Raw genomic sequence first — 109,461 nt, 5'->3', positions numbered from 1 at the left:
TCAGGTTTGTGTTCTGGAGGTCCTGGGATCGAGTCTTGAACAGTGCGCAAAGCCTCCTTGGGATTCTTTCTCTCCCGCTCTCTCTGCTCCTTCCCTGCCCGCACGTGCTGTCTCTCAGAATAAATAAAAATTTAAAAAAATTATTGTAAGCACTGATTCCAGTTTTTAAACACTGTATTGTCTATGTGGAAAGGCAACTTTGAAGTGAATTTTAATTTGCAAAACAGAATGTTAAGTGCTGTGATGGGGTACGGTCTGCGGGGAATATTTTAGAAGAAAGAGGAGAAAAATCTATGGCACAGATGGATAGGAATTATGTCCAGGCAATTTCTCTGGTTGGGGGGATTAATTTATTAATTAATTAACTATCTAGAGTCTGACATATAATTCGAGTTCAATAATTGTTGTTAAATATCCTTTATTCCGAGCCTTATTTTCTTCAGTGTGTTTGATAAGGGCTGTAAATAGTGAAGATGTTTCAGAGATATGAAGAAATTACGAATGACAGTACCAAGCATTTCCACTGAACCAGATTTCCACAAGGAAAATGTCAGCTTTGCACACATTGATGGCAGGTGTATTATCTACCTAGCACTCCACTAACAAAGACAAATAATCGCCTCCAAAGTGGTCTCCTAGTGAGCTACCTGAGCCCAATGAGACAGTAATGAAGCGCAGGAGAGACGGCATTTTGCACGCATTCCCATTCCAGGAGATGACAGTTCATGACCAGTGCAGCCTCGCCGCTGAAGGAGGCTCAACGCCGTCCTCCACGCCCCTCAAGAAGACGGGGTGAGTTATTTATTGCATATTTGACTCATTTCCCTAGAAAGTGCGGACGCGGTATGTGGAGTATGTTAGGTTGTGAGAACACCGGCGGCTCACTGCTCTCCGCCACTTTCAGCCTCGCTGTAAACTCTGCAGCAGCTCCGCCAATGCCTGGAACGGCGTCCTCCGCGCAGACTCCCCGTTGCCAGGTAACCAGCCTCCCCCCACCCACCCTCTCCCGGGTCAGGCGCCGCTGCCGCCTCTCCGCCTGGCGTTCCAATCAGGGACCAGCGTGGCCGTCACGTGGTCTTCCTGGAGGGCCCAGGAGAGCGGGGCGCGCGGTCCGGCGCGACGAGCCCCTCCCTCCCCGCGCCCTCCCCCCGCAACCCGCGGCCCGGCCGCCCCGCCCCGCGAGCCCGCGGCGCGCAGGCGGGGAGGGCGGGGCGCACGCGGGCTGATCTTGCGCCGCCGCCGCGTCCGCTTCAGCACCTTCCGCTGTCCGCCGCTGCGGTCGCCGCCTCCTCCAGGTAAGGAGCCCGCGGGGCGCAGGGTGAGAGCGGGGCGGGCGCGGGCGTGAACGGTGGTCTTCGAACCGCGGTGGCGTCGCTGGAGCCGGCGTGCGAGCGCGCCCGTGGGGACCGCACACCGGGGCTGAGCGCGCCCTCCTGGGATTTGCACACGACGTTGCTGGCGGGGGAAGCTTCGGAGTTTTCGGGTCACGCACCTGATTATCACGAGGCACAACGCGCAGCCAGCGTGGGTTTATCTGAGCTGAGCCTGGGGTGTAAAGCGGCCACGACGAGGGACACAGTTCTAATTCTTAAGGTTATTAAGTATTTGTACCACCGGAGTCAGGTTGTTATTCACATCTCTGTGCCCGCCAGGCGCTTCTCTACTAACTACCAGCCCTTTCGAAGATGGTCTTAATATTCAGGTTTTACTGAGTGAAAAGGAAAAAAAAAAAAAAAGACGGTATTAAGTGTGAGAGGCATAGCCTGTGGTAAATCATAAAAATACAATGTTTTCCTGCTTTTCCACCCACAGGTCCCCAGAGTTTTGCATACAAATATTGAATACATATATTTGTATTTTGCATACACATATTAAAAGGAGCAAATTTAAGCTGACTTTTTAATTTTTACTACATTAAAAGCCATTGATTTAAATGAAATTTAGTGAAGTTTGATTATGTACCAAATCTAACCCACTTGTTTTTGTAACTTCTTTTGATGGATTGATGGAGGCTTTCACAAGGGTTTGAACAGAGAGATTACATTTCTGAATGTTTCACTGAGTGTTTCGGAAATATCCCCCAGAGAAACTTATTTTCCCTACCAATTTTTTTTTTTTTTAAAGTTTATTTATTTTGAGAGAGAGACAGAGAGCGAGCAGGGGAGGGGCAGAAAGAGGGAGAGAGAATCCCAAGCAGGCTCCGCGCTGTCAGCACAGAGCCAGACCCAGGGTGGAACCCAAGATCCATGAGATCATGATCGGAGCTGAAATTGACAGTCTCGTGCTTAACCGGCTGAGCCACCCAGGTTCCCCTCCCTACCAATTTTTAGAAACAAAGTTACAAGTCCTTCTTGAACATTTTGAGGAACCTCAGGTAAGAAAAAGGTTTTCCTCTACGTTTTCTTTATAGAGTAAATTCTTTGGGGGGAATTTCTAAAATTCTCTTTAGGTGTCTGTATCTCTTGCTCACAGATCTCCGGGAATAATCTCCTCCCCAGTGAGAGAATAATCTCCAGGTGATTATGCTAGAACACCGCAGGTGTTGGGTATTCGCACTGCTCTGCTTCAGAGGAGCCCGTGCGGGGCCTCTGGTGATGCAGCCCCTGGGGAAAAAGCACCCTGTTCCATCCTTTTGGGATTCTGCCTCACTGGCCTAGGTGTGCAAGGAGATGGGCATAGTTGTGTCTTACCTGTGTGAAGGAGGAAATCTGACAGTCTTTCACTGTTCTGTGATCTAACATTAAAACAGTAATTAAGTGACTATGAAAAATGGTCCATTAACTCAAAATTTGGGGAAACATTAGTGGATTAGAGATTAGTGTTACAAATGCTAGTTTTAGGTCATTACATTGAGTTTTTGGGAAGTCTTCTCAATTGGAATAAACCAGGGGCCTATTTCAAAGGGCATGCGTGGAAAGAAAAACCTTCTTTCCTCCCTTCCTTCCTTCCTTAACAGCCCAAACTATAATGGGCACTGTATTTATTTTTTATGTGCAATATAAAAAATCATATTTTCTTAAGTGCGGTCTTTAAACTTTATATTAAAATGGCTAGTTGAATATTATTATTTATATTGATCTGAATTTCTCCTGCGTTAATATTTATAGAAATACATAAAGAACTGTGGGTATCTCTGGGGGGGAAAAAGCAAATATATTTACTGGAAAGTTTAAAAATTCTTCACTCTTTTTATTTGTTATTCCTAATATTGGTGTCCTAAAATTTTTTGACTCTTATTCATTACATAGTAATGAATTTAGCTTAGTAGTTTAGCATAGTAATTTAGCATAGTAATGAATTTACCACAAATTTAGCTTTGGAAAAAAATGTTGAAAATTGTTTTAAACGTCTGTTTTTTTTTTTTTTGTGAGAGAGAGGCAGAACATGAGCGGGGAAGGGGTAGAGAGAGAGGGAGACAGAATCTGAGGCAGGCTCCAGGCTCTGAGCTGTCAGCACAGACATGGGGCTCAGCACAGCTCCGACCTGGGGCTCAAGCACATAAACTGTGAGATCATGACCTGAGCCAAAGTTGGACGCTTGACCGACTGAGCCACCCAGGCACCCTTGGAAAAAAAAATGTTTTTAAATCTTCTCCCAGTAGAGGGACTGTGAGGGCTAGAATGTTTTTGTTGTTCTCTCTTGCCTGTCGGTATACCCTCAGCCTGGGCTTGGAGAAGCCAGTGGCGGTTTTGAAATCACTCAGAGAAGATTAGGAACAGCTACAGTTTTGGTTTTTTCACCCTGATAGATACTAGAAGTCCAACATAAGTGATTAGATTATCATGATCAATAAAATTTGTTCAACTTCTCCAGATTACCTAATTTTGTTTGCCTGAACTCTGTAATGAAGACTAAAGTGAAATCCAAACAATGGCGAAGGATTTACATTTCCTTCCTATATTCTAGAATGTATTTGCAATCTAATACATGCCAGAAAGGTAAGTTTATCAGATGACTGAATAAGCAGTTTACTCAGCTCTTCATGGTATAACGAGGTATATACAACTTTGTGCAATTGATGAGTTCTGTCATTTTGTCTTTCGTATGTCTATTCCATTTAGCAGATTGAAATATTAGAGTGAAGGCATACAGCTTTTAGTGTGTTTTCAGGAACAGAGTATTTTACTGAGAGTATTTTAATCCATAAAAATCATGTTAGGAATTTGGGAGGAGTTTCTTATTAACTCTGACTTCTTTTGTATCAGAAAGATACATTAAACTAAGAATTTCTTGGCACTTTTCAACATCCAAGATCTGCTGTGTTCTGTGATAATTACATGGTAATTATCCTCTCACTGTCGATGACACTGTTCCTGGAGATTTGTGAGCAAGAAATGAGATGTGGATGCCTAAAGAGAATTTGAGAAATTCCCCAAAGAATTTATACAGAAACAAAACCCAAGGGAAAATCTTTTGTCTTACCTGAGGTTACTTAAAATGTTCAAGAAGGATTTGTGACTTTGGTTACAAATATTGGTAGGGAAATGTAAAATGACCAGCTTTGACCTATGCCTTTGTATAGCTAAAGAAAATAATCCTGTCATGATTGATTAGAAGGATTTCAAAAGTTCTGATGGTAAAACATTAGGATAGAGGGTTCAGATTGTTGTTACTTGATTTCAATGCCTAGAAAAAATATCTATATCTTATATAGATATCTGTATATAACTGGAGAGAAATTCAAACATTTGAAATAGGCTAGACTTTGTAAAAAAAAAAAAAAAAAAGGGGGGGGGGGAGCCTGCAATTGAAGCCGTTGGTGGCACTTGTGATCCAGATGTGACATTATTGGCTACTTGAGTGAGATAATTTAAAAAAACAATGACAGAAGTCTTACTTTTTATTACTTTACATGTACTTCCAAAGTGTGATTTTCTAGCCTGATTACCTCCTAAAACTCTGGAATTCTGCATTTTAATAATCTATAGTAACAACAGTAAGTCATATAAATCTACACTAAGATCATATGGGAGATAATTTGTCACTGTTATTTGCTATTATAGGGATGACTGATAGTTGTCATGTTCAGGAAAACTATCAAAAGATGTAGGAAATGATTTTTCATGCTTTGGTGGGGATGTCACAACATTCAATACTTGGTTCGTAGATCTGAATGCTCAGACATTGAGAACTCACAGGAGAGGAGTTCAGTAGTTGTCCTTATTCTTAGGTTCGTCATTATCTTCCACAGTGTTGACACGTTAGGTTGTGAGCATCAACCAGTATCCCCAGCATCCTCATTTGCAGTTATGTGTAATAAGTTCAGTTTCTTACCACACACACACACACACACACAATTTACTCTCAAATTGGAAAGTGGAAGATAATTCTCATCACACCGAGCACTCATGTTGATGTGCTGTAGGAAAACCTTCATTTTCCAATATATAACAGCCCCACGTGGAGCCTTGAGAATTGATGGTTAATATGAAATAATATTTAAGCTTGGTCCTTTGAAATAAAACATTGTGAATGAGTTTTAATGAAGAGTTAAGCAACATTTTATTTTTAAGGTAAACATGGTAATGGTTTTGAAGGGTTCATTTCAGAATTTTGGCCAGAAGGGTCCTTAGAGACCAGTTAATCTAACACTTATTTTGGATGAGATCACAACACACACAATGATGTGTTGCTCAGAGTGAATCTGTGGAAGAGGTGATCCACCAGCATCATTTTCTCTTTCATTGTATTTTTTCAAATGACTAATTCAAAAGTTTGAGTAGTCAAGGATTTAGATGGCTTACATTTATTCTATATTGTTAAAATAACTGTACAAAATGAACATCGTACATGGGTTTGGTCTCCTAGAAAGTTTACTTAAAATACTGGTTAAAAAGTGTTTTCCCACAATTTGTGCCATTTTTTAATTTTCTCGTTAATACAAGTTGAGTTTTGCTGTAAAGTCCTTTGTGATTTTTTGGGATCCAGTTACCTTAGAAATTCTTTATCCTAATGCGTCTCAGTGGTACATAAGTGTGCAGAGCCATCACACCTACAATTGGGTGTTAAGAAGACTAGAAATAAGAAGCTTTCAGAAGTCACATCTGCAGCCTGGATGGTGGTTACCATTGGGCAACAGTTTGAAGTCAGATGTTTATTTTCTAGACCTCGTGCCACTTTGATAGCAGAGCCGTCTAGAGCAGGGTTAGTCGAGGTGTGCCTTGCACCAGCAGCAACTGCATCTCCTTGGAGCTGGATGGAAATGCACATCCTCAGGCCACACCCCTAGCAAACCAGAATCTGTGTTTTAATAAGCCTCAAGTGATTCTTAACCAAGTAGAGTTTGGGAAGTACTGATTGATATAAGGTGCGTTATGCCTTTGGACCCGGTCCCCTCATGAGCTGCTAATGGCCATGCATGCTTCCCCTTTTGAAACTTTACTTGGGAGCACCAGGAACTGCTAAGTAAATGAATCCACCTGAAAATGTAATAGTGGCTACATTTCATAAACGTGTGATAATATCTTTTTGGACATAATGTATCACCTTCACTATCCATCTTTAAGGGGAATTTTATGTTGGCCAGGGGCATAATTTTTGACAGATGGGCTACTAAGTAGATTAACAACTTACCTGATCTGCATTGGCCCTGCCTTAGCCTATACAACCCTTCACTTCTCAAACTTTAGGATTCATCTCAGGCCTTCTATCAATGTATGCATGCATATGTTAAAGACATTTTTGGATTTAGTGACATCATATGGACTATTTCTTTTCATTTTAAAGCTTTTAAGCTTTAAAACCATTGGATTTCCTTTGCTAGTTTTTCTAAATTGACTTGCCAAAATATATTTATTTATTTATTTTGAGAGAGAGCATGCACATGTGAGCGCATGAGTCGGGGTGGGACAGAGAGAGAAGGAAAGATAGAGAATCCCAAGCAGATTCTGCCCTGTCAGCTTGGAGCCCAATGTGGGGCTCGATCTCAGGAGTTGTGAGATCACGATCTGAGCTGAAGTCAATAGTCGGAAGCTTAACTGACTGAGCCACCCAGGTGCTCCATCAAAATAATTTTCTAACACACCTTGTCTAGAACAAGAAAATGCCAGTCCGAGTAACAGCTTCTGCCAAATGGGAATCATGATTTTCACAGACAGATAAAGGCCACCCTACCTTAAAAACTCATATGAATAATCCAACCCAAGAACAGATTAATTAGAAGGGGGCGGGGATCCTCAGGTTTACAGAATGATTCATGGTATAGCTTCTCAAGTCTTTCTTCAGCAGGCATGATCCTGTTTATAGAACCTAAGGTTACACATTCTTGCCATACCCTATATGGAAATGATCCTATTTTTTTTATGATAAATACATGTTTATATCAAATGTCTCTCTCAGTGGAATATTGACTTCAAACTTACTAGTTTATGGATGAAAACGTATGACTTCACTCTTCTGCTTTTCTTCAGCTGACTCAGAATGGTCACACTGAAGGTATATAAATGATCATATTGTTTAAGAAAAGCGGATTACTTCTTCAGTCAAATTAAAAATTACCCCACATTGCCGCTCAGGAGATTCTGTAATCCTCCAAGCACCTAGAGAGATCTAATTCCATAATTCATGGAATTTTCCTTTTGCTGGATAAAATGTAGGAAAGTATAAAAATAAATATGCAGATGGGTGATAAAATACGTGTAGGTGGATGATAGAATAACTACATTCACTTGGGCTGTGTCTTTGAATCCCTGTCTTGATCTTACTTGTAATTCCTGTGTGTTACTGATCAGATTGGAATTCATACTGGCGTAGTGGTCATTTTGAGTGCAAACCAGAACTACCATAATGACCTTGGTCTTTTCTATTTGCTACCTAATCCAGGATTTTAATGCAGGTTAATACTGTGCTTGTTGTGACCTATTTTACCATGTAAGCTTTTAAGAACATCATGATTTGACATATGTCGGGCATGCTTGGATAAACTGCCCCGCCAAGCACATAAAAGGTAAACCTAGGAATGGTAGAAATTTGAGAGATGAATCTTGATCAGTACAAGACACCAGAGGCAGCTTTTCGGCTAAATTATCTTTGCGCCATTAAACTAAGTAAGTAGTTCTCCACCTTTACTGTGCATATAAGTCATCTGGTAGTAATGTTAAAAAGCAAGTTTCCAGGCTTTACCCGAAGGTTTTGATCCACTAGCTTTGGGGTGTGAATCTGCATCCAGGAATCTGCATGTTTTTGCAAGTTTCTCAGTTAATTCTGATGCAGGAGATCTGAGACACACACTTTGAGATGATTTAGAGGTCTTTTAAAATTTCATTCGTCCTTGATAATCCGTGGCTCTACCTATCAGTGAGAATAGTGGTCATTTAGAATTATGGATACCAGACAGAGGAGAAAGATCTCAAATGAGTGGGCCAGTGGCCGATTAAAAAAAAAAATCCTTCCCATTTTTGGACAGTTTCCAAATGTTTTCGAATAAGCACATACTGATATATGATTATGAAAATATTTTTGCATAACTCTGAATGTATAATGTATTAAAATTTTCTTTATTCTTAAAGTTTATTTATTTATGTTGAGAAAGACAGCGAGCACTCGAGCTGGGGAGAGGCAGAGAGAGAGAGAGAGAGAGAGAGAGAGAGAGAGAGAGAATCCCAAGCAGGTTTCTGCACTGTCGTTACAGAGCCCGGTGCAGGGCTCAAACCCGTGAACCATGAGTTTGTGACCTGGGCCAAAATCAAGAGTCCTATGCTCAACAGACTGAACCACCCAGATGCCCCTGTATTAAAATTTTAAACACTGATTTTCAGCAAGGTGTTTTTATGTTGTTGTTTTTTTATTGATATAATCAATGCAGTTAAGAAAATTTGCAAAATTCTAGGGAGTATAAAGGTGAGTTAAACAAAACTACCTTGAATATCTGCATCCTGATATATCTCTGACCTTTGAATACACTTTCAATCCCTTTTATTAATTTTTCTTACTGTTTCTCAAACCTGCTGGGTACCAGTGTTTGCATATTAAGATGTATATATATGTTTATACATTTTTGTCTGATTATTTTATTTTGACTTTATTTATAGTCTATTTTAACATAAAAATAACAAAATTTAATATTTCATGATGATTTTTAAGTTATAAATACTTTGAGTTAATTTCTCCCTAAATACCAAGACACAAATTGTGTCTATTGATTACCTTTGTGAAATGAGAAATTTAGTATACTTTGTTTTCTTCTTTTCCAAAACTTCAGTACTTGGGAAAACCAAGATGTTCAGATTTTTATAACTAACTCTTCTCTGGTCTTCTCTTTCAGTAATTACTCTTGATATATGAATTTTTGTAACCATTAAACTTAAATATTCAGATTTATTTGCTTAATATATTTTTAAAATTGCATGAACGTCCATATTTGAGTTGTTTTAATTTTTTAAAAGCCTGTAAATTTTTTTTTAAATATCGGACAAGCTAGACTTTATTTTTTTAGTTTGCTGTTTTTACTTAAATTTCAGTTAGTTAACATAATATGTAATACTAGTTTCAGGTGTAGAATGTAGTGATGCATCACTTAAATACAACAGTGCTCATCCCAACAAGTGCCCTCCTTACGGCCCGTCACCCATTCACACCATCCCCCACCCACTCACCTCCTCTCCAGCACCCCTCAGTTTGTTCTGTGTAGTTGGATCCATTTTATGGTTTGCCTCTCTCCAAAAGCCTCTAATTTTTATTCAAGTAATTTTCGAAGGAATTTTTCATGGTTAAATTGCCTTCTAAATCCTTGTGTGTATGACAGTGCGTTTCTGTTGGTTCATTTTCCCTTCACACACGAATTATATTTTGTCCATTTATAGAATAGTGAGATCACAGTGGCTGAATTTAAAATAGTTATTGTACTGCTGATTTTTGGAATTTGGTGCAGTGGTGAGATATGTTAATCTGCATTTTCCGCACTTGTACATAACATTTAAAAAAATTCTACTTACATGCTCATAGGGTCGTACAAAAAAATAAATGAAGTGCCCTGACTTTGCCGTAATTATATTTTGCTTGAAACAAGAGGACTACTTTCAGGGTCCTAATCGGGGTCTTTTTCAACCCAGATAATGTTATTTTGGCTACCTCTTGGGTTGTTGCTTTTATTTCTGTTACTTGTGCTTCTGTTTTCTCTAAACATGTTTATAATATGTAGGTTGGGGTTTCATCCCCTGTACACTGTATATTTCATTTCGTCTCTAATTAAAAAAAAAAAACTTTCTGTTTTCCCACAATGTTTTTGAATTTTTTTTTGCTTGTTTTCTGAAATCACTAATACATTTTGGGGTTTGTTTTTTTTTTTGTTTTTTTTTCCAGTTTGAATTTTTTCCAGTTTGAAGCCTTTTATTGCTCTTTGGTATGGATCTTCTGTTGCTTTTTATTTTCTTCAGGATTATTGTTTTGACTATCTCATCCCACAGCCTTTTGATCATAGCTGGTGGTATCTAATATCTTCATTCTCATTCTGGAATGGGAGGAGACTCATAAAGGACATCCAAAGACAATATGCAGATTGCTGCCTGCAGGGCCCAAACGCTGTGTTCTGGGACAATGGATCAGTTACATCACTATCTGATCAGTATAAAAATCCAATGTTTGCCAATATCCTCGCCTAATTGCCATCATCTGTCATGCTTTTCATTACCGAGTATGGTTCTGTTGTGCTGAGACAGAATTTTCTCCCCTCTACCTTGGCCGAGTGGTTGGAGAAAATACATAAAAAATACAAGTACCTTGTTGCTTTTTCCTTCCTTTGTATTATATCACTAAAGAGTTATACTTCGAGTACAGTATTATGTCTTATCTCTCATTTGTCCCATTTTTTTCTAGTTGCTGAGTTTTCATTTATTTTTACTTTAATTTTTGAGAGTGAGCATGAGTGGGGGAGGGGCAGAGGTGGGGAGGGAGAGAGAATCTTAAGCAGGCTGCACGCCCAGCATGGAGCCCAGTGCGGGGCTCAATCTCACAACCCTGGGATCATGACTGAACCGAAATCAATGGTGAGATGCTCAACCGATTGAGCCACCCAGGAGCCCCTCACTGAATTTTTCTGTAGTCACTGAGGACGTGTACGTAAAAATCATGAATTGAGTGGACAGGACAGAGAAGAGGTGCCTGAAGGGAATGACAACGGCAGCACTGTATCTCCCACGACATAGTGGAATTTTTCTGATTGACATAGATGTTGTTGTTTTAAACGGGGACAGCTAGTGAGGCAGTGATAATGTAAATTTATACATACTTCTTGGGAGAAAGCCTTTTAAAATTTCTAGCAATGTTGTGGATGATCCACTAGAACACTAAGACCCAAGACAGCAATGAAAGAACCTATGTATTTAGTGGGGATTCCTCACAAGAATGATTCTGAGACTGTGTTTTGAGTGCTACTAGGAAAGTTTATGTGTGCGCATGTGTGTGCCTGTGTGTTTTCCATGATCTTATGGGAGCCAGTTCTGGTTCCAGCAACAGAAAATACAATGTGTATTACTCTTCATATAACTAAAAAGTCTAAAGTTAGTTAGAGTGCAAGTATCGTAGCTAACTTCAATGCTCAGTTACTATCATTGTGACTCAGCCCCTCTCTATCGTGCTGGCGCTTTCTCAAACTAGGTAGGAGCCCCCCGGCAATTCCTGGTATCTTCTCAGGATAGCAAGATGATTGCACGAGCTCAGATTTCAGAGTGACTGTGGCTTAAGTGGATGTAAAATAGAGCCTCTTTTTCCAGCAGTTCTTATCAAAGCCCCGAGTTTCCCGCCGAGACACCTTGAACCTGTGTTCCCATCGTTGTGTTCCCATCACATCTCTATGGCTAGAGAAGTGATTAGCATCAATGTGAATCACCTGCTCTAGTTCAAACTGGTCTTCCACTTAAGCCTTGACCCAAACAGAGCAGGGACCCGCAAACCGACCTGTAGAACTGTTTCTGAAAGAACAGAAGGAACATGATGGGGAAGCAGTCAGCAAAAGTTCGCTGCTATGTTTCAGTGGGAAGTTGTGAGAGGCCCTGAGGGGCTGCTGTAGAAGCCAGAGCACCTGTTAACACCTGCCTCAAGCAGGAGACTGCCGGCAGGTTGAGCCTGTGAACAAAACAGGGCTTTGAACCAGGAAACGTGGGGGTGTGCAGAACTTCTCAGTTGGAATCTGAAAGTATAACAAATTTTCAGTTAAATTTAGCTATTTCTCTAGTTTGGCTCACATATTAATCATTGTTGGGGACTTAGTGCCATGTAAGTAACAGAATGCAAAGTAATTAAGAAATGCCTCCATATAGGAAAAATAGAACCCAGTAATGAATTATTAGTAATATAATTATGCCCTTTGCTTATCTGTGGCTGGTTTTTATTTTTGGGGTCCTGATCTTAATTTCTCAGTGACTTTCAGGCATGAGGACCCACATGTCCTATGCACACTGCACGATGTATCTCAGTAGAACTCTTCCCTGGACCTGTCCTGTTCCTGACTTCCCCTTTCAGTAAACGCTGCCGGATCAATGAGTAAGGCAGCTGAGAAACCCAGTCTTCCTGGGAGTCCTCCTGTACCTTCACTTGCCATCAGGTTATTAGTTCACCCTGATCGTTTCTCACCTTCTTCTTCATGTTTTGTTGCCCTGTCGCCCACCAGCCTTCTCCCGGGAGTGCCAGGATAGTATCTGTAAATCAGAAAATCTGATATCATAATTACCATGCTTAAACTGCTTCAATAACTCCCCGTCACATGTAAGATAAAATCCACAATCCTTATCGCGAGCTGCGTGACTTTCCATCATTTTCTCTCGTACCTCTTTGTCCGTCAGACAACTCACTCTTTCTCCTCATGTATCATCATATTTTGGGCATAGAGAAATAATTTCTGCCTAGAAGTTCACACCTCCCCCTTTCTTTTGTTACAGCCTCTTGAACACAACGCAGATTTGGGTTCATTTGTCTTTCTGCTCCTCTTACCCTTCTGCTCATTTGCTATTAAAGCTGCTATTGAAAATTGTTTCATAAATTTGTGTCGATCAGAAAAGAAATGAAATGTGAATAACACCAGACCAGTAACTTAAAGAGACATCAAAAAAAATACATAACAAGTAACTGAAGATAGCGCATCAAAATGTTAGAATTGCAACCCTTCTGGTGTTTTCTTGGCCTTGGTTTCATGGATTCCAGATAGCTCCTGCAGCAACACTTTCACATCAGCACCCAAGACAGAAGAAGCAGCGAGAGAAGGGCATCTGAGATATCTGCCGACATTCCATCAGCTGAAACTGAGTCACGCGCCCGCACTTAGCCTAATAATTGTCCAAGGAGAACGGTATTACTACAACTGGCTTATGGTTTAGGCCGAGCATCACCTCCTAGGTGATAGGAAAAGTCTGTCCTCCCTGAGATCACTGTAATTCTGTCTGTACCTGAATACTTTGGGTTTCTGTTGGCAGGGGCGGACACGGGTGAGAATGCTGTTGGTTAGACACCAGAGAGTGGTTGTGCCACGTCTAGCTCTGCTAATGCCGTAAGCTTCTTGAAGGAGGGCTTTTTTTTTTCCTGTTTGTTTCTTGTTCATCTGTGTATCTTTAGTAACTAGAATCAGTGCCTAGCTATGATACACACTTGGTAAATATTTACCGAAATGAATGAAATAAAATTATAACGGCAGAGATATGTACGTGGATAAAGGTGTTTTTCACCGAAGGGGAGGTAGTCGCAAGGTGAGTATATTTGGTAAGGCACAATAGGGTAACCCAGCCCTGCTTATTGTATTATTGTAGGAAATAATGATTGGATTTTAGCAATAGTGTTTATCTGTGGTGATGAAGGCATGATAGTTAAATATATTTAAAGACAAAGAATTAAGGGTTTAGCTAATTGACATTATTGACTAATTCTACTTTCTAATATATGACTTCTCAAATTATACAATACCTCAGATTTGATTAAATACAATAAAGAAATGCAAAATAATAGCGGCTTAAACGAAATCGAAGTTCATTTCTCTGTCATTAAAAAGAAAAAGGTCTGGAAGTTCGAAGTCCAAGAAGTTTTCAGAGATCTAGCTTCTTCCAGTTCTCTGTTGTACCAATTCTTGGGTGTAACTCTCATCTTATGACCTAGGATATCTACTGGGACCTGGGTCTTCCTCGTCCAGGTACAGGTGAGAGAGAAAGGGTGGGCTGAAAATGGCACGTCCCTGCTCTTAATGTAGCCCATACATCCTAATGCTTTTTATTGTCAACAATTTGGGCAGTACAGAGTCTAGCAATACACTTTCCTCTGTTTCTAAAATTATTTTGTCTAATGTTGATTCATCGACATTTTATAAAAATGCTTTTCAGAGGACATTTTGAATTAATTTATTCTTCTAGGTTTTATGAAATAGCAAAGACAGAGATGTTTATATGGAGAAATATATGCTTATCTAAAAATACAGATATTTTGAACAGTTGATTATATTCTTTTTGCTGTGTCCACTTTCATAAAAAGAATTGCTTTCTTAAACAGGAAGATATTTTTCTTTGAATTTTGATTGAAACTACATTTATGTACCTTAAAAATACAATATATTTAAGAAACTGCTCAAAAATGGACTTTCTTAGAAAATCAAATTATTAAGTAGTGGTTAACTTGGAACTCCATTTTATAGTCTAAAAACCCAAAATATTTGATTTATGATACAGCATTAAATGTGCTGGAAATTTTAGACTTACTAAATTACCTTAGTGCACATCATTTTTAATTTTTAGACTAGGTCAATGTGGAGATTCCAGTTAGGAACTTTGGTCAAACTTTCAGGAGGTGAGGATTCATTAAAAAGAACTTACTGGGTATGATAACTGTGATACAAAGGAGCATATCATCCAGAGACAGTTCTTCTCTTAGGTTTTTGTTTTTTTGTTTAAGGATACACAGAATGTTATCAGCATTCATCACCCCCACCAAGGATAACCACTATCCTGACCTCTTGCAGAATAGGTTAATATTGTCTGTTTTTGTGCTTTATGTAAATGAAATAATAGGATAATGTATTATCTTTGTGTCTAGCTTCTTTCAGTCAACATTGTTTGTGAGATTCATTTGTATAGGTTACATGGAATTGTTATCCATTCATTCTCATTACTGTAAACCATTCCATTGTATGAATATATCCCAGTTATTTACCCATTCTGCTGTTAGTATAGATCTGAGAAGTTTCCACTCTGGTGCTGCTATCGAAGTGCTCTGAACATTACAATACATGTCTTTGGTGAGCATAAATACCCATAATACCCATTGCTGTTGGCTAACGAGCGGGAGTGAAATGCTGGGTCATATGGTGTATTTGTGTTCAGCTTTAGAGGATCCTGCCAATGAGTTGTCCAAATTGTTTGTTTCAATTTACATTCCCATGAGTAGTATATGAGTTTCAATTACTCTGCATTCTTGCCAACCTGTGGTATTGTGCATTGTAGCCCTTGTGTTGGAAATGTAGCAGTATCTCATTGTGGTTTTAATTTGCAATAATAATGGACAGCTTTTCATATGTTCGTAGTTTTGTTTTTGTGATGATGGAGTTCTTTTGTCTTTTGTCCAAGTCTTATGTCCATTTTTCTGTTGGCTTACCAGTCTTTTTTCTTTTTTTGTAGATTGGTTTTTTGTTGAATATATGTATATTTTCTCCTACTCTGTGGCTTGATTTTCACTTTTATTGATGTCTGGTGAATACGTTTGTAATGTTATTTTATTTAAAAAAATTTTTAATGTTTATTTTTGAGAGAGACAGCGTGCAAGCAGAGGGAGGGCAGAGAGAGAAAGGGAGACTCAGAATCTGAAGCAGGCTCCAGGCTCTGAGCTGTCAGCACAGAGCCTGACGCGGGGCTCAAACTCACCATTAGTGAGATCATGACCTGAGCTGAAGTTGGACGCTTAACTGACTGAGCCACCCAGGTGCCCCCATAAGTTTGTGATTTTAATGTAATATGTCAATTGTTTTCCTTTGTGGTTTTGTGCTTTTTGGGTGTGTCTTGTTTAGTAAATCTTTTTCTACTCCAAAGACTATATATTCTTATTAGTTTTCTTGGAAAGCTTTATTGTTCCACTTTACATATTTAGATTTCCAGTCTCTCTGGTATTGGTGCTTTTTTCCTGGTATTCTATAAGATTGGGGTGAAGATTTCTTTGTATTTTTCTCTAAGGGTATTCAGTTGACCCACAAGTAGTTATTTAAAGGTCTGTTCTTTGCTCACCATACAGCATTATCACCTTCATCATAAATCAGTTAACAGCCCATGAAGGGGTTTATTCTAGATTCATTGTGTTCCATTAGTGGGTTTTTGTATCTTTATATCAGTACTACACTGTCTTAATTATCGTAGCTTTATAAGAAGTAATGATAGCTGATAGTGTAAACTTTCAGCTTTGTCACCTTCAAGACTGCCTTGACTATTCTTGGCCATTGACACATCCATCTAAATTTTAGGTTAACTTGTTAATTACACTGTATTAAATCTGTAGATTAATTTTGAGGCAGTTTACATCTTCACAATATTAAATCTTAATATCCATTAACATGTGTCTCTACTCTTTTGTTTAGGATTTTTACACTTAGTTTAGGAGAGAGATTGCCCTATAATTCCCTCTCAAAGTCTTCTCCAGGTTTTGGCAGGGCGTAAAGAATTGATGTGATTCCTTTCACTGTACCTCTCAAAATTTGTGTAAAAGTTTTTCTTTAAACATTTGCAAAAATGGACCAGTGAAACCATTTGGGCCTGGGAGATTGTCTGTGGGAGAGTTTTAATTGTAGCCTTATATTAATGCCACTTAGATTTCTCATTCTTTCTTCAACTTTGGTAACTTGTGGTTTTTTTTGAGGAATTAGTCCATTCATCCAAGTTATCTGTTATATTCCTGCAAATGTGTTAATACATTCTCTTATTCTTTTTTGATTGTCAGTAGTTCCAATAGTGATGTCTTTTTTTTATTCCTGTTATTTATATTTGTACTTTTTCTGTTTTTTTTTTTTTTTTTTAAGTCTTCTAAAAGTTCACCTAAAGGAACCAGCATTTGGTTTAGTTGATTGTTTTCTATTATATGTTTGTAAATATAAATGTGCTTTCTCTTTTCAGAATTATTTCCTTTTTCTGCATTTTTAAAGATTTATTTTGCTTTCTTCTGACTTTCTGAGATAGAAAATTAAATCCTTCTTTTTTATTTTCTGTTAGAAAAACGTAAATCGATAACCCTCTACCTCCAAGCATTGCTTGAGCTGTAACCCCCAATTTCTATTTGTTGTGGCTTTGCCATCTAGTACTAAGTTTTTTCTAACTTCCATTTTTACTTATTCTTTGAATCAAGGATTATTTAGAAGCACACTGTTTAATTACCAGACAGTTGTGGATTTTCTAGTTATCTTTCTTTTATTGATCTCAGACTTCATTCCAACTGGAAAATACTCTCAAAGAATTCCAATATTTTGGAAATTGGTCAGCTTTTCCTCATAGCTCAGCACACTGTTTCTTTTTGTTATTACCCCATGTTCGCTAGAAAAGAATGTGAACTCTATCACTGTTAGATACAGTATTTTATCTATATATGTCATTTGGCCAATTTTATTAAATATGGTCAGATCTTTTACACTTCTACAGAATTTTCTCTATTTCATCAGATATTGAGATTTATTACTCAAAGCTTGCCATTATGATGATGGATCTGTATCTGTATCCTTTAATTCCATTATTCTTGCTTTTTATGTTTGAGAGTCCTGTAGTTTGAGTGCAGACAGTTTTAGGACTGTTCTGTCATTTGGTCGAATCTACCCCTTTATTCTTAAGTAATGTCCCTCTGTCCCTCTACTACTGTATCTTGCCTTAAAATTTATTTTCTCTTTTATTTATGTAACTATAATAGCTGTCTTTTGGTTAATCTAGCATATAATTTTCTGTTTTTGACTTTGAACCATTCTATATTCCCTTCTAATAAAGTATGACTCTTGTGAAGAGTATATGGTTGAGTTTTTTTTTTTTACACAGTGTGCCAATTTTACTCGTAAATTTAATCCACTCTGATTTAATGTGTGAAGGGCGCCCAGGTGGCTCAGTCGATTAAGCTGATCTTCTTTCTCAAAAATAAACATTAAAAAAAAAAAAACTAATGTATAACTGTTACAATTTGATTTACATGTACAATCAAACGTTTTGTTCTCTGGTCCACAAATTTTTTATTATATTTTCCTTTGATTCACTTAATAGTATGTATATTATTCTTTTTGTGGTTAGACCAGAGATTCTAAGACGTAACTTTGACTCGTTACAGTTTAATAGAAAGGATTAATTTTACCTCTTCATTGATCCTAACTCCATTTAACTTGCTCTCACCTTTTGTGTTACTGTTTTCATAGAATTTAGTGCTATAAATGTTTTAAATTTCAGAAGACATTACAGTTATTGTCTTGTGTAGTTAGTATCTGTTTCTATTCAACCATATATTTCCTCTTTCTGATGATCTTTGTTCTCTCTAACATTTTCATCTTTCTGCCTGGGTTCATTTTCCTCCTGCCTGAAGAACTCTCTTTAATGTTTCCTAGGTAGGGCTGGCTGACAATAAATTTCGTAGTTTTTGCATTATGAAAATATCATAATTTTTGCCTTCATGTTTATTTTCACTGGGTGTAGCATTCTAGGTGTGTGGTTATTTTTTTCTGCTAACTTTAAAAATGTTATTCCATTGTCTTTTGACTCTATTATTTCAGTTGATCTTTGACAACATTCTGACCATATATTAAAGATTTTTTTCTTTGGCTGTGGTTTTCAGCGTCCTACTGGCATGCCTAGATAAAGTTGTACTTTCGCTTATCCTGCTTGGGATTTGGTGAGCTCTAGGAACTTGATATTTTTAAATCAGTTTTGGAAATTTCTCACTCTTTTTCTCTTTAAATAGCTTTTTTTTAAATGTTCATATTAGAGAGCTAGGAAGGGGCAGAGAAAGAGGGAGACACAGACTCTGAAGCAGGCTCCAGGCTCTGAGCTGTCAGCACAGAGCCCGACATGGGACTCGAACCCACAAACCTCAAGATCATGACCTGAGTGAAAGTCGGATGCTTAACTGACTGAGCCACCCAGGCGCCCCTAAATATTTGTTGTTATGTTTCCTCCCCCTTAAAGACTCCCATTACATCTGTATTTAGCTTTTCACCATACCCTTTCTACTTCTTAGATTCTATTTCTCTCTCTCTTTTCCCTCTGCATTAGTTTCGGTGTATGCGAGTCATTTTTACTCCGTGGCGCTAATCCGGACTTCTGTATCTAGTCTGCCAATGAACTCATCTGTTGAGATCTGAATTTCAGATATTGTTTTTTTCAGTTTGAGTAGCCATCTTACATTTACTTTGTATATATTCTATCCTCTGGTAAAAATACATAGCCTTTCGTCTCTTTTGTTTGTGACCACACATTAAACATGTCACGCGACTGAAACTAAGGAGAAGACGACTGCAGATGTTATCCCTGTTACTAACTAGAATCACCAAACACTGGAGTGTTGTCAGCAGTACCAATTTGTTGTGGTTCAAGGCTGAGCTTTGAAATTGTTTTGAAATTTGAGCTTTCGGATGGCTCTTTGGATGTGGCTGTTTAATACTTTGAAGGTCTGGTCAAAGCCTGAAATGCTCAGGTGGGAACTTCGGCAGACTCTTCGGGCACGTGGGGGTGTGCTCGTGGAGACCTGTGCACGGCCACATTCCCGGGATAGCAGGGATTAAGGAGGTAGGGGTCCCTCAGGGATGTGACTTTGATGGCAGTCGTCAGATAACCTGTTGGTGTTCCTCTTGACCACCAAGCACAGGTCCTGATCCAGCCCAGCCCAGTCCCTTTCAGCCTGTAAAGGGAGACTTCGGTGTTTCCTCACTTCTTGTGGGATCATTCTTTGTCTCCTTCCTCATCTGCTTGTCCCTGGCACTGCTTCTAAAAAGACTTGGGGATTAAAGAAGTCTTAGTGCTGGATCCCAGGGACAGAGACTGAAGTTAATGTGTTCCGAGATACCGTGGCTGGAAGTGGTAAGTGAGGCAGGAAGCTCTAGGAGATGAAGAGTCCAAGTGAAATTAGAAGATATAATCCAATTCTACAATATCTTTATGTGGACAAGTTCATTTCGGAGTTTTTCCCCCCTTTTAATTTTGTTAGTATTGGAAAGCACTGCTGTGAGTTCTTAGTGTATAATTTTTAAAATTTAGATTATATGTCTGACAGCAGAAATGTGCAGTTTAGTGTTTTGTACTGGCAAAATGTGCTTATTAGCATAATTAGCATAAAAGAAACATCGTAAACTTTCAGGAAATCCCCCTCCTGGCTCCTTCCTGTCACTACTACTGTCTCCCCGAAGAAAACTCTCTCATAACTCCTCGTAGCATCGATTGGCTTTGCTTGTGTTCCAGCTTTTTCTAAAGGGACTCAGGCAGTATGTTTGACCTTCAGTTGTCCTTACATTGTAGGGTGTATCCATTGTGTCATGTATAATGCATTTTACTTATTGTCTAGTACCCCAGTGTATCACTGTCTTACAGTTTTACCTCTCAGACTGGGGGAATCTGGTTCCTGGGGTCACTTCTGTGTCTCCCCCTCCCCGACCGCACCCTGGCGGCCAAACCGCTGTGCATCCATGGTGGGTGTTGAGCAGGAGCGAACTACTTCGCGCCCCCTCCAACAGTGGCAGATCTGTGCTTTGTTTTGGGGCACCCCAGCACACACAGCTTTTGCTGCCTCCCTTCCCCCTTCTGGGGGAAACACCTCCTTCCTGGGGCTGGGAAGGGGGATTCTCTGTGCCTTCCTGGAGGCAGATAAGATTTGCGTTTTCTCTCCCTGCAGTGTCCCCGGAGTGAGGGTGTTTGTTCCCTCGTTTCTAGTAGCTGAAGGATTTGTTTCATGCGAGAGCAGGATTCAGGGATACACCATGTTTCATGCCTGTCACCTGTCTACAGCCCCAAGCTTCCTGCAAGTCTGAGCCACCAGGGGGACGGTCCTGATTTGTCCCATCTTTCTCCTAAGCACCCAGCTGAGGCCAGTGGAAAAGTTCTTAGAAATGAGTACAAACTCAGCTTGCATCTGGGACCTCTGTTTGTTTGTTTGTTTAACGTTTGTTTATTTTGAGAGAGAGAGAGCAGGGGAGGCTCAGAAAGAGAGGATCCCAAGCAGGCCCCTAGCTCCCAGCACCAAGCCTGATGCAGGGCTCGAACTCATGAACTGTGAGATCATGACCTGAGCCGAAATCAAGAGTCAGATACTTAACTGACTGAGCCACCCAGACACCCCATGAAACCTCTATTTTTTTTTTTAAAAAACTGATGCACTGTCTCTCTCAAAAATAAACATTAAAAATTTTTTTTAAAAAAGGGTGCCTGGGTGACTCAGTCGGTTAAGCGTCCTACTTTGGCTCAGGTCATGATACTGCAGTCCGTGAGTTCAAGCCCCACATCGGGCTCTGTGCTGATGGCCCAGAGCCTGGAGCCTGCCTTGGATTCTGTATCTCCTTCTCTCCTTGCCCCTCCCCCTCTGGTGCTCTGTCTCTCTCTCAAAAATAAACATTAAAAAAATTTAAACTGATGCTGTAGTTCACATTGGCCTTTAGGAATTAATTACCATTTTATCAGATTTTTTTTTTCTTACCTGCTTTTGTGGCAGTCATCTCTTTTTCCCATGCCTTGTCAAAAGTGGAACCATTAGTATGTCCTTTCTCTTCGGAGAGGGGCTTGTTATTCTTTGCACTTTTCTTGCCTGCTTTCTAGCCTGACAATTTAATGTCCTCTTCCTCCAGAGAATACACACTTTTGCTTTTGGAGAGAAGTAGGGTAGGGATGATCAACTTTGTGTGATTATGGAATGAGTTTATTTGAAGCTGAGCCTCACTCTTTGTAGGGGATGGGCTAGTTCCACTTCGTTCTTAGTCTTCAGAGGTAGACCCAGGCAGTTGTTGCTGAAGGAACACCGTTATTAGATCACTTTTTCCCTTGGCAGCATCTGAACTCCAGGTTTGCTCTTCAGGCCGTGTGAGAGTACCAGAAGTTCCCCATAACTTCTTAGTAGTTTAGCCATTACTTTTATAGGCAAATCTTACTGGGGAAACAGTAGCGCTCCCTGCCCCTTCCCCACCAAAGAAAAAGTGCCTGGCAAGACCCCGTGGACTTCTCTTGGGGTTCCCCTTTTTAGTTTGGATTTTACATATTTTCATCCAGCTTTTCTAGTTGTCTTTGGTAGGAGCATTAGAGATAGGTGTATACACACACACACACACACACACACACACACACACACACACGCCTGTGTGTGTGTGTGTGTGTGTGTGTGTGTGTGTGTACGTACGTATGTATATACACACTTGTCTGCCATGGCTGGGATTCAAGGCCTTATAAGTAACCATCTTTTAATCATATAGAATCATTCTAAAAAAATAAATATATAGAATCATTCTGTTTGGAGCTTACTGAATAAACTGTGTATCTGATCTCTAACTCAGACTTCCTCTTCACATTTTAAAAAATGTGTATTTACTTTTGAGGGAGAGAGTGAGAATAGGGGAAGGGCAGAGAGAGACGGAGAGAAAGAGAATCCCAAGCAGGCTCTGCACTGTCAACACCAAGCCCAGCCTGGGGCTCGAACTCAGGAACCATGAGATCGTGACCTGAGCCAAAACTGAGAGTTGAATGCTTAATAGACTGAGCCACCCAGGAGCCCCCTCTTGAGATTCTCAGGTAGAGTGTTGATCTAGTTGGGGTCGACAACTCCCCCAAATCATATGATACAATGCTTTTGTCATCTGCCTTCTGCTGATTCCTCACGGGGAGTGTCTGTGCATAGGAAGGGGAAGCAGACAGGTGATCCCAGGTCTCTGTCATTTGGTGCAGCACCTTCAGCATGAGGCTCGTGTGCACTTGCCAGCCACTGTCCTCTCCCCTAACCCACCTGCCATGATTCTAGACAGATACAGGCAGGCAAGAGAAGAATTGTGAATAGTGCCGTTTACTTTACACTTGACTCTGCTCTGTTTTGGTGAACAAGCAATGGCACGTGCTTCCTTGGTTCGTTAGGAGGTTCAAAATAATTACCGTTTCTGTCTTGTAAGATGGCAGACGGGGGCTCACTAAGAGAGTACAGGAACTGTGGTGCAGGTAGGTAAGAGGACATCACTTGGAGGGATGGACTTAGTACAAAAGGAATCACCTGCAAACAGAATTTCAGAGGGTGAAACCAGTATGTTGATCTGAGGTAAAACTGGATGACAGAATTGAGACGTTCGATCAGAACAGCCATGATGGAGACCAAACTGTAGATAGGCACAACAGGTCACTTTACTCCCTTTAGGATTTTAAACAGGCACAAGGAAATGAAAACACTGTCAAGTTTAGACAGAGGAGGGCAGAAATGAACATTTCAGGACGTGGTACCAGAGTTTCGTGTGAAATCACAACCAGAGAACTGTAAGTCCTTTGATTTCTAGGCTAGGGACTGCTGACACGTATCTTGATTTTAATCCCCATATTTATAGTAGGATGTTGATGCCTGCCACATAGGATCAGCTTCTCAGAATGAGAACAGGGCCCTACTTCATTTAGTTCAAATGGCTATATCCCTTAGTTGCTCCTAGAATTACAAAGCACTTCATACACGAGAGGCATAGCAAAGTGGAGACATTGCATGTGTATGGATGGATCACACAAGACGCCATTTTCTCATGGTTCCTAAAGGTTGAAAAAAATAACATGAGGTAATTCAGATTCCTTATATAAGTAATTATTTCTTGGTATATGTAGTTAATTTAAAGAAAGTCCTCGCGTTTAAAACTTTGCCAAGGACATAGATAGTCATAACTATGAATCTTGCTTATTTCGCACAGGCAGTAGACCCCGGTTTCCTAGTGTAAATCAGATGAGAGTATTGATTTGATTAATCTCCGTGGGCATGTGTCTCCCACAGGAGGTAATGTGTCAGTTAGTGATGCCACAAAAATACTTCCTACATGCCACTCCAAAACTCAGCAAAATACGACGTTAAACATTTATAACACTCACAAGTACGATCCTGGGGTTTATGACAGGTTTGGCTTGGCCGAGCGGGTGTGTGTGATTTGTCTGTGGCAGCCCTGCCCTCGTGTCTCTCCTCCTTCCTGGACCAGTAGGGTAGCCATGGAATGTTCTTGCGTTTAGGGCAGAGCCACAAAGGCATGAAGCAGGCCCTGTCTCCAAAGCTTGGAACCGGAGCACTCTGACTTCCGTGCATGTATCGCTGAGAAAAACTAGTCATGTGGCAAGTCCAGAGCCAACGGGCAGTGGCATACAGTCTGCCCATGGTGGGGTCATGGCAAAGATACAGAGAGGGATATGAAACAGAACCAGTACTCAAACCTCAGGTTACTTGTATGTTTGGACATGAATGCTTACAGTACGTTTCCTCACATTAGAAAAAATTTTACTTCATTCTCCTCATTTTCTTTAGCATGATATTTAGTCTTTGATTATTATCATTTCCTTCCAGCACTAGTCATAGGAGGTACTAAGAATTTTCTGACTATTAATTAAGTTAAATTTGTGATTTTTTTTTAATTTTTATTTTTAACGTTTATTTTTGAGACAGAGAGAGACAGAGAATGAACGGGGGTGGGTCAGAGAGAGGGAGACACAGAATCTGAAACAGGCTCCAGGCTCTGAGCTGTCAGCACAGAGCCCGACATGGGGCTCAAACTCACGGACCGCGAGATCATGACCTGAGCCAAAATCGGCCGCTTAACCGACTGAGCCACCCAGGCGCCCCGTTAAATTTGTGATTTTAACAATAATCAGACCCACAGACCAATCCACAGACATAAATAAATATGTGGGAGAAGTGCCAGATTGACTCTGTCCTTTGTGTCTCAGTTACAGCTGAGTGATGGTGACATGGTTCCCCTGTGAGGCCAGATTTCAGCTCTGCACTCCACACAGGCCTAACCCACCGAGGAGAGGTGAGAGTTGAAAACTGTCGTTCTTACACTAAATCAGTGAGATTCTAGTCACTCTCAGATCATCAAAATACCTGAACTACAATTGGGAACTGCGTGTCTTACGCAAGATAATATTTCATCAGGGATTACATGATGTGAAATATTTTACTTTTCTTAATTCTTGTAAATATGGTAAATAGTGCCTGTGGAAAAATATCGCAAAATAAAACATCCAAACTATTGTGTGCCTATAAACAAGGTATTCATTTTAACTGCATTGTCTTTACAATGGTATAATAAATATACTTGTGCTGATATGACTTTAAAATAATTTTACCAATTCAAGTTGGCCTTTAATTTTACACTCAAAAAACATTTCTTAAATGGTTTGGCTAGCCATCTCCCTATAAGGATCTGAATTGTAATCCTATTTCATTTGTTGGTAAGTACATCACCTGTCACTTGGATGCATTTCTTCAGACCCTTTCCAAGTTTCAGTAGTAAGTACCTTCAGTTCATGTGACCTGCCATTAGCTGACAAACTGTTGTAGCACTGGGAGTGTCAGTTCACTCAACCAACATTCTGTATATTCTATGCAAATACGAATAAGGCAAGTTCCTTTGCCTTGGAGAACTCACAATTTTTGTCTACACAAGTAATCACTATCCAATGCATGCAAATAAAAGGCAATAAAAGATGAGGAATATGGTGCATTTGAGAAAGTCTAAAAGGAGGAAGAGGTTTTTTTTTTTTTTTTTAATTTTTTTTTTTTCAACATTTTTTATTTATTTTTGGGACAGAGAGAGACAGAGCATGAACGGGGGAGGGGCAGAGAGAGAGGGAGACACAGAATCGGAAACAGGCTCCAGGCTCCGAGCCATCAACCCAGAGCCTGACGCGGGGCTCGAACTCACGGACCGCGAGATCGTGACCTGGCTGAAGTCGGACGCTTAACCGACTGCGCCACCCAGGCGCCCCGGAGGAAGAGTTTTTAAGTTGGGTCTTAGAAGGCCTTAAATATCAAAGAGCTCATTATTCGCAGGGGCAGGGGAAGGACGGCTCAGGCAAAAGCATTTAAAAACTTGCAGGCGTCAAATCATGATGGTATAGAACGTGTTTAGCAATTGCAGTGCAAGCAGAAAATGAATAGGTAAGTTATTTGATTAGTTTTTACGAGACATGATGAGGGGTTTCACTAGAACAGTGGCACTATGGCTGGAGAGAAGGGCCTTTCGAAGAGAGATTTTGAAGATAGTTTGATAGGACTTGGTGATCACATGTAGTGGAACTGGCGGAGGAGGGCGGTGAAGAATCACAGGTGGCGTGAGGTATTTGTCTCAGGTTACTGCCAAGAGCAAAATGACAGTCATTGAAACGGGGAATGCAGGAGAAAGTAAGGAATGCTTAGAGGTGGTTGAAAGGAGTCCAGCAAGAGGTAAACAAGAGATTACATCAGTCCTCCAACTTCCTGCGCAAGGAAAAGCCTATTCCCAAGCCGTGTGACCTGAGGCTTCAAGCAGGTATTTGAAAATAGGCCTTAGAGGAAAAGGAGGAAGAGGTACCCTGAAGAAGAGTCCCATGTTCCATCTGATAAATTTTGAAGGCTCTTCTCAGTCGGCCCTGGTGATATTCATGTGTCCTACATGCGTACCTTTTTATGCCAGCACAGATGCCGTGCTACTTTTGGGATACGAATAATGAAACACTCAAGTCACCCAAATGTTTTCTTTTTCTTTCTGCGCCACCCCCTCCCCCTTCTCTTCTTTCCTTTTTTCTCCATTGAGGTGTAATTCTTTGGTGAGGAAAAGATCAGTCAGGACTTGTTACGTTGGGAGAAGCACGTCAACGTTACGGAGGGCGTCTTGAAGTCCACGTGCTCTCCAGTGTCCCAGGGAATCTCTTATTGAGCATGGCTAGTAAATTTCTTCCAGAAGTGAGTAAAACTAAAAATGAATCAAATTCACGTGATTGTGATTCTCTGTCAAGCATATGAGCACTCTATTAAGTGAGGTGTGGCCTTTGACTTTTCGAGGCACTTAGGTAATGAGCAGTCAGCTGACTCTAAAATGACTTAACTCTCGAGTATGGAGACAGAAGCAAATAGAAATACAGAATTGGTCTTGTCATAGACCTTATAACGCAGAGGCTTTCTTCCGGCTTTATCTCCAACTCCTAAGGTTGAGAATGGAACTGATGTTCTCCTTCCTGTTGCTTTGTGCTTTCTTCGCATTCCTTATTTATAACTGGGTCACTTTTGGAACTAATTTGCCTTCTTGAAAAAGTTGAATCACATGCTTTTTAGAATGAAAATTGAAAGCCTAATATTTGATGAAGCATTTGTTGGTACTTTACAACAACGTAATGATTATTTGGTTTTTCTTTCCTGTTTGACTATAGGCTTACATTTTCTGGGTTAGCATTATTTTTTACAGATGCTGTTCTTTGTAAATTATTAAAGCTGTTTCAGCTGAAATGTGGCTGTGCTTCTAGCTTCTTGTACTGAACAACATTTCACAAGGCAGAATTTGGTAAAGCTTTTTGGTTGAAACACGTTATTGTTACTTTAGGTGCTGACTGTTCTGATGCCGAGTTTCCAATTGCCTTGATTAAAGTAGACACATTCTATGGCTTGGATGACTTACATTTCAAATTGGTTTGATCAAGATGATTGGTATGAAGGACTACAAAGAGTAAGATACATTTATGTTGTAATTATGATATTCTGTGGGTTTTGTTTTCTGCTTTACTACTCATGCAGCTGTGTTTCTTTGTCATTTATGTTGAGGACATTTTTTCATTGAAATATTCTGAGGGTAAATAAGATAATCACTTGATCGATTCAAAAGCAGAGGTAAGAAGAGAATATGTAAATATAGTTGTATATTGAGGAAAAGGCATTTTTTTTGTCCGTCCTGGTTTCAGATGAATTCTTAATTTTTTCAGATTATCTTTAAGCTTTAAATATAAGACAGAATTCTTTTTAATGAGACTGATGGATGAAAGTAGTAATACTTTTAACAAAATCATTTTACATAGAGAAAAACTTGATGAAATAGAAGATGTGCATGCTAATACTACATATATAATAATACTGTAAAAGAAAATGCAGAAATTTTCTGAAGAAGAGTGCCATATTCTATTTGATGAATTTTTAGGCAATTAATTATGTTTCAAAAGGACTTGGCATTGTTACTATGGCAACTTTTGTATAGTATTTTGAAAACCGCTATTCTGATCTATTATTGCAATAGTAGAAAACTGCTATTTAAAAATGCATCTAATCAAGATGGATTTTGTGTAAAATTGTATGACGTCTCTGATTATTTTCACTTTTTTAATGGAAGTTTTCTTAATCATTTAGATGAAGGCACTTTGTGGATTTTTCTTTCTTTTTTTTCCTTTCTCCTTTCTCCTTTCTCTCTCTCTCTCTTTTCTTCTTACACAGCCTGGATTTTTCCTTTTATTAGTGACTGGAACAAAAGAGCCAGAGTATCTTCACGCAGTCTCACCAGCTGGTCCTCGCCGTTGTTCGAGGGCAGACAAGACTGGAGATAGACAGCACTGCCTTCTCCCCCTCACTTCCTCGGGTCCCTTTCTCAGCACATCAACGAAAGACATTTTCCCAGTATTTTACTTCCTTTTAATTATCTCTTTTGTTGTAATTGCTCAGCAGTTTAAAGCCTCCTGCCCTTTGGGCTTTTCTTGAGATTTGTTTTTTCAACTGTGAAGCAAGCCGGTGAACATCTCCGGAGCCAGTTAATAGCAAACCCTGGGGAATAATCCTCATATCGTGGACCCTAAAGCATTCTTCAGGACACAGGTGGAGGATCCATGGGTAGCTTTTCATTCTGGACTCCAGTCTTATCCATAAATGATGGAACTGTTCCAGCTTGGGGGTTTACTACGTGCCACAGGACACAGACACCCCACAGCATCTCTGTATTGTGCGTGTGCATTTTTAATGGAATAATACGCGCATTTCTGATGTGGATCCAGAGGCTTTTTTCCCAGTGTAGTCCGTGTATTTCTCAGTGGGAAAGCATAGGGATGGTAGTCTAGCTTGCTAAAATGCTTTTTACTAAAATTGGGTGTTCCTTTCTATAGTGACTTTAGGGTAGTTTAGAGATTATGAGAATTCAAATTCTTTTCCTCTGTTCTGACACCATCCTGACACCCTTTAAAACTACCATTGGCCTTTATAAATGAATTCCTGGCTCTGAGACGTATTACGAGAGTTGCCGTTATTACATATGGATAAAGTTTGACCCTGAAATGACCACATCGTCTTCATGGGCTTGAGGTTCTTCTGGCTCAGGTTTTGATCGGTTCTTACATAGACTTAAATGGGAATGAAAGATCCTGTTCTAAATAATGAGAATTGGCACATGAATATTGACTAATTTCTTTAAAAATCCAGCTTACTATTTTTCAGATGATGTGTCTGTGCATATATATCCTATATAATCAGCATTCAGCCTAGTAAATTTTTCAATATAATATTTTTTAACTGTTCACAGGAAAAGATAAGTTGGATTTTTTTTTAGTTAAAATTGTGGTTTAAAAATGGAGTCTTTGAAAAATTACATGCAAGTGAGTTTGATCTTTAGTACGAAATTATGATAGAATTAATTTGGATAGGATTAATATTGATGGCATATGTACATATTTCTACAGATACACAGACACATATATATGAACTTAATTTTCACTTAGTTTTGTAGTTTTATTTTTGGCAGTTGTAACTCTATAATTTAAATTTTTTTTTAATGTTTATTACTTGAGAGAGAGAGACACAGAGAAAGAGAGAGAGAGAGAGAGAGCAAGCAGGGGAGGGGCAGAGAGAGAGGGAGACACAGAATTGGAAGCAGGCTCCAGGCTCTGAACTGCCAGCAAAGAGCCTGACATGGGGCTTGAACCCACAGACTGCAAGATCGTGACCTGAGCTGAAGTTGGCCGCTTAACCGACTGAGCCACCCAGGCGCCCCTATATTTTAAATTTCATTGTGATTATTTCATATCTGCATACTATTGCATATTCAAAAATGAGCTTTAATATTATACAAATCTAATGTAAATATACTCTTACCACTTTAATTTTTTTGCATTTCATGCACTTAATGTGTAGAGCATCTCTACTGTAATTATAATGTATGTAGGTGCATTTCATAGGAGATTGAAACACAAAATTGAATTTAGGTTAAGAAAATAAAGTAATACCTTTGCAAGTAGGCTGTTGCCAGGCTACTGACAGTGTCAGTTGCGTGTGGGATGTCCCAATGCTCCGACTGTCTTCCTGAATCCTTTATAAATCTCCATTATTCAGTGTACCAAAAGGGTTAGTACTTCATCTTTAAAGTGTGCATGTTGTTTCTGGGCCAGAAAGATGGTATTTTCTTTTTTTTTTTTTTTAGCGTTTATTTATTTTTGAGACAGAGACATAGCATGAACGGGGAAGGGTCAGAGAGAGGGAGACACAGAATCTGAAACAGGCTCCAGGCTCTGAGCTGTCAGCACAGAGCCCGACGCGGGGCCCGAACTCACGGACCATGAGATCATGACCTGGGCTGAAGTCGGCCGCCTAACCGACTGAGCCACCCAGGCGCCCCAAAAGATGGTATTTTCTAAAGCAACAAATCTTTGGAATGAACACGGAGATTAAGTCATTCTCTCTCTCTCTCTGTCTCTCTGTCTCTCTGTCTCTCTCTGTCTCTCTCTGTCTCTCTCTCACACACACACACACACACACACACACACACGAAACATTCTAAAGTAAGGATGCAAAAGGGTACATCATATTTATCTGAAATATGTAATGAGCTTACATTCAGTTAACATATGTTTATTTTCCTAAATATATGACATTTTATAGGATTTATATTTAAGGTACAGACACATATGTTAGAATAGACCTTCAGTTGAACATTTTCCATTTTCAGTAATGCAGACTCATTAATTGTGTAATATTCATGCGGACTACAAAGATAACACAAGCTTCTGGACATTTCTTTTTATGTCTTTAGTGATTGCAGATACCACTTTATAGGAGATACATAGTATTACATATATTTTTAATAATACTTTTGAAAAATAATGTCGAAGTTTCAAATACTGCCTATAATCAAGATGTATAGATGCAGTAGTATTTATATATTTAATGATGTATAACTTTTTTCAAATTTCATCCAAAATCCTAGATTTTTAAAATAAGCCACTATTTTGTTTTGTCCTGTTTATTATTAATGGCTGGTTTGGACATGTTATTCAACTCTGAATTTAAAAAGGATTTAAGTTGTTAAACTGTAAGACTTATAAAAGCTGCTTATGAACAAGGTCATACCATATTGGATGACAACAATGATATTTTTAGATTAAGTTTGGAAATTCAAAAGTAGTAAATTCAAGATATACTGATAGTTAAAGTAAGAGTGTATTGACGAAATGGATTTTGAAGTAACTTATTTTTAATAAATAGTTAGCAGAGGGAGTTTAGGTTTCTAGTCTGCCAGGTAAGGAGCTTAGAAGTCTTCATTTCATCCTTAAAATGATACAAAGCTGAACGAACTGAAAAATCAAGAACTCTTCTTAGATCTCTAAGAGAAGTGAGATCACAAGGCAGATTGCTTCTCACACCACTGGAGACACTGACAGGCACTTACAGAAATTCGCAACCTACTGGAGCAGAGACCCACCAGCTAAAGCGTCTGCAGGAAGCAGAACCAGGGTAGGAAAAACTGAACTAATTGATGAATTGCTGTGAGGCTCCTGTGACAAGTCTGAGAGTTAAAAGTTCCAGGGAGGCTGCCATGCTTTTATGTGCTTTTACCTCCAGGATCTCTACTAGGCCTTCACCATGGAGATCAGGGAAAATCCCTGCATGCTCCTGGCTGGGGGAGGGGAAAAGGAAGTATTGTGAAATATGTCCAGGCATTTTGTTCTTGGTAAGGGTGTTCTCAGGGGAAACTCTTTTAACAGAGCCCAACTTGCTGGTTATTTCAGAACCTACCCTATGTGGCGGAAGGGAAATAGCTATCTCAAGCCCACTGTACCCCTCATGTCCCACCTGGGGAATAAAAAACCCCCAAGAATTACAGGCAAAATTCACATTCCACAGGCATAGACTCACCAAAAGACAGAGACCTAATCTTAGCACTTTCAAATGCTTCCTCATGTTTCCTCTCCACCCTCAATGTACCATTACATTATAAAGGTCTGCGTACCACAGTTCCTTTTATCACTATATTCATGTTCTCCTCTCAGAGATTACAGGGCATACTAAAAGGCAAAAACAAAACAAAAAAAACCCCAAAACCCCCCAAAACAAAAACAAAACCCAACAAACAAGCAAAAAACCAGAAGCAATTTATTGGAAGGAAGTAAAAAAAAAAAAAAAATCAGAATAAGAGTCAGATATGGCAGGAATGTTGGAATTATCGGACCAAGAATTTAAAGAAACTGTGGTTATATGCCAAGGGCTTTAATTAAAAAAAATAGACAACATACAAGAACAGATGGATAATTGAAGCAGAGAGATGGAAATTCTAAAAGAATCAAAAAGAAATGCTAGAGTCAGAACACTGTAACAAATGAAGAAGTCCTATAGTGAATTCATTAGCAGACTGGATATGGCTGAAGAAAGAATTTCTAAGCTTGAGGATATGACCGTAGGGACTTCCAAATCTGAAAAGAGAAAAAAGAATGGGGAAAAACAGAACAGAGTACCAAGAGCCATGGGGCCATTACAAAAGGCATACCATGTACATACTAGGAATACCAGAACAAGAAGAGAAAGGAGCAGAAGCAACAATCGAAGCAATAGTGACTTAGAATTTCCCCAGATTAATGTCAGACGGCAAACTCCATATCCAGGAAGCACAGAAGATACAAAACCTGGTAAGTGCAAAAACAACCAAACAAACAAAAAACTACACCTACAAATAATATATCCTATTCAAACTGCAAAAAAAAAAAAAAAAAAAAGAAAAAAGAAAAAAAAGAAAATCTTGAAAAAAGCCAAAGAAGCAAGGATAAGAAATAAATTGAACTTTTCAGAAACCATGACAGCAAGAAGAGAATGGAATGAAATATTAAGAGTGTTCAAGAAATAAAATACCAGCCTAGAAATCTGTACTGATAACACTGCAGTTCTCTTTCATGAACGAAGGAGAAATAAAGACTCTCAGGCAAAAATTTGGGAATTTGTTGCCATTAGGGAATTTGTTGCAACAAATGTTAAAAGAAGTTCTTTTTTTTTTTTTTTTTTTTAATTTTTTTGAAGTTTCTTTATTTTGAGAGACAGAGCAAGCAGAGGAGGGGCAAAGAGAGAGGGAAAGAGAGAATCCCAGGCAGGCTCCATGCTGTCAGCGCGGAGCCCGATCTGGGGCTTGAACTCACGAACCATGAGATCGTGACCTGAGCCGAAACCAAGAGTCAGATCCTCAACCGACTGAGCCACCCAGGCACCCCAAAAGAAGTTCTTTGGAGAAAATTAGTGATAAAGGTTTAAAGCTCAGATCTGTATAAACAAAGGGAGAATATTGGAGAGTGTATAATTAAAGGTAAAATAAAAACTTTTATCTTTCTTACTCTTAATTGATCTTGTTAACAAATATCAGTGTGTTCAAAATAAAATAGCAACAGTGTATTTGATTATACTTTTATACAAACACACATATATATGCTATGTTGCTTATGTATAAATGAAATGAATCACAATGATCATACAGGGATGGAGAGACGAATTAGGGATATTTTGTTATTAGAAGGTACCCATACTACCTGAGAAGTACTACCTTGGAAGTAGACTTGGATGAGTTGTATATTAGAAACTCTAGGACAGTCACACACAAAAAATGTTTAAAGGAGACACAATTGATACGCTAAGAAAAAAAATGAATCATATAAAGTGTTCAGTTGAAACCACAAAAGGAAGAAACAGTAAAAATATGGAAGATACTGATCCAAGTACATGAAGAATTATTTTGGACATTAATGCTCTAATCCACTAATTGAAAGACAGAGACCCAACTATATGTTATCTATAAGTAACTTGCATTAAATATAAAGACATATATAAAGAGTAAAGGAATGAAGAAAGATACACCATGTTAGCACTAATTAAAAGAAGTGGGTGTGTCTGTGTTAATTTCAGACAGAGCAGAATTCACAGCAGGGATAAAGAGGGACAGTACATAGTCACTCTCCAAGAAGGGGTCACTCCTCCAAGAAGACATAATAATTCTTAATGTGTATGTGCCTAATAACAGTACTGTAATACATGAGGCAAAAAATCGATAGAAATGCAAAGAAAAATCGATGAGTGCACTATTATAGTTGGAGACTTTAATGCTTTGTCAGACTGAACAGATCTAGCAACAGAAAATCATTAAGAATGTAGTTGGACTCTAGCATCTTCAGTAAACTGGATATAATTTCTGTCTATAAGGCACTTCACCCCAAACCAGATTGTACATTCTTCCCAAGCTCCCATGGAGCATTCACCTAGATAGACTGTATTTTGGGCCATAAAACACATCTCAACAGCTTAAAAGTATGGAGATAATATGAGGTCTACTCTCAGACATGAGTGGAATCAGACTAGAAATCGGTAACAGAAACATAACTTGAAAATCCCCAAATGCTTAGACACTAAGCCATGGTCTTTTAAATAACTAAATAACACATAATCAAAGATTTTTTTTAAGTTCATTTATCTTGAGAGAGGGAGTGCAAGCAGGTAAGGGGCAGAAGGAGAGAGAGAATCCCAAGCAGACTGTGTGCTGTCAGCATAGAGCCCGATGTGGGGCTGGAACTCACGAACCTTGAGGTCACGACCTGAGCCGAAACCAAGAGTCAGACATTTAACTGATTGAGCCACCCAGGCACCCCAGAGAAGAATTCGTAAATTAAAAAGTATTTTAGACTGAATGAAATTGAAAATATGACTTAATGTAATTTGTGGGAAACAGCCAAAGCAGTGCCTAGAGGGAAATTTATAGCATTTAATGCATAATTAGAAAAGAAGGAAGATCTAAAATTAATCACCTAAACTTCTACTTTAGAAAACTCGAAAAAGAACAAATTAAATTCAAGTAAGCTGAGGAAAAGAAATAATAAAAATTGGAACAGAAATCAGTGAAATTAAAAGTAGAAAATTAGAGAAAATCAGGAAAAGTAACATCTGCTTCTTTGAAAAGATCAGCAAAATCTGTAGGCCTTTAGCTAGACTAAGAAGAAAAGAGAGGAGGAGGAACATATTACTAATACCAGTAATGAAAGAGTGGACCTCACTGCATAGCCTATGGACATTAAAAGGATGGTAAAGGAATACTACAAAGGATTCTATACCCACAAATTTGATAACCTGGATGAAATGGACCAATTCTTTGAAGACACAATTTGCCAAAACTCACAGAGGAAAACTATGCAATCTGAGTAGGCCTACATTTTAAAGAAATTGAATCAATAATAATGTTTTGCGGTATCATGATTTATAAGAAAATACTTTGGGTCATTCACATGACCTGATTTCCCAAGCGTTGAGAGCCATTAATGTGTCTTGTTATGTTAATTAGGTGACTTTAAAAGCCTGTGGAGGCTGATCGCTGGTGGAGCCAACCAAATGGTTAGAGGCTTGGAACTTTTAGTCCTACTCCCTCGACCTCCAGGAGGGGAGAGGGCCTGGAGGTTGAGTGATTGCCCCTGGGCAATGATTGAATCGGTCTTGCCTCTGTAATGAAGCCTCCATGAAAACTCCAAAGGAAGGGTTTTCCTTCCCAACTTGATGAACATGTGGCCCACTCTGAGACTATGGGACCTCCTTGCCCTTCCCCTCATTCTGTGCCGAGCCATATACATCTCTTCCATCTGGCTCTCCCTGAGTTACATCCTTTTATAATAAACCAGTAGTCTAGTAAGTAACATGTTTCTCTGAGTTCTCTGAGCCATTCTAGCAAATTCAAAGACTTGCACAGATACTTCACTTCAGAAGGTAGATGACATGTAAGTGTATGGAAAGATGACCAGCACAGGGAATTGCAAATTAAAACGACAGTGAATTCCTGCTACATACCTACTAGGCTGGCATGTCCGGACCGCTGACAACATTCAGGCCACTGAGGATGGAGAGCAGTAGCTGCTTTCACTTACTTCTGGCGGGAGTGCACATGGTTGATGGTTTCTTACAAGATGTATGTACTCTCTTTGAAAGATGTTTGTTTATTTTGAGAGGGAGAGGAAGGGGCAGAGAGAGAGAGGGAGAGAGAGAAGCCCAAGCAGGCTTCTGTTGGCACAGAGCATGACACGAGGCTAAAACTCAGGAACTGTGAGATTACTAGCTGAGCCAGAATCAGAAGTCATCCAGGTGCCCCATAAAGTAAACATGCTCTTACCAGGATGTAGCAGTCACCTCCTTTTGCACCCCTTGTTATTTGCCTAAATGAATTGAAAACTTAAGTTTACACAGAAACCTGCACATGGATATGTGCAGCTTTATAGCAGCTTAAAAAAGTTTTTTTAAATGTTTATTTCACAGAGAGAGAGAGAGAGAGAGAGAGAGAAAGCATGAGCAGGGGAGGGGCAGAGAGAGAGGGAGACACAGAATCCGAAGCAGGCTCCAGGCTCTGCGCTGTCAGCCCAGAGCCTGACGCAGGGCTCGAACTCACGAATGGTGAGATCATGACCTGAGTTGAAGTCAGACGCTTAACCGACTGAGCCACCCAGGCACCTCCATAGTAGCTTTATTCGTAACTGTTAAAACTTGAAAGCAACCAAGATGTCTTTCAGGAGGTGATGGATAAATAAGTGGTTCATCCAGAACAGGGAGTATTTTTCATTGCTAAAAAGAGATGAGCTTTCAGGCCATGAAAAGACATGGCAGAAACTTAAATGCCTATTACTAAGTTAAAGAAGCCAATTTGAAAAGATTACATACTGTATGATTACAACAATATGACACTCTGGAAAAGGCAAAACTACAGAGAGATCAGAGATATCCGTGCTTGCCAGGAGTTATTGAGAGAGGGAGAGCTGAATAGGCAGAACATAGAGGAGTTCTAGGACAGTGAATCTCTTCTCTACAATATACTAAAAGGGTGGGTACATGTCCTTCTGCATTTGTCAAACTGCATAGAGTGTATAACAGCAGGAGTGAGCCCTAATGTAAACCGTGGACTTTGGGTGATGACGTTGTCAGTGCAGGTTCATCATTGTAACAAATGCACTGACCTGATGGGGGATAGATGGGTGGGGGACCTTGTACATATTGGGGGTCAGGGAGTGAGTGGGAACGCTCTCTAATTTTCTGTTTTGTTGTGAAACTAAAACTGCTCTAAAAACAGTTTATTAATTTAAAAAAAAGTAAAAAAGAGCAGAAAGTGAAAAATGTTTAAATGATTCCGTTTTACCCGCTAGTTTAAATCTTATGTTTCTTTTCCAGATATAAATTCAAGATTTGCTTAAACATAAATCAGAAACCATTTTTATTTGCACACAAACATTATTAATATTAATCTTGGATCCCAAAGATAAAATACAAAAGCCTACTTAATTCACCCTGTGGTTGAAATAATATATATTTTCAGTGAAAAGTAATGTGGTAACATTACTAGTTAGGTAAAGTATATTTTAAAACATTTGTCCTGACTGTTAGTGCCTGAGGAAATATAGGTGCCAGGGGAGGAGGAACGAAGATTTTTATAGTTAAGCACTCAAAAGACTGAAGGCGCAGTTTGTTTATCATGCCATTTTTCACTTTAGATAATGTTTTACTTTTTTTTTTTTTTTTAAGCCACTAGTTCCACCCTGATAAGGGGATTTGATGGGATGAAGATAGGTTTGAGGAAGAAAGAGGAAATTAAAAGATCTTGTCTAGAAAGTGGGAATATGAAATAGAAAAGATATAAAGAAGAAAGTAACTTTATAAAAATGGAGATAATAGAACTGACTAGAACTTATTAATTGCTGAGCACTAAAATAAAGGAGAATTAAAGGGTTATGGTCAGGACATCATTCCACCTGTACTGAAAAGGAAGCAGGTAGTAAAGAGACAGTGTTTTATTTTTCCGTGATGGTACCAGGCGTCACTGGTTCAGAGTAGCTGGCTTTAACCCACTAGGTGGCAGGATAGAAAGAGAAGAGGCAGGTTGGGGTGGAGGGTTCCTGGGGCTAGACTGAACATGTACCTATAAGAATTGTGTCATAGGTCAGACGTATATGTCTTTCTGTGTTTATCTTTCATATATGTGATAGTTCAGGTGTGGTGTTAAGGCAATAACATTTCGCTGCTGAAATGATGTAAAGCTTTTGAAGAACATAAAATAGTGATGAAATGCTGACTCTGGGATAGACTCGTCAACACGAACCAAATTTATCATATTTCCCAGATACTATTTTTTCAAAAATATTTTAAGATTATAATTGCTAGCTGTATTTTTTCCTTACTTTAATCAGATATGAAATTGACAATAGTGGAAAATTGATATTGGCATGGTATAACTTTGTGGTATTAGTGAAGGTTGTCTTATACTAAGAAACCTCATTTTTAGACCAATATTTTTTACCATATTAGAAAAGACATCTAATAATAGTCTGGGTTCTGTCTTTAAAAAGTTGTTTTGGGCCAATTAATCTATTCTTGAATGCCATTCATTAGGTAACTATATAGTGCAATACTCAGAATAGGTTTTTTGGTTTTGTTGTTGTCTTCGTGTTTTTACTGTATTTGGATTTTCATACCAATTGTAGACTTAAAAGCAGCCTCCCTCTTGGTTTGCTCTTCTCCGGAATCCCAGAGAGTTTACGCGTAGATTCACAGAATCCTTTGGGCTGAGAGGGATGGTAGGGAAAACCTAGGTCACAGGGTTTCTGTTAGAAGAAGCAGAGACCTCAGCTTAGTTGCTTGAGTCCAGCTCATGCCGTCCGCTGGCTTGGAGTCGGGTCTCCGTCCCTGTGTCCCAGCCAGGCTGATTCTGCATCTCCAGGCTGTTGACTCCACCAGCCTCTGTCCTGCCACATCAACAACTTGTAACCGCTAGTTTCCAGCTTCCTTCTGTCCCCTGTTCGCAATGAGCAGTATTGGTAATGCAGCTTGTCTACCTGCCCTGTGTGCCTCAAGTGGCTTTTGTGAAGGTGCTGAGTCACTGTAACAATAGTGATGCTCTGTGGCAGAGGTCACACAATCCCCCCAATAGTGGCTCACGGTGTTTTACGTTTGAATTTGCTGCCTTGAATGTATTGCCAGTGTTTAGAAATCATTAGGTTTTACACAAAAATCTAGATTCTTCCATTTCCCTGGAGAGTTACATAAATCTGGCCACATGGGAGGAGGACCTTTCTCCAGGGGCCCTCAAGCCCTTTAGATATAACATGCACCTGTATTCCACTGTAGTCCCCATGGGTCCTGTAGGGTTCCCATTCCTTGGCCAGGTGCCATTTGTCATTTATCATTTATAATCTCTTGCTTTTCAAACTGAAATGACCTGCCTTGGTGTCTCTAGACATTGGGGGATTTCAACTCTTGTTCTCTGAAAGTATGCACTGAGATGAATCGTTCTCGTAGAAATTTCTTTAAAAAAGATGAAGATTGAGGAAGATAGATGGAAAATAATTAAGTTGGTTGCATAATGGAAATGACTGATATTTCTCCAAATTTGTTTTTCAAGGCAAACATGTCCCAGGTAAGGCAAGTGGGACTCCTAGCTGCTGGATGTCAGCCTTGGAACAAAGATGTTTGCGCTGCCCACGGAGACAGGTTTGCGTACTGTGCTACCCTGGCCATCTATATTTATCAGGTCAGATTCTGTGGATTCTTTCTGATTTCCGAATTGTATTAGGTAAAGTTAATATTTAAGTAGTACGTATTTTTAAATCCCTGTGGTATGAAAAGCTGAGTGCTTTTTGGTTTTACAAGTCAAGCTTTTAGAAAATGCTCATCTCCTAGTTTTAAATTATAAGAATCTTAATTGATTTCACAATCATTCATGCGGCTTCATCAGCAAGAATTTCTTCAAGAATTAAAAGCTCCCCATTTATTTTTTAATTTTTTTAAGGTTTATTTATTTTTGAGAGAAGGACATACAGTGCAAGCTGGGGAGGGCCAGAGAGAGAGGGAGGCACAGAATCCGAAGCAGGCTCCAGGCTCCCAGCTGACAGCACAGAGCCTGACGTGGGGCTTGAATTCACGAACCGTGAGATCATGACCTGAGTCAAAGTCAGATGGTTAATTGACTGAGCCATCCAGGTGCCCCAAGAGCTCCCCATTTATGAATGGCAAGCAAGTAGAATTTAATTCTTTTAAAATATATTCCCATATAAATAATTGGAATTCGTTTATTCATTAGTTTCAGACCTTGCTTAGTAACTTTCATATGATAAAATCTTACCAGGTGAAGAATAGGCATCATCCATTAGAGATCATTATATTAAAAACAGTGCAGATATATTTTGAGATATCCTTGGGATACAAGCCTTTATAACTCCTTTTTTCTGCTAACTAGCTCCATCCAGACATCTCTTATCAGTTCCCAATCTACAGAGCTAGTGGCCTTCTGAGTTTCCCCAGGCAGAGGTGCCTTATGCCTCTTCAGTCCAAGTCAGTCTCCCTCCTCAGACTCGGAGCCCACATTTTGGGGTTAGCACTGCGCCCTTCATCTGAGCCACAGCTGGGAGAGCTAGCTGTCTTTGGCTCCCTCTTCTGCTCACCTCTTTCACTGAAGGTGAGCAGGGGCCATCCTAGTGTTTTGTACCCGTTACTGTCTTCTTTGTACTGTGTCACCTACACTTTTCGAGTAGTCTCTCAATATCCTCTTTGCCTCTACTTTGACTCTCTCTAGTTTATTCTTCATTGTAATTAATCATCTTTAATGCAAATCTGAAATTTTCAATCTTCAGCTCTTCCTTGTTCCCTTTTATGAAATCCTAACTTCATGGTATGACATCGTGTTACCAGCATTCTGTCTCTCTCTTCTCACCCTATGTTCCAGGCATACCATGATAATTGTATTTTCCAAAACATCTCAGACTCTTGTATATCTTGCCTTTGCTTACACTAATTTCTTTCCATTTGCCTGTGTTGCCTGTTTAGAAAGTATTTTCTTGTCTTTCAGATCTCAGTTGAAGTATAAACTCTTCTCCATATTCTGCTTTTTCCTCTTTCTTATTAGCAAAGGATCTTATAAAACAGACTGCCTGTCTCAGTGCTTCCCTTTACCAGAATGAGACTTCCTCACCTTTGAACTCTCAAGTTATGCATACTCTCTGGTATTTTTTAAAAGTATTTTTTATTGTTTATTTTTGAGAGAGAGCATGAGCAGGGGAGGGGCAGAGAGAGAGAGAGAGAGAGAGACAGAGACAGAGAGACACAGAATCCAAGGCAGGCTCCAGGCTCTGAGCTGTCAGCACAGAGCCCGATGCGGGGCTCGAACTCACTAACTGTGAGATCATGACCTGAGCCAAAGTTGGACGCTTAACCGATTGAACCACCCAGGAGCCCCACTCTCTGGTATTTAATAAAGACTCATTAAATGTTTTTCTTGTGATACATTTTTTTGTTATTTTGAAACACCAACACATTTTCAGTTAACAGTGAAAAAAATGATCGCATTATTCTGGAGTAAAAATCCTTTTAACTACTAACAGTGTTGTAGGTTTATTGAAAATTTAATAAACAACAGCATTAATCTATAAACCAATTTCCCACAATATCAATTTTATGTAGTCCATTACTCAAAGTTGTAGAAATACACACCAAACTGCAATTTCCATATAACTCACAATTTTTCGCTTTCCCATACAGAAGACAGCAGAAGCCTGCTGACTGACCCCCCCCCCCCCTTTTCCTCCCATCTGCCTCCTTCACACTTTCCATGTCCTCCCAAGCTTCTCCTTCCCAAAGATCTACAAAATGCCTCCCTTAGTCTTAAGTCCCTATCTTCTTGTCTTATTTCCTTTTAGAGAAGAAGAATGTATTAGACAAGGCAAACTATTCCTCTAAGGAATAAATAAGGTCAGAAAGTGGATGAAGGCAGAACTCAATTTTTTTCATGTTTGCAAGTGTCTTAAGTTTTGTGATGACATTTTATGACTTGAATATTTAGGAAGATTAAGGTAAAATTATTAATATAAAAACCCTATGAAGAAAGTTTATGTATCATTAAAGACTGAAACAAACTAAAAATCACTCTGATTTAGAAGTTAAGACAAACTCAGGTGACAGTTGATTACAGAGTTCAGTGTAAAACCTTGTTGCAAAGTATAATAGAAAATTACATTTATATTAAATGGTGGCATTAACATTCAACTTCCATTAATCAGTATTGTTTTAAATGTCATTATCTAAATCAAAATGCTTTGAAAATTATGCTACATGAATATTTACTAAATCACACCCAGGGTCAAAGTACAGTCAAAATCTGATTGTCTGTTACACTCTCTATAATGATGCTGAGGTTTTATCAGATTTTTCGGAACTATTAAATGATACTTGTAAATGCCATAAGAACTTTTTCTTTAACCATTGGATTATGATGCAATAATATATTGTATTAACTACTCTAAAAATAATTTATGGCCTAGCTCATTGTAATGGTACAGGCTCTTAATTGTAAATAGAATAGGAATGTATTAATAAATTAATCCCTGTAAGTATTCTATATCATGCTTAAGATACTACTTGGATAATTGTGTACTAAATCCAGGAAAGATCATTGATGTGCATTGTAGCTTCTTCATATGTATTTGTATTTATAGACTCCTCCACAAGATTTCTAGCTTGTAGAGCAGTCTTTCTATTAGATACATTAGACACTTTCACAGTATTTACCACAGGTAACATAAATCACTGAATAACATCAAACTTACAAAACTGTTCATTCTTAAATGTACAGGAAATATTCTTAAATATTTAAATAGGACAATTGAAGATTATTATAACTACAATACTAATCAGATGAAAACTCTACTGGTATTTGGTTATCTCTAATAATATTTTCATCCAAAGTTGTTCAGGAATAGCTGAAGTTCAGGTAGTAAGAGATACAGAAATTATAGAAGACAAAACCTTTGGAGATAATTAGGTCATTAGTCAAAATTTTAGATACAGAGGTGTTCGCTGTAGTATTACTTGTGATAGCAAAAGTTAAAAGTTGCTTAAATGATAAACAAAAGCATAATGCCTCCTTTTTTCAATAATATTAACTGAACTTCTTTTGGCCAAGTACTACTAGGCACTAGGAATGCAGCTCTGAACAAACCAGTCACATTCTTCTCATTGAATTCATGTTCTTAGTAAGGACAGGGGACAGGGAGAAATCTGTGAAATATGTCATTTTATGAATAAATAAATGTTTCAGGACAAAATGCGTTCTACAAAAGATGTAAAAATAGGTAATATGCTAGAGTCATTGATACCAAAATCAAAGGCAACAAAACCAAAAGTTAACAAGTGGAACGACACCAAACTAAAATCCTTTTGCAAAGCAAAGGAAACCAACAACATACAAAGGCAGCCCACGGAGTGGGAGAAAATATTTGCAGATCATATATCTGATAAGGGGTTAACATCCAAAACATACAAAGAACTTGTATGACTCCATAGCAAATTAAGCAAGCGATCTGATTAAAAAATGGGCAGAGGATCTGAATAGACATTTTTCCAAAGAGGGATTCCAGATTGCCAACCGACACATGAAAAGAAATCTCAGTATCCCTCACCACCAGGGAAATGCAAATCAAAACCACACTGAGATATGACCTCACACCTGTTAGGATGGCTGTTTTCAAAAAGACAAGAAATAACAAGTGTTGGTGAGGCTGTGGAGAAAAGGGAACCCTCATGCCCTGTTGATGGGAATGTAAATTGGTGCAGCCACTGTGGAAAACTCTATGGGGGTTTCTCAAAAAATTGAAAACTGAACTACCATGTGACCTAGCAATTCTGCTTCTGAGCATTTATGTGAAGGAAATGAAAAGATGTATGCACTCCCATTTTCACGGCAGCATTATTTACAATAGCTGAGACTTGGAAGGCACCAAAGTGTCCATTGATGAATGGATGGATAATAAAGAAAATGTGTGTGTAGTTAGCCATAAAAAGAAGGAAACCCTCTTTGCTACCGTATGGATGAAACTTGAGGGCGTTATGCTCAGTGAAATATGTCAGAGAAAGACAAATACTGTGTGATCTCACTTATACGTGGAGTCTGAAACAAAAAAAAACAAAATGAAACTGAACTCATAGATACAGGGAATCGATTGGTGGTTGCCAGAGGTGGGGGTGCGGTGAGGGAGAAATGGGTGAGGGTGGTCAAAAGGCAAAACTTTAGAAACTAAATAAGGCATGAGGATGCATTGTACAGCATGTTGAATGTAGTTGATGGCACTCTTGTATATTTGAAAGTTGCTCCGAGAGTGGATCTTAACATTTATCATCACACAAAAAGAAATTATAACTATGTGTGGTGATAGTCAGCTAGACTTAAGAGTGATCATTTAGCAGTACATACAAATGTTGAATCACTATGTTGTAGACCTGAAACTAATATTACATGTCAACTATATCTCAACTAAAAAAAGGATACAGCTAGGGGACAGGTTTTGGCATGGGAAGGGGTGTATAAATTTATTTAGATAGTGTGGTCAGAAAATACCTCTGTGAAGAGGCAGTTTTGAACTGAGACCTGAACAGGAAAGAATGAATAACCAGGAGCAGACAGACGGGGAGAGCATTGAAGGCCAAGGGAACAGCAAACAGGCGTTAAAGCAGATGTGATTTTGCTGTAATAGAGAAACAGGAAGGTCAGAGTGAACAAGCAAGAACGTGATACCAAATGAGCCTTGCAAAATAGCCAAGGTTCATGATGTTGTAGGGCATTGAAGGCCATGTTGCAGTCAGGATTTTACTGCAAGTATAAGGTTGAAGAAAGATTGGTGTAATCAGTAATTAATATAATAATGATTTGGAACACTCTCCAGTAGCAGTGTGAAAGGTTCATTATTGTGTTAAAAGGAAAAGCCAGGTACAACCAAATGGCTATATGGTGTAATCCCAAACATATTGAAAAAGGTAACAAAGGAAAAGGCACTGGCTGATGGCTCATTCACAAAGGAAATAGGAAAATTAGGCTATTTCTTTTGTCCACTTCCATATAAGAACACAACGAAATGCCCCATCCAAAAAGCCATAACATAAAATAGGTCCAGTGATAACATTGTTCTGCAGACTTCAGACATCTTAACGTAATAATGAGCAGGTGGTTTGTTTCACCTGATTTTTTTGTTGAAGTATAATTAACATTCAATGTTATATTAGTGGCAGGTGTACAACATATCGATGCAACAGTTTTTCATGTTGCTCACTGATCATGATTGTAAGTGTAGTCAACATCTGTCACCATACAATGTTATTACAGTATCACTGTATTCACTCTTCTGTACTTTTCATCTCCATGAGCTTTTTTGTAACTGGAAGTTTGTACCTCTTAATCCCTTTTATCTATTTCACCCATGACCCCACCCACCTCCGCTCTGGCAGCCACCAGTTTGCTCTCTGTATTTAGGAGCCTGTTTTTCTGTTTGTTGTTTGTTTTGATTTTAGATTCCACATATAAGTGAAATCACATGATACTTGTCTTTCTCTGACTTATTTCACTTAGCATCATACCCTCTGTCTGCAGCCGTGTCATTACAAATGGCAAGATTTCATTCTTCTTTATGACTGGGTAATATTCCACATCTTCTTTATCCATTCATCTGTTTTTTCAAAGTTTGTTTATTTTTTTGAGAGAGAGCGTGTGTGTGTAGGAGAGGGTCGCAGAGAGAGTGGGAGAGAGAGAATCCCAAGCAGGCTCCACACTGTCCGTGCAGATCTCACAAACTGTGAGATCACGACCTGAGCCCAGATCAGGAGTCCCAACGCTTAACTGACTGAACATTCCAGGCGCCCCCTATCCATTCATTCATCTATAGACAGATGCTTGTGTTGCTTCCATATCTTGGCTATTGTAAATAATGCTACAATAAAAATAGGGCCGTTTTCATTTTCTTTGAGTAAATACCCAGTGGTGGAATTACTACATCATGTGGTATTTCTTTTTTTAGTTTTTTGAGGTACTTCCATACTCTTTTCATGGTGGCTGTATCAATTTACATTCCCACCAGCGGTCCTTTTTTTCCACATTCTCAACTCTTGTTATTTCTTGTGTCTTTGATTTTAGCCATTCTGACAGGTATAAGGTGATAACTCATTCTGGTTTTGATTTGCATTTCCCTGATGATGAGTAACGTTCAGCATTTTTTTTTTCCTGTGTCTGTTGGACATCTGTATGTTGGAAGATGTTTATTCAGGTCCACTGCCCATTTTAAATCAGATTATTTGGTTTTTTGGTGTTGAGTTGTAGAAGTTCTTTATATGTTTTGTGTATTAACTCCTTATTGGATATATCATTTGCAAATACCTTCTTCCATTCAGTAGGTTGCCTTTTCATTTTGTGGTGGTTTCCTTCACTCTGCAAAAGCTTGTTTTGGTGTAGTCCCACTAGTTAATTTTTCTAACCTAAATTTTTTCATTCGCATCTAATTGAAAAGTTACAGAAAAAAATATTCTAAACCAAGTGTTTTTCCCTCATAAATACATATAGCTGTAGAAAATATAAAGCTCTGAATTATTATGCATATTTAAGTGTACAGTTATTTTTACCTTTTATAAATTATGTTTAATGTCAGTGCTCTTATTTTTGAAAAACTGATTTTTTTTTCTAGACATCGTAACTTATCAGGAAGATGCAAATTAAAACCACAGTGAGATATTACGTTACACCTGTCAGGATGGCTAAAAAAAACCTCAAGAAACAATAAGCGTTGGTGAGGATATGGAGAAAAAGGAACAGTCGTGCCTTGTTTGTGGGAATGCAAACTGGTGCAGCCACTGTGGAAAACAGTATGGAGGTTCCTCAAAAAGTTAAAAATAGGACTATCCTGTGATCCAGCCAGCAATTGCACTGTTGGGTATTTACCCAAAGATCATAAGAACACTAATTCCAAGGGATACATGCACCCCTTTGTTTATAGTAACATTATTTACATTAGGCAAGATATGGAAGCCGACTGAGTGTCCATCGATTGATGAATGGATAAAGAAGTAGAATATATATATATACACACACAATGGAATGTTACTCAGCCATAAAAAAAAAATGAAATCTTGCCATTTGCAACAACATGGATGGAGCTAGAGAGTATAACGCTAGGTGAAATAACTCAGAGAAAGACAAATGACCTATGATTCCACTCGTATGTGGGATTTAAGAAACAAAACAAGCAAAGGGAAAAAATAAGAGAGAGGGAGACAAATCAAGAAACAATCTTAATTATAGAGAATAAACTAATGGAGGAGAGGAGGGTGAGGGGATTCAGGATGCACTTTCATGATGAGCACCAGGGGGCGTATGGAAGTGTCGAATCACTATATCGTACACCTGAAACTAATATAACTATGTCAGCTAACTGGAATTAAAATAAAAACTTTAAAAAAATGATTTACTTCTGATTGAATACTGTTCACGTTTGAAAGTAGACCAAGGCTTGAAATGTGTTCATATCATGGTAGTAGGTGTACTAATTTTCACGTATGTAGCTTTTTAAAAACAATGTGATTATTAATGAAAAGTGTATAACTTAAAAAGAAGCACTGAAATGTTTTATTTATTTTTTTTAGTTGGATCACCGTTATAATGAATTCAAACTTCACGCAATTATGTCTGAACATAAAAAAACAATCACAGCTCTCTCTTGGTGTCCACATAACCCTGATCTGTTTGCAAGTGGCGGTACCGATAACTTAGTGATCATTTGGAATGTTGCAGAACAAAAAGTCATTGCTAAGCTCGACAATACAAAAGGTATATTTATAACTGGGATTTATTGAGTGAATTATTTTTACTTCAGTAAGAAAAATATTTTATTTAAATTAGCTTAGGTTTTAAAGTATTGTTTTTCAAACTTTCTACTGCTAGTCTATGTAAGAAATACATTTCACATCATGACTCGTGTGTGTACATGTGTATAAAACTGAAGGAAAATCTCATGAAATATTTTTGCTTAGTATACCAGTTAAACCATAGTCAGTACCAAATGATTTCACTAATATTTAAATATGACAAAAATCCCCCCAATAAATATAAAAGTAGTAATTGGTAAGATTTTCTTAACGAGACAGTTATCCTAGCCGGGTCATTATTCTTTCCCAATCTGAAACATACAAACACCGTGTTACCCATGTAGTCACTGCCCTGATGAGCTGGTTTCTTTCCCTTATTTTTAATTGGGTCATGGTGGAAAGTCCTAGTTCACATAAGTAGGTCTTAGTGAATTGAATATTATTACACTCTTTCTGGCTAGCATCTTACCCCATAATAATGATGACGCGAAGTAACCATTTTTCTGTTAGATGTTACAATAATTCAGTCTCTTTTTGAACACTGAAGGACGTTCACTTATTAATTACGGTTTTGAGAACTGCTGGGTATGTTCTTTATATTCAGTTGTTTCTCTAACAATGACCGGTTATCACTTTGAGATAGAAAGCCTGGACATGACAGTTCGATTTCTTTAGAACAGTCTTCAGTGTGTAGCAACAATATTAGAGAATTCATAGGCTGCTATATTTAAATCTTGCTTCCAAGAGTAATAATAATGCCAAAGGTTATGCTCAGCGTATTTAGTATGTGGCTTTTTCCTTGTCTTTTCAAATTTAGGTCATTAGGAATGCTGAAAATAAATACCAGTAAAATAAACGAGTTTTGTTATATAACTTTCATCTTAAGAAAATACTTGCCAAACAGGGTTAATTTTTCAACTAGAAAAATGCAAATCTCATTCCCAAGTTCACATAACCTGCTTATTATTTTCACTTGAGCTTCGGTACTAGATAGTGTGTACTTTGCTCCAATATCTGAGCAGTTTTTTTTTTTTTTAAGTCAGCTATTCAGTGAGCTTCCATTATTGTAACAGTTTACCATAAGGTTTTCAATACATCAATGAGGAAAAACCAAAATACTTTTGGTACAGGCTTTGTGATGTATAAACAGCGATTGATAGCCTCCAAATAAGATTTTTTTATGTTTTTCTGGTTATACCTGTTCATACCTGTTTGTCTCCCCATCATACCTCCTACGGTTTTTTCCAGTATTGTTTATATTGATCAGTAGTGCGTTTTCTCAATACTTTAAATTCAGCTTTAGATGAGATTAATTTTAAATAACACAATAAATACTCCTAAAATGCTATACGATGTCATTGTTCTTCTGAGGTTGTCGCACAAAATCTATACCAGGCGATACCTGCATGATAACATTTCTAAATGTTATGCACAGGTACATATGAGTTGATGTATTATCACCTAGTTTATCTGCCGATTTGTCATGAAACACCATATGCATCACCTCCATTCACAATGGAAGAGTTTTTTATTCATTACTGTGTGCACCAGGCTTCTTTTGCCAGTGAGCATACAATTAAATAAGACTTTTTCATTAACATTGTACAGTTATTAAATGGTCGTGGTAAGAGTTTTGATCACTTCTACATATTTTTCCTTTCCTTACACATTTTCCTTCTTTTGAAAATTTTCAGAGCCTTAACAATAAATTCCTCTTGCTATTTCTAAATATCTTCTTAATTTGAAGGTTGGAAGTTTGTGATTTATTTACAAAAAAATATTATGAATATTTTTGGTCATTCTCATTGTAAATATTTCAGTTTGAAATGCATTAGACTCTGTTTCTTCTTTTCAGAATTCAGCTTACGCAAAGTAGAAGTTTCCATTAAATCAACTTAAAAAAAAATTCTATTAGAACTTGCACGTACAGCAGTTGAACTTGATGTTGCCTCTGTATTTTCATTTCATCATTCTGTATTCCACAATAATGAAAAAATACACTTAAAAGGAAACAAGTATTAGTTTGTTTAAATGTAAAATGTTAAAATTATCATCAACTTGGAAAAAATCATACTTGGTAATATCCATCCAGGAAAAAAAAAACAACCCAAAACACGTTAACAGTGGGTAATAGTACTACCTGCCCATCTCAGAGTATTTGGGAGAGAATTAAATGAGTTGATATTCTGTAGAGCTCTTCGAAGTGCTTACACATACTAAGCCACTACAGAAGTGTTTTCCGTCTTAACTGTGTGACACTGTTTCTGGTCCCTTCTCTTCCTCGCTGCATTTCCTGAAACCCAATTCAGAGACCCAGCTTTCTGGCTTTCTCCACATGTGCTGTGGTGGTTTGACCCATTCTCTTACTCCTTACTGGGAAGTTCTCCTTCTGTTAATGGATGCTAAACCACATCAGCTTTTTAGTGGCCTTATTCATGTGCTCTTTCATTCCTTCTATAAACATTTATGGAGTTCCCATTTGATGGCAGGCATTAGGCGTCCAGTTGCTGCCCGTGGGGTGGTAAGGACTGTGACACAAACTGAGTTTACTGTCCGTGAACAGCTTCCGACTGTGTCTTTATTCATACCATTTCCTTTTCCTCGGAAATACCACTCATCCCACATATTAAACTCTGCTGCTGTCTCTCAAGGTATAATTCAGATCCAGTTTCTTTTCAGGACAGTAGCCCAGTGGTTTACACACCTTTCTACACATCAAAATCATTTGGAGAACCTTGTTACAGATAGATTCCTGGGCCCTAATTCCAAATGATCTGATACGCATATTCAGTTTGCTGATTCTGACACAGTTGCTTAAAGTATCTGTGTTGGCACGTTTATAATTTCTGTCTTGAGTTAGAAATTTACCATAACACTTTATATATGATTTATTTGATCACTGTAATGGTGAAGAGAATACAATTAACTTTAGTATGTCTTTTATAGTTTAAAAGGGACTTTTACATACATTATTATATATCCTTTCTTAACATGCATGTGGAATAGGTGTTCAGCTGTTTTTACTTATATCCATTTTGTAGATGAGAAGGCAGAGGTTTAAGAGGTAGTTATTTGTTTAGTTCATCTGAAGCAGTGCTAAGATGTGAATCTAAGCCCTGATAAAACATAGACTGTGGCATTAATTTTAAATTTTATTTATTTGTTTTTTATTTTAGAGAGAGCGCAAGCATGGGAGAGGGACAGAGGGAGAGAGTGTGAGAATCTTAAGTAAGCTCCATGTTTAGCGTGGAGCCCCATGCAGGGCTCAGTCCCATGATCCTGTGATCATGACCTGAGCTAAAATCAGGAGTTGGACGCTCAACTCATTGAGCCACCCAGGCAGTCCTATAGCATTAATTTTATTGTTTTTAAACTCTTATAGCAGCATTCAACTTTTCATACAATGGATCCTTATCTTCCCAGGACTTTATATTTTTATCTTGTGTTTAAGGTCCTGTAAAGCAGGAATCGTATCCCATACGTTTATACCTAGAATGCCTATAGCAAGTCTTCTATACGAAAACTCAATAGGAATTTAATGCTTGATTACATAGTTTCTGAAAGAAAAAAAAAACTCTATAAAATGCCTGAATATATGAAGCGTATTATCATATTAGTAGTTTTAACCCTAACTAGGTATTTTTCCATTTTGGAAGCACCCTACACAGGTGGCCTATAGTCTTTGGGGTTACTTTATAAGTCCAATTCCCAACTTAGAAGGTAACATTATTTTAATAACAAGACTATTGTTATATTTTAAGTTGTTTCAGCAGTGTGCAACGTAAATAGTATTTCATGGTCTGGTCTTCCTCCACATGTGTCTATTATGTGTCTATATTTTGTTTATTCTAGGGGTGCCTGCCTCTCTTAGCTGGTGCTGGAATGCAGGTGATACAGTGGCATTTGTTTCCCACAGAGGCCCGCTGTTCATTTGGACCATCTCAGGACCAGAGAGTGGGGTGACTGTTCACAGGGAAGCTCACAGCTTCTTGTCTGATATCTGTATATTCAGATGGCATAGCCAAAAAAGGGGGAAAGTTGTATTTGGTCATATTGATGGAAGTCTATCAATTTTTCAACCAGGTAAGAATTTAATTAGTCAAGATCTCTTGAAGTTTATTTTTCTTAACTTACAATTTCTTTTCTCCACGACATACAGCCAAAGTCAACAATATTTTAATTGTAAAATAATAGTTGTGCAAATATAATCCAGCACCATGAAGTGTTGTTGTAATAGATATAACTCCTCTGTGCAGTTTGGACTTGGCATTAGCCTAAATCTTGTCACTTGCCCCATAATTTTATTGTTCTAAGTCTGTTGTTCATTTTTGCACATTTACCTAGAAAGTGGCCTGAATGAATAAGGACACACAGAAGAACTATATGATGACTTGGGGCGCCTGGGTGGCTCAGTTGATTGGGTGTCTGACTCCTGGTTTCAGCTCAGGTCATGATCTCATGGTCTGTGAGTTCAAGCCCCGCATCAGGCTCTGCACTGACAGGGTGGAGCCTGCTTGGGTTCTCACTCCCTCTCTGCCCCTCTCTCTCAAAATAAATTAAAAAAAAAAAGTTTAAAAAAATTAAAAAATTACAAAAAAAAGAAATGTATGATGACTTACTAATACAACTCAAAAATACTTTCCTACCTGCTTGTACAATACCATTGTGATGCTGCAACCCCTTAGCAAAGACTTTGAACCTGAGATAAAAAGGAATAATAACTCTGTGGAGCCCCCCACTAGTTAACCAATCTGGCTCAATTAAAGGGTCTGAGTAATTATGTTTATTTTTTTAATTTAAACAATGAGAAGTTGTGCAATGAAAAATTTTAAAAATTGCCTAAATAGCTCTCCACTCATAAATAAGGATGGCTACCATTTGAGAAACATCCTTTTAGCCATCTGGTACCTCTGTTAATAAATGTGACTCCTGATTCATTAGATAGATGGGTAAAAGCGCTTTTTACGGTTAGGATCGCTACTTTCACAAAACAGATTACATTCAACTTACCTGAAATTAATGGAAGAAAAAAATTGGAATTGAACCAAAGAAATCATGAAAATTCAAATAAATATTTCTTAAAGGAACAATCTTTCTAAAGTTAAAAAATGTTACATTAAACATTGGTATATTGGGGTCATCTTATCTCAAATATATTTCAAACAGGATCTGATATTCACTTAAAAAATTTTTTTAAGTGTTTATTTTTGAGAGAGAGAGAGAGAGAGACCACGAGCAGGGGAGAGGCAGAGAGGGAGGAAGACACAAAATCCGAAGCAGACTCCAGGTTCTGAGCTGTCAGCACAGAGCTCGATGCGGGGCTTGAACCCACGAACTGTGAGATCATGACCTGAGCTGAAGTCAGACGCTTAACTGACTGAGCCACCCAGGCACCCTGGATTGTTATACTTTCTTTTTGAGAATCTTTTTGAGCTCTAAAGAGGATACTGAGGAGGGTGTGCTTACTTTGGTCCAAATTTCATTCTAGATATTATTCATGTTTTATAATTTGTCATTGTGGCCATCTCCTTTTTCCTTGACCGTGGCTTTCTTTTCTTGCTTTATTATTGTTACTAGTCTGTTGTTGCTAGTAGGCATTTTTGGAGGTTTTAACTCCTAAGACATTGAAACATTGTATTATGCATCTAAGACCTAAAACACTGAGATGTTGTATGCTCATTCTGGCATAGAAAGGATAGGGATGTTGATAAAGACTTCCTTTCCCTTATTTCCCTTTTGTGGATTTCAGTCAGGCTAGGATGTATAATATTTCAGCAGTCCAACCCATGTCACTTCTAGAAGGGCCCAGTTTTTCCCATAACTCATCTTCAAGTTATTAAAGTAATTTGTGCATTTTACCCGTGTCATCAAATGATTTTTCTGGGTCCACCCATGTGTTGACTTGCAAGGGCTGCCCTAACCAAGTTCCACACACAGGATGGCTTAGAACAACACATTTATTGTGACTTAATTCTAGAGACCAGAGACACAAAATCAAAGTGTTAGCAGGCCCCCTGAAGGCACCAGGGAAAGCTTTTTGTTCTAGCCTGTCTCTTAGTTTCTGGTTCCTTAGCTTGTGACGACATAACATCGCTGTTCACATGGTGTTCTCCCTGTGTGCATGCAGGTCTCTGTGTCCAAATTTCTCTTTTTTATAAGGACACAGTCATGTTGGATTATTGTTTGCCCTAATGGCCTCGTTTTAATTTATCATCTGCAAATACCCCATTTCCAAGTAAAATCACATTCACAGATTCTTGGAGGTTGGGACTTCAACATCTTTTAGGGGAACACAATTCCCTGTATGGGTAACCACCCCGAACAGACTTGACCTCATTTATTCCGTAGGATGTATAGCAATGAATATGTACACAACATCAGAAAAGGTATAATCCTGCTATGTATTTTCCTCTTGCACATATATGAGCTAATGGTTGTGAAGGACATACTACTTTTTGTTCTAATACTACATTCTGCACTGTGAGTTTGAAGCTTTGAGGCTGTTGGTATTCATACTGGTATTGTCCTTTCCTAAGGAGGGGTCACTTTCTTAATGACTTATTGGCACAACAGGTGGTTCTATGTCTGTGCAACAAGATGAAATTAATGTCCTCCCCGGTTCTTACAGGAGGCTAAGACCTCAGGCTCTCTGCTTTCCTGTCTTTATCTCTCTTTTGCACCTTCTCCCTTTCAGTCTGAAAAGCACCACTTTATTCTGTTTAATAATGTATCGGATCATGTACAGATCCACATATGAGCAGAGGAATCTAGGGCCAAAAACATTAGAAAACTGCTTTAGCTATTTTAAATAGTTTTGGACAAAGCCAGGTCATTGGAAATTTTTTTTAACCTCATAATAGGAATGTTTTCATTGAATTGACTTTGGTATTATTCCAAGGATGTGCATTAATCAAATTTGCATGGTTTTATTTTAGGAACGTTGATGACATTGTCCCTATGTAATGCTGTGTTCCCTTTTTGAAAACACACGGGAGACATGTATTGCTGGTCTCATTTCTGGGAAAAGTTGTGCTTCTCCTGAGCACATTTTTTTTTTTTGTCTTTTTGTTTTATTTTTATCCTATGGACCCTGAGTTATGTAACCTTTCTTGATTTCTTTCCACTTTGCTTGGGCTGCTGGTCTCAAAATGAAAATTTGAACAGATATGTGTATTATACATTATCCTCATTATTTTATTTTTCAACCCTAGTTTTCCTTTGCCCCAGTTTTTGTTTTTCATACAGAAATTGTCAACCTCATCTTCTTACTGAGTCTTGTCATACACTCCTGTCCTCATCTAACAACACAAGTTGTCTGATATTGGTATAATAAAATGGAACATAAATAATAGTAACATAAATACATATAAAATAATGAAAGTATTATCAGCTCTTGTTCTAATGCCTGGCTGTAAAATTTTACAGATTTAGCTTTCTATTTTTTAACAATAAAAATGTTGGTACTAGACAGAACAGGAAACAATGGCTATAACTCATAATCATATTGACTGTATGGGGCTTTGAAGCAACCCAATTTCAATATTTAGCATTTACTTTTTTTTTTTTTTTTTTTGCATGCTGGAATATTTTTAATATGCCATTGATATTAACTGGCATATGCAAATACCTAAAAATTAAGAAATAACTAGGACAACTTAGGTGAATCAATTTTTCTTCCTCTCTCTGGCTTACAGTGAATAGCTATTTTAATATTCATTACTGTTTGTTATATCAAATAGCACTTTAGCAAGGTGCTTATTTGGGGCAAGAAGAACCAAACTTTTCTTGATGATGATTGCAAAAATTTGATAAGTTTTGATGAAACATCACATGTGCCTTCTATGATTTTATGTGTAAAAATTCTAAATAAAATTCTGCCCTTGTAAGATGAGCATTATGAAGAGCAGTGTATTCTGACAAATTTATTCCCAGGCCAGAAACTGTAAGGTGTTCAGTTCACTTTACAGATATATCCAAGGAAATTTATTTTTTCTCCTTTTATAATCTGGTACGTTGAAAAACAGTGTGTAATGATGAGATTACAGAAAGGGCTCTGGTGTCTGTCAGTGGGTTATGGTTTAGTAAACACGCTTTGCAGGGTTTATAATACTCAGGAGGAGTGGGTTCTTTGTGTTAACATCATGGCCTCTGAATTCTGTTGTTTCACTGCCGTTCTTCTGGGAACCGAGGCCGGCTAATTGGAGCCCTGTGTGGTGTATCAGCAGAAGCATGTTTTTCCCTATTGCCAGTTGTATCTCAGTTGGGAAGGCACAAGAGGATTGTTTGATCATTCTTTGCTTCATTCAGTTCCACATGTTTTATGTCCCTGTTTTTCTGGCTGCCTTATTTGTACCTGATGTCGGGAGTGAGTTATGGTTACGACAGATGCTCTGATGCACGAGGAGGGACAGTAAATACCGATATGATGCTTCTAAGAGGCCCTCCTGTTCTTAGCCCTTTAAGCAGCTAACTCCCTTAATCTTTAACAAAACCCTGCAAGCTAAGTATTGTTCTGTTCTCCATCATACAAATGAGGAACCCGAGCACACAGAGACTCGGTGTCCTGTCCCAAGAACGCAGCTTGTCCGTGGTGGAACCAGGCTTTGCACCCAGGCAGTCCACTGCCAAGTCTGTGCTTTTAATCACTACAGGTGCTCCTCTTGGTAAGCACCTCCCCGCCTCTACACTGTTGTAACTCAGTGCAAACTGTAGTTGATGACAAGAGCATTGGTTTTCTTTATCTGCGTCTTTTTCCTTTGGCGTTTTGGGAACAAACAGAAGCATTTGGGCTCTAGGGATTGCAGCTGAGGCTTCCACGTCCTCCTGCGCTCAAGTGTCCATGGTGACTTCTGCACACAGATGCCAGACTTCAGCACTATGCAGAGAGAAAATTAATACGATCGCAGTTACTGACTTTCTTTTCTTTTTTAATGTTTTTGTTTATTTTTGAGGGAGAAAGAGAGCACGCACGCGCCGGGGAGGGGCAGAGAGAGGGACACAGAGAAGCCGAAGCAGGCTCTGGGCTCTGAGCTGTCAGCACAGAGCCTGACGCAGGGCTCGAACCTACGGACTGCGAGATCACGACCTGAGCTGAAGTCGGACGCTTAACTGCCTTAGCCACCCAGGCGCGCCTCAATAATTTTCTTTTGAGCATTGTGTTTAAAATCTTTCTTCTTTATATTTTTAATAGGTAGTAAAAGTCAGAAACATGTTCTGAGACCTGACTCTCTTGAAGGGACAGATGAAGAAGATCCAGTGACAGCCCTGGAATGGGACCCGCTGTCTACCGATTATCTCCTTGTGGCTAATTTGCACTTTGGAATTCGCCTACTAGATTCGGAATCCCTTTATTGCATCACAACATTTAATTTTCCCAGTGCAGCAGCTTCTGTCCAGTGCTTGGCCTGGGTTCCCAGTGCTCCCGGGATGTTTGTCACTGGAGGTAAGTTTACCCTGGTCCCCAGAGTTTTAAATATATGTTTATTCTTTAATGGAGTCAGGAAAATGATCCCCTTTTATTGGTTAATTTTGTGTAAAATGAATTAATATCCCAGTATTATTTATTATAGTAAATGCCTAGTTTACTTTCCTTTATTATCATTTATTATAATAAATGCCTAGTTTACTTTCCTTTATATTGTGTGTCATTAACATAATGATAAAAATGAAATTAAGGCCCAGTTTTCCAGGTTTTTGATAATAAACTGGAATATAGTCTGTATGAGCACACATGTACACACACGTGCGCTCATGTTTTTGTGTTCACGTGCATACAGAAGACACAGACAATACAGTTTCAGGCATGGAGGGATGACAGGAAAAGTACTGACTAGAAAAACAGTTGACCTGGCTGGGAGCTTGTTTCCTCACCAATGATTTTGGTCGTCAGGGGCCACGGGTACCGAGAGAGACCAAGGCATTTTCAACGTAGGTTGGAAATGAAAGTGGAATTTATTACCATGGCTAGAACAGAAGCCCCTTCGTGGTTGCCTAATTGTGAGAGAATTAGTAAAGCTAAGAAGTGATGGGAAGGGAAAATGAGGGCATTCAAAATGGTAATTAAGGATTAAATAACTACTTCTGTTGTTCACTTAGGGTCCAAGAGAGAAGTCTCTGAAAGGCCGAGTACTTTGAGCTACTGTGTGACTACCTCCCACATTTGCTTCATGTGGGATAAGAGAGTTTGCATGCTGCCCACCGTCTTAAAGAAATTCTTGACATCCTTAAGCACTTAGGTCACACGTGGAAGTGCATGGAGTCTTACTTAAGTATCGAAATGGCCTTTCACTTCCTAGGATATAATTGATGATAGACCTGAACATTTTCAGTATGCTTTCATTATTACGGAGTTAAAATTCACATGCAATAAAACAGCATTTTGAAGCGTAGACTTCAGCGACTTCTGTAGGTGCAAAGTTGTACATCCGTTGCCACCACCTCCTGCCGCAACATTTTGTCGTTGCCCCGGTAGACTCTGTAACCATTAGCAGGCACTCTCCGTCAGCCGCTGTCCACAGCCCCAGGTGCACACAGGAGTGCATGTCAGCTGCTAAACTGCTCTCTCTCTCTGTGGATTTACCTACTCCAGACATTTCCGAGAACCGGAATGGTTCAGTGCGTGTGTCTGGCTTCTTTGACTTAACCGTAAAGTTTTCAAGGTTCATCCATGTTGCGGTGCGTGTCTGTACTTCATTCCTTTTTGTGCAAGGATACTACTCCATTGTGTGGCCATGCCACACTTGGTTTAGCCATGTACCAGTTGACAGACATTTACCTTCTTTCCACTTTTTTTTTTTTTTTTTTTGCTATCGTAAATAATGCTGTGACGAACGTTTGCATACAGATTTTTGTGTGGACGTGTTTATCGTTCTGTTGGGTGTATGTGTGGGAGTGAAGCTGGCGAGTCCTATGGTAGCTTTCATTATCATGTGAGGCACTGCCAGAATATTTTCCAAAGTAGCTTGTATATAATAGGTGGGATTTTTTGGAAGGGAGGGAGCTTTCTAATTGGCCCTTAGGTAGTCCTTGTTTGCTGACAAGTGGGCGAGGGAGCATTTTACCAGCATTTGAAAAGACAAAATATTACTTAGTGTTAGCGGTGGACAGTTTCTGTAGATGGCTTTCCTGAAGCAAGTGGGGCAGTGGGCTGCCTTTTTTGTGATCAGACTCTGATGATAACCTTTGTAGGGGATACTGCCAAGGTAGGCAGTCTTTCACCCTAGGAGAGGATTTGGAACAGAAAAGTGAAAGCAAAACGAGCCAAAAATGTAAAGGATGAATACTATTTCATCCGTTTCTCTGTGTTATTGTGCAATATTGTTTGAAGAATGTTGATAAGTGGTGCTAAGAATCTACAAGTTGAGGTTTTTGTTATTTCTTTTATGTCTGGGCATTTTATATTTCAAATGATATTCGTTAATACAATGCTGTTTTCTTCATCCGACTAGATTCTCAAGTGGGTGTTTTGCGTATTTGGAATGTTTCACGAACAACACCTATAGATAATTTTAAACTAAAGAAAACAGGGTTTCACTGCTTACATGTACTTAATTCTCCTCCAAGAAAAAAATGTAAGTAAAAATATCATCAAAATGTACTATTTTAAAGTGTCAGATTTGTTGCTATCAAATGAAGTGACTGATATAATGATATATAAACATAGCAAATACTATATGCTCCTGAAAAGCAGATTTTTAAAAATAGCCTTTGACAATGTATGTACTAAAGGACCCGTTAAGGCCACATAATATCTAATATTACTAAGTTGAAAATATTTAGAGCCAAGTTGCATTTTTTAAATGCTAATGAATTTAAAAAGGGGAAAAAATGCTAATAAATGAGAATGTTAAGATAATCTCAAATTATCTACATGGGGAAAATGAAACAATGATCATTGTGAAAATAGCAAATATCGCGAGTAATGGGATCAAATAACATTGGTCTGAACTAGGACATTTTATGTCTTAACTGTGGCTCTTTTACAATCTGTAGGGTTTATAAGAAAGTTGAAAGAACCCAAATGCTTGAAACCTAGGCTCTGGAACATATGTTACATGTGTGAATACCAGTTGTCACTGGACTCATAGCTGCTATTTAGGATATTATTTATTTTTGTCTACTTTTTTTCTCGATTATCTTTTGTTGCTTTTTTAATGAAGAGAAATAATAAACTACACTTAAGCTCTAAAGGAAACCATCTGGCATGTGGGGGAGGTTTAGAATTTTTCTTAATTCAAATTAAGGGAGGAAAAAGAGATTGACTTCCTGTTAAGTCCATCATGATTGCTCCATGTGGTTCGTAGTGCTTTCATTTTTGTCTGGATCGGAGAAGAACATGGGGAAGGGAATTTAATGATCGAGCATTCAAGAGTTCCTGACGCCTCCTTACTCCTGCCCCTCTTTAGAATACAGTAAAAAATTAGCAAGACCTAATCAAAGCCTTATGGTTTTGGTTGCAAATTTGGTGTCGAATTTAGTGGGTGATGCAAGTAGGGGAAGGTCTCTGTGTTGGCAGAGCTTTCATACATTTCCAGGCTTTCCATACATTTAAGCTTTGCTGTGCAGGCCTAACACTCCTGGATCCTGGAAACTGGAGGGGACAGAAACATTAGGGCCAGAAAAGTCCTGTGCTGGAGGCCAGCATATCCATGCATCCTGTATTTTTTTTGAAGTTAGTTGTGTTTAGTTGCTACCATGGGATGACTGAACTATTACAGTTTCTCCCCTGCCCATTAGAGATAATACCAAAAATAAAAAGAAGCACATAGCCATCTTGTGATTTTTTTAGTAGATCACTTCAGGCTACCCGTTGTTAGATATCTATCTCATTCCTCTCCCCTCCTCAATTTTTTAATGTAACAAAATGTGGAATAAAAAAAAATGTGAAAATGAAAACTTTCAAATATAGACATAGTCACCAAATTCTTCAAAAAGATAAGTTATAGATACATAGGTACATAAAAGATGTCACAGTGGGCACCTGGGTGGCTCAGTCATTTGAGCATCCGACTTCGGCTCAGGTCATGATCTCGCGCTTTGTGGGTTCGAGCCCCACATCCGACCCTGTGCTGACTGCTCAGAGCCTGGAGCCTGCTTCAGATTCTGCGTCTCCCTGTCTCTCTGCCCACCCCCCTCACACTCTGTCTCTCTCTCCTTCAAAAATAAACGTTAAAAACAATTTTTTTTTAATGTCACAATCACCCATAATGTCAACAAATTAAAATATTAGAGAAACCAGCCATGGAACATACTAATTTTAGCCAAACTGTCAGCAGAATTTTGTTGAACCAAATGCCTTTTTTGTTATTCATGGTTTATGCTAGTTTGGGCTTCCTGTAATTCTCAGATTCTGAGAAATGAATATTATCAAATTGAATGTAGTAAGGAAGGCTTTATTTGGATCAAAAAGAATTTACTGGAAAATATTTTTATTTATATTCCATTATTTAACTAATATAGATTGGTCTGATCATTTACAGCAGTATCATTACTTTGATTTGTGTTTGCAAGAAAATATTCACATTCTAAGGCAAAACTTCTTGAAAGAAGACAAAATATGAGACAAAGAATATAATCGAAAGTTGAGAAATGGAAATATATGAACAGTAAAAATAAACCTAAGGAAGAAGAAAGAAAAATTGCGATGTAAATGTACGTCAGACAGTTGTGATTCTTAATTTGGGTGCTAAATTTGAATTATAAATAACGTCAAAAATAATTACTTTCATTGGATTGGAAATTAGTGGAAGAGCGTTATTAGCCTTGAAATAAAAACTTTCATGCATGTTTGTGTCTGTAGAGGGGAAGTGAGCCGTTAGTCAGCATTTTGAGAGAAGATTCTAATTAAAAAATAATCATGCTGTGCTTTAATTTATGGGGAGATATGAAACCAGGTATCTACCACATATTGTCGTTCCTCACTCACTAATTTTCATCCGTTTTTCTCCACCTGCACGTTTATACATATCCTTGCAAAATCATCTCCACCTCTACGTAGATGTATGTATGGTTTTTGACAGTGCTGCTGAATTACTCCTGTGGCAGAAAATACGGTTATCGTCTAGCGGTTTATTGATATAAATTCTGGATAAAAGGAAACAAAGGGGCATCTTTATAAACTATGGGAAGCTGTTGGTATAAATACTTACCTGTTTATTCTTTTCTTTTTTAGTTTCAACCCAGTCTCCAACGAAAAATCATTATACGTCCTCAACGAGTGACGCAGTTCCTCCCCCAACTTTGACACAGAATCAAGCATTTTCTCTTCCTCCCGGTCATGTCGTGTGCTGTTTCTTGGATGGTGGGGTTGGGCTTTATGACCTAGGAGCCAAGAAGTGGGATTTTCTTAGGGACTTGGTAAGTCATTCCTTCCTTTATAAACAACACTTATTTTGTGGTAGCATATGATAATTACTTTTACTTGCATATTAATATTGTTAAACTTATTTTCCCAAAGGATCGTATGTTAGGACCTTATCTTGGTTGGCTGCAACAATTTAGAATTTTATATAGGATGATAAGAAAACTGTTACGTTTCTTAAAATTTTAAACATTACACTTCATTAGTATTTAGTTTTATCATGATTACTGCACATGGTTGGTAGTGTTCCCATTTTTGTGCACACCCTGTGGCTCCTTCATGTAGTACTGGGAAATTACATTGCTGTACTGTATTTTGGAAGTAAAATAAGAAACCGGTATTCTTTTAGAAGGAAGGACAAGTCCAAGCTTTATTGTTCATATCTGTGAAATGAATAAGGTTGATTTCAGTGTTCTCCTAAGGTTTATTGTTGTTACTGAATCAGTACAATAAATCTGTTGATTCTGTGAACTTCTGTTCTTGTGATCATGAAGCCCCCGTGTAAAATAGAGTACAGACTCGCTGTGGACTCATGTTTTTGTCTGGTTTTTTATCCCCGTGACGTGAAATCGTGCCTGCCACACAGCCAGACTTTATTAAGTTTAGTTGAATGAAGGCATGTAATAATGTATATCATGTTGCATTAGACTGATCCAGATACTTAAGAAAATTTTAAGTGTTGGTTGTTTTTATGCAGAAAAACTTAGAAAATGGATCTAGAGCTATAATTGCCCTGGGTAAAAAAAAAAAAAATTGAGGGAAAGAATCACTAAGACTATCATTTTAGGACATGTTTAATTTCATCTTCAAAAAAAAATGGAAAGGTAACCAAAAAAAATGTTGTAACGATGTGTAGCTTATTTTTAAACATTCCATTTGTAGATTTTTTCTAGATTATTTAATTTTCTTTCCATGTAAATTATTTCCCAGTGTGGTGAACTCTTCTCCTACTTCAGATTACCATTTGCTTACAACAAAAATTTATGAAAGGGAAGAGGGAAAAATACAAAACTACATTTAAATTTGTAACAACTTCTATTAGCAAAGGAGTAGTCATGCAATCGAAGTTCAGTAGAGTTTCTATCGAGTATGTGTCTTCATTTCAAAATGTTTTCTTTAGAAAACATTTTATAGTTCTAAAAAAAACAAATAGTCCTTGATGATAAGTTATTGCAGTGGCTCCTTTCATTTTGATAATGCCTGCCAGTCTGAAGAGACGGTGATTTTTTTTTTCCTTACAATTTTTAAAGAATAAAGTTGTTAGAAAATTTGGAACAAGACTAATTAAAAACCAAAGCCATGCTGGATACTTTTCAATTCTCCCCAAATCATGACACTCTTTTGGCGTACGTCATGGTATAAAAAAGAGTAGTTGCATTTAAGGGCCCATAGTTTCAGTTTTATCTTCGTCTTTTATTATGCTACCGGAAAGACACAGTAACTGTTAATAGTTAATTACCTTATAAATTTCTTTTCTTTTAGTGTTTTTATTTATTTTTTGAGACACAGAGAGAGAGAGCGCACAAGCTGGGGAGGGACAGAGAAAGGGGGTACAGAGGATCTGAAGCAGTCTCCAGTCTCTGTGCTGACAGCAGAGAGCCCAATACAGGACTTGAACTCATGACTGTGAGCTCATGACCTGAGCTAAAGTCAGACACTGAACTGACTGAGCCACCCAGGCGCCCACTTTATAAATTTCTGGAATATAATAATCAGAAAAGACATGTTTTGTGTTTTTGAATTGAAGTTGACAAATGACACTTGGGAATTTTTTTGTATTTTGTTGCTGATTTTTGAGGTATTGTGGTTGAATAAAATCTAGATCTGTATAAAAGAGTCTAGTAATAACAGCACAGCAAACATTCAACCACAGCAGCGATTCTCATTTTGTATTACTATGTTAGTATATATTATCTATTTTAACATGAATGTTTGAAACCGTGTTCCATGTGTCACCTGATTAGACATTGTCATTTGTTCATGAATCACATGAATTGTCCCCAGTAGTTCTGACTTCTTTGTGCTGCATTCTCAGGGGCATGTGGAAACAATCTTTGACTGCAAATTCAAACCCGACGACCCCAACCTTTTGGCGACAGCTTCATTTGATGGCACCATAAAAGTCTGGGATATAAACACGTTGACAGCCGTGCACACGTCCCCGGGGAACGAAGGCGTTGTTTACTCCCTCTCGTGGGCTCCAGGTAAGACTCAGCTCATTAAAATAGAGAATACAATTAAATGGAAAAAAAAAATACAGCTAAATGACTTTCTTAACTTCTGTTTTCGTTTGGGTTATGTTCTTCTCTCAATGCCATCTTGCTCCAGAGGATTGTAGAGGCAAATTAGTTCTAGCATGTACGTTGTTTCTGGTTTTGTGAGGTTTTGGAATAGACTTCCCCTGCAGGTCTGTTGATTTTGGAGCCCTTCTATGTGACATAATCATTTACGAAAACCACAGTCAGTAAGGGTCATCTTGACCCTTCTGGTTTTAGTTGCATTTGTATACTGTGCCTTGAAAGGTACAACACAGTTTATATGATAAAAGTTTTCCTTAAAATTTTCATGTGAGCCAAACACATGAAAGTAAAAAAAATAATAAAAAATTATAATCCATATCTTTCCCTGATACAGCTATTTGCAAATATGAATGATTATATAATCATCACAGTTCCATTGTGACTATGTAATTCTATATAAAGTTCACCTTTGTAATATTGAAGAACTGTTATTGCCAGAATAGGGTCTTTTGTTTTGATCTCAGAAAGATGCTATCTTTATACCTTCCCGTACGTAAAGGAGAGAAGAGATGTCCTTGAAACTTCTGACATTTTTTTTCCAAAACATTATTGCCCTATAATAAATCACTTTACACACCTAAATGAATTTTTCACTTTATAAAGTATATAGGATGTTTTCCTTACTTGTGCTAACGGTGACATATGAATTTAAAATCCACGTATAACCAGGATATAGCTTTTTTTGAGATTATCTTTTCATGCACAGGGATGATCAGCCTTGAATTTATGGGCTATCGAGGGTTTTAGACATCTTCAGAGGTTCTGGGAGTCTCTTGGATTTCATGCATAAAAGTTTTAGCGTATGTGTGTATGTGCCAATGTCTGTCAAAGATTATCTTAGGAATCAGATTTTTCATAGAGGTCTGTGATACAAAAAAGGCTAGGAACCTACTGCTGTTTTATTTAGCCCTTATCTCTAACAATCAGGAGAAGATCCAGAAGCCGGTTTTACTTCAAACTCTTAATGACAGTAGTTGTTCTTTTAAGAACATACTTCGTGCCATTATGCATACAAGGCTAATTGAAAACAAAAGGTTACTTCACTAATTAAAAGAGCTAACTAGGTATCTTACCCGCTGCCTTATTCACATTCATTTCAATTTTGTCTTTTGTGATGACCAACATTTATTAAAGAGGGTCTGAGGTCAGCGAGGTTGAGTAACTTACTCAAGGTTATGTGCGTAGTGGGTGGTGGTGGAATCAAGGTGTGAACAGCTGTCAGTTTGACTTTGAAGCCTGTGTTCTCCGTCAGTGCCATATGCTTCTGCTTAGCAGGGCCCCTGGCTAGGGAGGCAGGAACTGGGCCAGCCGATGCAGTGACATAGCACATGGCAGCTGGTAGCTGGATAGTCTTCCTCCTACAGAATGTTATAGAAGTCTCAACCCTAAAACTTACTTAGAAATTCTGAGTGTAAAAACCATTGTTTGAAATCGTAACCCAGAACCTAATCTTACTGAAAAGCATTATTTCACTCTACATTGAGAATTTGCCTCAAGAAAGTAAACATGTTGGAAAATGGAAATTCTTAAGTTTTTTTTTCTTTGATATTTTGAAATGTGATTACCGATGAATCACTACTTTGGTTAAGTATGGAGAAAATTTAAAAGACTAATGCAGGTCGATAGGAAGTAGAGTAGAGAGGATTGCGTAACTTGCCATAATTTTAGAGTAGCTACCGCAGGAAAAGAAAAAAAAGTGCAGATTTATGTAGAAACTTCTCCCCAGTAATTTGAGAACCCAAAGGGGGAGCAGAATGAAAATACTAGAAACATGGTAAGGACTTACATATTTTTTCAGGTTTCTAATAATTTATCATTTCCTCCATGTTTTTACTCCCATGTTTTACTCCTAGGTAGCACATGGCAACTCTTCCTTTCTTTTAATGGACAAAGTCTCTCTTTGTCTGCCTTGCAAAAAATACTTAAGTCCTAGACCATTTCCTAACTTAGCAGCAGTTTGATTTTCACAGATTTTTTTATTTCTTAAAAACATAGTTTATGTTTTTTTATTTTTTCTATGATTCTCCCTACAGAAATGCTTTCCTAACCCCTCCCCCAAAATTAACTAGGTGTAAGATAAAGATAAATGTAAGCACTGACAGGAAATGTGAGAATATTGAGCAATTATTGATAGTTTTTGTATTTGTGATTGTGATAGTTTGTTCATGTCAACGAAAGAGTCTCTTAGACATCCATACTGAGGTATTTACTGATGAAATGATACAATGTCAGAGATTCGTTCCCATGCAACCCAGGAGGGACTATGGACAAAACAAGATTGATGGTGGTTTGGTAATTGTTGAAACTCTGGGATGGTTACGTTCATTATACTCTTCTCTGTTGGCATATACTTCATAATTTCCATTATAAAACATTTAAAAAGAACTGTTAATACAAAGTACAAGTCTTACTTTTTCAAAAATTACTTTCTGAAAAGAAATACGTATGTGTCAAACATTTCGTATCATGTCTAACCAATCGTGTCCTAAGGTGACTTAAACTGCATTGCTGGTGCAACGTCCCGAAATGGTGCTTTTATTTGGGATGTGAAAAGGGGCAAAATGGTACAGCGATTTAATGAGGTAAGGTTTATTTTTTGCTAGCTGAGTAGTATGATGGCTTATACTGCCTCATGTTTTGTAAATGCTTTTCTCTCTTAATTTAATAATCACCAGGTGACATTATGTTCTGTCCCTTAGAAAAAAATCCAAGAGGACATACACATGTTGAAATGAACTCTGAAAAATGTAGATGGGTCTAAGATATAAAAATTCTCCTAAAATTGCATTAGAGATTCAAAGGAATTCTTTTTTTTTTTTTTTTTTTAATGTTTATTTCTGAGAGAGGGACAGAGCATGAGTGGGGGAGGGGCAGAGAGACAGGGAGACACAGAGTCAGAAGCAGGCTCCATCCTCTGAGCTGTCAGCACAGAGCCTGACGCGGGACTCGAACTCGAAAACCGTGAGATCATGACCTGAGCCAAAGTCGGTCGCTCAACTGACTGAGCCACCAGGCGCCCCTAGAGATTCAAAGGAATTCTGAATCCTCCTCCACAGAATTTTCTAGGCAGATACTCAATTGGTTGTCAAAAGACCGAACTCAGAACAAGTTCGAAATTACGGCCTGAATTCTGTTACTAACCAGCTTCTGACACCGGCAGAGTCATTTAATGTCTTGAACTGGGTTCTTCGCCTGTGAGATGGTGAAGTTGGATTATATGGTTTCTTGGATTTCCTTCCACTTCTCAAATTCTGTTGTTCCACGGCAAGCACCAAAACCTCCCCTCTTCCTGCTTGCAGCGTCTCAGATCGTGCTTGACTTCTGCCTGGAGTTAAATTGCCAGCCCGTATTCTACAGAGTACCGCTGATATTTGGGAACCACATGATCTTGTTAGAATGTGTTAGGTATGAATCAAGGGAAATAGGAAAAGCATCTCTCACCATTTCAAAATTTCAGTCATTTCAAATGATTGCTATTGAAGTTTATTGAATATATAATTTATTTGAAAATGGTTTATACTTCAGGCTTTCAAACCACTTGCACAAAATCTGATATTCCCACAATGGTTAAACAGCTTCGATGTTCTAGGGGACACTAAAGTAATGCGGCAAATTCAGCGTATTAGGGAAAGGTTACCCACCACCTGTAAGCAAAGATGAAGCCTTGAGGAAGGACCATGTAGTTACGTCCCTCCCTTTCTCTGCATAACAATACTTCCCTTTCAGCTGTGCCCCCAACCTGCCGTCTTCCCTCCCACCAAGAACACTACCTATCCCATAGTGGTCATGTAAAAAGAAAAGAAGAACTCGAGAAAGAAACTTTTGGCCTTAATTGAAAAATGTTATCCTTAGGTGTCAGTCCTGTTGATCTCTTCTTATAGCATCTTGGCATCTGTGACCTCAAATATGTGTCCATCAGTGCCACCGCGGCCCGTCCGGCCTCCAGCAGCCCTGCATCCTGGCATCGGGGCCATCTCTCATGTGCATACGGGAAGACTCCCGGCATTCAGTAGCATAGTCGAGACTGATCTAAAAAGTGCCTCCCTCTAGGATGATAAATATGGGACAATGCCAGCTTTAATTAACCGAGTTAGGTACGGTCTTCAAGCCATAAGTGCACTTTCCTTGGGACAAACAAGGCTGACGGAAGGCCTCCACTCCTTCAACTACATGAGTATAGAGACCACCTCCATTTTTGTACCTGTCGTTACACAGCTGCCTACCTCAACCCCCAAAGAGGAAAAAAGAGCCAACTAGAGACCATTTTAGTAAAGGAGTCTTAAAACTCAGGGTAAGAAGTTACTTTAGTCTCTCCCTAGCAGCAGCCACAATTGAACTTAAAGTTAAATAAAAGTTGGAAATGGATTGATTGCAACTTTTATTCACCCATATCCCTGTTGATGAATGACGTTCCCATGAATAATATATTCCTTGTGGTTTTAAAAATCTTTATCATACTACCTGTGACTCTGTCCCTACCCCTTCCCCAGTCCAAGGATGTAGAGGAACAGGTCAACATAGAGTGATTTGTTACAGGAATAACCTTAAATCCATTCTCCTTTGTTTCTATAAAAATAAAACTTCGAAATTTAGAAGAACAGTCACTAATAACAATTTCTTGAAGTATTTCATACACTGTAGTTGTAGCCCTGGGTTAGGAAGCAGATAGATAACCGTCTTCGTGTCGAGTGGCACTTCAGGGAAAGGCATTAAGCAGAGCTTCATTCTACAGATGGCCGAGGAAGCAGATTCTGGCTCTATGCCAGTGTCTGCAAAAAATGAGTAGAGCCACTCAATTTATATGTCAAGACAGAGGTTTTGTTTCTTAAGTGTGATAGCTTTATTCATTTTAAAAGCATATACCCAGCTTTCTGCTGTTGACAATAATGCCTCTGTTAGCGTCATCTAGAGTAACTTCCTAATAGAGAAGCAATACAAGAAGTAAATAAATATGAGAAAAAAGGGGTGAATTATTTTTTATTGATAGGTATTTTGCATTTTTTGAAGCATGGAAAAAACGGAATATTCTGCGTTGCCTGGAGTCATAAAGATTCCAAAAGAATAGCCACCTGCAGTGGTGACGGTTTCTGGTAAGTACTGTGTATGAAGTTATCCTGTTTATAAAAGATACATTTGATAATACCAATTGTATCGTGTTAGCGCATACATTAAAACAGTCGGTGAGATCCCATTTGTACAGCGCTAGCAACTATCCTAAATATATGTAAACCCATCTAGGCACATGCTGTGCTGCTTTACTGTATTAGGAATAGGAGTGCGGTGATGTTTAAAACACATAAACCAATAATTCCTTTCTAAATGGAACTACCACCTGAGATATAACTAAAATACTGTGAATTGCCTCAAAGAAACTTGAAGGACTTCTCACTAAGAGCCTAAATAATCCTCACCACATTTTTAAGGGAGTGGTATTCTAGTTTTACAAGTGGCTCAAGAGATACAAGTGCTCTAGAAACTTGTTCACCTTTTGTAGATGCTGTTATTTATAAAAGGATGAAAAGCCTTTGCAAGGAGGAATAAAGTAATACATGTGGGTGATGCCTTTTTTTAGGTGGCTAATATCTTTGACCCTGTGTTTCAGAAGTATGTGCTTTCTTCATTCTGTTAAGTCCCAGGAAGAAGTAGGTTTCCAAGAAATGTATGGAAGGGAAGAATTGCCTTTGAGTTAAACAAATGTCTGTTAGCAAATGATGCTACCGTGGAGCTATAAGTATTGTCATCTTTGACAGGTGGTGTAGACACACATGGCTGTTGAGAATATAGTAAGCATTGTCTCCTGTTAGGTTTTGCAATCCCCAGCCCAATTTTCTCTTCCTCATTTTTAACTTTCAGTGAAAAAGATAGTTGTTATGGAAACCAAAGATCTTTTCACCAGGAAGTTAAAAGTTTCAGAAATAACAATATTAGTGACTTTTTCCCCCTGAAAAGAACTAGTTGCTAATCGATAAATAGCCAAATACAAGAGATGTGCCTCTGAGGTTTTTGGTTCGGTGATACACATTTAGCTTTCCCATGCACTGTCAGGACCCCGCTTATTTGATCAATACCACAGGCAGTGACTAAACATTTGTAAGCATAGATCACCACCACTCCCAGGTAGTTCCAAAAGTTTTCATTGGCCTAATGATGTTTCAGACGGTTTTTTCTAGAGACTTAGAAAAACCTGTAATACGTTAATTTATACACAGCTTCTTTTTTTTTTTTTTTTTTTTTTTTTTTTTAATGGAATCAATAGCCATCGTATTTTGGCAATGATACAGTCGGGTGTTAGAACTTCTTTCTGGCATTAGAATTTGCCAGAAAAATGTTATAAGTTCTGTGTCTCGGGTTTGGTGCAATAGTACATGCAGCCGGCATTATAAATGGGTTGCCGTAAATACAGATTTTGAACTGCTGAATTTTGAAGCTAAAAGTCAAATGCTTATGTCAGATCCTTGTTTTCAAATACGTGTATTAAACTAGGTGTTTCCTCAACTAATAGTTTCTAAATCAAAATTTATCACCTCCAAATTAAGTGGATCGCCATAATTAATAGTGTCCGATGTAAACATACGTATAATTGGTAATTACACAGTGCTTTTAAATGTTCCCTGTGCTTTGCAGACAAGGTCTCTATCCTTTTGAATTAAACGATTCTGGCTTTGTTTTTGTGAATAACGTATTTAGGGTGTTTTTTCTTCTATTAATATGTCACACTTGCTTTCAGTATTATCCGAACGGTTGACGGTAAAGTGTTGCACAGATACAAGCACCCCGCTGCGGTGTTCGGTTGTGACTGGAGCCAGAACAACAAGTAAGAATTCTGCTCTCGAGATAAGTAAAAACTTCGTAGCTTTTAAGTAACCATGAAATTTAATGTTACTCCCATAGGTGGTACTCCTCACTCTTTTTAGGTAATGGTCATTTTGCCTGGTCTTGTGATTGTTCCAGCTGATGCTCTAGGAAGAAGCAGAGGGCTAGCTAATAAGAAGTGCAGAGCAAGTCTAATCTGCATGTAGCTTCTCCACAGAGGTGTAGGTAGCCCTTTCCCTAAACCCACTTAGCGATCTCTCCAGTGGTTTTCTCCCACCAGGACTCTCCATCGCTGCCCACTTCATGCCTATGCTGTGGCATTGGAGGACTTCCTCAAACGTAGAACCCGCATGCAGAGTTCTGAACGGTCATCATTGCTTAAGACCCTAGTGTATTCACCATATGAACGTCGGCTCAGATTTAAAAATTGATCCAATTTTTAAGTCAAACCCCTAGTAAAACCGATCCTTCAAGTCACCGCACTTCCAAGAATCTTGCGTTTCAAACCTCTCCTTAGGCTATATAAATTATACATAGAAATTCAGACTTTCTTTAGATATTGTGAAATAATGTAAAAATGAGACAGCTCATTTTCATGCCACAGCTTTCCCTCATGCTGTCTCCCTTTATCTAGGATTTGCTTCCAGCCCCACACCCATACAGTACAGCTCATCTGTACTGTATGTAGGTAATGTCCACCCCTGCTCTGGCTCTCAGGTCCAAACCACTTCTACAGAAAAGTGTTCTTTGACCCCCGTATTAGGTAAATTTCTCCTGTGATATCCTGGGAACACTTAACGTAATGAAATTAATTATAACAAATAAAGTTAAATAAATATTAGAGCAGAAATCAGTGATACAGGGTTGCCTAGCTGGTTTAGTCAGTGGAGCATGTGACTCTTGATCTCGGGGTTGTGAGTTTGAATCCCACACTGGGTGTAGGGATTACTTAAAAATAAAATCTTAAAAGAAAAGAATGATATAGAAACTAAAAAAACAAAAACAAAAACCCCATAGAACAGATCAGTGAAAACAGGAACTGGTTCTTTGAAAAGATGAACAAAATTGGTAAACCTCATTCAAGACTCATTAAAAAAAGAGATGCCAAATAAAATTATTAACGAAAGAGGAGAAATAACACCCAACATCGCAGAAATACAAACGATTACAACAGAATATAATGAAAACCTATGTGCCAACAAATTGGACAACTTAGAAGGAATGGATAAATTCCTAGAAACATATAACCTACCAAAACTAAAGCAGGAAGAAATGAAATTTGAACAGACCAATTACCAGCAATGAAGTTGCATCAATAATCAAAAAACCCCAAAACAGAAGTCCAGGACCAGACGGCTTCACAGGCAAATTCTATCAAACATTTAAAGAGTTAGTACCTGTTTCTTCAAACTATTCCAAAAAAAATACAAGAGAAAGGAAAACTTTCACATCCATTCTATGAGGTCAGTATCACCCTGATACCAAAATCAGGTAAAGACACCACAGGAGAGAGAACTGCAGGTCAATATCTCTCATGAATATAGATGCAAAAATCTAACAAAATATTATTAGCAAACCAAATCCAACAATATTTTTTTTAAAAATTGGGAGCACATGGGTGGCTCAGTTGGTTAAGTGCTCAGGTCATGATCTCAAGGCTAGTGAATTGAGCCCTACATTGGGCTCTCTGCTGTCAGTGCAGAGCCTGCTTTGGATCCTTTGTCTCCCCCCCCCCCCCCGCCCCTCCCCTACTCACATATTGTCTCTCTCTATCTCTCAAAAATAAACATTAAAAAAAATTCAGGGGCACCTGGGTGGTTCAGTTGGTTAAGCATCCGACTCAGTCTCAGCTCAGGTCATGATCTCACGGTTCGTGAGTTCAAATGCTGCATCGGGCTACATGCTGTCAGTGCAGAGCCTGCTTGGGATTCTCCCTCTCTCTCTGTCCATCCCCTGCTCTCTCTCTCTCTCTCTCTCTCTCTCTCTCTCTCTCTCTTTCTCTCTTTCCCCCTCAAAATAAATAAACTTTAAAAAATTTTTTGAAAATCAGGGGAAACTGGCTGACTCAGTCTGTTAAGCATGCAACTCTTGATTTTGGCTTAGGTCATGATCTCAGGGTTGCATGATCGAGCCCTGTGTCAGGCTCTGTGCTAGGCATGGAGCCTGCTTAAGTTTCTCTCTCTCTCCCTACTCCTCACCCCCACTCATGTACTCACTCTCTCTAAAAAAAGAAAAAAGAAAAATCATACACCATGATCAAGTGGGATTTATTCCTGGAATGCAAGGGTGGTTCAGTGTTCGCAAATTTATCAATATGTCATATCAATAAGAGAAAGGATAAAAACCATATGATCATTTCAATAGATGCAGAAAAACCATTTGACAAAGTACAACATCCATTCGTGATAACCCTGTGCAAAGTAGGCCTAGAGGGAACATATCTCCACATAATAAAGGCCATATATGAAAAACCCACAGCTAACATCATACTCCGTGGTCAAAACTGAGAGCTTCTCCCCTAAGGTCAGGAAGAAGACAAGAATGTCCACTCTCCCAACTGTCATTCAACATAGTACTGGAAGTCCTAGCCACAGCAGTTAGACAACATGAAGAAATACAAGGCATCCTAATTGGTAAGGAAGAAGTAAAACTCTAGTTCCAGATGACATGATACTGTATAAAGAAAACACTTAAGGCTCCACCAAAAAACTATTAGAACTGAAAAAAGAATTCAGTAAAATTGCAGGATACAAAAACCAATATACCGAAATCTGTTGCATTCCTATACACTAATAATGAAGCAGCAGAAAGTGAAATTAAGGGGCCGCCTGGGTGGCTCAGTCAGTTGAGCATCTGACTCTTGATTTTGGCTCAGGTCATGATCTCACAGTTCATGGGATTGAGCCCCATGTTGGGCTTCATGCTTAGTGTGGAACCTGCTTGGGATTCTCTCCCTCTCTCCCTCTGCCACTCTCCCGTGCTCATTATCTCTCTCTCTCTCTCTCTCTCTCTCTCTCTCTCTCTCTCTCTCTCTCTCAAATGAAAAAAAAGTGACATTAAGAAAACAATCCAACTTATAATTGCACCAAAACCAAAAAAATTTCTAGGAATAAATTTAACCAAAGGGGAAAGACCTCTACTCTGAAAACTGTAAAACACTTTAACAGAAATTGAAGATGACACAGAGAAATGGAAGGACATTCTGTGCTCATGGGTTGTAAGAACAAGTCCTGTTAAAACAAACGAAGATGTGGCATGTACAGAATGGAATATTGTTCAGCCATAAAAAAAGAATTAAATCTTGCCATTTGCAATGACACGGATAGATCTACAGGGTATTATGCTAAGTGAAGTAAGTCAGGGAAAGACAGATACCATAGGATCTCCCTCATGTGGAATCTAAGAAAACAAACGAGCAAAGGGAAAGAAAAGAGTAAACCGAGAAACAGACTCTAAACTATGGAAAACAAACTGATGGTTATCAGAGGGAAGGTGGATGAAGGGATGGGGGAAATAGGAGATGGAGGTTAAAGAGTACACTTGTGATGAAAAAAAATCAACCAGGAACTACTTGTCACACAAATATTAGCCATGTGAGTAATAAATATATACATATATAATCTTTAAAAAAACATAATAAAATTAAATTTTAGTTGGAAATTGGCTGTCTCACCCTCTAAAATGTAAGCTCCATGAGATCAGCAACTGTTCTCTATTTTTAGGAGCGTATTCTCAGCAAAACACTGTGCTGCTGACCCTCACTGTGCCTTGAACAAAGTGACTATTTAAAAAGTATTTCTTCAGTATACAAATGGATAGGATTACCTTGTATCCGACCGATAGACTAGTTCTACATTCGTATTTCTCTGCTTTATATGGTTGGTAAGCGTTTGACTAGTTGAAATAAAAATTAGATATTAACGCAATATGTTTTCTTGGTTAAAAAAAAAGTCCTTTATACTTAACTTGCATGCTTACTACCAAGTGTACCTAATAAATTTCATTTTTATTTTTAAAAGCTTTTTAAAAAATGTTCTAATAGAGTATCCATATTTTAGGTACCACCTTAGGAGATAAGTGAAAAATACCTTGAACTTACAAAGTTTACTCATAATATATCTCTGAATTTACAATTTGGATGTCTGTACATTCCTTGAATGTTTATTATTTAATTTTTAAGGTTTTATATTTATGTATCCACATACATATAGCCACGAAGACGTACTCACGTATACATGTAAATATTTGTATTACGCAAAGTGTATTTCCCCATGTGTAGAACCTGGCCCATTTATCAGTGGGACTTAGGCAGATGTGATAATGCACATTTAGAGATGGGCATGCCAGTTGCAAACTGGTGTATTTCTGCATGTGGGCTTAAGTGAATATAAGTATTATGACCCGTATGACAAAAATCAACAATTTGAAGGAAGGTTGTGATGACAGTTGGGTCCAAATGTGTAACTTCCTCTCTTTACGTTTAGAGTGTGGGGGCTGTTGGTATGATCATTAATGATCATTAGTGATTTCCACAGTTCCACCCTGTTAGTGCTGGAGTTAGTGCCCTAACTCCATTTGGAACAGTATTCCAAGTATGACACTAGGGTATAAATGGTTGCTTAGTTTACTCTCAGTCTCTTGAGAATAACAAACGAATATCATGAAAAGATCAGATCCACATATTATGTTTCCAGAGGATCCTTAGTGGGAACAGTTAAAGCATCTCCTACTGGAGTAGCCACCAAAGAGAATTGGCAACCCAGGACTGTAACTTTCGTCGGCTGGGACAGCCTTGTCTGCAGGGAGCTTTCCCAGCATCCTTCAGGGGAAGCATTGCTATTTGTACTCGTGCCACAGAAAAATTTCTATGATTAATAATTTGCTTACCAGCAAGGAGGCAAATCTCAGTTACTCACCATTGCGGACCCTCGTTAAGACCCAATAGCTATGAAATATAAAGGTAGGAGAAGTATTCACCAAGTTATGAACCTGGACATTTAAAAAAAGACCTTATAGAAATACAGATTCCATGATCTCTGATCTAAGATTAAAAATAAAAATTCAACCAATTAAAAGGGAATATAAGGAAACCCTTCACACTATGGCAGTTTCTGGAAATAATGGTTTTACTTCTGTGAGTTTTCTAACTACGTTAAGGAAGCAAAAAATTCTAGTTTCAGAAATTAGAACTGTAATACATTTTAAAATTATCAGTAACAAATAATATCAACTTTTTTCATATTTTAATGTGCCACTGATGATATTTCAGAGACATGATAGCCACTGGCTGTGAAGATAAAAATGTTCGTGTCTATTACGTAGCCACCAGCTCTGATCAACCGCTGAAAGTCTTTAGTGGGCACACTGCCAAAGTGTTCCATGTTAGATGGTCTCCTCTGCGGGAGGGAATTCTTTGCAGTGGCTCTGATGACGGGTATGTAGTTTTGGATTTTAATTTTTTAGTCCTTAAAATCATAAGCTTATAATTTTCTAGAAATGTACATATTCGTGTGATCCAACTTTTGGGTGAAAATATGTAACAAGTACACACAGGCAGTTAACACTTACCTAATTGCATTTAGCCAAAAGTAAATTAAATTTTGCCACACTCAAGTTGTCATCATATTCACGATTTCTATTTCCTTAACTTGTTTTGTTTACTATGGATGCTTATTTCTATCTTATTAGAGACAAAGTTAACAGAAACAAAATTTTTAAAAGATCAGTTCGGAAAGAGAAAAAAGATCCAAAACAAATAAATCTCTGTAAAACACAAGAATTTTTTAAAATAATGACCCAATATTTAATATGGAAACCAGCTGTACTCTGTTTTCATTAGGAAAAGAAAAGATGATCTTGTATTTTAGCGTAAACAGAATGTGTTTAGAAATGAGAGTGATTTAACATTTTTTTTTTCGGGGTTTGTGAAAAAGTTCCTGAAATCTTTTCTATGTTTTATATTCAAACAGGATAGATTTGCATAGTACAGCTTGGTCCCTATTTTAATACAAGATAAATTAGGGTAAAAAAAAATCTTACTTTAGGCAGATAGAAATTTGTATACAGTCACCACAGGTTTAATATTGAATAATTATTTTCATCTTGAAATTTTGGCATCCATCCAAATTTCATAAGAAAAACAATGTGAAGTTTCTGTGGGTTTTCACTGGAAATGTTACTTAAAGTAAGGTTATAATGTCAAAGTGAAGGAGTTGACTTTATGGTAAGTCTGTTAACATAGACTTCAGTGTCTAAATTCTATGGGTACATGGAAAAAAGTATAATCTTCAGCCATTGTCTAAGAAATATTTGTCAGAAAGGTAGTAGTAAGCATTTTACTTATTTATGATAATGAAACTTGAAAGTCTTGTAAATTCAGGTTATTGATCCCGTTAGTAGTCATATAGGTGATAGCATGCTGTTGGCACCTGTAAATAATGCTTATGTGCAGTGGGGTATATCAAACTCTTTTTGTGTTTGGCTACCAAATATAATTATGTTAGCCTAATGTTTGCCTAATCTCAATTATGTCATAAAGCAATACCTGTTCTAGGGAATGCCTCTTAGAATAAATTATTTTGATACAACTCACTTTAGCATAATCTTATTTATGAAAGAGTGATATCAACCAAAAATAACTTAAATGGTAGCATAAGAGATTAGCACAAAGTTAGGTTATGATATGCCTGGACACATTGTCCTGTACTAGGGTAAGGGGAAGAAAAAGGAAGTCTTTATAATAGAAAGCAAAAATAAATATGCCTTAAATAAAATTATATATTGTGTCTTCTTTACTTTGTACAATGGGTAGACTCAAGTAATGTCATGAATTCAGTTATGTTTGAATTTTGTACTTGATTTTAGACTGATTGCACACTGACTAAGCCACTTATTTTATTGACCAAAACATGAAGGAATGATTTACTCTTTGATAAGAGCATAAAGATGAATTGCTTGTTCAAATAATACCCATCATCAAACATGCTATATTTTCATGATGTACAAATAATGTGAGGGCTGTTAGATTATTTTATATGTATTATTAGTCATATTTTTCTTTTGGCTTTATCTGTTCTGGATATTTCTCTTGAAGAAAGAAATGTTTTAAGTATATAAACTGGAGTAGTATATTTAGTATCAGTAGTAAAGGAACAGTTAAAGTAAGGAAAAATATGTTGAAGTAGGCTAGCTCTAGCCTAATTATTTGTTCATTTCCATGATGAAAAGAATTGTAGTAGAACTTGAAACTAAAAAGCTTTTCCAGTTTACGGAGAAATAATTGTACTCCACTAAGAGTGTGTCAGTACTTTAGATAAGTTATAACTTGAATGGTATCATATACATAATATTCTGTTTTCAGTTCTGTTCGAATCTGGGATTATACTCAGGATGCTTGCATAAACATTCTTAGTGGCCACACTGCACCTGTGAGGGGATTAATGTGGAATACTGAGATCCCTTACCTTCTCCTGTCTGGCAGCTGGGACTACACTATAAAAGTATGGGACACTCGAGAAGGAACTTGTTTGGATACTGTTTATGATCACGGTGCAGATGTATATGGTAATGTGTTTTTCATGTACTTTCAAATTTTGTTGTATTACTGATGGTTATAATTTCTGAGAAAAGCAGTATTTTTTGAATAAGGCTTACAGTGCTTCATTTTAAAATAACGTTTTTCTTACTAGAAATTGTACTTGTTTGTTATTGAAATGTCAGAATACACAAGATAATCCAAAATGTCATGAGAAATTATTTGTGTTTCTGTGCACACGGACACACGCACACACATATGGCTTGGATTTTTCTCCCTTCCTTTACCATCCCTTCATAAAGAAGTTGTGAAACAGGGAATCATTGATTAAGTAGATAGAACTTACCAAACCATTCTTCTGCCTTTACTCTTGGATATTTAGGACAATATTTTATATTTTAATGTGATACTAAGTCAATAAATATAATTGAGCTGAGTATGGAAACCAGATTTCTTGTCTTTTGCATGTCACTTTCATTTGTAAACCCAAACTTTGATGCAAAAATGGTTCCTTAGAGAAAGGTACCGAATTCTAGCCACTTGTGTCCATATATGTCATATCAGCGGACTTTTAGTTGAAGCAGTGGGGCTGAGTGTGGGAGAGATACTGTTTCTGGATGTTGTTAACTGGAAGGTCCCAACTGTTCCTTCTTGCAGTTGGAACTTCCGTCCATCTACCATTACCATTACCATTACCATTACCATTACCATTACCATGTACTCCATTGGCGTGATAATATGCTTGCTGCTGAACCACCCGAAATGTAATTTCAACATTTTCATCCAGGACCATTTGCTAATCATTATTCAATTTTGTATCCATATTAATAGACTATGCTAAATAATTTCTTATATTCTTGTATCATTTTCAGCCAAAATAGAAATGCTGTCTTAAAACACTCCTTTATAACTTCAATTCTGTAGAAGTTTTATGAGATACATACAGATGAAAAGCATTTTTCAGTGTTTACTTTAGTTAAAGTAGGTTTCTTTTTTTCCATCAGGGTTAACATGCCATCCCAGCCGCCCCTTCACCATGGCATCTTGTTCCCGTGACTCTACAGTGAGACTCTGGTCATTAACACCTTTAATCGCTCCTTTACCAATAAATATTCTGGCAGACAGATCTTGGGAAGAAATTATCGGGAACATTGGTATTGCCAACATGCATGCATTAGATTTTATTTTTTCAATACTATCTTCTAAGCAATCCTTTCTCACTGAATTATGTCTGTTCTTTAGATCATGCTGTGGAACAAGGCACTCCCCCTCTATTGTGTGGTAAAGTATCAAGAGATATTAAACACGAAATAGAGAAGCTAACTGGTAATCCTCGAGCAAAGAAGCTAAGATGGTTTTCAGAGTGTTTATCAGTGAGTATTATAGGAATTAGGTGAACATTTTCCCTGTAGTCTAAACGAGTCATGACAACTATTGTCCTCAAGTTATCACATATTTGCTCATATCATCCCAACTCAGTGGGTCCCTCTGAACATAGCTCATACAGAGTAATAAAACAAATGGAAACCAGAAACAATAAATGAGATAAAGCATAGTTATAATTTTGTTAATCTTTCAATTTAAATATGCCTTCATTGTGTTTGTGAAGATGCAAAGTTCCGTGTGGTTTTTAATTCATCCTTGTATCTTTGGTTTTTCTGTATCAACCTTTTAGCCTCCAGGTGGCAGTGACAACTTATGGAACTTAGTTGCTGTGGTAAAAGGACAGGATGATAGCTTGCTCCCTCAGAACTACCGTAAAGGAATAATGCATTTGAAACATCTGATTAAATTTAGAACGGTAAGTATGTATGTCAGGATCATGTACTCAAGCCCAAATTATTTTTGCCTTTTCACTGTTGAAATATAAACATTATTTTTCAAAATTTACATAATTAGAGTTAGTAAAGTAAAATGAGTAACCACTAAGAACATAAATAGTAAAAACCGATCATGAGAATATGAATTATTTGAGACCAGATTAAGGCAGCCACGGTTTCTATAGGTTGAATCTCGTGTAATTCTTCAAAGTCACTTGGCACCACCTGAAGTGGTGTTACCCTTACCCTATTACCAGGTGACCATGACGTGTGGACCCCTCTGATTTTAGTCTCAGAGGCTGAATACACTGTATTCTCGGATACGTTTTATCAAAACTGGCCATATTATAGCTCTTAATGAATTTCATTTCGAAATTATCAGTGACCTTATCCCTGGAGTGATATACCATACAAACAGACCACTCCTGGAACCTGAAAGAGGAAATAGCTTTTCTATTTGCAATGAAATATCCGCGGTTAACTCAACTGTCGGTGAGGAGAACCATTCCAGAGATGTGGATGGAAAGGTCATACGGAACAGTTATTTTCATAAAGGAGCGCCTTGATCACAAACGACACCTACCCACTACAACTCTTACCACCTGACAGTAGGAGAGCCTAGAGAGTGAGCCTGTCACTTTTAATTTTTGAGAGTTTTCATATGTTTTCACCAGTTACATATCACTCTATCATTCACTACTTTTTGGCCCCTGGACTTGTATCTAACCATAACAGCTGCTAAGTTTTAAGGACAGTGGGATTTAGCCTTTCTCTACCCCATACCAGACACATCTACTCTTTACTCCCCACACACATCAAAATATTAAGGTGAAAGAGGTATCATGTTTTATAGAGAAAAAGTATTGATTTTTAAAAATACCTAATTTCCATTGCTATCTGCTTTTAAAATATGTGCCCATGTAATGCTTTTATAATCATCTTTTATCACCAGCTCTTGTGTAACAAAATTTAGAACATTTTGTTTTCTTTTTAACCAGTCTGAAGCCCAAGAATTAACAACAGTCAAGATGTCTAAATTTGGTGGTGGTATTGGTGTGCCCACTAAAGAGGAAAGACTGAAGGAGGCTGCAGAAATACATTTGAGATTAGGACAAATTCAGAGATACTGTGAACTTATGGTTGAACTTGGAGAGGTAATGTGCTAAAATCAATGAGTTTAACAAAGTATTGTAAGTATTGGTGGAAGACTAAATATTAAGCTTATCTCAGGTAGTGTGCCTGAGAACAGTACTTACCAGAGTGAGATTTCCCAGGCCAGCAGCATCAGCATTAACTCGGGAACGGGTTAGACGTGCATTTCCCAGCCCACACCTACACAATCAGCAACTCCAGGGATGTAGCCCAATGACATGTGCTTTTATAAGCCCTCCAGGTTATTCACATGCCTGAAGCCTGAGAACCACTGCCCTGGGGTAGGATCTTTGATTCCCTTTGATATCTAAAAAATACCCATGTTGGCTAATTTGCTCACATTGGTTTCCCCTCGCTAATACGATTTGTTGTGACTAAACCCCACACTGGCCACAAGAAGGGTTGTCACTGAGGATTTTCTGGTGAATTAGGTCCTAGGGCACATCCTGAGTTAGAGGACTGATTCAGCAAAACAGAGTTTTCAAGAAAAAGGTTGAGATAAATCTATCCTATTAAAGTTAGGGTAGTGGTTATTTTTGGAAAGTGGGTGGCAAACAAACTAAGACAAGAAGGAGAAGGGGTTTCTGTTTCTTGATCTGGATGTGGTTACTTGATTGTTTTTAGTTTGTGAAAATTTATGGAGCTTTTTGTTTTTCTGAATGTCTACATTGTTCAACAAAAATTCTCCCAACCCTCCCCCCTCCAAAAAAAATGGCAGGGATTCATTTCATAGTTGATGAAAAGCTCTAAGTTAGTTATTTTATAATTACAAAATACTATTAAGTGTACTATTAAATAATATAAAGTAAAAGTGAATAAAGTTACATTAAAATATATCAAAATTAAATTTAACTCACCTTTTTATTCCCCTATACACTAGAAACAAATAATTACTGCTTGACCTAAAACAAAATGTCATTTTAAAATGTTACTGAAAACACATTGCAAACTATAAAGTGTTCAGGAGCAGTATAAAAATTTTACTTCTAAAGAAATAGAGGTTTGGCTTAAAGGTTACCTTTCTAGCAAGACACTGTTAGAGTATGGATCAAATTCAAGAAGAAAAAGAATAAATAAATTTTGGTAGAATACTAATTCTTCATCTTCCTGAGTTTTATATTTGGGTATATATTTTTTAAAGCTATATTGAATTCACATTTAAAGATACTTTCACAGTGTCCACTTGTGGAGCTTGAGAATTTTGTTGTGCAAGGTCATCAGTGTTCTTAACGATCCAAAACACTGTCCTTCCAATCCTTAAGAAATACAGACGTCTTTGGAGCGCTTCACGATATCCTTCTTCTGTAGTTTCTGATTCTTTGAGATTAATTCTGTGAGATTAGGAAAACAGTTAATGTCTCCACTTACAGGACATGTTTTTATAGAAAAGGCTTGATGATTTCAAAGTTCATTCAATCTACATTTTAACTTGTTTCTTGCATTTGCCTCTACTATAATAAAGACAAATTTTCCCTAAAAGCATAATTTAGGTTACATTTTTCTAAAAAGGTAACATGACGACAGGGGTTCCTGGGTGACTCAGTCAGTTAAGCGTCTGACTCTTGACTTAGCTCAGGTCGTGATCTCATGGCTCATGAGTTTTGAGCCCCCATTCTGGCTCTGCACTGATAGTGTGGAGCCTGCTTGGTATTTTGTCTCTCTCTTCCTCTCTCTGTCCATCCCCGCTTGCTCTCTCTCAAAATAAATAAAAATAAACTTAAATAAAAAGGAAACACGACTACAAATAATGTAGTATTAAAAAGTTGCCATTTTGTACACCCAAAACTAACTTTATACTCTATGTTAACTAACTGGAATTTAAATAAAAACAAAAAACATTTACCTATTTAAAATTTAACCTATTATTTTCAGGCTAATTACGAATCTTCTAGCCGTAATTGTAGTAGAATTCTACTGTTTGGGAGAACCTTAATGAAAACGAAGTTTAGACCCATGTTGTGATATTCAGAATTCTTCGCCCTCACTTCCCTTGTAGACATGAGTTCAGTGAAGTCTATGTTTTCCGTATAATTGTCTCACTTGCCTTGATTGAACAATGATCTTTACTAACAGTCTAATTTTTAGAATATGAAGATCAGGGATGCCTGGGTGGCTCAGTTGGTTAAGTGTCCGACTTCAGCTCAGGTCACAATCTCAAGCTTCGTGACCTAGAGCCCCGTGACGGGCTCTGTGCTGCCAGCTCAGAGCCTGGAGCCTGCTTCGGAGTCTGTGTCTCCCTCTCTCTCTGCCCCTCACCCACTCGTGCTCTGTCTCCATCTCTCAAAAATGAATAAACGTTAAAAAAAATTAAAATAAAATACGAAGATCAGTTTATCAACTATAAAGAAAGATATGACAATAAATAAAATTTGTGAAAAAACAAAGAATAAAAATAGAAATAAATGTCATATTTTTTAAACAGAAGAATTTCAGTGTGTATTATTTTGAACATAGGACACAGATTACCATAGAACAGATTACTCTGGTGTTGTGTCAGAAGGGGAGTTACTATGTTTTTTAAACTACACACTTAGGTAGTACTATTCCTCTCCCCTCCCACTGCCCCCTGTCTAGGTTTGGGATTTTCGTTGCTGAATAATACAATTTACATATTTTACTTTATTTTAAAATGTAATATTTATACTCTGTGGAATGGGATAGAATTCAGAAATATTCCTGGAAATCTAAACACCCTAAAAACACACGAAAAACTCGTATTAAAAATGTGAGTTCGTTAAAAAAAAAAAAAAAAAAAAAAAAGTACAGTCAAAATACACTTTGCCTTTCTTGTTTTCTGTTCTAGTGGGACAAGGCCTTGTCAGTCGCACCGGGGGTGTCTATGAAATACTGGAAGAAGTTAATGCAGAGGTAAGCACAGAGTCTGTGTCCAAATAGATGTTTTAAAATATGTTAAAATGGAAGCAATATATAAATAGTAGCTTTTGAAATTTTCTAGTCTTAGGTTGTCTTTAAAAACAGCTGAGTTTTATGTCTGCTAATGCCGTAAATTAAATGAATTGGTTACAAGTCACTTGGTGTTCTTCTGTTTGACCTGGCATCTGAGAAAGACAGTGGAAGGGAGATTCTCCATGTCAATGGAGGGATTGACAGATGAGTAAACATACTTATTGGATAATATATTGCTACTGAAATATAGGTGGTAAGATTTTCTGAAGGTTTCCTAAAGTTCACAGAGTACTTCTTCTGTAAATAATCTCAGTTCTCTTTGGCCACCAATCCTTGCCGTCTCCTGTCCGTGAATACGAGGGAGGCACTGGTGAAGCCTCTTTCTGAGACGTGTTGGTTTCCTATGGCCCCTGTAACAAAGTATTATAAACTGGTTGGCTTCAGACCCACAGAAATTTATTCTCACAGCCCGGAGGCTAGAAGGCCAATATCCACTTGCCGGGAGGACTGGTTCCTACTGAGGTCTTTGAGAAAGAATCTGTTCCACGTGTTTTCCCCAGCTTCTGGTGGTTACTGGCAGTCGTCGGCCTTCACTGAGTCATGGGTGCACCACTCGAACCCCTGCTTTCTTCTCACGGTGCCTTAGCCCCTGTGTGTCTGTGTGCACATTCCCTTCTTTCTTGGAGGACACCAGTCATAGCAGATTGAGGGTCTACCCTCAACCAGTTGAACTCCCTCTTTACTGATTACATTAGCAAAGACCCTCTTTCCAAATAAGGTTACATTTGTAGAGACCGTGGTTTGTCCTTCAGTAAACGTGTTTTGGGCAGACACATTTCAACTCACAGCGTAAGGCTGTTCCCTATTCTAGTCGTTCAGGGAATATTTATTTTTTTAGTGCTCACTATGTGTCTAGCACTGTGCTAGGCCTGTAGACTACTATTTCATGACTAATTCCCTTGATTCTGGCCTTAAAAATGAAAAAGTTTGATTTTTCTTCCACGAGACATGATTTAGAAGCAAATTCAACTGCAACTCACATGTATAAATAAAAATCTGCCTGAGGCTACGTATGAAATGCAGAAGGACTAATGAACACATTTGCCGTTGGAAAGCAGACCATTCCCTGGCACCTATTTTCCCAGCAATAAGTGCATCAGCGGGCTGGCTGTGGGCTCCCTGTCTTAAGTTCTAAAAATCCCAAAGAATTCCAAGTTCCTGTACCCTCACTGCACACTTGTGAATGTTATCTCCCCCCGCCCCCACCGAAATCTTTAATAAAGCCATGTTAGCAGACAATGTTTCTTTCACGAAACAATTGTGTTTCAACCTCAGCAAAAACTGTTTCAGATATCTTTGGAAACCAACACCTGCTTTTCTCTACTCCTTAATTCACATGGTGGCCAGAAAATGGTCTCCTCACGGCTCCTAAATTTATGTTGTATAGATGCAACCATTCAGAGAGATTGGCCATTTCTCGGTCCTAGTTCCTTAGAAGGGGATATTATTACTCCTCTAACAAAGAAATCAGTGTCACAATGGTTGAAAACACAGGTGTTGAGAATTCCAGTGACCCTGTAGATTGGAGATTGTTAACAGTGAGCTGGGCAAACAAAAACTGTGCTACACCAACCCAGAGATTGGCGATTGAAATGTAGTTTAATGCAAATGCCAGCATATATTAAATATGCCAGATTAGTGTTCTTTTTTTTTTTTTAAATTCATTTATTTTGAGACAGAGAGCATGAGTCAGGGAGAGGCAGAGAGAGAGAGAGAGAGAATCCCAGGCAGGCTCTGCACTGTCAGCCTAGCGCCCGATGCAGGGCTGGAACTCACGAAACTGCAAGATCATGACCTGAGCCAAAATCAGGTCAGAAACTTAACCAACTGCGCCATCCAGGTGCCCACAGATTAGTTTTCAACAAACCTGAGGCTAAATATTAAGAGTTAAATTAATTTGGTTGGTCACTGGGAAACTACTTGGGACTTATTTAGGAAAAGAGAAACACAGACAGGATACAGAGAGACAGAGGCAGACACAAGTAGATTCTTGGTAATCTCCAAGATCAGGATCCTGTTTTCCCCTCATATATCAGGAACTTTTTGTTTTTGTAAACTACCTTGCTTGGGGTGCTCATAGTATTCTATATTTTATTGTCAGTATTTATACTCTTCTCTTTTTTAATGATTTTAAGTTACTTGCATTTAAAGGGTTTGCATTCATTGTTGTGCTCCCTAAAACGTTTAAAATTCTGTCTTTAATGCAGTGGACGCGCACGTATTTATTAATCCAATTGAAAGTAGATATGCCATCACACATCTAGTTTACAACTTATTTTCAGAAAATATATTGCTCACTTTAATAGATAAGCTGTATTCATTTTTAAGGCCTAATGTTATGCCCAGAATTCGTGATCCCCAAAGACCACTAGGGAGCCGAGTCCGATGCAAAAGCAAAAGAACCTTTATTCGAGCTAGCTCGAGCTCAGTCCCCTACCTGCACCGACGCAGCGGTGAGATACCAGGGAGAGAGAGCGAGTTTCAAAAGCACAAAGGTTTTATAGGGGTCTAGGGGCAGTTGGTGAGGTAATGGCTGTGGCCTCGGCCGATTGGCTGGGGAAGGGTCGGAGTCCTGTTACGCAGGTCGCTGGGCGTGTTTTGATCAGGAAGTTTGAACGGGTGAGCGGGAGGTTACTCAAGGGGAGCAGGCGCGGTCTGAGGTTTCTGTGATTTTCCCGGAAAAGGGGTCATGTCGGGGACATAGTCACTCAAGGTGGAGAACACAGAACAAGATGGAGTCAGCCGGCGTAGGCCCGCCCTTTCACCTAATATGTTCAGTGCTTTTAAAATATGAAAACATGTAGTGTTTTAAGAGAAAATAGGTTATCTATTTTATTTATTGCAGAAAACTTTTGTCTTCCATATCTGATTTGATTATAAAATCTGAAGCTTTTAGAAAAGTGATATGCAGAAGGGTTTTAGGAAATCTACCACATATTTTGGATATTTGGCTGCTTTAGATATTTCAGAAAATCTGAGTCCAACTGAGAACCTTGAAATTGGTATATTATAAAGAAAGTTGTTCTTGTTTTATTAGGAGAGCTGATCAGTTAATCCAGGAAGATAAGGATGATGTCATTCCATACTGCATCGCCATTGGAGATGTGAAAAAATTAGCGAATTTTTTTATGTCAAGAGGTCAGCTTACAGAAGCTCTGCTTGTTGCACAGGTACCAGTACATGATCACACAGGCCACCTACCCTGGCGGGAGGGCCTGCGGAAGGAAGACTGTGCTGACTGATCACACCTGCCTTCCCGTGATCGACAGTCAGATGGCCTGGCTCCTGCCCACCTCCCAACCTTCTCTGTCTGTAGTACGGTCACACTTTCTATGCCCTGGTCACACTGCACGCATTTTAGACATTCAGGCATCCCTGGACTGTTGTATGCTGCTGAATGTCATATGTGGGTGAACAACTATTTCTAGTAACCATGCACTTGAAGCTTCGTGTTGATACAAATGGAGTCCACATTCTTTTTCGAATTCTGAGGGTACCTCCAGATTGTATAAATTTTAAACATGATTTAAATAAGCAGTTGATCCTTGAACAGCACAGGGTTAGGGACACTGAACCCCCACCCAGAGATCCTCCTATAACTTTTGACTCCCCCAAAACTTAAGTACTAATAGTCTACTGTTGACCAGAAACTTTACCAATAACATGAGCAGTCGATTAACACATATTTACCAATAACATGAGCAGTCGATTAACACATATTTTGCACGTTACATGTGTTATATATCATGTTCTGACCTTAAAGTGAGCTAGCAAAAAGAAAATGTTATTAAGGAAATCATGAGGAAGAGGAAATACATTTACAGTCCTGTATTTATTGGAAAAGATCTGCATATAAGTGGACCCGTGCAGTTCAAACCCATATTGTTAGAGGGTCAACTGCACTTTGATCAAAATAATATTTAGAAATTGGGCAGCTGTCAACAATTAGCTAAAAATTAATTAAAGATTTTATTAAATTCCAGGCTGCTTGTGAGGGAAACATGCAGACCGTACATGTTTCCACACCTAAAGGATCTTCCTATCCTGATGATATCTACAAGGAAGACTGTCATGAGTGAGCGCTTTATCCTTTGTGTGGGATCAGTATTTTCAGGGTTGGCTTCCCCTCAGGGGGTTTTAAGACCCATGAGCTTCACCCTTTTCCATGCACAGGGGCTGGGCTGTCTCACTTTGATTCTCGCCTCAGTCCTGCTCCATCCCAGGGCCTCTGGGTGAACAGGGCAGTGTCAGGCATGCACGTGCAGCCTGCATGCCTTTTGTGTGGCTTTCAGAGAGGCAGCATGTATTTCAGTAGAGAGATTGCAGATAAAGCACCGAAATAGTTAAAAACATCAACCTTGTTTAGGGAGGAGAGGCAGTAAAAATAAGGAGGGCTGTTTATTAATGTTTTACTGTAAAGTCATTGTAGATGACATCATCCCAAGACACCAGAATTAGTTGTTGGGAATACAATTTAGACTCCTTTTAAAGAAGAAATCCAAATACACATTTTTTAAAAGAAATGGAAGGTAGAATTCTTCAGCCTTTTGCCCTTTTTAAAATCTAATAATCTACTTTCCCATGCCTCATTATTGGCTCCTATTATTGCTTTAAAAAATTGGATATTTAAACTTTTAGGATGCTTTTCCAGTAAAAAAGGGTCGTAAAATGTTAAGCAAATAATGTGTTAGGACCAGCGTACTCCTTCCTGATTCTTTGCTGCTATTCTCTGCCATATCTAAACTCGACATTTTAAAGATCTAACATACCCCACCCATATTGTGGTCACCATCTAAATTTTGAAAAGTTTCAGTTCAGCCTGTAATTCTTCTGCAGTTAACTGTCCCTATAGCTGAGTTGTCAATTATTCAATGTAGGATGGCAAATTTTGAAAATGAGACTTCTATTCTGACATTTGGGGTGGGGGCATGCCATACATACTAATTTGTTTGCTAAGAAAAACAGTTTTCCTGATTTTTCTTTCCCAAAGATCAGACTTTATACCTGAATCAAAGATACCAAATTAAATCCTATGTGACCCCTTAATAAGCTTGTTCTAAAAGGGCGTTAGTTCATTTTATGACGGAATCCTTCTGTTTATATAGACTACATACTCTTTCTCTTTTCTAGACTCCTGCACAAAGTCAGTGAAGAACTAGCGGAATGGTATTTTCAGGATGGTCGCGCAGTGCTAGCCGCATGTTGCCAGCTAGCCGTAGATAATACTGAGGTACATTTCACATTGGTTTATGTAAATGGAAAGCTCTTAAGGTGCGTCATGGTGTTTGAGTGGAAAAAATACGGCAACTCCTGTGCAAGATCTGATTTTGCGTGCCTACCAAGCCTGAGCTACCGTGCCTCAGAAGCACACATAAACTCTACAGACTATGAAATCTTATTTCCAATTCATTTCTATCACGAAGTACATATTTATAACAACCTGACTTTAAGTATTTCATCTGATATGAGAAGAAGTAGTGTGGTGAAGGGGAAAATCTCAGGGATTCAGAATACTTGACTTTTGGAAGCGCTTATTTTTAAGTATACGTTAGTATAATCTTCAAAAGTGATGTTTTTAAGGTATTTTCTATTTAACCCTCTAGTAAGAAAAATGTATAGTAAAGATGGATTCTGTTTTGCATGTATCCTTAGATACAGTAGATTTAAGGGATCATTGATAATCATTGCACACTGTTGATGAATCTTCTAAGAATTGACATTGTTTTGTGATAGAGACATGGAAGGACATGAGGATATAGCAGACAAACTGTTATTAATTCATTAAAAAACTATTATCAAGGGTTCTCAACTTAAATTCTGACCTTATAAAAATTCCCTGTATGTCCCTTTATCAGGTAAGCTTTTCCATCTGGAAATTGCATTTATACTTGCATAAGTACTTTATAGGAATATTACATTCAGTATTTTTAAGAATAATTGATTATAGGTTAATACTGCTTTATCTACTTTATGAGCTTGGTGGGGAAAGATGATCCAATCCAGCATCTATGAAACTGAAGGAATTATTTTCTTATTGGGTAAGCTTGCTATGGCATACCTGATTCGTGGAAATGAACTGGAGTTGGCCGTCAGTGTGGGCACAGTGCTCGGAGAGCCTGCTGCACCCACAACCCACTATGCCCTGGAACTGCTGGCGAGAAAATGCATGATGATTCCACCATGGTAAGAATTTCTAAATTCGAAGAATAATTTTATAGGAATGGAATACATTTTTAAAATATTTTAAGTTGCATTTGATGTGTTTTGAGAGAATACAGCATCTCCTTTTCAAATTTTTTAACTTAATTTCTTAATATTTATTTATTTTTGAGAGAGAGAGGGCATGTGATCAGGGAGGGGCAGAGAGAGAGAGAGAAGGAGCAAGAATCCCAAGCAGGTTACAAGCTGTCAACACAGAGCCCAAAGTGGGGCTCAGACTCATGAACCATGAGATCATGACCTGAGCCGAAACCAAGAGTCAGACTCAACTGACTGAGCTACCCAAGCGCCTAGCATCTCCTTTTTGATTGAAAGAGAAAGATTGTGGGAGGAAACAGGGCTATGATGATGAAGTAATCGTAGGAACTGCCCTGGTTTGGAGTGAAATCTCCCATGGCCCATTCTGAAGCAGACCCCTCGTAACTCGATATTATTTCGAGTGCACAGAACATCGTGAATAAATGTGCACTGCTGAAGATAATCAGGACCACACATTTCCACATTTCAGATTCTGCATATCTACACTCATTCTTGTCAGACCTTGTGTCTTAGTTTAAGGTTTGCAAAATAAGGTGACCTTTCTAATGGAGCATAATAACATAGTTTAGCTGGAGACTTGGAACGGGCCATTTCCCCAGACGTGGGCAGTCCTGTAAGAAATAGACCCTGGAAAGTCCCTGGGGTGACCTGGAAGTCCAGGTCCAAGCAGTTCTCACCCCGTCTGCAGAGCCCTGATCTTCGGGCAGATAGTCCTTCATTATGGAGCATCTTTAGCCAAGATACGAGGCTGACACTCAAGACCTGTTTGTTGAATAAAGATGATTTCAGACATTCATCTTCTCCTTCCCTAAAGCACTTAAAACCTTGAGGAGTTTCTAAATAAACTTGTTAATCAGGCCTTTCACCTCTTCGCACCGCACGCCCAGTTCACGTGTGTGCGTGCATGCACACACACACACACCACTCGTAAAATGGAGCTGTACAGACTCTACTGTCAAATTCCACAGACAGTAATAACATTAAGAATAATGACAGCTAACTAACCCTTCTGCACTGTGTGCCAAGCTCTGTGCTAAGCACTGTACATGTAATGATTCACTCACGATAGATACTGCTTTGCCTCTGGCCTCCATAAGTGGTGGAGCCAAGATTCAACGTTCTATAAACTGGCTCCGAAGTTTATACTTAGCTACTGTCTTTGTCGGTTCAGGCTGCTGTGACCAAGTGTCACAGACTGGGTGGCTTACAAATGACAGAAATGTATTTCTCACAGTTCTGGAGGCTGAGAAGTCTGAGATCAAGGCACTGGCAGATTTGGTGTCTGATGAGAGCCGGCTTCCTGGGTCCTAATCAGCCATCCTCTCCCTTTGTTCGTGTGCGGAAGGGTCGAGCTAGCTCTCTGTGGCCTCTTTTACAAGGCACCAGTACCGTTCAGGGCTCAGCCCTCAGGGCCTAATCGCCTCCCAGGGGCCCCACTTCCAAATACCGTTGCACTGGGGATTAAGTTTCAATATGTGAACGTGGGGAGCAACACAGGTCTCCGGTCTTTTCAGCTATCAAGCCGTGTCGCCCCCTTCGTCTGTGGCTAGCTCAGAAAGACAGCAACACTTACCGTTTTCCCTTTCTTTCTGGATCTGGGGGCTTCATAGGGAATCGGGAATCTCAGAGTTTTTATCATTTATTCCCGTATCTTACAGCCACAAGAGGTCCTTCTCCCAACCCAAATGTGGCAGCACCCCACCATTGACCTTAGACTTAGGACTTACGTGTGTTTAATGCCCACTATCCTTAGTACCCAGGTTTATGTCTGTCAGGAACGGTAACGGTCAGTTGCATACTGTGACTTGCCTTAGACCTTATCCCACAGCATGAGTTTAACGTAGATTATTTATTCACAAAGGTGACGGACTCCCTGCTAGAGGTCATCGTGTAATCTAAATAAAATGTGATTAAGTTGTTTTTTGTTTTTTGGGGTTTTTTTTTTTTGGTAAAGGTAAAAAGTAGCAAAACAAATAGAAATTAAATTTAGGTGAGGTTTAAAAAATCTTTCAACTGACTACATGTCTTAGTTGCTTTTAATTTAAGACAAACTTCTATTTCCTCGTAATGCCCCTAAGAAGTTTCCTTTATATATCCATAGATACATGCACCAGAAACTTGGATAAAGTTCAAATTTTGAAATCTGTAATGATTATCAGGTTTATTTCCAGGGGACATCCGTAAGCCCTATGAATAAGCCTCCAAAAGTTTAAATAAAAACATAGTTGCATAATTTGGAAGGAATGTTCACAATTTTGTAAGACAAGTGCCCTTCCCTGTTTTACGTTTCTTGGTTCTCACTGCATAGACATGGTATTCATATTTAAAATAATTTTCTTTCTAGCTTTCCATCTGTTGGATACAGGTACTGTCTAGTTTTATAAAAACACTTAATAAAAATATTCATATTTTATTTCAGTTTTAGAATATTAACTCTATGGTAAATGATCATTACCTGTTCTTGCTTCATTGTTTTACAGAATGACAATTCATTTATAGAATTTATAACATATAGAACCTAACTACAAAGCGACAACACTTCTTGTAGTGTAGGTACAAAATCACTCACGGTTTTATATTAAAATTTGTGTCATAAATGAATTGTGACTTTCTACAATACAAAATAGTAGTTAATAACTCAGCTAAACAAGTGAAAATGCCTGTTCTGACAATGAAATTTGAGAGTTTAGATTATTTAGTAGGTCTGTATTGTTACATGTATATACATTTTCCCCGATTGGTAAATGGAAGTGTCAGTAAATGGTAAGTTACACTAAAAGGAGAAGAAAATTAGCGTTGCTGCAAACTTCAGTGTATCAGGATATAATTCTACAGCAAGAAGGTCAGACTTTTGTCTGTAGTTCATAGAAGTTTGAATAGAATTTACACATCTAGTTTATGTACTGTAAAAACAAATGTTAATTTCTGTATTCTCATGGACATTATCGAATACTGCTATTAAATGTCGGTATCAGGAAACATAAGCATTGAAACTTATTAGAGCAGATGAATTACCCTAATTTGAGACTGGGAAAAACACTCAAAGACTTACCTGTTCAATGATGATAGAGTATTTGATACACATAAATTGTCTCTCTTCCTGTTCATGCTCACTATATTCTTGATTACACACCTCTTATTGTTTTAAAAATAATTTATTCACAAATGTACATTGATCAAATGATCAATGTACAGATCAATGTACATTTTACTGAAGGCTTCCCAAAGAAGGTGAAGGAAGATTTTACTCTCTGAAGTCCACCCTTTCAGAAACTCACATTTGAAATACTGCCTATTCTCAAGTTATGCTGAATGTGTTTTATATCAGTTTCTTGAAAAGTGGATAATAACATCTTGAATCATTAAAAATTAGTGTTTTCTCAGTTGTGCAACAGTATGCAATGAAAAACTCTTCACCTAATGATTTTTAAAGAGGATATTATACAGAACATTTTTAACGTAAAGCCGTTAAATATGACACATGATGCTTTAATATACCTTCTTTTTCATTTTTTATTTTTAAAATTATTTTTATTTTAGAGAGAGACCATGAGCGAGAGTGGGCATGAGCTCGGGAGGGGCAGAGGGAGAGAGAGAGAATCTTAAGCAGGCTCCACGCCAACCATGGGACCCCACCTTGGGGCTTGACATGCAGCTCTATCCCATGACCCTGGAATCATGACTTGAGCCGAAATCAAGAGTCAGTCGCTCAACCAACTGAGCCACCCAAGCGTCCCTAAAATACCTTATTTTTAAGTGATTTATTCCTTTCACTGAATCTTTAAAAAAGTAAATCAGAAAACTGCATTTCTATCTTTGATTTCCACGTAAAGTTTAAGAGAGATGCAAAACACCTGAAATTCGAAACTTAAAATATCTAAGTATTCTATTGTTTGTTTTTTTTTTTACGTTTATTCATTTTTGAGAGACAGAGACAGAGCACGAGTGGGGGAGGAGCAGAGAGAGAGGGAGACACAGAATCTGAAGCAGGCTGCAGGCTCTGAGCCTGACATGGGGCTCAACCTCACAAACCATGAGATTTATGACCTGAGCCAAAGTCGGATGCATCCAACTGAGCCACCAGGCGCCCCAGTCAGTATTCTACTGGTTTTAAAGAGTGGCTTAATCCAGCTGTGGTTGCGGCCATAACAAAAGCTGATGAAAAGTAGCCTTCACAAAGCTTGCTTCATAATTCACTCCACAGAACATATCTAATACTGCTTAGTTTGCTTAGAGAATAATTCTGTAATAGCAAAATTAATTGCAAATATATACAGATTTAAGATTTTTACAAAATTATAGAAATTTCCTAATACATTTTTCCTTCATGCCCTTTGGTTTATCTGTCATCCACGTTTGGAGGTCTTTCATAATTAAGTAGAAAATTAGTATTTTTTATGTTAGTAGAAAACCAAAGGAAGTATCAGAGTTTTCTTCCTTTGAAATAGTTCTAAATGTTATTTTTAGATTTTTTCCTTGTTGAATCAGTTTCCCCCTTTGTTATGTGCATAGGAATTTGGCAGCTGATCTTCTCCTGATGACTCCTGACAATGAACTACAGTTAGTTAAACTATGTGCTTTCTACCCAGGGTGTACCGAAGAGATAAATGATCTTCATGAGAAGGTATTCTAAGGGTATTACATATTCTAATTTGGAATGCAGTGCTAGGATTTAACTAATTTTAGGTTAGGGCAAATAAAGATTCAGGCAGAGAAACATATGATCTCTCGCGAACCCTTTTATAGATACAACAGAAGTGATAACAGTAAGTGACATTGGTTGAGCTTCTGTGTGCTTGAGACGGTTCTGAATTTTCACATATGTTTGTATTTTACTGACTTCACATGGAAACCCCGAAAAGCAAGGCTCATTGTTCCTATTTTACAGCAAAAGTGAGCTCGGGGAGCTTAAGCAACTGCCTCTAGTTAGTTAGAGGCAGAGTGTAGACTTGAGCTTTAGCACGTCTGACTCCACATCCGTCCCACTCTGCCCCTCTGCACCTTAAGGTGCATTTTTGCCAACTTTTACAAATAGGCAGTTTAGGACCTTTAAAAGAGTTAATTATGATGAAATTCACATGCATTGCTTTAAAGTGCTTTTAAAAAAATACTCCTTTGTAGAATATAGGAATTTATGAACCAAGATTATGTATAAAAATAACCAAAATGTTCAACAACAGGGAGATTGTGTATATAAATTGCAGTACATTTCTGTATTTCAATGCTTTTCACCCATTAAAAAGATCATGAAGTTCTCTTTTTATTGACATTGGTACAAGGCTATAAGACAGTTCTGTAAAAAAGCAGAATATGAAATACATGCCATATGATTTTCATTTTGAAAATAACTGCACATATTTATGTTAATTATTATATATTTAAGGAGATCTATACAGTTCTTTTAAGAAAAATATAACTTACAGTAAAACATTTTTTTGTCTTTAATATGAAAATAGCAGTGTTTTGTTTCACTTAAATGACCCCACTTCATGACCCTTGATTTGTCTGCAGTGTTTAAAAATTACTTTTTTAATGTTTATTTTTGAGACAATGCGAGAGACAGAGTGCAAGCAGTGGAGGGGCAGACAGAGAGAGACACAGGATCTGAAACAGGCTCCAGGCTCTGAGCTGTCGGCACAGAGCCCGACTCGGGGCTCGAACTCACGAACCGTGAGATCATGACCTGAGCCGAAGTCGGACGCTTAACTCACTGAGCCACTCAGGCGCCCCATGCAGTGTTTAGTGGCCCTTTTCATCCAACAGTGGATACTTACTAAGTATTATGATAACACAGATAGAATGAGCATGTGTGTGCATGAGTGAGTGTATATGTGAGTGTTTGAGCAAGTGTGTATGTGTGTGAGTGACTGTGTGTGTGTGAGATGAGGGACAATACTTATGAGATGGTAATCATGCACAGTGACCAGTGGGTTGTGAGATTATGGGTGGCCTGAGTACTTTACACACTTTGTGTTCTGTGAAATATTTTCTAAGTGAGTTGTGCTTCACTTGTACAAACATGACAAGTAAAAGCTATTCCTGTGTTGAAATGAAAATGCAGAGGGAAGGAAGTATGAACCTTACATTTGCTGCATGGTGCTTTAAATATACACCCTACGCCCTGTATGAGGTGATAGCACAAGCACTAATGTTGGGGCTTAGGAGAAATACTTGTCTGTGTTTACACGCTCGTGATGACACAGGCAGGATGGCATTTGCATCGCCTTTTTGTCACACAATCTAAAAGGATATAATTAGACTTTCTGCTCAGACTTCACTGATAACTGTTTACAAAGACTAGTCAGTTAGGTGTAAACGTGTTACTACTACCTGGGACAGTTTCACAAGTAATGCTACAAATTATATTTTTAAATATTATCTTAATTTATATAACTTAGAATTTTAAGATAGGATGGGAATTACAGCAATGATCATCTTACTCTTATTATATTTTATTTGAGAATAAAATTTCAATAGAAACCACTTTTTTTATTCCCTTTACTCTTGGAGCATATGTCAAAGTGAAGAACTTTATCTAGCCAGTTGTAATACCTAGTGCACATAGCTGCTCAGTAAATAACTGGCATTTAGTTAATGAAGTTGGGGAAACAATATGAAATTTTATATATACGAGAGCTCCTTTAATTTAGTTCATTGTAATTTTTTAAGAGAGAGATTGTGGAATCCAAAATGTTCAATTTACATAATTTTTATTTGATTTTTAAGTTGAATTTAAATTCCAGGTAGTTAGCATACAATGTAATATCAGTTTCAGGTGTGCAATATAGTGACTCAACACTTCGGTACTCATTACAGCAGGTGCACTCCCTAATCCCCATCATCTGTCCCCCCATCTCCAAACCCCCTTTAAACAGAAAATACGAAACTACTGAATAAACCAACCTAGTAACTTAAGGGGACATAAACGTGAGAGGGAAGAAAGTGATAAACCTCAGAGGTGAGGAGATGGGCAACCTTGCTGTGTGCGAACCGCGCCCTCTGGAGTCCTAACACAAAATACCTTTGTGGAAGCACCACATCAGTGGTTGCCAACCCCAGTGAGAAGAAGCAGTAACTATTTATAGGTGCTGGAAGGGGGACAATGCAGGAAACCCCCACCTGCACCCTGGAAGCAGGAGAACATACCTAAGGGAGGAGCAGACTGAGTTTCAACAGGAAAAAAAAATCATTTGAAAAACTGGGGAGTAGTGCTTTTCATATTTCAATAATGAAATTTCCTGGGCTCAAAATCTGCATTTTGTGGCATTTCAGAATGTCAGAACTCAAAACTTTGAGAGCTTGTAACGTGTTTTGCCTTTCTACTTGAAATTAAGTTGCTCTGTCTCAAAGGCCAAGCAAAATTAAACTCCACAGTGTGTGTGAGATGTCAGAGTGTATTTTTTATGTTTTCTGTATTTAATGTAGTTTCTGACAGTGGTCAGTATATTCTGAAGTGATAAATCTCAGCATGTGTTTTTCTAAGTTACATGTGTGGATACTAATTCCAATATCACAGGATAATTTACTTCTACCTTTTTCACTATTTGTGTGATGAAAAACTACTGATGCACTCAGGTAATACCTTATTTGCTGTTATTAGATCCTAAGGATATTTTCATAAATGTGTGCTTTTAATAAAAATTATTTCACTGGCATCTGTTTTGAGCAACTTTAATAGGAAGAGCATAGTAGGCATATTGGAGATATTTAGTACTTATATTGCTGCGTGTATCCCTCTAAGTTTTAGTAACGTCATTAAACTGATTACTTTTCAGTGCAAGCTACCCACAGTAGAAGAATGTATGCAGTTAGCGGAGGCTGCCCTTGCGGATGGTAATATATTTGAAACTGTGAAGTATTTCTTGTTAAGTCAAGAGCCTGAAAAAGCCCTTCCTATTGGTATTGACTTCATCAAAGGTAAGTTTTCCGTTGGTGGTACCAACTCAAATCTACTCACTGATTTGAGCCTTTCATTAGTATTGACAAGCAGCCTTAAAGTCAGACACCAGCCATCCTAAATTTAAAAAAGGAAGAGGGGCGCCTGGGTGGCGCAGTCGGTTAAGCGTCCGACTTCAGCCAGGTCACGATCTCATGGTCCGTGAGTTCGAGCCCCGCGTCAGGCTCTGGGCTGATGGCTCGGAGCCTGGAGCCTGTTTCCGATTCTGTGTCTCCCTCTCTCTCTGCCCCTCCCCCGTTCATGCTCTGTCTCTCTCTGTCCCAAAAATAAATAAAAAATGTTGAAAAAAAAAAATAAATAAATAAAAATAAAAAAGGAAGAGATTGCAGATTGTGTGCTATGGGGACTTGAGAGAGGGTAGATGTGCAATACTTGTCCAGATGAGATGGCCAGAAGAGAATTAATTATGTAAGTTAAAAATTGGATGAACATGATTAGTATGATTATTTAGATCATCTCTTATTTGGTTTTGTTTTGCCAGAATGCATCAGTAGCTCAGATTGGACATTGGATACCGTTTACCCCGTTCTTGACCTATTGAGTTATATCCGTACTGAAAAATTAGTCTTGCATACGTGTACTAAGTAAGTGCTTTTACTCCAAAATATATAAGGGAATCTATGTAATGCTTGAAAATGGTTATATTGTTTTTGGTGTTCATATCAAGAAATAAGATCATCTTGGATAGGGAAGTGCCCTTGGAGAAAAATTACATTTATATTTGCTATTCTTCAGAAAAAATACAGAGGTCAATTGGAAACAGGAAAAATAAATTCTAATGGTCCTATTTATTAATATCTAGAGTGTGTATATTTATTTATGTGTACACGGACACATACACAGACACACACACATGGACACATGGACACACTTGGACCCACACACGGACACAAACGCACACAAACACAGACACACACACGGACACACACACGGACACACATGGACTCATGAACATACATGCACATGGACACACACACACACACAGACACACATGGACACAAAGACAAGACACACGGACACACATGGATACACACACACATGCACACCTGGTTCAAATAGGGCTAATTCAGAGCGTTGGGGTGGTCTTAGACCCGGAGTCCTCAAGAAGCTGGTGGTCATGTCTATTAAACAGCCACTGTGCACAGAGCATACTATTGGGGGAAAAGTGAAGGTGCTAGGGAGTGACATCTAGTTACCAGCCCTGCATTCAGGTATCATGGAAGGACACTCGTCCACAGAATGAAAGTCCCCGGAGATGTTGTATAGTCTGCAATGGAGGCTTTGGGCTATTACTGTTTTAATGGCAGTGTGGGAAAGACGTTGCCACAGCCTGGGAACCTTAGATGTTTCCCCAGCGGGAAATCGAGAGGGTGTGCCCTGTCCTTGCTTAGAGTCTATAATGTGCCAGAAATTCCTAAATCAGGCCTAATGAGTTCCTTAGAAATTTGCATGAAGAAACGGCCAAGGGATAGAGGAAAACAAGGAGCCAAAAGTTAAAACATTACTTGTGCTGTAGCATAAATGTCTGAAAGGGACTCAACTCATGAATAAAACATCTTCAAGTTGAGAAAATTTTCTAAACATATTTTGCTATAAATGTCACCCATCAAAATACAGAGATATAAGTACGGTAACTATATATGTGAGTAATGTTCTATACCTCAAGTTACAGAATTTTAAAAACTATATTCTCTTTTAGAGCTCGAAATGAATTGCTCATCTTATGTGGTTATATCGGTGCATTATTGGCCATCAGAAGACAGTACCAAAGCATTGTTCCAGCACTTTATGAGTACACAAGGTAAAAATGATTTGTCTTCTGGTATGAAATGAGAGACATTCCTTTCCCTAAGGTTTTAGTCTCTAAGTGTGTCCAGAAGGCACCAAATATATACTGCATGTATCCGTTTATTCATCCAGTATGTACTTTATAATAAAGCAGCAATCAAACTATATGAATTAGAAGTAAATTAGGCTATAAATAATCAAAATCTGAATTCTAGCTTAAACGTGTGGGGTTTATTGGTCTTCTGTCGAGACACTTGGGGTCTCCACATTCCAGGGCCATTAGAGCTGCAGCCAGAGTCCATTGAGGACCTGAATTCTTCCCTTCTTTTGACACTGACCTCCCTGGTTTCCCTCCACTTGGTTGAACTACCTGGTGACAGGGTCATGTGTATTATGTCTGCAGTCTAAATGGGAAGGAGAGAAAGGTGACAGGATGGGGACCCCAAAGGATGAGGCCATGTGTCTCAGGAAGGAGAGGCCCCCTTAGGCTGGCATCCTACCGGCCGGATCTATGGAACCCAAATTTTAAAAGAAGAGGAAGGTGCACCTGGATGGCTTAGTCAGTTAAGCAGACTCTTGATCTCACCTCAGGTCATGATCTCACAGTTTGTGGGTTCGAGCCCTGTGTCAGGCTGTGACGCTGACAGTGTGGAGCCTGCTTGGGATTCTCTCTCTCCCTCTGTCTCTGTCCCTCCCCTGCTTGCTTGCTTTCTCTCTCTCTCTCTCTCTCTCTCTCTCTCTCTCTCTCTCTCAAAATAAATAAAAATAAACTTAAGGGGCACCTGGGTGGCTTAGTCAGTTAAGCGGCTGACTTCGTCTCAGGTCATGCTCTCTCAGTCTGTGAGTTCGAGCCCTGCATCAGGCTCTGTGCTGGTAGCTCAGAGCCTGGAGCCTGCTTCCGATTCTGTGTCTTCCTCTCTCCCTGCCCCTCCTGTTCTTGCTCTCTGCCTGTCTCTCTCTCTCAAAACTAAACATTAAAAAAATAATAATAAAATAAACTTTTAAAAATACATTTAAAAATTAAAAAAAAAAAAACAGAGCAAAAACTGGGTATTTTACCTTTCCGATCTCTATAGTAGGAAAAAGCAGAGTAAAGAGGATTTGTGAATAGTGGGTAAGTCACTATTTTCTAGTTGGGTGTACCCTTCCTGCCAGACTCCTGTATCTTCTAACAGCTTGCTGAATGTTGGCCGTTGTGCTTAAAACTTGTTATAATCAAAAAGAAAGCCCCACAGTGCCTTCCCCACACAGCATTTCCAAGTTGGCCAGTTTGCTGAGCGGTAGAGTAGCTAACCCCTAACAGTGCTGAGTGTGAGACTAAGCAGTTGTTCTGAGTGCCTTCACGCGGGCAGAGATTGAGACAAACAAAGCTTTCTCTTCCCTCCTCTTGCTTCTGGTCGCAGAGAAGGTCCTGCTTAGATGTAGGGCCCCCACCTAGAGCAGACAGGGCAGGGGGCAGAGGGGACTGCTAGGCACTCAAGGAGAAACTCAAGGAAAAACCTACTTCTGTGCAGGCAGCAGGCCCAAATGTGAAAGCAGCTTTTAATAATTTGAAAATCTGGGAGCAATAGGGTGTATGTACCACATGGAATTAAAATCTCTTTAATGAAATATATTCATTTAATAAATATGGCTTGGCTAATGAAAGTAAAGAGAGAGAAAATGGTCCCTTGAAATAATATCAGAAATGAAAGGAGGCTTTTGTAAGGCAGAAGAGACCTGGGAGAATGTGTCTGAGAGAAACAGTTGAGAAGGAGAAACTTAAGGCCCTACTTGGAAAGAACCTCCCTGATTATGGTGTCTATGTTCGGTGCTCACACTGCCGCCTTGCCCTCAGGCTGAGTCCCCAGGCTTGTTCCTTCCTCTGCTTCCCAGCTCCCTCTAGGTCTTCTTCCTCCCCTCCCCTTCCCTCCGCTCCCCTCTCTGTACTCTGTCCTTCAGAAACCTGGCCCTTTCTGTAGCTCTACCTTGCCAGTTATTGTGACATCGCTCTGTGGCTCACTGAACCCTGGCTTCAACTCTGTGTACTCAAAATGAACATCCTCTTCCTTCTCAAACTGCTGCTTCTCCCTTCTTTTGACTCTGGCGTTCTATTTCTGTCTCCCAGAATTTAATGGTGAGGGTCACGGGTGTTTTCTCTGACCGCAGTAAGGGTCTGCAGTAACTCCCTCCCACTGTAGCCCTGCGTCTGGTCACCTGCTGTCTGGATCACTGTCCTCCTCCTGCTGCCTGCCTGACCCCACTGTGGCTTCTGCCTTCCTGAAGCACTGCCCTTCCTCAGCACCCTCCGGGGCTCCCCAGTGTCCATCACAGAACTCCCAGATTCTTAGTCTGACGTTAAAGGTCTACAGAAATAGGGTTCTGACCAAGCCGTCCACCTTAGCCTTCTCTTTGTTCTCCACTTTGGTCAAACGGAATTACTTGGGACCCCATACGTGTGGAAGCTTTCCCGCTGGTAGTTTCTCAGTGTCTTGTTTTCTCCTCACTCTTTAACACTGCTTTGCATATAGTAGGTCATCAAACACTACTGGGGGAAAGACATGTCAAGTGCCAAATTGTAGACACGGAAGGCACAGTGTTGAGGGAATTCATTTTGGAGCTAGCCACGTTGTCAATACAAATTTTAAGTTCCGTAATTTTGGGGGGCATCTGGGTGACTCGGTTAAGCATCCGACTCCTGATTTTGGCTCAGGTCATGATTTCTCCATCGTGAGACTGAGCACCACCGTGGGGCTCAACACTGGGTGTGAAGCCTGCTTGAGATTCTGTGTCTCCCTCTTCCTCTGCTCTCCCCTTCTTGCGCTCTCTCAAAAAATGATCTCAAGTTCAGTAATTTGGGGTTGAAGAAAATGGTAACTTACTGATTTGAGATGGTATTACTACGGTGGTAGGCGTGTGTAGGGGGAGATGTGTGCCTTTTTCCTCACCAGATCTTATTAGGTCCCCGCAGAATGAGGACAATTAGAGGGAGTAACCGTAAAATGTACATTACAGAATGGCTTACCTGTACCCTTAAGTTCATCTGTAAGGTCTTACGTTCTGTTTCTTTCTGTCTCCCAAACAGCTTTGGCTTTTCAATGTCCCGTAACTAGTCCCTTGAAAAGCACACGGAGTCTGTGACTTAGTATAGAAACTAGGACTAATAATTCTTTATCTAAAGCCTCCTAATTAATACCACTTAGACCTGTTTCCAGTTTTCCTTCTGTGGATGTGATGTATCACTACTGTGGCTGTTTTCCTGCTTTTTCTCACCAGTCTATGTCTCTCAAGAATTGAGCATTTCCATTCCTTTCTGCTGGTTGACATTCTGCTCTAGCCATTCTCCCACTTGTTTTCTTACTCTTGATACTCATTTGTAATTCAGACGTGCACCATCCCCCACCCCTGCTGTGTGTGGCTGTTATTCAGCATTCTTGGCTGGTCTGTCCAGTCTCCACAGTTTGTTTGGTCGTTCATTTGTTCGTTTGTTTATTTCCTTATTTATTAGTTTTACATTTTATTTTTTTAAGTTTTTTTAAAGTTCTATTTAAATTCCAGTTGGTTAACATACAATGGAATTTCAGTTTTCAGTACAATACAGTGATTCAGCACTTCCATACATGACCCGGTGCTCATCACAGCAAGTACATCCTGAATTGCCGTCACCTGTTTCCCTCACCCCCCCCACCCCCTCCCTCGCTAGTCCCTTTTTCATCCGCTCCCTCAGACTGTCATCCAACCAACAGTATCGAACGTCTTTAACTTTCCAGGGAACTTGAAGGCCAGATATACAAGTAAGCGCGCGCACACACACACACACACACACACACACACACACACACACACACACACACACACGCATTCATGTATACACGTGTTTTTGAACAGTAGTTGTTAAATCTAAAATTGCAGTTATTTAAAGTTCATTTGCTTTCTTTCATATCTTAGTCTTGGATGTCAGTTGTTAATTTCTGTTCCACGTTTCAGTCAGCTGTTAAAACGTCGGGTGGTATCAGTGCCTTTAAAAATTGAGCACCTCTCTGAGGAATTGGATGCGTGGAGAGCTTGCACACGGTCCACGAGCCGGTGAGTGAAGACAGTGTAAAAATTGGGATACGGAGGTGTTAATATTATACACAAATTTATTGAAAATGTGGATTGGCTCACTATTAATCTTTGCTGAAAAATGAATCTTGGTTTGGTCAGCATATATTCGGTCATCATTTACAATCCTATTGTTTTCTGCCTTTTTAAAGTACTTCGTTTTACTATAAATTAAGCCTAAAGTTAATTTGCCGTCATCTCTAATGGGGACTAAATAATCATCAGGGACTGTTTCTAACTTAAACCTTAATAATTCTGTGGTTGTATGAAAATGAAAATGTAATATCTGTTGAAAATATAGATCACCAGAAGAATCTCCATATACACCCCCTTCTGATTCACAAAGAATGGTTTATGCAACTTTACTAAAGAGACTACAAGAAGAACCACTCAAAGGAATTGTTGGGCCAGATTATGTGACTGGATCAAATCTGCCCAGTCATTCAGATATTCACATCTCTTGTCTTACGGGATTAAAAATCCAGGTACAGCCTAATGTAAGGCATAAATTGTTCATTTCCATTATTTTCATTTGTTCAGTTACTCAAAACAATATGGTCTTAGAATAAGCATAATCTGAATAAAAGTCGGTACCTATAAATAAGACTGGTGACCCCTGAGAAAACACTGCCCTTAATGCTATATAGTTAGTATGAATGGTCGTTTGCTCCTTAAAATAAATTCAGAGAGATGCTCCTTGTATTATCATGAAAGCAATTCATGTAATAGGTATACTTAGTAATAAATGTTTACAAATACATATAGATCATATCCTTTGGGAAATTAAATAAGGGAGACAAAGCTACAATCAACATAGTTATAAATTATAGCTAAATAGATTAAAATTAACTTTATATTCTCCATTTGTGTTTTATAAACACAAAGACATTAAAAACTGGCAGGTGTGTGTTATCGATATACTGTATATGTTCTTAGAGTGACTTCCTGAATTTTTCAACAGTTACAAATTACTGGGATCCGTCACAAGGGATGACTAATTCCTGAGGAAGGTCCCTAACATACAGTCAAAAGTAATGATGGTGAATCATTCCAGAGCCTCCCAGTGTGACCCAGGGGTGCTGTTTTCTCCAGACAATGGAGAGGCCTTCATCATCTCAGAGTCAGGGCCAGGTGTAGGTGTCCACGTGAAGTCAACAAAGCTGAATCCATACAGAATGCGGATTGAAACTACAGTCTGGACTGAAAGAACACCACCTCCCAGAAGTGTTCACGTTTTACTCAGTGGATTCTTAGAGTTCTAATGGAATGTGACTAATTACATTTCTCATACTGATATGCCAGGTCAATGGGGACAGCTGCTTTTTTGGAATAACCATTTAAATTAAATAGCTTGCTGCTAATGTAAACCCTAACCATAGCTTGACTTGACACTATAAACTAAGTTTATGTAAGTAATATTTAACTAATATATTCTGAAAAAACAGGACACTGACGTGCATAGTTTTTATCCACTTCCATTCAGAGGTCAAGAATCAAAGCAGTACATTCAGTAACTTATAATTAAGAGCAAAAAAGATCATGCAATATTTAGAGTTTATCTTCAGCGCCAGTCGCGGCCCTCCCTGTGCCATTTGTCGTGATACCTTCAAGACCTTTTTCTCCATCTGCAGTAGCCACGTGGCCCAACACACAGGCTGCCTAACCTCTCCGCACCCAAACCTGCATTAGGAAAAGACCTACTAATTATCTTACACACACTGAAGTGCAGATGACTAATGGAGATGGGGTGCTCCTCTCCCAGGATACTTCTGTTTCAACAGAAAAGTAATATTCTGGTTAGAACTATGAAATTTCAAGTGCCTGTAGGTAGGTACTTGAGAGGTACTTGAGAGTAGGTAGGTACTTGAGAGTAGGAAGCTCTCTATTTCATGTGATGGATTTTCCAGTGTCTTGAATAATTTACTAACAACAAGCTGTACCATTTGAAATTGTGATAAAAAATCTGATAACTTTAGAAGATAATTAAGGAGATAAGTTTTTATTCCAATTTGTGTTTTTTTAAATCATGCTTTTCCTTCTGAGAGCTAGGAGAAACAGATTGAAAGATTTCTTTGCATTTGGTGCTTCAGAACTATCCTTGACATGCAAAGTAACTGACATAGCTAAATTATAAATATGCTAGTAAATCGTATGATTGACATGATTTTAAATTATGTAGACACATCTACAGCAACATGTTCTTTATCTTCTAGAGAGCAGGTTCAGAGCTTCTGGTTTGAATAATTTCCCCAGCTGTGTTGATGCAGGCCATCTGATTAAAATAAAGTATATTTAAGTCTATGCTAGGCGTATATGCCTTTATAAAATGTTTACTTTGTATTAATAGATTAGCACTACCTGTCGTTATTGGTAGCACTACTGTATTCAAAGAACTTAAGTTATAAAACTAAATTCTCTTGTGAAAGACATCAGGGCATATTAAGATATTCTAAAATTTAGGGGTATTTGTAGCAGTTCAAAAAAATCGGATTTTCTCATATTTTAAAAATTCCCATTAGCAATGCCTAAATATTGCCAGTAGTTTTTTATCAGAGTGATTCTGTTTCTGGAAGTTGAAAATCACGTTACACATTTATAATCTCATCATCTCTCTCCTCAATTCTGTGTGCAGGGCCCTGTATTTTTCCTTGAAGACGGGAAATCTACTATCTCATTGAATGACGCTTTGATGTGGGCAAAGGTGAACCCATTCTCACCTTTAGGGACTGGAATACGACTCAACCCATTTTGACAGGTTTTTCTCCATGTTTAACTGTTTTTTAAAAAAGACCTTTTGTGGGTTAATATTACCTTAACTTTTGTTGTGCACAACCAAAGGTTGAGGGGAGAAGGGGAGGTGGGAGTAACAGTTGACTTAATTCATCAACTTCAAAAAATAAAATATTTATGTAATTTGAAGGAAAAATAGGTGTATTCTTTATAAAATAGAGTAGCCATATTTGGGAGAAAGATAATATTTAAGTTATAAAAGACCGAAAAATATAAAAGAGCATATTAAAGTTTCAGAAAGCATAAAAGGTACCAAAAGACTATATTTTTGAAACTTTGAAACATATAAAATAACACAACAGATAGAATAGTGCTTGACATGTAGTAAGTACTTAAGGAATATTGGAATATCAACATGTAACTAAGGTATGTATGACTGATCTTCGAGTTAACAAACACCTATATTGTCCTCTGTAAAATATATAGTAAACCACTAGTTTTAGTTCATATTTAATAAAAAGTTTCCAGTTACGAGCTTACTGCGTGTCAATAAATGGATACACAGTCAAAATACTTAACGAGTTTTATTTTTTAAAAAAAGAAGGCATTACCAAATTTTTTAACTGAAATTAAATGTGCAAGTATAAAGGACTAGGTTATGTAGGCATAACAAAAATTGACGCATGAAAAACACAAATGCAGTTAAATTGGTCTGAGAATTTACATTTGATGATAATTGACTATTTTAAAAGATATTTGATATGTATGGATATTAGTTTTGATTATGCATTTAATATTTACAGTAATCTCTAATTGATTTATATTAACTTTCTATAACATTTATTTGATAAATTTAGTTTCAAATTTCTATGAGTAAATAGGATATTAGTTAAAATTTGGGGTATAATATAAATTCAAGTTTTTAAAATATTTATTGAAAGAGTAAAACTGTCGGGGCACCTGGGTGGCTCCGTCGGTTAGGCGTCCAACTCTTGATTCTGGCTCAGGTCATGATCTCACGGTTGTGAGATCGGGCCCCACTTCAGACTCTATGTTCGGTTCCGTGTCCAACTCAGCGCTGGACGTGGAACCTGCATAATAATCCCCCCGCCTCTTCCCTACCCCTCCTTTCCCCTGCTCACTCTTTCTCTCTCAAAATATTAAAAACAAAACAAAAAAAATAATAAAACTATTTTTTAAAAAAGTCTGAGGCATGACTACCAGTATTTAAATTGTATTAGAATTCTGATTTTGAGGTCTATGAAATTAATGTATGACTAGGAACAATAATACTTTGGTACTCGAGCTGTTTCATAGGATTCATAATATAGATGTTTTTGTCTAAAGAGTGAGCTTATATAAATAGAATAATTGTGGTTTTTTATTATATTTAAACCTGTTGCATTGAAAGTATTTAAAAAATTTTCTTAAACTCACTTCTAAAACAGAAAACAAGATATATATTATGTACTCTCTATTGCATTAACCACTTCTAACTCCTCAAAAAGACATTAGAAGGACTAAATTCTATTTTATTAAAAAGATTTAATTAACACTGTAGAAGGGAATATATGTGACTCATTGATAGTGAGAAGTATTTATAACCAAATCCTTGGTTATATGTGTAACGCAAATTTTTTTAAGTGGGAGAATTTTTCATTAGCATATATGTAGTAAAATTCATTTAAAAATGGCAGTTGAAATCCTACTATAATTCTCTTTGTTTTAAAATAGATTAAGAAGCCTATCTTCTGTGCTTTAACTACTTTGAAAGAAAAGATACCATTGAGTTTAAGTTATACACAGATAAACAATTATTTCCTTCTTCTGTATTTTAAATGAATGCGGGAAAATGGTATTTTATGTACAAA

The 109,461-nt window shown here is 38.3% G+C and overlaps 1 protein-coding gene across 7 annotated transcripts; it reads left to right on the top strand.

Moving 5' to 3' along the window:
• Window positions 1-1,232: 1,232 nt before the first annotated feature.
• WDR17 (WD repeat domain 17) lies at window positions 1,233-108,121 on the top strand. Of its 7 annotated transcripts, none has more exons than XM_078445244.2 (32): window positions 1,233-1,295; window positions 24,837-24,922; window positions 27,470-27,592; window positions 39,560-39,688; window positions 47,608-47,791; window positions 51,682-51,912; window positions 57,065-57,271; window positions 59,277-59,399; window positions 62,000-62,184; window positions 64,224-64,392; window positions 66,979-67,070; window positions 69,496-69,578; window positions 71,216-71,302; window positions 76,571-76,735; window positions 78,662-78,864; window positions 79,840-79,989; window positions 80,078-80,208; window positions 80,511-80,636; window positions 81,654-81,809; window positions 84,611-84,675; window positions 87,812-87,944; window positions 88,758-88,849; window positions 89,905-90,004; window positions 90,818-90,957; window positions 93,377-93,397; window positions 95,545-95,656; window positions 98,808-98,949; window positions 99,471-99,573; window positions 100,689-100,790; window positions 104,744-104,842; window positions 105,162-105,357; window positions 107,493-108,121. In XM_078445244.2, the coding sequence occupies exons 3-32, from the start codon at window positions 27,527-27,529 to the stop codon at window positions 107,610-107,612; spliced, it is 3,912 nt and encodes a 1,303-aa protein (XP_078301370.1). In that variant the 5' UTR covers window positions 1,233-1,295; window positions 24,837-24,922; window positions 27,470-27,526; the 3' UTR covers window positions 107,613-108,121. The 7 variants fall into 7 exon arrangements, with proteins under 7 accessions (XP_078301370.1, XP_078301366.1, XP_078301365.1 ...); XM_078445240.2 differs by having other exon boundaries at window positions 57,020-57,271; window positions 105,162-105,345; XM_078445239.2 differs by having other exon boundaries at window positions 57,020-57,271.
• The last annotated feature ends 1,340 nt before the right edge of the window (window positions 108,122-109,461 follow it).

The sequence above is a fragment of the Panthera onca genome, chromosome B1, assembly GCF_046562875.1.
Source record: "Panthera onca isolate mPanOnc1 chromosome B1, mPanOnc1 haplotype 2, whole genome shotgun sequence".
In the NCBI taxonomy this organism is placed as follows: Eukaryota; Metazoa; Chordata; class Mammalia; order Carnivora; family Felidae; genus Panthera; species Panthera onca.
This window is presented reverse-complemented; position numbering and strand designations above follow the sequence as displayed.

What these genes read in the sequence shown, in the direction of transcription:
- WDR17 (XM_078445239.2), top strand. Translation starts at nt 27,527, where the DNA reads ATGGCTTGGATGACTTACATTTCAAATTGGTTTGATCAAGATGATTGG. An exon ending in TAAGCTCGACAATACAAAAG is followed by an intron (nt 47,792 to 51,681) that starts GTATATTTATAA and finishes TGTTTATTCTAG; the next exon opens with GGGTGCCTGCCTCTCTTAGC. An exon ending in TGCAGTGGTGACGGTTTCTG is followed by an intron (nt 69,579 to 71,215) that starts GTAAGTACTGTG and finishes ACTTGCTTTCAG; the next exon opens with TATTATCCGAACGGTTGACG.